This window comes from Tachysurus vachellii, chromosome 22 (genome assembly GCF_030014155.1).
Source record: "Tachysurus vachellii isolate PV-2020 chromosome 22, HZAU_Pvac_v1, whole genome shotgun sequence".
Classification (NCBI taxonomy): Eukaryota; Metazoa; Chordata; class Actinopteri; order Siluriformes; family Bagridae; genus Tachysurus; species Tachysurus vachellii.
In genome coordinates, this window is record NC_083481.1 from 9,335,360 (window position 1) to 9,457,255 (window position 121,896).

Below are 121,896 nucleotides of genomic sequence, written 5' to 3' on the forward strand. Positions count from 1 at the left end.
TCAGTCCCAAGTCAATTTCCAAAGTTTCTGAAGGGTCTACTATAAATTCACAATTTCAGTATCCTGACAAATTTTCAATTGGAATCAAAAAGGTCAGTATTAGGCCATGCAAAGCCTTCTTCAGTTATTTTGGCTGTGTGTTTGAAGTTGCTGTTCTTGTACAAGTTTCTTGTAAAAAGATCTTTCTTGTTGAAACATCCATCTCCCTAGAGACTCCTTAGACCACCACTCATTTGATGGAAGTCTTAGGGCTTTGAAACTAACCACTGTAAATTCTTATGTAATAATGTGCAAATTTGTTAAACTTGACTATTCTTACAATTATTAATATTAAACATATACTGTTATCAGGGGCACGGTGGCTTAGTGGTTAGCACGCCTCACACCTCCAGGGTCGGGGTTCGATTCCCGCCTCCACCTTGTGTGTGTGGAGTTTGCATGTTCTCCCCGTGCCTCGGGGGTTTCCTCCGGGTACTCTGGTTTTCTCCCCTGGTCCAAAGACATGCATGGTAGTTTGATTGGCATCTCTGGAAAATTGTCCGTAGTGTGTGATTGAGTGAGTGAATGAGAGTGTGTGTGTGCCCTGCGATGGGTTGGCACTCCATCCAGGGTGTATCCTGCCTTGATGCCCTATGACGCCTGAGATAGGCACAGGCTCCCCGTGACCCGAGGTCGTTCGGATAAGCGGTAGAAAATGAATGAATGAATGAATATACTGTTATCACTAAAATGCCCATTTCTAAAATGCAGAAATTAATGATAATAGTTATGGCTTTATAAAAATGCTTACCTTTAGTACCTCCTCATTTTGCTTAACCATCTCGTCATACTTCACTTTTAGGAGTGTGTGAGCTTGTTGTTCCTGCTCACACTCCTGAAAGACAGTAGAGTTTCAAACATAAGCGCTAAATCAGACAATTTACTTCAGTTCAAATGTATTTTTAAGTCTGCCTTAAAGCCAGATGTAGCCATATTACTAAAATGCCCATTTCTAAAATGTACATAGTAATGATTGTAGTTATGTCTTCATAAAAATGTCCCTTCAATACCTCCTTATTCTGCTTTACCATCTTTATCAACCTATAATAATTCTCCTTTAGGAGCCTGTGAGCCTGGCGTTCCTGCTCACACTCCTGAAAGACAGTAGAGTTTCAAACATATGTGCTAAAGCAATTTACTTCAGTTTAAATGTATTTTTAAGTCTGCCTTACAGCCAGATAGTTATGAAAGCAGTTATGGCTACATAAAAAGGTTCACTTGAGTACCTCCTCTCTCTGCTTTATCATCTTTAACAAGTCATCATGCATCTCCTTAAGGACCTTGAAAGTCTGTCTCTCCTGCTCACACTCCTGAAAGACAGGTGAGTTTCAAACATTAGTGATAAAGAAATTTCTTCAATTAAAATGTACACAAAGTCTTTTTACAATTATTACTATTAAACATATACTGTTATCACTAAAATGCCCATTTCTAAAATGCAGATAGTAATGATAGTAGTTATGGCTTTATAAAAATTGCAATAAATAACTGACCAGATCTTAACACTTTGTAAAAAAACTTTAACATTTTGTATTGCGATGTGTGAGAGGCTTTTCCCACTCACTTTGTCTTCACTGGGTTCCTCACTGTTCAGCTGAACACTGGAGACCTTCTCACGTTTTCCCCCAGCCTTGCCGGTGAAAAGACCGGTGAAAAAATTATGAAGGCTTTATTTACTTTATTTACACACATGTTTACACAAAGTTTGTGCACCAAAATAAATTTGGAGGCATGTACAATGATGTGCAATAGACAAAGCATTGCTAAACAAAAATAAACAGTAGTTTATAGCTATAAAATTACTAACAGTGTTGCTTTTCAAATCTAGATATTTTGAACAATTACCTAAAATCTAGATATTTTACAGAACTGTAATACAAAATCAAATGCCTAACAGCTCATTTCTAGCTGGTATATTAATGTAAGTGAGGTTTGAGGAGTACCTCAGGGGTGGCCATGTCCAACTGTTTGTAATTGCATCCATCAGAAGAATGGAGAGAACCTGAAGAAGCTCTCTGTACTGGGTCTAAATGCAAAAGCAAAACCATCATGTAAGCATGCATTCATCACTGAAAATAAAGTGGGTTATTTATATGAAGTAAATTTCAAAAAAGATTTTTAAGTCATTTCTGGAAATATGTATGAATGTATGTATGTAAATATATGAATGTGTGTGTAACATCATCGGGCTCACATTCCCCTCCTCATCACGGAGGATCCCTTGGATCGCTCACACTAAAACTTACATTACTTATAATACTTACAATAAGTTCTATTAATTATTCTGCACACCAAGCCGTTTGTCCCACTGTTCACCTTTTACTTTATGTTTACATCACTGAAAAAAAAAATGAAATGAAAACTAACGAAATTGAACAATACCTCCGTCAACGTGTGTGTTTTCGAAGCCCTTCAAACATCTCCGCATCTTATCCTCACGGTTGTATAAAAAATGTAATCCGGCAGCAACCGCTACAGCTCCTATTGCCCACACAGCAAATCTTGTCAAATTATTGAAACATAGCATTATACATCACTTTCACCTTCACGAGTGTTATAAACAGCTTGATCGTATGAAGTTCGCTGGAAGTCTGTGACGTTCCGTTCTTGAACCGTTCTTTTAGAACGTTTGTTGACTGTGACGTCGCAAAGAACGTTTTAAATGATTAGTGCGTCATTAAAAATAAACCAGACACTGGATGTCGTGCCCTTTGTCGTGCATTTAAGAGATGGGGTCCAGTAAACTTTCATCTGTTTATTTATTTTACCCCAATCAGCTATTAAATATTCACTGGTCTCCGGTACAGTTTTTAATGATCAATTATTTGAATGAATTATTTCTGAGTATTCATATAAGCATACTAATAAAATACACAGTAGTTTAATTTTTTAGAAAAAATAATTAAAAATCGTGCCGTAGTCCAATTAATATTTAATAGCTAATTGGCGTAAACCTAATAGTTTTCTTTTCTCATTTGAATTACTACTAACTTCTGTTAAGTTGTCAAACAGTTAAGATTAGTTGTATTTAAGCCCCCGTGACCCGAGGTAGTTCGGATAAGCGGTAGAAAATGAATGAATGAATGAATGAATGAATGAATGAATGAATGTATTTAAGCCCAAAACCTTGTATATTATGGAATTTATACATTCATTAAGTGCTACTACCACTAAAGCACAGGGCAAAACCTGTATCACCTCAAGGGCAGCAAAATATTTATTATAGTTATTAGTTATTATTATAGTTATATATATGAAAAAAGAGAATGAGGTATGTGTTGTAACATTTCTAAATTAATCAAAACTTAACAAATACCTGCAGCAATTTTATATATTTTTTTAATGAGCACTTTTTGATCAGTTCAATTCAACATTCAATAAACTTATAATTTATTTCAGATTGCCTATATTCTACAATTTTACAATTTGACCAGTAGATGGCGACTGAGTATTGCGATGAAGTGTACTAATAAAATAGACAGTACACAAATACACAGTTTACCAACCACAGAGATGGTAAAAACCACATGCATGAGCCTAAACAAAATAAATCCACTAATAGTCCCTACGCTAATTTTGCGTTATTTTATTTATTTATTTTTTTTAGAAGTCATTTTTTTTGGTATATAATAAATGCATACACTTTGCATTTCATATTATGATTGTTCATTCATTCATCTTCTACCGCTTATCCGAACTACCTCGGGTCACGGGGAGCCATCAAGGCAGGATACACCCTGGACGGAGTGCCAACCCATCGTAGGGTACACACACACTAGGGACAATTTTCCAGAGATGCCAATTAACCTACCTTTGGACCGGGGGAGGAAACCGGAGTACCCGGGACGAGGAGAACAGGCAAACTCCAACACACAAGGTGGAGGCGGGAATCGAATCCCGACCCTGGAGGTGTGAGGCGAATGTGCTAACCACAAAGCCACCGTGCCCCAGTAACATTATCACCTATATCACAATATAAAAAATTATAATGATTTAAATTCATCACGTGTGTTAAGAGAAGTGTACTTTGTGTTGTACAACTGGTTTTGGAGTTCTAATTAATTATTTCCAACTGAAAGGAAATAATTGTTCCTTAGACACATAAGGAACAGGTGTGCTGAGGCAGGAAGGAATTAGACAATTTGGTTAAATAGGTGCTATTATATTATAAATTATCTGCTATGGATTTTATGTTAAGGCTCAAATATCAAAGTCTTTGGGAAGCTGTGGTTCCACACTTGAAATAAAAGTCACATTAACGTTTTTCTAAAAAATAAAACTACTGTGTATTTTATTAGTATGCTTATATGAATACTCAGAAATAATGCATTCAAATAATTGATCATTAAAAACTGTACCGGAGACCAGTGAATATTTAATAGCTGATTGGGGTAAAATAAATAAACAGATGAAAGTTTACTGGACCCCATCTCTTAAATGCACGACAAAAGACACGACATCCAGTGTCTGGTTTAATTTTAATGACGCACTAAACAGATATTTTGAAAGAATCCGTTTGCAGGGCTCTCAAGTTTTGACACCCCAAAAAAAAAGCAGTAATGATAATGAGAGAGATTATGACTGGTGTTGTTTAATGTAAGTGTTTGTTGCCTTTTTCCCATTTAAAACAGTTCGGCTCAAGCCCAGCCATTTTTAGGGTCATGATTGAGGACAATGTCCCGTCCAGTGACAAGGTGTTTCGTGTTGAGGTTTTGTTCAAACCGACCATCGAAAATCCTCTCTCTAATGAATATGTTTTTTTTTATTGGTTATTGCGTTAAATCGTACCCAGATAGTGCTATTTTCTGATTGTTTCTGATTGTGTAGCCTCTTTTTTTGATAGGCTGATAAGTGGCAGGCTCGACTAAGAACTACAGGGGAGACGCGCTTGATTCCTGCCCGCTTCCATAGACATTTTAGGCGCTGCAGCATATTAAATATATGATAAATGCATTCATTTAAAACGTTCTTTGCGACGTCACAGTCAACAAACGTTATAAAAGAACGATTCAAGAACGGAAAGTCACAGACTTCTAGCGAACTTCATACGATCAAGCTGTTTATAACACTCGTGAAGGTGAAAGTGATGTATAATGCTATGTTTCAATAATTTGACAAGATTTGCTGTGTGGGCAATAGGAGCTGTAGCAGTTGCTGCCGGATTAAACTGTTTTTTTTTTTTGTAAATTGAGGATAAGATGCAGAGATGTTTGAAGGGCGTCGAAGACACACCTGTCGACGGAGGTATTGTTCAATTTTGTTAGTTTTCATTTCAGTTTTTTTCAGTGATGTATGCAGATGTTTTAGGCTACACTGTGGTGTCCAGGGTCCTGTTTCAGAAAGGAGGTTCAACCAACTCTGAGTTTAAACTTGAGCTCTGAGTTGATTTACCCTGAGATGGGAAACTCCGGGTTTTCGGTTACAGAACAGCTGAAAAGATTTAGTTTTATCAACTCTAAATTGACTGACTGAGTTAAGCGCGTGCACCACAACTATAAAAAGCCATTATCAATGGAGCGTAGATATAACGAGTCACCATGGCAACAGCGTCAGACAAAAAAGTCTGCAAGCATATGGAGAATTTTAACACGTATTTAAAAAAACCTTATAATGATAAAACCCTATATACCTTTCAAAGGTACATTTTTAATGTAAACTTCTCCCTCTAGTTACACACTTTGTTCAATTCAAGGATAATTCATGTAATTGTATATTGTTTATTTGAAAGCATTAGAAGTGCAGTTTCTTTTCTCTCCTTATTGTTCAAGTGGTTCAGGTTGATTTGGGATTTAGAAAGTAATTCATAAGTAAGTAGACCAAATTAGTAAGTTTACCAATACTTTCTAGAGATAGTAATTATTACATTAATCTAATTAGACTTGAAGAAGTAATTTGTAGTTAGTAATTAAGAACTATTTTAGAGTAAATTCCCAACTGTTATAATAGCAGAGGTGAAACCGGAAGAACAGTATTTTATTTTATTAGGAAACAACACAAAAATAGTCAGAAAGCGCTTAAGAGCGAGGCACACTTTCCTGACCGCTCTGCAATCAGTAGCCTTACTAATATGTTCTGCATCCCCGATGTTCTACACAAAACTACCATTTGCAAAGAAACGTAAGGCAACGCAAAGCATCTGCTCGGATGTAAGAGCACGGCCGCGATGGCTGATGTAAGGATGGATGAGATTATGGATGTATCTTCATTCATTCATTTTCTACCGCTTATCCGAACTACCTCGGGTCACGGGGAGCCTGTGCCTATCTCAGGCGTCATCGGGCATCAAGGCAGGATACACCCTGGACGGAGTGCCAACCCATCACAGGGCACACACACACTCTCATTCACTCACGCACTCACACACTACGGACAATTTTCCAGAGATGCCACTCAACCTACCATGCATGTCTTTGGACCGGGGGAGGAAACCGGAGTACCCGGAGGAAACCCCCGAGGCACGGGGAGAACATGCAAACTCCACACACACAAGGCGGAGGCGGGACTCGAACCCCGACCCTGGAGGTGTGAGGCGAACGTGCTAACCACTAAGCCACCGTGCCCCCTGGATGTAGCTTATTGGCTGTAAAGAAAAACGGTACCGATCAAATAAAAGTACATAGGGATATGACAAAAATCCACTCTGGGCCTCAAAATCCTCTCCCGATGTAAATGTAACTCCCTAAGAATTAATACAGCCTCTTCATCTACAGGATCGTCCATAAAAGGACACGCCATTTCATTCATTTTACATTTACCTGTCTGGCATTTAGCAGACCCCCTTACCCAGAGTGACTTATATTTTGTTTCAATTTATACAACTGAGCATAAAGGGCCTTGCACGGGGCCCAGCAATAGCACCTTGGAGGACCTGGGATTTGAACCCATGACCTTCCAATCAGTAGGCCAACACCTTAACCACTGAGCTACCACTTCCCACATTCCCTTTGATGCTCTCTGTGTAACTGAAATGTGTGCAATGAATGAGGTGTTTAAACATCACTTCCTCTTTAAAAAGGGGAGGAGACCGATAGAAACTCTGGGTTTACTGAAGAAAACCTGCTCCCGACCAGGTTAGGTTCACAGAGTAAGTTACTATGGTAACTGACTCTGAGTATAAGTTACCTCTCTTTCAGAAACGGGCTTAACTTAACCTGCTTTCTCGGGTTTAACTTACCTCCCTTTCTGAAACGGAAAACCCAGAGTTTCCCTCATTTCAGGGTTAACATACTCAGAGTTTTCACTTAACCTGCTTTCTGAAACAGGCCCCTGCTCCCGATCCGGTTAGGTTCACAGGGTAAGTTACCATGGTAACTGACTGAGTACAAGTTACCTTTCTTTCAAACGGGCTTGACTTAACCTGCTTTCTCGGGTTTAACATACCTCCCTTTCTGAAACGGAAAACCCAGAGTTTCCATTTCCCTCAACATACTCAGAGTTTTCACTTAACCTCCTTTCTGAAACAGGCCCCAGGTCAATTGGGCTTTAATGTGCTGGCAAAAAGGCTATAGACTGAGGCAAAATTAAATAATGTCATCATATACCTCTGTATCACTACCCCAAACTACAGTCTAGGCCAGTCAGTACATTTACATTAACATTTACAGCATTTGGCATACGCCAAATCTCATTGTATACATTAACTCTGGTTCACTAGGTTACATACTTAAGATACCATGAGTCTAAAACACTGTTCAAAGTTGAATTTTTTATATACGAATGTGACAAGTGTATCTCTTTATTTATTTTGGTTTGTTTGTCTTTATTTTGATGTGTGAATTTCGGGTCCGAAGACACGCCCACTGCTGCTGAGCTGCGCGTTGACATTGAGCACACTTGTGTGCCACGCAATTAGTGCGGCGTGTTAGTGGCTTTATAATAAGCACATTTGAGTGGTGCTTTGATTTCTCTCCCGTGTGCGTGCTGTGTGGGCAGAAAAGGTCTTTCGGCTTATATTTTCCTGTTGCTTTCCCCTGGTGAGTTGTCTACATTATTCTTTTAGTTTTCAGTCGCGTAGTATGGTGATAATAGTTTAACCTCTTTTGTGGGCTGAGAAACATTTTGAAATGTTTTATTTGTTTTTTTTTTGCTTTCAGGTGCGGCCAAAGAGTGCTAGCTGCTGTTTCGTTAGTTGCTGTTTCGTTAGCTGCTGTTTTTGTGTTTTGTTTTCTGCTGTTTAATTGTTCTGTTTGTTTCTATGTACATTTCTCATTACTCATTACATATCTCATTACTCATTTACAGTCGGGGCTGTGCGGACGTTGCGGCTGTGAACCGCTGATTTACAGAGTGTTTGTAAAGATTGTTTTGCCCCATTGACTTGTATGATATGTCAGTAATGGATTGTTGGATATTTAACCCTAATACATGTTTATTGAATTAACTGGTTTTGTATTTCTTCTGTTAAGCAGCTTCAGTGCTTTTTAAATTAATCTGGCTTTACCGGTTATGTTTGGACTTATTTGTATTATGTATTCTTTATTTCCCTTTGTTTCTATGTGTGTTACCGTATAAATATCCACCTACGACTATCGCATGATGAACTGTGATTAGTGAGGCTTAACAGAGGGAGAGTATGTGTCTTTATTTTTGGCTTATCAATGTGTTAAACATTATGCACTGATTTGTTGTGTGGTTTGTCCCTTCTGAAAAAGTGGATCCAATCTAGTTTCTTATCAGTTGTGGGTAATTAACTGGTAAACTGTACATGGTATTTTTAAGAGCAAATTATTTTTTTTTTGTAAAATTTGTACTTGTTTTTTTTGGCAAGTCATGTCTCTGTCTTCAATCCCATCCGAACCAGCAGGGTCCTTCATCCTTCATAACTTCTTTTTGGTTCAACTGATTTTACTGGGTGAATAAATAACCCAGGTGGCGTAGTCGGTTCTTTTTCGTTCTTAATACTTTATCCAAAAGGTTACACATACATACAACAAACAGGGAAGGAAGTGCTAGTTGAAGTGTGTCATGAATAAGTAGGTCTTCAACAGTCGTTTGAAAATTCCACCACCTTGCCACAACAGAAAAGAGTCATGTAGTATACATGCCTCTTACCCTGAGAGATGGTGGAACCAGTCGAGTAGATCTGAGGGTGTGGGGTGCAGTGTGAGGAGTGATTAGGGCTTTGAGGTAAGCGGGAACTGGTTCGCTTTTTTTTTCCCCCTTTGTAAGAAAGCATAAGTGTTTTGAATCAGCTACCAGAAGCCAGTGGAGGGAGTGCAGCAGCGGGGTGGTATGCGAGAACTTAAAAACAAGCCGCGCAGCTGCATTTTGGATCATTTGCAAATGACGAACTGCGTTCATAGGTAGACCTGCCAGCAGAGCGTTGCAGTAGTCCAGTCTTGAACAAGAGTTTGAACAACCTCAGCAGCCTGTGTGGACAAAAATGGCTGAATCCTTCTAATGTAGAGAAGGAACTGACATGAGTGTGTCACATTAGCAACATGAGAGGAAAAGGACAGTTGATTGTCAATGTTTATCCTAAAGTTGCAAGCTGTGACTGAATTGGAGATCCGATCGTTATGACCTGGGTATGAATCACCTGGGATGATCAGCAGTTCAGTTTTGCTAGGATTGAGCTTAAACTGATGAGCAGTCATCCATGGGGATATTTCTGCCAGACATGCTGAGATCTGAACAGAAGCTGTGGTATCTGAGGTTGGGAAAGAGAAGATAAGTTGTGTATCATCAGCATGGCAGATGTCACTCCCCTCCTTGTTATCTGATGAGTGTCCTTCCAGGTATGAAGCAAACCATTCCCACGCTGGTCCGCATATCCCTAGATGGTGTGCAGAATAACTAACAATACTTTGCGAAGTACAAATGCTGTGTGTGTGTGGTATAAATGTAAGTAATAATGGAAGTGATCCGGAAGTACTGATTTTGGGTGAGGGATCCCTTCGGTGATGAGGAGGGGAATGTGAGCACAATGTTACACACACATTCATATATTTACATACATACATTCATACATATTTTCCAAAATGATTTAAAAATCTTTTCTGAAAGTTAGTCAACGATGAATTCATGCTTATATGCTGCTTTTGCTTTTGCATTTAGACCCAGTACAGAGAGCTTCTTCAGGTTCTCTTCATTCTTCTGATGGATGCAATTACAAACAGTTGGACATGGCCACCCCGGAGGTACTCCTCAAACCTCATTTACATTAATTTACCAGCTAGAAATGAGCTGTTAGGCATTTGATTTTGTATTACATTTCTGTGCAATATCTAACAATATTTTAGGTCATTGTTCAATTTATCTAGATTTGAAAATCAACACTGTTAGTAATTTTATAGTTATGTATTTACTACCATGTATGTATATGAGCTGTCTGTTAAAATTATACATGTTTCTTTTAACTTCTTGGTTCTTATGAATTCATCTTTGCTCAAATCATGTCTGTGTACGTGTTTGTTTATTTTTGTTTAGCAATGCTTTGTCCACTGTTCATTATTGTACATGCCTCCAAATTTATTTTGGTGCACAAACTGTGTAAACGTGTGTAAAACCTCACACTACTTCATATTTTCAGCAGTCTTTAGGCAAGGCTGAGGGAAAGCATGAGAAGGATGAGGTCCCCAGTGTTCAGCTGAACAGTGAGAAACCCGGTGAAGACAAAGTAAGTGAGAAAAGCCTCACATTACACAATCAACAAATACAAAATAACTGAGAAAATAAAATATGTTCACATTGGAAATGATGTTCACCTGTGCCTTAAAACTATCTGCAAGAAATAATACAAACCAGACAGTGTTAAGATTTGGTCGGTTATTTATTGATCTCTTTAATACATGTTTTGACTTATGGCATTCCAGATACTGGCCAGACAGTATTAATCTTTCATGTTTTGATTGTTTGTTATGCTAAATATTAATTAATTGTATTTGATTATACATGACCATAAATCACTTTAAAGAATAATGAAAATATTTAAAAAGACATTTGCTGTACATTTTAATTGAAGAAATTTCTTTAGCACTGTTTGAAACTCTACTGTCTTTCAGGAGTGTGAGCAGGAGAGACAGGTTATCAAGGTCATAAAGGAGAAGCATGATGATTTTTTAGAGATTTTAAAGCAGAGAGATGAGGTATTAAAGGTAACATTTTTTATGAAGCCTATTTTATGAACTGCTATCATTACTATCTGGCTTTTGGGCAGACTTAAAAATACATTTGAACTGAAGTAAATTTCAGATTTAGCACTTATGTTTGAAACTCTACTGTCTTTCAGGGGTGTGAGAAGGAACAACAGGCTCTCAGGCTCCTAAAGGAAAAGTATGATGAGATGGTAAAGCAGAATAAGGAGGTACTAAAGGTAAGCTTTTTTATGAAGCCATAACTACTATCATTACTAGCTGTATTTTAGAAATAGGCATTTTAGTGATAACAGTATATGTTTAATAGTTATTGTAAGAATAGTCAAGCTTAATACAGTACATTAGTACATCAATACGTACAAATCTAAAATGGTTAGTTTCAAAGCCATAAGGCTTCTATCAAATGTGTAGTGGTCTAAAAGTTTCATGCTCCAAGAAACTGAATCTCTAATGGAGATGGATGTTTCAACAACACAACAACTTCAAACACAGCCAAAATACTGTAACTGAAGAGGGCTTTGCATGGCCTACTACTGACCTTTACAATTCCAATTGAAAATTTGTCAGGATACTGAAATTGTGAATTTATCATAGGCCCTTCATAAACTTTGGGAATTGACTTGGGACTGACTTGCTGAAAGGAATAAGCCAAAACGGAATAACAGTCCTTCAGAAAATGTATCATTTCTTACTGTATACTAATGTACTAATGATCATTTGTGGTGTCTGAATGTTTGTTTCCTATTAATTTCTGGCACTTAGGGTACTCTGGAGCATGATCATTGAAAACTGAAGGAGCAAATAAAAACACTGCAAGGCTTGGTGAAAAAGTTGGAGGGACAATTCTTTGAGTCCCAAAGGGTGTGCGAAGAGCTATTTAATGTAAGTAGGAAAAACCTGTAAATAAAATGTAGAGGTAGACAAAAAAAAATTTTTTTCAGTCATGGCCAGAAGTAAAAACAAAATCCTGCACACTAATATTAATGCTCCATGAATTATATGTTAATACTGCAGCCACATCAAGTGAGTGTGTGCGCATTTTGCATTTAAATAACATTCATTGGACAATGTACTCTTTGTCTGTCCCACCTTCATGCATCTTTTTAATGACAATTAGGAGACCTCTTAATGGGAAGGAACTTGTAACCAACAGAACTAACATCTCTAACTTACTGTAAACATATGTGTCTGTCAGACTCCTCAATCTGCTACATTAAGAAAAATAAATATCTGCACCCTGGAAATGATATACTTTTAAGGATTATTGATGAAAATGAAAATAATGAAATAAACCCGGCGACTCAACAGTGCAAGACAGATGAGAGAGAATTAGAGTAAAGTTACATGTGAAAAGATAGTGAGACGGAGAAAGGGAGCGCAACAGTCGAGTGAGACGGAGAAAGGGAGCGCAACAGTCGAGTGAGACGGAGAAAGGGAGCGCAACAGTCGAGTGAGACGGAGAAAGGGAGCGCAACAGTCGAGTGAGACGGAGAAAGGGAGCGCAACAGTCGAGTGAGACGGAGAAAGGGAGAATAAAGAACAAATGGCGCTCTCCAAAAGAAGAATAGTGGACAGCGAAAATAGAGCATTTAATCCAGAAAGGACAGATTCATTTCTGTTCATACTTCCCACTTCACACTAAACCATGGCACTTATTAAAAGTGGCAATGTGAAACGCCATTATGAGACAAAACATACAGGTTTTGAACAAACATATCCACTCAAATCTGAAGACAGCGTCCCTGAGACAGCAACTTCTGAGGGAAGTAGCCCTATACATCCTGACCATGTTTGGCTCTACATACAACTGCGAGGCTTTCTCTACAATAAACATAATCAAATCTAAATATTGTTCCAGGGTCACTAATGAGCACCTCCACATGTGTATTAGAATGGCCCTGACTCCATTCAAGCCCAGGTTTAAAATCTTGCCAAGCTAGAGCTCAGTTCTCTCACTGAGATATAAAAGGGAAAGTTAAGCACTTTATTTAAACATACACAATTTTCACATTTTATATATTTTTTCTTATTTTGAAATGTAGCCCTACTTTTATTTATTTAATGAGAGAACGTTATACATTGAGCCGGATACTCGGCTGAAACGAGTATCCGGTACGGATAAAGCACTTCTGCCGAGTATGAGTATTATACGAGTAATACGAGTCAATATCTGTGCTCGGATTGAATGAGAATCATCATTGGGTAGCTGATTGTGTCAGCGTTCTGTGATAGGCTAGTCACAGTGCCCCTCCCCTACACACATACAGATGTATTGTGTTGCTGTGTCTCGCTCTGCTCACTCACAGTCACACACAGAACAGCTCTCTGTCTCTCCCTCAGTCACTCGGGTTCGCGGGTCTTTTCCGTTAACGTTTAGGGTTTCTTCAGCTTTTTACTTCGGGTTGTAACGTTAATAATACGTACTTACTAACCAGTAGAGTTCTGGTAAACGTGGGTTCGTTCAGACGTGGTGCTTGCTTGGTAGAATGCGACTCGCATTGCGTCTCTGCCTGTCGGAGATTTTTTTCTTTTTTAAACCTTCAGCTGTCTCTAACCAGTAACCAGACACTGAGTGTCTGACACGTTTTTGCTGCATTTCATAAAAACATAAAGGTAGTAAGCTAGTGTTATATTACAAATTAATTATTAAACTACACACACACACACACACACACCCCTGGTATGGAAATAAAAAAGAACCCCAAAAAAAAAAAAAAAAAAAAAAAAAAAAAAAAAAAAATCACACTGATCATAAAAAATTAAAAGTTAAAAAAGAAAGTTACTGTATATTGTTCATTACATTTTACTTCATAATTGCACTACATTGTTTTGTTTTCATTGTTGCAAAACTTGTTCTGTAATATAGTTTGTTTGCTATCGTGATCAAAACCATTGATCTGAAGCTCAATCCTGATGCTGTCCTGTAAATTAAATGTCATTAATTCTTATAATCGTTCTTCTCACATGTATTTTCTACAATCTAACTTCAGTTCACGACCTCACCATCTGTGTCACCAATTCCCTTTGTCTGTGGATCGGGTATCGGTGGTGACCGATCCAAATCCGATACCCGTTGTGGTTGATTAATGGACAGCAATCATCATAGACTATTGCTTGAACTTATAAGAAATACACACATATATTAATTTGCATTAAATTAAAATAAATATAATAAATAAATATAATAAATAAATTTTATAAGAAATATGTTGCACAACCACCTGCGACAGACAGGCAAGTTTAGCAGGCACCCTTTCCATTTACCTCAGCATGTTATACATGTTGCTCATTTGGAAGTATTTTACGCTTGATTCAGCAGAGAACTGCAAATTGTAATGTCTGTAAAGCCATTTGTAAAGCCGTCTGTAAAGTTTCTGGAGGTGGATGTAGTATTTCGAACTACAATACAATTTTATTCACGCATCTTCCGACACATCATGCAAAAGAACACATGGAGTTTGTGCAAGTTAAGTGGAAAAAGGATGATCCGTCAAAGCAGATGACCCTGACGGATGCTTTTCAGAGTCAAAAACAAATGGCACAACAGAGCACAAAAGCTGTAAAAATAACAGAAAAGCTCATGGAATTCATTGTTCTCGATGACCAGCCCCTCTCCGTTGTGGAAAACACCTTTAAGGTTTCTTGTGTTTTCATTTTTCATCCAGTAATGGACATTTTTGTATTTCTTTGCCAGAAACAAATAAAACTGAGTTGTATACATTCTTTAGTTTTAAAGGTAGAAAAGAACACAGATATCGGATCGGTATCGACCGATACTGGCAAACTCTGGTATCTAAATCGAATCAGTTCCACCATTCAGAGATGGTGACAGCTGAATACAGATTCTTTTTTGTAGGGGCTTAGTTTTACCCCAGGTAGAAAGAGCGTCGTACCCACCTGTTTCTGTGCTCAGTGTCAAATAAATCTGTGAGTTACTGTGAGTAAATCTGCTCATTATTTGATTTGTAATTGAATCAAAGCCACTGCCTACAATTTCAACTTCAATGACATCTCTGAATGCCACAGAATACACCTTTACTATCTTTCTTTCACCTTTACTATCTTTCTTTACTTGGGTTTCTTCCCAGGTGCATATTGTTAAGATTTCAATAACAATCAGTCAAATTATTTAAAGTCTCTCACTTTTTGTTGGTCGCTCCATGTTTCCAGTTTTCTGATGAGGGCAGATGCCATCTTCTTCCAAAGAATTTCAAATCTGAAATGCCAGCTGTTGTCATACAGTTGAGACTGTGTTAAACCCATACTGGAACTAGATGTTGATATCAGCAATATCAGCAACTTGAAAAGTTGTAGCCACCTGAAGGGTTGCAGGAGAAACACAAACAAAAATAAATTAGGCTACAAATTCAGATGTGATATCAAATTTCTATTGATCAAAGATGTTGCAGGGGACACCATACATTTTCCTACTATACCATACCATACTACTGTATGTTCATTATTTCTTATTTGCAGGCCAACCTGGAGGCCATATAATGTACCATTAAATTAACAGTAATTATCAGTGCAAAAACTGATGCATTCAGCGCAATAAAAGAGTGTACTCACCAGAAAGGGACATTTTGTCAGCTTTAGTTTGAGGACTGTCACAGGCTGTATAGGCTGAAGACAGTTGGTTTCTGGGAAGACTGTCGAACATCTCTTTGGCCTCAATAAATTACACAATATTTGATTTGTCATGCATTATATTTTGCTACAGAAAGATTATATAGCTTCTTACTATAGCTTTGTACCATATCTTACTATGCTTTTGTTCTTAATATTAAAGTTACATTATGTACAACTTTAAACACAAACTTGTGGTTTTGAAGTGTGAAAGAAGTCTCCTTACTTCCACTGGCTTTAGGACATGAAGAAGGTCACGCTCTTGGATGTAGTTCATGTCCTCGATTTCCTGGACTCCTGATTCCGGAAGAACCTCAAGCAAAGGCTGAAGTTCCATTAGATTTGGAAGTGTTGATTGACTAAAAGAAGCAAAAGCACTCCATCAATTCATGACTGTACAGGAGTTCTAAGACAGACAGTTTAGTTTCTCACATCATTGTTTTTATGTATAATATAATTGGTATAACTGCAACCTGGTATACAACATATAAACTGATAATGTACCTCATTTCTGTGTAGCTCTTGATGGTGCACATAACCGTTTAGGTTTTTCACAGAAACACCACAACTATGATGGGTGTTTTCTTTTTCTTTTACTATAGTTCATCTTTAACTATAACTATAACTATATACTCACCATTTGAGCTTACCCCTTAACAACTTGTCTGCAGAGAGAAAGACAAGTTATGTCAGTCCTTAAGAAAATTTGCAAATATCCAAAAAACTGAATATTAAACACTATCAGTTATAAGCAGCTAAATTGGAAAAAACAATTAGACCACCTCAGTAATATTGCATTAGCTGTAGCATATGCTAACGTTCCACTCAGCAAAAGAGGAGTGAGCTGGGTGGTTTAACCCTTGTATGTTCCTCAGGTCTATCTGACTTGGCTGGAAGGTTTAATGAAAGTTTAATGAAAGTTGGACCCGGCCACATTTAGTGGGGCAATAGGTCACACTTTTGCCCTTTTCAGTGCAATGAACATACATACAGACACAAAAATATACACATAAATTGTCCACTAACACACGCAACCAAAACACACACTCACACCACACACACAAAAATAGGGTATTGCATTTCATTAGGCCTCCAGAAAATATTTGTAAATATTTCACACTTTTGATATGCCTTTGCCTAGCAGAGGGCAAAATATGATCTACCGAAATGATGCTACACACAAACACGCACACATACACACAAATGTACCAAATGTAAGGCTGATCACACAGATTGGTGATTATTGTATAATTGTTGATTTATAAGCATTCAAGTCAATTTGACCTGGAAAAAACAGGTTTCAAAACAATCTCCTGCCTTTGAAATATACCAGCCTGTAACTGTGCATCAACTTTTGTGCCTTTATAGTGAAAATAATTAAAAAAAAATGTACTAAAAAAATTAGGCATTTTTGTTATATAAATAAGGTTTATTATACCAAATATAAAATTTTTTTTTGCAAAATATATGTTAATATGTTGGAAACAAGTTAGACAAAAATGTGAAAAAAAAAATGGCTATCATATATACTCCATTTTTTTTATAAGCAGTCAAAACACACAAGGTCAAGTTATGCACTCCTATGCACTCCTAATTTGCATAGGAATTCAAGTAAGGAAAACAGGAGGGTTAATAGCTTATAGTTAGCTAACACTTGCATACTATATGCAATATGACATTAAATAAAGATTTAGTGCTCAGTGGTGTACAACTAGAAAACTAATGCTACTAGCATGTGAATTTGCAGCACTTGATTTGCAGCTGCAGCGTGCTGTTGTGCCTGTTCTTTAGATAATTTTCCTCCTATAATTTTCCTCCTCCAATAAGGTTGGAGGTTGACCGTGCCACGATTGGTCAGCGCCACGAGACCGTTGTCCGATTGGCTGGAGTAGACGGTGGGCGGAGTCCACCTATTTGTGGATTCTTGTGCACGTCTTGAGGTTAGAAATGTTTCAAATCCACAAATGCACAGAACGCGATTCACAAATAAATACAATTAAATATTCATTCATTCATCTTCTACCGCTTATCCGAACTACCTCGGGTCACGGGGAGCCTGTGCCTATCTCAGGCGTCATCGGGCATCAAGGCAGGATACACCCTGGACGGCGTGCCAACCCATCGCAGGGCACACACACACACACTCATTCACTCACACAATCACACGCTAGGGACAATTTTCCAGAGATGCCAATCAACCTACCATGCATGTCTTTGGACCGGGGGAGGAAACCGGAGTACCCGGAGGAAACCCCCGAGGCACGGGGAGAACATGCAAACTCCACACACACAAGGTGGAGGCGGGAATCGAACCCCGACCCTGGAGGTGTGAGGCGAACGTGCTAACCACTAAGCCACCGTGCCCCTACAATTAAATATATATTTACAATTTTTTTTTTATTTGCAAATCCCATTTTATTTATTTGTGAATTTCATAAAATATTTGTGAAACTCTTTATATTTATTTGTGGATCATAGTATATTTATTCAGAATAACGAAACAATTCTGACCCCATACAGCGCAGGCTTCATCAAAACAAGAAATAAGGTCTCTGATCAGCATAACTGCATAAACAGTACTTCAGTAGCCTACTTTAAGACAGTAAAACAGTACTTTAAAACAGTTGCTTACTTTAAAACAGTACTTAATAAAGTACTTTAAAACAGTACTTAATAAAGTACTTTAAAACAGTACTTAATAAAGTACTTTAAAACAGTACTTTAAAACAGTAGCTTAAAACAGTCATTTAGAAACAATTTCAATTTCAGAAAACTGATCAACAAATGATAGATATAACCACCACATGACAACAAATGTTATTTTATGTGTGTTTACAGTTGAGTGAAGCGCGGCAGCGCCACCTGCGTCTCAATGTTGTAATTGTCACAGATGTATATTTATACAGAGCACAGGCCACCTTACAATGATGACCAGAATTTGTTGGCGGGCCTAATTGAAAGTCGTGGCGGGCCGTGTTTGGCCGGCGGGCCTTGTAATTGACACGTGATCGTTTTTTTCTCTTCTTCTTTTACTTTCGGAGCACAAACGGAAAACTGCGCTCAGCAGGAATCCGTGCAGAGTAAAAGCGAGCTGCTGCTACCCTCGCATGCAAACCTCGTGCAAATCCCGGAAACTAATTTATCTGCCGTGTCGCATTCTGCGCTCTCATTGGCCCTTCTAAAATTGAAGACTGCACACTATTGGTCACACCAATAACCAATTAATAATATATATTCGTATAAAATTAATATTTTCTTTTATAAATTTCTTTCTTTTGAATAAGTTTAACACTTTTTACATTATTAGGTTCTCATATAAATACACGTGTAACATTCTCTTTTTTCCTTGTTATGCTCTGGTAACCTTGGTTACACTTCCCCCTCCTGAATTAAAGCACATCCCTGTCACACAGGTGAAACTACATCGGGTCCAGTATTGTGATGATGTTTAATATAGTGTCTGTCACACCTTCTGGCTCTAGCCTTTTAGTTATGCTGTCATAGCTAGTCTTGCCGGGATCCCTGTCCGCACATAATTTACATTGTCCATAACCTGAACACAGTCATACCTAACAATTTTTCTCTCTCTCTGTCGAGCTATATATGCCACTCCAGAGCTCGCAGTGTTCAGGGTTCTTACCCTGATCGTCTCTTCTTACGGAGCTACTTCATCAATCCTGATGTTCTACCACTAGCTAGAGTCTTGTCGCCTGTTGTCACCTTGCCAGTGTTTGATCTGCATGGTCAGCCAGTGTCTCATGGGATTGTTGTGGATGAAGCCGCCCGGGGAACTGTCATGCCTTCTTTTGAACCAATGTTGTGTCAGTCAGCTGTATTGTCTGGTCTTTATCAGCAATCAGGTCTGCGCAGAACTATCAAGTTTACGATGACCCATTAGTTCCTCAGGAACTCTCGGTTGTACTATTATAAACTGGGTATAAACTATGTTTTCCCTTCTAAATCTGGTTCCTCTCAAGGTTTCTTCCAGGGAGTTTTTCCTTGCCGCCGTCGCATCTGGCTTGCTCATTAAGGATAGGGATAGATATACAGTATATTAAATTTTAAGTTAAGCTTTTTAAAATAATTTTTAAACTTTAATTGTATATATTCACTTATTTATTTTTATTCTTTTTTTTGTTCTTATTATTTTTGTTAAATATAATTTTTAAAAGTGCTATAAAAATAAATTGAATATAGTCATATTCCTCCACTGACTCAGAAAATGCAGAACTCAATCCTTGGAATAAAGTCTGAATGACTGAAATCAATGGATTTCCCAACTGTGCATACTGCAGCTTGTCGCGTGGTCTAGTCTGCCTTTTTAAACATCTTAATCCATCATCTCCTGCATCATCTGCCATCATTGGAATGTCTGGAAGATGTCTTACATAGTATTACAGTATTACAGTAATACAGTATTACAGCGTTCTTCTGAAATTGAAGACTGCACACTATTTGGTCACACCAATTAAAAATATATATTTGTATAAAATTTATATTTTCTTTTAGAAATTTCTTTCTTTTGAATAAGTTTAACACTTTTTACATTATTAGGTTCTCATATAAATACACGTGTAACATTCTCTTTTTTCCTTGTTATGCTCTGGTAACCTTGGTTACACTTCCCCCTCCTGAATTAAAGCAGATCCCTGTCACACAGGTGAAACTACATTGGGTCCAGTATTGTGATGATGTTTAATATAGTGTCTGTCACACCTTCTGGCTCTAGCCTTTTAGTTATGCTGTCATAGCTAGTCTTGCCGGGATCCCTGTCCGCACATAATTTACATTGTCCATAACCTGAACACATACATAACAATTTTTCTCTCTCTTTGTCGAGCTATATATGCCACTTCATAAAAAAAACGTCAAATGACTGGCAGCAGCAGCTGCCAAAAAAAAAAACAACAACTGTAAGCTAAATGTAAAATATCATGAGTCAAATAAAGTGCAAAATCAATAAATTTACAGGAATATACATTAAAGGATTTGCAGAGAAACACTATTTTATTTTACAGATATTTCACAGATTATCCAACACCTTCAATAAAGTGACACCACTAAATGTTCTGCAGTGAAACATTTAATTTACATGTTTTTTTCTGAATCATTACGATCAAACACCTTCAATCAACTGTTGACACATGCTCAAGATTGTAAAATAATTTTATTTTAGAATTATTAGAACTATTCATACACAGTTCTTCGGAGACCCCAAGAAAGAACTATTTATTTAAGAACAATTAATTATACGGCATAATAGGTCAATCTATACCAGAAATGATGGTGCAGTGTAGGAGATAAAGAACAGTATCTAAAGTGGCTAATATCATGCCTTATATACTGAAGCTGATACTAACTAGTGATGGACTTATATGACTAATAATCATTATGATTATCATACCATTCACTTTTAAATGAAATTAAACAAAATTCCATTCTAGCTCCTCTCAGATGAAGTGACACTCATTTATTAATAGGAACTACATGCATACACTGTTTCTCCTTTACCTCGCATATGATATGATGCAGATATACACAAGTGAATAAATACAACTCCATCACACTGATCCATATGCAGTGTAGGCCCAGTGTTTAGAAGTAGTTTTTTAAACATTATTAAGTGCCAAAGTATAAAAATGAAGTATTGTTTGGTTTTCCTGCAATTCTGTGCTGTGTTTTCTATGTGTTTTCCCTAACTGTGGTCTCTCTAACTGTGTTTTTGGATTTGTTTGCCATGCTGATGGATTTACTGGTTTTTGACTTTGTGCCTGCTACTTTCACTATGCCTTTGCCTGCTGTTTTACATTGTATGTGACACTGTGAATTCTTTAACAAATCTGCATATGGATTTTTCACATTCTGCTTCCACGTTACAGAATACTTCACATCCCTTGAATCCAGCCTCAACTTCAAGATCCAACTTCAAGATCCAGAACTTCAGCAGATCCAACTCAACTTCAAGCACTTTTGCTTCATCAAGGGGAAGCTCTGGCTGCCTACCAGGAACATCTAAGGCTCTTTAAAACACCAACCTGGACCTCGTCCAGAAACTCCCAGAATGTCACTTCCGGACTAATTTGATGGAACAGCCGACTGTTGCAAAGGATTTCTGAAACAGTTTGATTTGTTCTTTTCACACCAACCGTACATCTATCATGAGGAATCCACAAAATGCACCTTCCTTATGACACTGCTTACAGGCAAGGCAGTCGTCTGGACTGCGGCAGTTTGGGACTCGGAACTACAGGTATGTGTCTCCTTTTCCCACTTCTCTCAGCTATTTTTAACTACTTTTGTAATTCAACTCCGCCAGGGCTCTGATTCTGCTGCCAATTTTGCTGTACAAAAGTTTTGTACTCATGCTGCCTAAAGTGGCTTGATTGATGCAGCATTAAGAACTATTTTTTGTGAAAGACTAAACCAAGTGCTACAGGCTGAACTTGTGTGCTGGGATCACAACTGCGATTTCCCCAGCCACATTAAGATTTCAGTACTCCTGGATAGTCTTCGCCACACCCAATCCACCCACTGTCCCACATCTGCTCTTTCACCACTGGGAGGGATGGAATTGAGTGCTGTGCCACTGGAACTAATGCAGCTTAGTACGGCCCATGTCACCCTAGATGAACAATGCCAGAGAACACAACAGCAACTATACTTTGACTGTGGTAATGCTGGACATTTGTGTGCTAACTGCCCTGAGTAACGAAAGTCTTATGACACCAGGGTGAGCCACTCTCCTAGCCCTCACAGTTTACATATTATTGTGCAGATCTTCTCTATTTTTACTAATTAGAGACAATTAGAGTCCCAGCCCTGATACACACGGGCTCCGCAGTCAACTTAATCCACCATAAACTGGTCAAAGAGCTACAGCGCCCTACTAAACCCTCCTCTGCACCTCTGCAGATTACTTCTGTTGACAACTGTGGTGGAAATTTGACAAGAAGAGCTGTTTGTAAGTGCCTGTCCTTCTATGCTCGTGAAGAAATTGTTACTCCCAGTGGTTGTTTTTGTAGAATATGACAAGGACAGAGGGGACTGTCTATTAGTGTTTAAGAACACTGCTAAGGTTGTAAGAGTTTATTAGAGGACCTGTCGACAGGGTTGATGGTGTGGTGGTGGTTTTGGTGGGGTGTTAGGCATGGAATTGCAATGTTTTTGCAAGAAATTTCTTCCCACCTTGCTCGAACTAAGGCTTCTGTTTGGTAGAAAACTAGCTATCTGTAGATCTATCTGTCAAGAAAGCGCAAACTCAGATTAGCTTAGCTTAGTTTAAGCCCCAGCGCATATAAAGCAAAATAAAATAATTAATAATAGGAAACACACTCATCTTATGTTTCAATTCATCTAAATACATTTACAAGCAGACATCATTATCCAGAGCGACTTTTTTAACTTGTGGGTTAAGGGCCTTGCTCAGGGGCCCAGTAGTGAAAGCCTGGTGGACATGGGATTTGAACTCACAACCTTCTGATTGGTAGTCCAACACAGAGCCGATCCTGACCTCCCTGGGGCCCTAAGCAAAATTCTGCTAAGGGGCCCTCCTACCTGACCCGTGAGCCATGTAAACCATTTGCCACACATTCACACTTGACACCCCACTGCTCCCACTACAAACCTCCCTCCTTTTAAAAAAGTTTGCTCCATCTCTTGGTCAAAGAGTAAAACAATACAGAATTGAATGAGGTATAAACAAATCTTTATTGAATGGAATATTTTAAATAGTGAATATTAACATAATCTTAAATAATCAGAAAATAATAAAGTATATATATATATACACACAGCTTTGGATTTTGGGATTAACTTTGGTTCCCTCTACAGTCTGGGCATTTTCAGCATTGTTGACACCAGTCTATTTGGACTGTCTGGAAGAAACTGAAACTTGATTGAGAGACTATAAACATTGTCATTAGGAGTGCTATCACGCTACTTTTTGTACTGGTCCCCACACAGATGTTGCTGCTGGAAAGCGCGCGTCATTTCGTGCACGATTGCACGCGCATATGAACGCATTTTCATTTCATTATCGAGCTTCCGTTTATAAATAAATAAATGCCCTTGGACGTTTATTCACGCGAATGTTCACGCGATAAATTGTTGTGTGACAGACAGGCCAAGAGATGCACTGGCAGCACTGCACAGCTAATTTAGCTAGTCAGATAGAGACTAGAGACAGAATCACATCAACTTAACTTTACTGTTATTTGCTCTTGCTGACATCAAACCTGAAGAGAACACAAGTTTACCTGATTGTTGTTCTCGCATTTCACTCTCATTTTGTTTCTCTTTTCTCTTTTCATGGCCAGATGGATAGCTCCGCTACTGTCATCTACACAGTAAATATTAACACGCGCTGTAAAATGAGGCAGGGGGAGGCGGGGCCTTGCGTAATTTGCGGGGCCCTACGCAACTTGCGTAGTGAGCGTATAGGGCCGATCGGCTCTGGTCCAACACCTTAACCACTAAGCTACCACATGTTGTATGGAGACTACAATTATGATGGGAGGACATTTTGTACATTTCATTTTCCCATTTGCACATACAATTTCCAAACTATTCATCTAATTATGCAGTGTCTATCATGGATGGATAGATCTGTATTTGAATGGCTGAAATCAAAATATGTACAATTGTACAACAAAAAAAAGCACTGGAAGCACAAGTTGTAAAGCACAAAAAATTCTTTATTGCAGGAGAACATGTCTTTAGTAATAGAGAAAAGCATAGCACATTAATTTTAACAGAAATGAACTACATCTTCATTATCAGCCAGGATTTTTTGTTATCCATAATGATCTGTATAAATTATTTAGCAAATCCATAAATCCACTAGTTTTAAGTAACACTAGTCACTGTTGTAGTCCTGTAAAATAATACATAAAGTTTCAATCAAATTATTCATTCATTTCCTTAAAAACACAGTGCTAACACAGCATCTGGGGTTGTGAGTGTATTAGGCATGCAGTGATAATCATTTAAGCCAAAACATTTCTATATTCAAAACATTTAACATAAATCCCTTGCATTATGTTCAGAAGCAGGCTGATTTTTTTTTTACCAGTGTTTTTACTCTTACTCTTAAGATAAGGTCGAACTTATGTTGAAGACAGCATAAAGGCAGCCATCTTTTTCACCTGGGATAAAACCAGCATTGTATTCATATCCTATAGTTCTGGTCATAACACTGTAATACTATTGTAAACCTAAAGCCCCTAATTGTATTATGTGAATATCACATCAACACAAACATAAGTACGTCTGGATCGTGTTTAGTGTAAGATAGCATGTGTGTGTGTGTGTGTGTAAACGTGTGTGTGTGTTCACACCACTCTCCCCTGCAGCAGAGGGCGGCTCTCTCCAGTGCCCTGTCTTGTCAGAAAGTTCCACACTATCATTGGAACAGACTTCAAACCAGAAATACCCACGATGCCATCTGTTGAGTTCTCTTCGAGTGTACGATATGCCTTCATTCGCCTGTGAAGGTGAGTTAATATTATAAAGGCTTATAAAAATGCTAATATAATAACGCACTATTATTAAGATCATCTGCTTATATAATAAAATATTTAGTGAATTAAATTGTATTTATTAATACAGAAATGTTGTTATTATTATTATTATTATTATTATTATTATTATTATTATTATTATTATTATTATTATTATTATTATGTAGTTTAAGCTGTTGTTTATCAGTAGTGATATTCTATACAGTCTTGTAAATATTAGATTAAATTAGTTATAGATTTTACAAAACAAATGAGGTTACCCACCGGTAAGTTAACGCGATGGTGCCTACAGCACAGACAAGTACAAGAACGCCAAGTACAGCAGTGGCAGCACCTGCTGTAGAGGAGCCTGGATCTACATATATAAATAAAAACATACAGTCATTGATATTTATTGATATTTAGTCATTGATACTGGTTTATTACAGTAACCTAGTTTAATAACTCATGTTCTGCAAAACAGACTTATTAACAATTTAGGTGCTATTTAAACTACACAACAATACACATTTCTTATATGAAATATATTGGGCATATAAAGATCAAATGAACTTACAAAAATAAAATAATTAACACTAGTACTGAAATGAATTAATTTAACTGTAGGTTTAAATTTAATTCTTCATTAAAAACTGTGTACATGTGTTACATGTCACACATGTATAATAGTGGGGTTTTATGAGTATAAAAGTGTTCTGGATCTTGAACTGGTGTCTAATTACTTTTTTGTTTAACCAAAGCTGAATTTTTTACCGATCCTTACCCACAGTGACACTGAGTCTTGCACTGGTTACAGCAAAACTGACATCATTAGTCAGAGACACATTAATGCAGAAAGTTCCAGAATCATTAAAAAAACGGCGAAGGATCATCTGGCACTCCGTTGGAGTCACAGCGTTACACTCCGTCTGCAAAGGACTGATACAGTCTGAATCCATAACCATGGTGCACACTTCACTTGGCAAGCTTAGGACATACAGGGCACAGACCGGTCGAATTTTAGCACACAATACAGAATGTCCACTTCATTAATCTTTTAATTATGTTGTGTTAAAAAATTGAGGGTTTTTTCTACACTGGGCTAAAGTTTTGTTTAAAAATAGCTAATAACTTTGAACTCAGCATAACACTGCAAAAAAGATTCATAAAAACATAGAAAATCAAAACAATAGAAATATAAGTACATTTATCAAAAGCTTTCTTGTAATGAGAGTATAATCAATCAAATATATGATATTCAGCTTTCTTTTTAGATGTTTTTATTAATTTCAAGGGCAACACTGAAAAATGGCTGAAAAGTACATGTGAAGTTTTTTTTACTGACCTTCCCTGGCAGGTGACTGTGAGATCCACAGCATTTTGCTCCAAGTTGGTGGCCAAAACTGCAACATTACTCACCTCCATAATCTCCACACTTTCAATTCCCTCTGAAGAAAGAGCCATAGGCAAACAATAGTAAAATAGTATTTTCTTTCAGCAAACCAGTAATCAGTATATCATAATAATTTCACAGCAAAGAAAGTACAGAATTGCCTAAAAGATTGTATAATTTCTAGGACTCATTAAAACTCTTTATCTTGCAGGTAAAAGAAATAAAATTCCCCCAACTTATTCATTCATTCACCAGTAATCAAAGTGAAATAAAACAGAGAACATGAAAAATTCCACAGATAGTAACCTGAGGTCAGGACTGAACCCAGCACATTAGAGCTATGGGGTGACATTACTGTGCCATTAACATAAATTAAAGCAAATGTTAAAGCAAAACTAAATATTGTGATACATTACATTTAGACGATATACAACTCAAAATGTCTACAAGGGGTCAACAATAAAACTACATAAGTTTAGAGAATGTGCAAAAATATCGACATGCCAAATCTTATTTGGTTTTACTGTTGTAGCCCTATGCACATATACCTATAAATCATATATTTATGGTGGGTGGCACTTACGAACAACATCCAAAGTTGAAGAGAAAGAGCCATAGCGGTAAATTATGCAGTTTTCCTCAGCTGGAATTTCTGGAGCTTGTCGTTTTGCAATAATCAGTGCAGCCTGTGTTTCCTCTGTTCCTTCACCAACTATCTCATTCTGTGTTGTTTGGGATGTGGTAGGAATAACAGCAGCTACATAAACAGAATAATGTAATTACAAAACCTTTTACAAAAACATTTTTTCAATGGAATACTGTTTGAATGTAGTGGATAACTGATTATCACAGACAAAAAAATTTGTCACATTTCCCTTTTTACAATTTTGAAAACAGAAAAACCTGTTGATTTAAAAAGATATATTATATATTCCATGAATCTAAAACTGCAACTCTTATTGAGATAGACATGAGACAGTCTCTTAACAAGAATCGGTGCAGTTTATTGGCCACAAGGAAACACAGTTCAGGAAAATGTGTTGAAATCTCAGTTTTACTCAGTAATTACACATACTGTATTATGCATATATGATTAAAAAAACATTCTTTTAATGAGCAATCCTTTAATGAACAGTAAATAAGATATATCCTCACCTGTAACAGTATCAATATTTACAGCTTCAGCTATGACTTCATTTGGAGTAGCTTCAGTTTCCACAATCTCACCCTCAATTACTGGTACTGTAGATGGCACTGTTTGAACAACTGTAGTTTCAGTGGCCATAATATTAATTATAATATCGGCAGCAGGTGCTAATGTGTCTGTCTCTCCATTGGCAGCTGCTGCAGCTTCCAAAACGGTGGTATCGGTGACAGCTGACTCAGCTACACCCTCTTCAAGAGGGGTGACAGATGCTGCAGCATCAATAACTGTAAGGCCCTCTGTCTCTACAATACCATCTGTATCTGTTTCAGAAGTGGCTGGAACATCAGAAACTTGATTTTCAGCAGCAGTTACTGCCTCCTGATCATTAGTTGTAGCTGCAGCTAAGTTGTTAGCTGCTGCTGGATCAACAGAAGCTATGATTTGTTCAGCTGGAGCTTCCGATGCCACTGTCACTGTTTGGGCAATGGAAAAGGTCAAAGACAATCAATAAATTGTTTAGCAAGGACCCAAGTGAATACATTGTTAATGTTTTAATGCTTTAGCTGTGTAATCTCAGATGTAATATTCAGACTGCGCCATTGTGACTCAAATGTAACACATAGAAAGTGATCAAAAGTAGAACATTTAAGGTATTTCTGACAAATACTTTAAATATCACAGTATAGACTTTTGGTTTGCTGTCAGATCACTTTAGTTTTATAGTTATATATTATTTAGTAATGACTCATTGTAGTAATTTCTTGACACATTTGGTGTTGAAGTTGATAGTACTATTCCTGGCACAATTTGACCTTGTTTCTGTGATAATTCTGCTTTTAACTTGTCCATATGAAAGAAATAATGTCTTTACATGCTATCAAGATAGCTTATGCTCTACACACATACTTCCAATTTGTATAGACAGCTAAAGTATTCTTACTTTAACAACTTAAGTGGTAAGTATTAATGTGAGTAGTGTCATTTAAGATCTCTTTTTAGAAAGGATTTACCATAAAAAATGTTACCATTATATTACAACAATAAAATCATTATTTCTAAATACATACGGCCAGTAGCCCTGCACTTGTTCAAGTACAACAATACCAGTATTCTTGTGTTATACCCACCTGCAGTTATGTCCCCACCAGCAGTTGGATTTGGAAAACAGCCATTTGGGATGGCAGCCATCAGCGTAAGCTGTGGCCTAAACGAGCCGATTGAGAGGTACGTGTGTGTAACAGAGGGTTGACGGGAGATAAGTGTCCCACTGTTGTCTCCAAAGTCCCAGGTAAAGGTGACATCAGACCCACTGAGGTACTGGCTGGGGTCATGGACACCAACGTTGAAGGTTACAGGACGATTCTGGATAAAGCTCTGATCTGCTTGGTTAACATCTCCAGTCTGGGACAGTGTCACTACAAATGGAATCTGATCTGAATAAGAGAAGAAGATGAAAAGGAGAGGAGGAAGAAGAAGCCTTTATTTTTGTCACATATACATTATAACACAGTGAAATTCTTTCTTCGCATATGCCATCTTTCAGGTCATCTTTCATCTTTCAGAACAGAGACGGTAAAGGGACTTGCTCAAGGGCCCAAAAGTGACAGCTTGGCAGTGCTGGGGCTTGGACCCAACCCGAACAGAAGAAGAAGGAACAAAAGAAAGTTTGAAATGTAACATTTATTTCAATTATACAACTGAGCAGTTGAAGGGTTACAGCATTGCTCAAGGACCCAGCAATGGCAGCTTTGCAGTCCTGGGATTTGAACTCACACCCTTCTGACAAGGCTTTCAACTACTTAACCACAAAGCTACCATATCCCTTCACTAAGTGCTACTCATGTATATTGCATTGCTAATGTAACTCATAGAACAAGACCATGGAAATATAGAACCCTAACCATGGAAATATAAAACCATGTAGGACACTAGGAATTACAGGGCCCCGTAAAAACATCCTCTAAAACATTGGGAATCTAGATCTCTGGGAAGGGGAAAATAGAACACTAAGAACTCTGGGAACAAGGAATTCTGGTAATAGGAATATCAGGCCCCCTTTCAATTTATAACACAGGGACTGATATGATCGGAGGGCTGTTTCATAAAAATCCCACACCTTGATCAGTTCAAAGAAAGTACCTGCTACATTATACTGTACATTATGCTACATCTAGTATTATAAACACACACTCACACACCTGTGATAGAGAACTGTGTTGATGCATATCCAAGAGGAATAAATCTGTCCTTTCCTCTGCAATGATAAATAACCACCTCCATGTTGTAAGAGCCCAGTGCTACATTGTCTGTTCCAATAGTGAGTGCAGAGGAAGGACCACCAGCCATTTGCCAATATCGACCTTTAGAGATCAAAGAATAAATAATATAATAATATATATAATATATATATAATATAAACTGATCTCAGAGATATGAACCAATATCTCGCCTTACCCCAAGTCTTCCACACAAAGATGAAGCGAGGTTTCTTAGCCAAAGTTGTAGTGAATGGTGTGCCATCAGGAAAAAACCCTGTCCATTCTTGGGAAGTGTTGAATTCTGGGTAAACATGTTCACCCTTTATGTACTGGGTTCCTGAAAGCAATTATAAAAATAATACTTTTAATACACAGCAAATACCTAATCAGAAGTTATGGCTCAATAGAGATGTCAAGAATTTGGTCTAAAAAAATTTGGTGTAAAATCAATTTCTTGAACATAAAAATACATTAATTTGCATACACTAGATGTAAGCAAGATGCATATTATATTGTAAGATATATATTATAGATATAAATTTCCTTCACAATTTCCTACACAATGTTCACAGTAATTAACAGTATCATTCAACAAAGGGAGTACAGAACAGTTATTTGAAAATAACCATTAACAGTGCAGTTTTGACTCCACACCACTGTCCCATTAGGCAGCACTGTCTGATTCCCAGGAGGAAGAACATTAATATTGAATGTTGTTTTGGCTCCTATCAGGGTTGGGGCATCATTCTTGATGTCAAATGTTACCTGTCCTCCTGTAAGAAATATTATTGTTATTAACATTAATCTTCAATACATTTCTGCATAATCAGATATAAATAGTGGATAAATAATTAGTTACAAATATCACAATACTGTGATGTATAGACAATATTTGGGTAACCCAAATTTAAAATGCATTTAAAGATTCATTGATCGTTGTAGAAAAATAGATCATGGAAAGAAAGAAAAATGTCATCATTAGGAAAAATTCACAAATGTGATCATTAGGAAAAATTCACAAATTTATGGAATAGTATTAAATAACATATGTAAAATACATTAGAATTCACTAGGGCCTGCACCTTTCCAGCAGTCCCTGTATCGGGGATCACTATCTCTCCACACTGGGTACATTCGTGAATTCCATGAGCGGTATCGAGTAAAACGGGTTCTGGCTCCTGAAGAAAAATAATAAAGTGGTAAATTTCTGAAATTATGATGCATTTTGACCTAATGCTGTGTGTAAATGTATTATATAGGATTCTACAGTATACAGTTTACACAATATTATGTAGCAGATTATGTTGTATTATATAGTATAAAATGTACCATTCCTAGCAAAATCTGGTACAGCAATATGAGTGAATTGTCATAACAGCTACCTTTTAATGCTTAAAGATTACTTAGTAGTTTTTGGGTATGAAAAATACTATTACCATGGTTTGTTTCATAGTAGTACATCATTATTAATACTTTTGACTTGAACTATGAACCTTAGAGATATGAACAGATGAGAAAAATCTTTTTTGAACTGGACATAGGGAGAATAAACACAAACATCTCTGTGAATGAATATGTTTGGATAATCCTTAAAAGCTGCAACATCTATGTCAGTATTCTCTCCACTGTAAATTAGAGCTACACTCGCAAATCACGGATGTCTGTGAGCTGAATGTATACAGAAGCAGGCAGTTAATATACCATTTATGACCATTCAGCTGCAGAAGTTCAAAAAGAAGAAATGACGTGCGTCTGTTTATATAAAAAAAATTAACAAAGACTAATACAGATAATATCTAAAATTACATAAAAAGCAGGATTATATGTAAACTGGAAAAATTGACTATATGTTGACTATATTCAATTAGCTTTTAATCAACTTTCTTTATTAAAAATTCAGGTCTCATGTCACAGATGCACAGAGTATTTTCATGAGCAAGAAAAATCATTCACAAAATCAGACACTTCATTAACTTGGATGAATCATAAAGATGACAGGGAGAGAGGAATGAACGTAAAGCAAAAGCTGAAGGGGGTAACAACATGTTCCAGTCAGTGAGAGTCACACGCCTTGTCCAATCCTTTTCTATCCTTCTCATGTGATTCTCAGCTGAGTGATTACTTTCCTAATCCCAACTTTAGGAATAAGGAAAGGCGTTGTACAGCTGCGTGTGTACCCCCAAAAGACTGTGATATGCATACTGTATTTAATAAATCCTCCTAATGTATGGAATTTTATCACTTGATCACACAAACACACACACACACACACACACATATATATGTGTGTGTGTGTGATCAAGTGATAAAATTATATATATATATATATATATATATATATATATATATATATATATATATATATATGTGTGTGTGTGTGTGTGTGTGTGTGTGTGTGTGTGTGTGTGTGTGTGTGTGTGTGTGTGTGTGTGTGTGTGTGTGTGTGTGTGGGTGTGTGTGTGTGTGTGTGTGCGTGTGTGTGTGTGTGTATAATGTATGTATAAATATATGAATAGATAAATAGACAGACAGATAGATAGATTAGATAGATAGATAGATAGATAGATAGATAGATAGATAGATAGATAGATAGATAGATAGATAGACAGAGTTTTGCATAATCAAATCTGTAGCTTTTAGACTAAATTCTCAAAACAATGCAACCTGTTATCGTGGAGATATGATTGATATTATGTCCACATGCACTTCAGATATCTCAACTTTATAATAACTTATTGGCAGATGCATTTTTTAAAGAGGAATATAATGTCTCATATTTCTTTCATTATTGACTGCTGATAAAGAAATAATTATTTTTTCTCTTGTCCTTTGCCTAACCTATTTTAGCCTCTGTTCTGGTAACATGGAGTATAGGTATACTCACTTGCAGTAGCAGCCAAAGAGAGGGTCAAGCCCAGAATTATAAGAGCTGTTCTCATTCTCCAAATCTTTCCCCACCCAACAGGTTCAATCCTCACAATTCCTGAAACACAGCCCAAGTCAAGAACTTTGAGGAGTGCCAAACCTTTTTTAAATGAGCCTGAGCCCATTTAATTGGCCCAATCTCCTGACTCTGACATCATGTGCTGGATTTAAAAAGTCTCCTCCCATGGCTCAAAGCACCCTTTTCAGAGGGATTCGACTAATCACAAAGTTTATATAAGAAAAGCTTCTAAATCAATATCAGGAGGTGTTAAGACAGGATTGGATCAAGTTTGACTAGGGAAATAAACATGCAGTGAAAAGAATGAAAGAGTCTAGCAGGGGTGGTGTTATGGGCTGTCTGGCTGAATGGCACATACACAGTGAGGGGTATTAATGATCACTTTTTAAATTTATTTTAATATACTATCAGTGCATATTTATGCATTTTACACACAATGCATTTGGACTTGACACAAAAAATGAACTTATATGAACAAAAAGTATGCAATCACAAAGATATGATTTTTATATTATACAGATATATTTTTTGTTTTGTCAATGCTAAAACAATTAGCAATCATGTTGAATGTGGAGGTGCCTCCTTTAGTCCTTTTTCCTTTAGGGAAAACAGATTAATGGTCAGACGATTAATAATTTAGCATGTCATGTTTGAAAAAGACAGAGGGCAGACATCACGGACATTCATAACACATGCTGTATCCACAAAGCAAACAGCATTGTGGGTGACCCCACACACCCCTCACACACACTCCTCACCCTCCTGTCATCTGGAAAAAGGTACCGAAGCATTCGGGCCCTCGCCATCAGACTGTGCAATAGTTTCTTCTCTCAAGCCATCAGACTCCTCAACAAACAGAACTGAACTATACCCAAACACACACTCACACACTCAACTGTGTGAACTGCACTGGACCGTACAAAACCAATCCTCACTAAATTGCTGTTTTGCACACCACATTTCAATACCTCATCAAACTGCTGCTATTACATAAGTGTTTACAATCCTCTAGTTTTGTATAATGTACTTTATAATATTCAGTATTCACACTGGTCAGTGCTATTTGTGTATTTGTCCTGTAGTGTTTTGTATTGTTTGTCTGCACTATCTTTTGTCTCTCTCTGTTTACCCTCGGTTGCACACAATGCACTTTATGTGGCTAGGACAACTTACTTTAGTCCTTAGCTCTGTGCTGTTTTATGCAGTTTCATGTTGTTATTTTGTAGCACCATGGACCTAGACAACTATTTTATTTCACTATGTACTGCATCAGGTCTATATGGTTGAAGTGACAATAAAAGCTTCTTGACATGAAGAGCTCATCAACCAGGAAACTGAAAGTCAACATTTCAATAAGACAACAAACCTAAATACAAGACTAAAATAACATCCTGCATAGCTTAGCCAACCCCTTGAATCCATTTGAAAATATATAGAGGGTTATATAAACATATGAACACAACAGTGCACTGTGATAATAGAGCAATGGGTTGGTTTCAGACAGAAACAATGTCTTTTTATAAATGAGTTTGAAAGTATTAGTTCTTTTGAGATTTGTTTATTGATGTTTTAATAATCGTAATTAATTTTGAACTCAACTAATATTTCACGCTTTGTGTTTGGTGACAAGATGTGTGACGTCTTCTAAAGAAGTTTAGAAAAAATTAATTATTTTTAATCAATTACAAATATAAAATGCTGTGATAGCATGCTCAATACAGTATATCCAGCAGCTGAAGTAAGAATGAGTAGATTCAGCCACACAATACTGAAACTATTAGAGTGAAATGGAAGAGTGTTTAATGGAAACTGTTAGTCCAGTCCAGTCCAGTTAGGATCAAATTCATTCATTCATTCATTTTCTACTGCTTATCCGAACTACCTCGGGTCACGGGGAGCCTGTGCCTATCTCAGGCGTCATCGGGCATCAAGGCAGGATACAGGGCACACACACACTCTCATTCACACACTACAGACAATTTTCCAGAGATGCCAATCAACCTACCATGCATGTCTTTGGACCGGGGGAGGAAACCGAAGTACCCGGAGGAAACCCCCGAGGCACGGGGAGAACATGCAAACTCCACACACACAAGGCGGAGGCGGGAATCGAACCCCCAACTCTGGAGATGTGAGGCAAACATGCTAACCACTAAGCCACCGTGCCCCCCTGGATCAAATTCATAACTCATCAAATTCACCATCTCAATCCTTCACCATCCTTTAATGAGGAATATGTTCCTTATAGATTAAACACAAGTCACCCAAACTACTATAAAAATTAATACCCACAACGAGTGTAATGCTCATAAACAATGAGGAGACTTTTAGTCTAAAGTCTAAAGTGGGTGCTGAAAAGTGCAATCTTCAAAATTTGTTTATCAGAATAAATCTAAGTTTAAAGGAATCTAGGAACAAAGAGAAAAAATTAAATTATTATGACTGGATATTTAAAGAATGTAAATAAATGTGGACTGCTTTATCATGTGATATTTATCTTTGGCTTTAATGTTGAATCAAATGGCTTTATATAGTCCAGTGTTTGTTTTCTTGCTTATATAAGCATAAGCATTGTAAATGAACAAAATACTTTAGTTAATATACAATAATGATAACTGATCCTAATGTAGTCTGCTGACTACTGTCTCCTGACTAGAACACATATATGTGGATTTTTTCACTGCAATGGATCTAAGTAAAACAGCACTCCAAAATCTAATGAAACACCTTCCCAGCAGACTGGAGTTTATTATAACAGGAGAAGGGGAACTAAATCTGGACTGAGATGTTCAAAAAGCCCAATTAGTGATACATGCTTCTTAAAAATGTATTATTTACCCTGTTACCCTATGGAATATAGACATGTATTAATATATATCATGTACCTAATAAATACTATATGTTAGCAAGCTTAGAGAATGGCTGACTGAATCAGGGTGTTTTTGAAATGAAGGAAGCCATTATAGTGAGTGAGGAATGTGGGATATGTGTCTCTGAGTCATGCTGCTTTGAGAAGATTTGCTGTAAAACCCTTGAGGCTGAAAGGATGCAGGTCACGAGATAAGAGTGTGTGGGAGTCCATCAATGATCTTCTTTCATTTTATTTGACATTTTACTTCGTGTATTTTTCTTATGCGTCACTTTCCTTTTAACTTTAATAGGTTTTATTGCCTATTTTTTCACCTCCTATTATATATTACATAACCATCATCGTACTGAAAGGTACAGTATTTTGAATTTTAAGATCAATATACCATATCTCACATAAACTATATGGGCAAACGTATGTGGACACCTTACTATAACACCCATGTGGAAATTTGTCCATTCAGTCACAAGCACAGTAGTTGGTTCAGGCATATGTCTGGGTCCTGTAGTTTCATTGAAGGGGAATTCTTCATTATACTGCATGCAAAGGCAGCTTATACAAATGTGAGTGTTTCAGTGGTGCCACCCTTTGGGTGTGCTGGTCAGATGGAGGAAATTTATGACCATTGGTACATTCCCAGAAGTGGTCAACCAGCAAAGATCACTCCAAAAGCAAGACATGTAATAGTTTGTTGGGTCAGAAAGGAGTACAGGGTAACTTCTAAGCAACTAAAGGCATCTTTTACTTTTGCTTATGTTAATGGTCATGAGTGTTTATGTTCATGAGAACACTGAACAACTTCGTATGCAAGGCAGAGTCACAAGGAGAAAGTCACTACTCTCCAAAAAGAAGGTTGCTGCCCATGAAGTTTGCTAAAGATCATGTGGATAACATGTGGCAGCATTATTTTTGGAGAAAGTAAAATATTGAATTACAGCATAAGAACCTTGTACCTTATGTGAAACATGTTGGTTGTGGAATCATGCTTTGGGCCTGTATTTCTGCATCCGGGCCAGGACAGCTTGCTATCATTGATGTAGCAATGTATTCAGAAGTATGCCAGTGATCTCTAAATAAAAATGGCAAGACATCTGTCCATGAACTGAATCTCAAGAAGTTGTGCCCTAATAGTTAGAGAGTCTGACTCCTAGCCCTAAGGTTGGGGGTTCGAGTCTCGGGCCGGCCACGACTGAGGTGCCCTTGAGTAAGGCACCGAACCCCACCAACTGCTCCCCGGGCGTCGCAGCATAAATGGCTGGCCACTGCTCCGGGTGTGTGTTCACGGTGTGCGTGTTCACTGCTGCTGTGTGTGTGCACTTTGGATGGGTTAAATGCAGAGAACAAATTCTGAGTATGGGTCACCGTACTTAGTCCTATGTCATGTCACTTTACAGCTTTACTTTACAGAAAAAATGGGTCATACATCAAGACAATGACCACAAGCACCCAAGTCTGTCTACAAAAAAATTATTAAAGAGGAACAAAGATAATTTTTTCAGAATGGCCAAGTAAATGTCCTGACTTTAAAACAAAAGAAAAATTGTGGAAGGGCCTGAAGCAAGCAGTGAGGACACCCACTAAAATCTGAGTGTTGAGGAATGGGATAACATTTTTCTAAGCTGTTGTACAGGACTGATCAAAAGTTACCGAAAAACTTTACGGTTATTGCTGCACAAGGGTTTACAACAGATATTGAAAACAAAGATTAACATACAAGTCACAGATATGTATTTCTGGATCATTTTTCTCAATAATTAAATGAATTAGTATAATATTGTTGGCTCATTTGTTTGATTGTGTTCACTTTGTTTACTTTTAGGACATGTGTGAAAATCTGATGATGATTGGGTCATATTTATTAAGAAATATAGGAATTTCTAAAGGGTTCACAAACTTTTAAGCGACACTGTATATAAACAGGTATTTCTATGTCTTTTTCAGTACAGGGTCATTGTTAAGAATCACACAGATTTAGTTGAACAGGATATTTACAAAATTTGAGTGTTGCTTTAATTTTGCAGGCTTTGCTAAGAACTGGTGATTTTTTACAATTCTGTTGATTAATAATTAAAGTGATAGTCTGTATGGAATATCCACACATTCTAGAGCAGATCTGTGTTAATAAAGCTGTAAAAAAAAAATTAAACGGTTTTCCATGGTCAATATACTGTAAATATTCTTAATCATATCCATTATTAACTGGATTATCCTCACATAATAATGACACATATTTGAAAGCACTAAGATTCATTCATAATAATATAATATTAGCTTAATTAACTTAACTTAATTAATATTCATATTTAATAATAATATTTGCATGTTAATGAAAGGGAATAAAATGTACTTGCTCTCCCTGTCTCTTTCACACACACACACACACACACACACACACACACACACACACACACACACACACACCACAGAGTCATTAGCTGCACATGTGACTGTTCATGTGCTGATCAGGACAGTTTGTCTTGCCCTTTCTGTTCACCCTGTAAGGCACCTGATCAACCCCACACCCACTCACAGACATGCTCTACACACACTGTCACACACATCATTGCGCTCACAGACACAGACAAACACCCACAGAGCTAACCAAACAGTAAATGAGTTAACACATATTTGAAATACATTTGAAATAAAATACACAGCCCAGTATGTCACCCCAAGTTGACCAATATATGTAACCTATATTTCTGAAAAATAATTTGAATAAAATTGATATCAGGCATAGAATTTATTCATTTGTTCATCGTCAGTAATTCTTTTTTCCTTTTACAATCATGGTGGATCTGGAACCTATCCTTTAAACACAAAACACAAGAGGAGAAAACCAGTACAGATAATTGTGTATGAAAATATGCATTAGGTTTTAGGTCGTGTTTATTGTCCAGGTAAAAGTATCTAAAAACTGGGGTTTAAAATTAGAGAGAAACATGCATATGAATCTCATTACCATCAGCTTGAATGCTCAATATCCCAGGAAAATTTCCTTCAAGTCTTTAAGCCTCAATCGATGATTTCGTAACTGCATAAGCAACATTTCTGTTACAGTTCAAACACAAGTCAACTAAATTATTAGGAACATTAGCAAAAGTAACCAAATATGTGTAATACACTAAAACAGTGAGGGAAGCAGTTCAAGACAGAAGTACATCCTAAAAATAAATCTAATTCTGGAGTGAAAACACAGGCAGAAAGAAACAGCAAAGTAATCCGGCTACAACAACAACAATGTAACAAAAAAATTGACTGGACAAGATGTCCTGACTGAAAAGCACAAAGACTGTTTTTTTCTTGTATAATAAAGTGACATGGTTTAAGCAGGACACTCAAAAACAGTGTGTATACAGTTTCGGTCTTAGTGCATTTTCTATGGTTTGCCTCTGTAGGGCAGTATACACCAATTGTAGTAATGTAAAACCAAATCCACTGCTGGTTTAGTGTTATAAGCAAAGCCAGTGTCACTGACAAATAGTTACAAATTTACTGTAACACAGTCAGAGTTTAGTTTAGATTCATAACTATGACTTAATTTCCCCTTATACTTTTTTTAGTATAGTTATACCTCAGTTCTGCTTCTTTGTCTATTATTTACTTTTCCCCATCTAAAGGCCTTAATAGAAAACCACAACAGCTTTTACAAAATTTAAACCAGTATGTAGTTCCACATATCCAAATATAACAAAACAATACACTCAGATTCAAACTTTCCAGTTAATTCAGTACATATAAGGAAACACACTACAAGCTACAATGGGCTATTTGACCATTTACAGTATATTGTACATTGCTACTGTATTTTGCAGTAGATTTTAAATTTGCTTCTAAAAGAAATAAGTTCTTTAGTAGCTGGTTATGTTTTAGACCGTATGTGTATAAATACTTCAGTACTTACTTTACTTACTTTACAAAACCTATGTAACTTACAAAACCAATTGTCTACTCAAATCAAAGTGAAGATCTGTCTCTGTTCTTTTTTTTTTTCTTTTTTTTTTTTTTTTTTAAGGACAGGGGTTATTTGCTAAAATGCTTATACACAATTTCCCCTTATCTAATATTGAGATGCAAGTCCATACTAAATATGCAAGTCCATACTAAATATAAATATACAGTATGTCCTGGGCATATATTTCTTGTTCCTTATGTGCTTGTGGTAACTAGCATTGCTGCAAGTATTGCGGTAAAGTAACCACACTTTAGTTTCACTGCAGACTTAAAAGGTAGTTGCCTGTGTCGCAAAAAAAAAAAAAAAAAAAAAAAAAAAAATTTGTTGTTTCCTCAAACATAGAGTCAGTTTCATAGACAGGTTACTTTGTTGGTGGTTACCAAGTGTAGGAAGTTCATGGAAAAATCAAACAGCACATTATTCATATTATTACTCATGTTTAAGAGCCATGTCATTTAACAAGGATTGCAGCCAGATGGGTAGATTTTCAATATACTAAAGAACAAATTCATTCCACTGATATAACAACTGATATAAAATCAGCTATAATATTCATTAATATCTGTATATCTTAGAGTGCAGTACAAAAGTCTTGCCTTCAAAAATCAGGAAATAAATCTTTGTACACAGAAAACTTTCACTAAATATATTGACCACATTCAGTCAATATTTAATTTGACAATCCTTTTAATTAAAAAAAAATTCTCATGCTACAATTTGTGCAATGATATATGGAAACTGGTTTAAAGTTTCACCAAGTATAAAAAACTACATACTGTAATATGGCTAAAACAAAAAAACGATCAAGGTTATTCAGAACATAGAAACAAAACATAAACGCGACAGCAAACAACAAAAAACATAATGCACATTATAAGCAATGACTCAGCCATGAACTCATACAAGACATAATCACATAATGACAAACAACAATTGCCCCCCAGTGCTCTGGCAGGACATATTTGAATTCAATTACATAAAAGTTTATTTGTATAGCACTTTTAACAATGGATATTGTCTCAAAACAAAAATTGTCTCTTTACAGAACATAACAAACATAATACTAAAAAATGTTATTTATATTATAAGAAGATTAATATAATATAAAAATTCAAGATTAATATTAGATTTAAATGTGTTTGTATTTATTCCCAATGAACAAGCCTGTGGTGACTGAGGTGACTGTGGCAAGGAAATACTCACTTAGATGGAAAAGGAAAAAACCTTGAGAGGAACCAGACTTAAAAGGGAACCCATCCTCATTTGGGTGACAGTGGAGTGTGTGATTATAAATATAAAGTCCGGCAATTGTGTATTGATTGAGAGGTTGTTGTCCTCAAAGACTACATGTAGTTGGCATTGTCATAAACATCTATAACTAAATGTGCAATTCTCGAACAAGTATTTAATTGGCATTATAATACTAAAAATGTGATAGAATTATATAATGTGCTTTTATGATGGTTTAGTACCTTTCATTAACAGTTCTATCCTTGTTAACCAATGAGGCCTACTATCATCATATCTATATGATCCAGGTTGAATCTGGTGAATTAAAAGGATTTAACAGCATTATAGATGGAATGTAGGTGCATGCTTTCCCAAAATCAGTCACAAAACATTAAAATTGCTTAGTTTGGATAGAAACATTATTAATTTTGACATAATTAATTTAACTTGCCTGTTTGTGATGACCACTATTGTTGATTGCTCACAGGCAGACAGCTAAAGTTGAAACACTTTGTGACTCATGTACCCCACGTACTTAAACCAGCAGGAATAAATTAAGCTCTCATACACACTTCTGATTTTGCACAATAAAGATGTTTAATCTGTGGTTTAAAATGACTTATTTGCTTATTGGAGAGAGTTCATGCATATGAGTCAGTCAAGTTTCCTGTTAGATTTATTATATGACGGTAGCAATGTGGACTCAAGGGGTTTGAGGAAAAATGGATGCTGAGACTAGCAAATTTAATAGCAGTGATTCATTTTACAATTTCATAAGATTCAAATGGGTAGATAATAGAATTGCTAGTAGCATAGCTAGCACCCTGAACAAAAGAGTTAGAAGTTGGTGTAAAACAAATGTTGTATATAAAGCCAATTATCCTCTGACTTTGGCAATAGAAGTGGACTTTGGCAATCTGCCAATAGCCTGTTTTCAAATCCAGGGTCAAATATTCAAGCTGCATCCAGATATAAAGCTTAAAGCCTGTTGTATAGGCATCAAATTTAGAAACAGCATTTAGCTTGTTGGAGTCCACATAGAAATAGATTAAAATACTGTGACTGTTCAAGTCACTGTGTGAATCCTCTATTAGGCCCATCTAGCAGTAACATCAAGGTAAGGACTAATCGCCACCTTTTTTTAAAAAACATGATTCTGGCCCATATATTCCAGAACAGCACCAATAAATAAGTGAGCACATTATAACATATCTTATTGATTATTGACCAGTGCTCGGTATGTTGTTGCCAGATTGAGGACGTTCCATGGCCTATTAATCTCCAAGGTACAGTACCAACATTACTATAGGTAAGGGTGTACATTGGGTACATTTTTGGGCATTCAAAGAGAAGATGCCAACTACATGTGGTTTTTGAGGACAGCAACCTCCTAAAAAATACACAGTTTTCATACACAGCTGACTGTATATGACTACAGAAAGGACATTCTTCATATCAACACTCTCCCTGGTGTTTATAACAGTTTATAATCACACCAGTGTCACCCAAATGAGGATGAATTTCCTTTTGAGTCTGGTTCCTCTCACGGTTTCTTCCTCTTCCATCTAAGGGAGTTTTTCCTTGCCACAGTCACCTCAGTCACCTCAGGCTAATTGTTATATAAATTATAACATAACAACTGCTCATCTAGTCTCCCTGCATATTTTAGTGTTTTCCTGCTTACATTGCTACCTCATTGTAACTGACTATGAAAAACAGACTTTTAAGCTTAAAGAAACAGTACTGGGAAACAGTACTGTGAAAATGAAATTGAATAAGAAGCTTCTAGAAGCAGAAACAGAGACTAAAAGCTGTTTATTGTCTGTTAGAGCAGTAGCACAGAGGTTTTTGGGTTGAACAGGTGGATCGAACCCAGCTATGGTTTTACTGTGGCTATTCTGCAGGTCTGAACATACAGAGAGGTTTAAATAATAGCACAAGTCACATATGGAACCTATTTAACAATGACGCTTGGGTAGTTCAGTTTGTTTAAGTATGGGTTTTCTTGTCAATTTCCATGGTGTATGCTGGAGCTATGCTCTAAGGAAATAACAGCTTTAAAGACCAAATCAAACAAGCAACGCAAAGGCAGCTACTTCAGCTGAAGTCACAGTGGACTGAGCTTAATGTGTGGAAATAAGTTCTTTAGCTGGCAACAGACAACCACTCCACGTTTCTGCAAGTCTTAACACGTGGACACATGCGCTAGTAAATCTCTCTCAGAGCTCTCTGGCTATGTCGTCTTCCTGCCTTTTCTTTGCCAGATAAAAACATTGGCTCAGGTTTCCTGGAACTCATTTACGAAAGTTTCCGTCATAGAGATATGGACCATTTGCGTAAATCAGTGCAAAACCAGCTTTACGCTCAAAAAATCAACATGTAGCTCAGTTGCTGTGGATGTTCTGTTTTCTCCAACTGGCCAGGCAGCGTGTGGAGGAGTGAACCAAGAAGAGTGTAACATTTTGCAGCTGTTCGAGTCTTGGAGTGCACAACTGCTTGTAGTCAGAGGATATGCATCACTGCAGCTCAGCAGATTGGCGATGACTCACTGCGCTATTTAACATATAAACCTCTGGAGGAACTGCTCACTTCTTGAGGCTGCAGATTTTCACAGGCTCTTTGTGTCCACCCGGAAAAAAACTTTGGAGGATTGTCAGAACTTTGGAGTATTAAAAAATGAAAAACTTGCATTTAGTATTGCTTTTTACTGTGATCTATGTGGTCTCCTCTTCTGTACTGCAGAAACGGATGGAATTCATTGATGCAATGGTGAGAACATAATTTTAGAATTGTAATATTTTGGATATAGTAACTGCCTTACATGGCGCTCATCACTCTCGTTTGTTTGTGTAATCCAGGCTTACCTGAGGCGGTTTGGCTACCTCGATACTCCACTGGATAAGGAGTCACATGTAGACGTGAATGAGGAGACTATAGGAGAAGCCCTGAGGTAACACACCAACTATGCATCAATAAAGTTAATAAATAATAATATAATTTTAAATAGCATTTAAGCATGAAAATACTGACAAAGGATGAACTTATATAATACCAATATAGTATTCGCAAAGCACTTTGTTAATATACTATAATAAAAAAATAAATAAAAAATAAGCTTGTATTTGACAAAACACCCAGTTATACAATTTGATTTTACTATATCAGATTATTATAAGAGATTATATTGTAAGTAACTGTCTAAATCTTTGTGTGTTTATGCCAGACTTTTTCAGAGAGTGTCTGGTTTGCCAGTTACTGGAAAGGTTGATGAAGCAACAGTGACAAAAATGAGGCAGCCACGCTGTGGGGTTGAGGATCCTTTCAATCAAAAATCCAATAAATATAGGCGATTCGGTGGTAAGCTTTCATGGTTTATGTACCTTGTTGATTTTATTTAGAATTGGACTATGCCATTTAAAAAAAGGCCTCCTAAATGGCATAGATTCCATTTTAACCTGAATCCTGTACGTTGTTTTAACTTAGATGTAGTTTAGTTATCAATTTGATATTTGAACCCTTTGGAAAGGCCACTCATTTATTCCCTATAGAAATCAAACCACCACACAAATGTTTAAAGACTACTTTGTATTTCATCTGGAGATAGAAATAACAATAATTTCAGTGAGGTAAATTGCATTCTACAAGTTTTTTTGGCTTTTTGGTTTTAACATTTTTTTAATAATTTAATGTATTTAATGTTAAACATTAAATTTAATGTTTAATGTATTTAATAATCGTATATGTAGACTTTTGTATGGTGGGAAAAAAACATGGTTATGAGCTATAAAAAAGAAAAAAATAGTTTTAGAATTGTACATGTTTTTGTGTTGCTCAAAGCAAGATTCTCAATCAGCTACTAAAATCTTGGCATGTTAACAGCTGTTGAAAGATGTGCTCTGTGCTAGATTCCTGATAAATGACTCATGTATAAAAAAGTTTTTTTTAAACTGGTGACATTTTAAGATTGGCATATTTGTCTCTATGAACCTGGCCACTGCAGTTACAAAGTTATAATTAGAGAATACAATGTTATAAGTCTGTATTTCCGGAGTGTTGGTTTATCAATCCTGTTTTACTTTTTTAGGAATTTGGAAAAAAAGGAATCTGACATATCGTATCTATAACCACACGCCTGATTTGGGGAAGTCTGCGACCCAGAGGGCCATTAGATTGGCTTTTAAGTACTGGAGTGACATCACTCCATTAAGCTTTAAGGAGATTGAATATGGGCGTGCAGATATTAGGATCTCATTCCATGCCAGGACTGGCTGCCTTGCACCTTTTGATGGACCAGGTATGTGCTAGAATATAATTATTTCAATAAAGAAACAATTTGCACAATACTGAAATTGATCGGCCAAAAAGTGTTTTGAACATAAAGTTGTACTGGAGCCATAAGGCTATTGTAGACAAAAAGATTATTACTATATATATATATATATATATATATATATATATATATATATATATATATATATATATATATATATATAATAGTAATAATCTTTATTACTATATATATTAATATAAAGTAAATATATATTACTTTATATAAAGTATATAAAGTAATATATATTACTTTATAATCTTTATATACAGATATATATATATATATATATATATATATATATATATATATATATATATATATATATATATATATATATATATATATCTGTATACACACACACGCACACACAAAGACAAACAGACAGACAGACAGACACTTTTCCGCCGAGCACATTTCTCTTCTTTTTAGGGATTGCATAAAAATGTCACACTGTAAGGGGAATAAAACATAATTTACTAGTACAGGGTGTTGTTTTAAAAGTCTCTAAAACTGGTTTATTTTACAAAACCATTTGACCAAGGATCTAGAGAAGTAGCTCTATATTATTTCAAAGTTGGTCAGACGTCTCGGGTGGAAAATGCAAATGCACCGAAGTTAGCTGCTTTCCACAAAACCAATGTTTCTTAAATGATGAGCTCAGACAGAAGCCTAGTGCCAATGGCTAACCTCTGAGAATTTCTAATAAAGGACCAGGGATAACACAGCAAAGCCATTCCATACAAGGGTATTATTAACTTACCTGAAGGGAACAAGTCACTTAAATAAGGCCTTTAATCACAAATGTCTTGACAGGTTTACAAGTCAAATCTAGTCCAATGTTCTCTAATCTAATTCACTAATTGGCATTTGGCAATCCCATCACTTTAGTTCTAGCAATAAAACTTTCAACTCTTCATGATCTGTAAAAAATACTTTTTACAAATACAAAATTCTGATTTAGTGAAACCTTTCAATGATTCAGTTCATTCCCTTTTAAAGTAGACTGTTTTGATTTGTTTTTGCTTGATTCACCATGACAGTGACCACAAATAGTACCTGTACATGTAAACTTTACAACTGTAATCCAACACTCCCAGTGAAAACTTGTTCTGGGTTTGAAACAAATTATTACTGTTGATTTAACCTTGATTCACCAACAAGGTGGTCATTTACACCAGGACTCATTTCTCAGCAGGCAAAGTTTCATCCTAGAACCATGATCCCGCTGGGCTTGAGCCAAAACCAGGAGTATGACGATGTTATGTTGTTGCCATGACAACAACAAAATAAGATGTAAACATTCCAAGGAGTTCTGAAGATTATGGTACAATAATAAAGCAACTGTAAATCAATATGAGCACGCTGAAGAAATATTTAACTGTATCTCATTGGAATTTGCAACAAAGTAGAAATGTTTTTAAAAAATCTAACAGAATTAATAGCTTAAAAAAAAGATCTGCCATTTTGCACATAGTAGCTTGGCATTAGTGATCTCCAACATTAGTTGAACTCTCTATTTGTGTGGGCAATGTCCCCAAAGCATTACAGTCATGTTTATTGAATTTTAGTAAAATATTAAAATCAGTATAAAAAACATAATCACAGGTTAATCAGTCCAATCTTATTCTGTCTGTAGGTAATGTACTTGCTCATGCTGAAGGCCCTCCTTCAGGGATCATACATTTTGATGAGGATGAGTTTTGGTCTGAAGGAAAATACTATGGCTCTAACCTGCGAATTGTTGCGGCTCATGAAATCGGCCATGCGCTCGGTTTGGGTCACTCTCAATACAGTGACGCACTCATGGCTTCATACTACTCTGGCTACAAGGTCAACTTCAGACTGCATGATGATGACATCAGAGGCATCCAGGCATTATATGGTAAGGTTAATGTCTACATTTTGAAATATAAAGGAAAATCTTTTTTAGATCCATGTCTTCTTAATTATTAACTACAAAAACATATTCAGGCAAACCTGGATTAAGAGGCATCTTGCTTGCGAATAACAATTTTATCACAATTTGACATGTTCCACAATAATCCCAGATATTTGTACAACATTTAGTAAGCTTGGAATTTTCAGGCATTCAGGTAATCTGACTAATTTCCACTTTTTCATTAAGGCAAAAAAATCACCAGTACTACCAGAGATGAGGACATTCATGCCATGGGCCCCACAACTATATCACCTTTCCCACGAGTTGATGTTCCAGATCCATGTGATGCCAAAGTTGATGCCATAATGCTAGGTAGGAATCCTAACCCTAAATTACACAATAAGGTTTAAATTTGCAGATCAGAAATCTGATATAATGACAGTTAAATGGCATCTCTATTTCTGTCAGGTCCTTGGCGAAAGACCTTTGCTTTTAGTGGGGATTACATGTGGACAATCACAGATATGGGACATAATGCTCCAATAAAGATCCAGCAGCTGTGGAAATCTCTGCCAGGGAACCTGAATGCAGCTGTGTACTCGCCAAGAACCAACAAGACTTACTTCTTCAAAGGTAGCACATACTCACTGCTGTTTTTATCACCGAGCAACATTATATAATATGGAATTATTCAAAATGCAGTTAGAGACAGAATGATAGACAGAGAAACAGACAGACTACATGAGCAGAAGTTTGTAGACACCTGACCATCAGACCAATATTGGTTATTGAGCAGCCCATTCCAGATTTAGTGTCTGTTTCTGTTGTAATAACCTCCACTTATCTGACATGGCTGTGGGGCATTGCCCATTCAGCCACAAGAGCATTAGAGAGGTCAGGCACTGATGTCAGGTGAGGAGCCTTCAGCACAGTCTACATTTAGAGGGTTTGAAATCAAGGCTGTATGCAACCTTGTTTCTGTCTCTTCCAAAAGATTCTTACTTAGTTGGTATTTCGATCATAGTGCTGTCTAGGCATTCATTTGGCTGGAGATCTGAGACTGCGAAGAACATGAGTTACATAATTTCAATATTTATCCAAACATTCAGTGAGCTCTTGTTCCCTGTCAACTTTAGTGTTTCTGTCAATAGATAGATAGAAATAGAGAAATACATCGGACAGAGACTGACTAGCTGTATAATTTGTCTGCCTGTTCATTAAAACTGGTATGTGGATTGTGACTGTAAGATGTGAAACCTTCTGGAATAATGGTGCTTTCCATAGTGCCATTCATATGTTTTGACTAAGAAAGAAATCTTTATGATTTATAGCTTGAAATTTAGCTACAATTATAAATATAGTATATGTGGATGCTTAGTAATGTTCCTAATCAGCTTGACTACTAAACAGGATGTTGGAGTAATTCTTGTGCCATGGGAAATGTGACCAGGCTGTGTTCCCCAAACTTTACATTTCAGGAAGTTTATACAATTATTATTTAGCCACAAAATGACTAACAGACATGAGTCAGTGTTTTATGGATGATCTGTTCTAAACTCTTTAATGACTCAAAGATGCGTCGGAACAGAAAATGAGATGAATGATTAAAGTGCACTAGGTCTAATTTATTGCAACAGAAATATTTATAAGAGAACATGAACAAACATGGACACTCTGACCCAGGGCTTATTACATCTGGATTACACATTTATAGCATTTTTAATTGACAGATTTCTAGAGTTTTTTAGATGGACATACCAATAAATAGACAGATGTATTGAAAGCAAAAATCCGTGCCAATGTGCATTGTGGAGCCCAAAATACATTACTAAGATACTGCATGTAATTTTTTGTCTATCTGTAGAAAGATACAGACAGCTAAACAAATAGACAGAGATAGATGGATGTCTCTCTGGATAAGGGTGTCTGCCAAAATGCTATAAATATAAGACAGCTATAGAAAGGCAGGTAGGAACAGAGACAGACAGACAGACATAGATGTCTGAGGGAAAAAGAAAAAAATGTAATTACATTCTTGTTCATTTCTCTGCACAGATAAATTAACCACACATTCTCAGATCTCCATTGCACAGCTGTATCTCAAGTCCTCAGGTTTTTGATTGTTCTATGATACTCTGCAGGTGATAAAGTTTGGCGCTACACAAACTTCCGGCTCGACTTCGGTTACCCCAAACAGTTGACCAGAATTCCTGCGAACATTGATGCTGCCTTGTACTATGAGAAGAACAAAAAGATTTTCTTTTTCAAGGTAACAAAAAAAAAAGTAAATAAAGCCCATGAACACAGGGAGGCAGTCACGTTACAGGCAGGAAAAAAAAAAGAATCACTCTGATTTCAAATCAGAGCAGCAGTTTAATGTTCATTCACTTCACCATCACACAAGTTCCCCCAACAATGTTATGCATTTGTCTAAACTAATCACTAATCATTACATCACTAACTATTCTAAGGTGATTTATTTATTTATTTTATTTTTTGCAAAAAAAAAACTTTTATTGAATAACAGTGAAATACACAAAGTACTAGAGAATTATTACCTTTTTAGTGACTAGGAATATTCAAGCAAACTATTTTAGACTTACACAATCTATCTGTGCTCATATAAGACACTAATGTAAGCATGAGCTTACTACTTGTTGCCTTTGCAATTTATTGTAATATTTATGTAATGGTTCGTTTTATTTATTCACGGAACACTAGCCTGTGAATTAGGTTCTTTTGTAGTAATGATTTTTGCTGGATATTTTCTTTTCCCAGGGCTCAGGTTTTTGGCAATGGGATGAAATGATGTACAACGACCTGAGCATTTACCCCAAACCCATTTCCCGCCTCTTTACTGGCATTCCATCCAACCTGGACGCTGCCTTTACATGGACCAACGGCAAGGTTTACTTCTTTAAAGGTGATAAATACTGGCGCATGAATGAGCAGCTGATAGTGGATTCGGGTTACCCACTCAGTAAACGAGAGCGGTGGATGAGATGCACCCATTGAAAGTGTGAAGAGTTTAATGAAGAGGTAAAGAGGAATTTCAACACCTTCAAAGCATTAAACTGCAGAGAAGACAAAGGACGTGAGCACTGTTAAAACTCATGCTGTGTGATGTGTAGCCATGCTCTCATGATTTACTTTCAATAAGTCCACAGAGAAAAAGCATGTGCTCATTCTTTCACTCTCTTTGCAGTCTGTTGAGTAGACTAGAGAGTAGACATGTGGCAATATTGCATTTTGCTTAACGATTACAGTTGAGAATATTGTGTTTTTAAAATGACTATTATATTTTTTACATTACAGGACAAATCATCTAACATGTAATTCTTGCATTCTAATTGTAACATTGCACATTTTTCAGGGTATTAATGGTTGGCGTGCTGCCCAACAAGTTACAGTAGTTTGCCCATTTGTCATTTTGGTGGAAGAAACAATTTTGATATATTTTGGCAATTTTGATATCATTCTCCAAATTCAAATGTGAATATAGTAAATATAGTGAAGTATCAGTACTACATCATTATTGTTTATGGCACAATGACGTTGTTTTACATCATTATGGTTTATTGGTACAAGGCTACAAAGGAGGTTTTTTGTTGCAGATCATCGGGGATGACAGGACTGACAAAAATTGTCTCTATATCTCAAACTCTCTGTATGATGAACTTATGTATAATTTATGAGCAACTTTTGTCATTTATTCTTACAGAAAAGAAGTGTATAAAGAGCAAGGTTCAGTTAGTTATGATCTATTCTTAGCTTTCTTAATAACTTTCCATCATACGCGTGCTTGGTGTTTGGTCTAGTGCTTGGGAAGAGAGGGAGGTGTGTATATTCTGACCATGTGTTCCTGCTTAGATTTTGCATATATAATTATTAATGAGTTTGAAGTCTTACTTTTGCTATTTGCAGGGACTGTACTGTACTGTCAAATACACTGAGAGAGAAGAACTTAGACACATTCACTTTACATTTATGTGACCATGAGATCATGTAGCAACACATTTACAGCCAATATGGACAAATCAATATATATTAAAGACTTTAAATACTGTATTTCTCAGGAGTAAGATGTCAGTATAAAAGCTATATCTATTTTTGGTTCTGTTTTCTGCAAAGCTTATCATCTGACCTATTTAAAAACTGAATTTTATTCTTGCCAAGTCCATAAGAATTTGACATCTAATTTCTTATAATGATATATTCATATATACAGGATATAATGTACACATTTTTAGATAAATAACAAATTGACATACAGATATGTGCATTGTACAAGAGACAGTTCCATTGCCCATGAAGCTTTTTTTTTTGTTATTTAGAAATCTAATTCTGTTCTGTGATACATTGTTTTAGTTTGATTTGATATCAGACCATGTTTCGTAGAAGTTTATACATTGTTCAGATTTGTAGATAGAAAAAAGCATGCTTCCTTCCAGACAATTTCTACTGTATGAAATAATTTTGTACTTCTGACTTGTAATGAATTGTTTTAAGTTTGATTTGAGATCAGACTATGTTTCTAAGGATCTCAATTATAGTACTAATAAATCTTAACATAAGAGCACAAATTAGTCTATTTATTCTATATCCAGTTCAATATTCATCCTGAGCATTTGGTAATCTAACAATCAATTCTTCCAAGAAATATTGAGTTAAAATAATATTTATTAATCACTGAAGCTTATTTTTAGTCCAAGTTGATGGAGATCACTTATGTGTTTACTGTTTTAAGCTTAAACACAAAAGGGTATGTTTTATATAATTTTAGTCATTAAGATTTATTTCTTTTTTTCTTCTTTCATTCTTTGACTGCACACTCCCATTGCCCCATAAAAATTGGTCAGAGCTTGGGTCAGTATAATGGCCAATAAGAAATGGCAGCTAAAATGTGACTGTTGCATATCTGAGGTTATGTCACTATATGACACATGACCACTATCCTACAAACCCACAGTGCAGTGAATGTTACGGGTTTTGTCTGGAAGGGACATTTTTTTATTTATTTATTTATTTTTAAACATTTATTTATATTACACACAGATTTATTCAGAAACCTAAAAGAAATTCACTCAAAGTTAAACAAAATTTGAGTGAAACGTCACTACAATTAATATCAAACAATTCTATACAAATTCTAATTATATTCTAAGCTTTTCTGAGTTGAACAATGGAAAAATAAAGCCTTAGGCTACTCTTAACACTTAAAGCTGTAAAGTTTGTGTTCATATAAGTAGCAAAGCAAAAAAAGACCACTCTTTTAAAAGTTCACATGAAGCAACAGTAACAATATTAAGCAAACAGATTTACAATTAGTCACTGGCACCAATATCTGATGTCTCCAAAATGTTGTACTCTGCAAGTTTTAGTAGGTTTTTATTACCAGAATTAAAGAATAATAAATACATTTCAGAATAGTCCAAACATATCCCCTGCATTCCAAAAAAAGTTTACATTTTAATAGCTAACTTCTCATGATTGACTGATTCACATGAATTTACATGATAGATCATGTTTGTGAGAAACAAATTAAATACATGATACAAATCAAGACAAGAGATAATGCATTTTCACCTGTGACTAAACCAAGGTGTGTAAAAGATGTCTCTAGAGATTTTAAGTTGTGTTTTTAGTGGAGTAAACAATCAATAATTTTGTACAGAATATTTTTAATGGTTTAAAAATGGCATGATTAGGGATACTGGACAGTTCCCACCTACAAGAGACAAACCTGGCATGACATCATTGTCACTTTCTAGAGATTCGACAGAATAAAGCACAGAGACTGGTCATTAAGTTTCATTTGACCTAAAGGCACTGATTAAGTTTAAGTGCAGAAACTCACACCTCCCACTAACAGTCTCTAAAGGCTCATTACATTATAAACAGTGACAAGAATCAAGCTGACAATCTGCAGAAATCTTATGGCAAACAAGGAATATAAGAAATTAGTATGGCAAACATTTTAGCAGATAATAACAGCAATCGTACTACAGATTCCACATTCCTCTTAATATAAAAATGCACTGGAAGAATAACTGTCAGCGTATTCACAGAACCACTGTCGTGGACAACTATAAACATGCATCTGATAAAAACTACAGACACAATTAAATCAATTATACACTATTGTACAGGACATAATTTAAAAAAAAACAACAAAAAAAACAAACAAAAAAAAAAAAAAAAACACCAACACAGACACTCACAAATGCTTTGTGTGATTTCACAATGCTCTAATTGGTTATGAAATAGAGCCATAAACACAACTCACTCAAATGCCTCTACAGAAAAACTCACTCAGACAACAAAATAGAACAATTATTACCAATAAGGTAGGTCTTTTATGCATGATTAGATGGGAGAGAGAGAGGATTATGTGAAAGAAAATATATAGTGTGTGTGTGTATATATATGTATGCATGTATGTATATGTATATATAGTGTGCACACACACATATACACACATCTCCTGGATGTAGATGCTCTGTCTTTTCCCATGTTCACATCACTTTATGCAACATTTATGTAACAACTTTTTAAAAGTAACACTATTTTCCAGAGTATAAGATGCATCGTAAACTGTCTGTACAAAGTTGCTTCATTGTATAAAACTCATTGATATACCTTAAATCTTTTAAATAGGGTGCCCATACAAGTGGCTGAAGTGATTCAGGTTAAAAAAAATCATTAAAGGTAAACCTGACTGCGTGACATCACTTTGTAATTTAATATGACAAAAAATGCAAAGATGACTTGACAGTAAGGCCAGTGATCTTTAAGTCACTTACACTTTTTGTAGGAAGTTCTGTAGTTTTTAATTTGGCTACAACTTGGCCAAATATCTGAAGAACGCATTACGTTACTGTATAAAATCACAGCATACAGTACAGGGACATTATTTAGAGGTCAAGGAAATATAGGAAAGGTTTTACTAAATCTAAGAAAAATAATGGCATGTAACTGCAAATTAGAAAGGAATATTTTGTGAAAAGTCAGGGCAGGTTATTATAAAAATACTGTTAATTCAAATGGCAGGTTATTAGTTACAGTAGCAAATGAACTGCAAACTAATGTTAAAAGGCCTATAAAGTCCGCTTGCACTCATATACAGTGATCTATACAGTCTATACAGACAGGTCCAGAGTTCAAATCCACCTAGAACCCTTTTTTTAACAACCACAAACTGTAGAAAAGTGTCACACAACTTTACACTGAGTTCTATGTATTCTAGAGCAGATACTTCAATTGATGTTTTAGAGCCCTCTGTAGACTGTATGGTGAACTGCAACTGTAACTCCAGGCACCTATTCAAATCACAGAAATGTATTGTTGACTAAAGAAGCAGAGATTAGCAGTCCTGTTCTAAATGTAGCAGAGGTAATATTCAAACTGGAAAAATGTATGCATGCACCATTTAGATATCACAGTGTTTTCCCCCCCTGGAAATTGTTTCTAGGGTTTCTAGATCTATAAATATAAAATGTAAAATTGTGGCTTTAAAACAGGGACAGATCCAGTCTGTTGCTATCTGAAAATTCCTCTGTGAAAAATTTAGATCTATATAAATGTTAAGGTTCCCACACACTTTATTTTAAAATATAAATTATCCTTCAACGCTGACCACTCCTAATGTTTTCAATTAACAACGCTTTCACGGTCTACTATTAGTGAATGAAAGTGTTTTTATTTGAATCGGAGATAGTTGTATTAAAGTTTGTATTAAAGTGACTAAATAACAACAGTTCTTGGCAGTGGACTTTTGGACCCGACCAAAATATAGGTCATATTGTCTGACTTTACTATGAAGTACCACGCAATCCTGCTTTTTCTTTATCTGGACAGTTTTTGACCACTGATGAATGCAGCACATATTCAGGTGCGTGTTGCTGTTGTGGTGGTGGTGTGTGTTAGTGGAACTGTTGATCCAGTATCATAATCCATATCCACCATGGTATGGTTGGCGGTACTCAGGCTGCTCAGGGATGTGCCTGTGCCCATCTGATGCTCCCGGAGACTCTGCAGGTAACTCTAAAGGGTTAAACCAGACAAAGGCAAATAAGGAGAGTTAAAATTGGTGCAAAACACACAAGCAAGCAACTGGATAGTTATGATAAATACTCAAAAACATGTACTACATTAATAATAAACATATCTCCGTTGGAGTGGCAGCTTAGTTCACTGCGTTTTTAAACTTTTATGGATCTAGCTAAATGTTTTCCATATTACTGATGTTACATTAACTAAATAATATGGTTTCTGAGGTTCAATGACACACAGTTATAATATCTAAAAACAATGAAAAACAATTTAAAAAAAAAAAAAAAAAAACATACACACCAGAAGCATCCATCTTGAATATAGAAACACTTTTTCCTCTCAACATATAATTTGCTTGTGCTCAACAAGGACTCCGGTAGGTAGATTTTACCCAAAGACAAACTTGTACATTGGTTGTGATGATACAGCACCAAATGCCTGAAGAGATTTATTCTGCTTTTAAAATGAAAATACCTGCACTCACCAAACTTTGTTAGGATCTCTATACAAATGCTGGGTAGGGCCACTGTCAAAACAATCTCAATTCATCATAAGATTTTTCAGGTGCACGTTTGTGCTATGAATCTCCTGTTCTACCACATCTCAAAAGGTGCTCAGGTCAGATGAATTGATAGGGAAGGCCAATGAAGAACAGACAGAACTCATTGTCATGTTCGTAAAAGCAGTTTAAGACGACTTTTGTTTTATGACGTGGTGCATTATCATCCTGAAAATAGGCATTAAAAATGCTTGTGAGGAACAATTTGTACTAATGTGTGCCAATAAAACGTTCCTGACAAAATTGCACCACCTCCAAGAGCCTGAACAGTTGATCTATGGCAGGTTGAGTCCATGGATTCATGCTGTTAATGGCACATTTTGCACCTACAATCTGCACACCTCAAAAACTGTCAGTCATCAGAGCACAGCTCATCTTTCTGTTCTAGGCTGACAGGAGAGGAATCCAACACGGTCTTCTGACCAACAGTGACCTGGGTATTGTACACATTCCCCCCGAATTTAGTCTTGGTCAACTATACCTTGGTCAAAACCACAGAGATCACATATATCCCTTATTCTGATATGATCTTTACCTGTAGCTCAAGCTTTCCAATACCTGCATCATGTTATTGAGTGAGAAATGGCAAACATAATAAATGGAGGCTATAAACATAACATTATTTGAGATTAACCTGGTCACCTTTGATGTCTAATCACCTACATTTCTGCTAAAGTGTTGCATTCTACAATTCCTTTCTGGTTGATCCTTCGGTTTAACTGCATGAGTCTCCCGATTGGATAGCTGTGGGCCTTTATGGATCTGATCCCTTTGAGCCTCCGAATAATGCCATTATACTAAATCTCTTCCCATGCCAACAAATCTCTGATTAACATACCAAGATATGTTTGGAGAAAGGATTTTTGATTACCCAAACAAAAGAGTGCAAACACTTTCTATTAAACTCTTGTAGGATTTGTGACAAGTGAAAATTAAGGTTATTGAGGCAGCAGCAACTGGACAAACAAAACTGAACTCCAACATTTCAGTGCTAAAATGTTGCTATGGTGATTGAAAGGACCCAGTTAAGTTATCTACAGTCCAACATCTGAAAACTATTCATGCATTCACATTCTAAATAAAGAAATCAATCAGTTTGGTTCTATTGAAACTAACTGGAGCTAGAAGATCTCCAGCGTAGCGTTTTACAGGAGTGGGTTTACGGCGATACGTCCCCTCCTGACCTGCAGACAGTTGCAGCTTTTTCACATCTTTCTGTCTTATTCTCATCAGCTGCAATCGCTTCTGCCTTCTGCTGAGGATCACTGAGAAAGAGAGGAAGAGTGAAATGATAAGAAAATAAGTGTGAGGTAACAGAATGCTGTGATATTTAGTAAAACAATGCAGTAATATGATGTACAGTAATCTTAGTAGCATGAAATTCCATTCAGTAATATTAACTATTTTAGATTCTATAGTATCATACAATTCTGTAGTATCATACCTTCAGTGTGTGAAAAACCTTCGGCTGTGAGCTTCCACTGCACTAATGCTCCCATAAGGCTGAGCATAGGCCAGATGCCCATAATGACCCAGCTGTACCAGCAGAGCGGTGCGGGAGCAGAGACAAGGCGCAGACAGTCATAAATGTGTGTGACCAGCATCAGCAACTCCACAAAGTAATCAGCAGATACAGTCATGATGGCTGCGCCAAACACAGCTGTGGAGATGATGGTGAAAAACTTTTGCCACTGGAGAGTCAAAACAGCACACAGCATGCCAGTGCCAAGAAGGACACCTACGGGCACCTGTCACACATACATACAACACTCTGTTAAATGCACATAGAAACACCTGTATGTAACTATGAGGCATTGGGAACCTTCTCAACTATTACTACACTAGCGATTTGCCACTTGGTCTGTTTCAATTTCAACATGCACTTAAACCAAACTAAATGTTAAAATAGTTTACGAAGTGGCAATGAGAAAAAATGTAAACAAATACATTCAATTGCACATAGCTTACATTAACAGTCATGTGAAAAAATATTCAGTTCTTTAAGAAATGTCAGTATGTCAATTTCTGAACTTGTTTTCATTTTACCTGCAGACAAAAGTGATGTAATTACATTTAAACAACAAAAAAATATTTTGTTTTCACTCATTAAACAAAAGTTTAATTAAACTTAAAATTAAACTAACAAAAATGGGTATTTCAACTAAGGGAAAAAGTTAGTACACTATGCCCTATGCCCTATGCCCTAATAGCTAGTGTAATGTGGCACATTATTCCAGAAGTCTAGGCCTTGGTTTTTAGGAAAAATTTAGTCTTGCACTCATTTTTTTTCTTACTTCTTCAAAATGCTCTGTAATGTTCTAATCATTTGCATCTGATGTGAAACACCTTTAGGTAATTTTATCTATTTTAAGTACAAATAAATGTAGGGGTGTCCTTACTTTTTCGTCAAAAGAAATTCTTTTTTTTAGTTACATTTTACAGATTATTTAATACAAAGACTTTCCTTTGGTTTTATTTGTTTAGTTATATTACTTGAATCTTCTAATATTGTTAAAATGAAAATCAAATTCCCATATGTTTGACCATGTTAAAAGAAACATCTTCATGGGGTGTCCTATTTTTTTTTTTTCTTCACATGGCTGTATGTCTGGAATGAATGGACCTCATTTAATAAGCTGGTTAAGACCGGACTGATAAGGATAGCTTTTCCAAAAGATATTTTGCTTTCACAATCTCAATTTCTCAAAAATCATTCCTCCTCACCATTCATTCCATCAGCATCCTCCTCATGCTCGGCCGTGTGTAAATGTTATCCATAAGACAACAAACTAATATGAACATTGACTTCAAATCATGTAAACCACTACAAATCATGTAAGGCAAACCAAGACAGCATTTTCTATAGACAGATCACTATCAAATTTAAATGCCTTATGGATATTTTGTGAAACCTGTTCATATTAAAGGCATTATCTAAACATCAGTCATTTATTCACTCCTATCTGTGCAGTTATCAGGCTTCTTCTGACACACACACAACTTTCTGCTTTTCCGAAAAGTGGTGTCTCCGTGCGATGCACTCAAGTGTCCACAGTCACCTGGGTATTGTAGATGTATACATTTCCCCCATTGTTTATCTATTTTGGTCTACAATTCCCACCCACCAGTCGATCAGCTCTGCCCTATCACATGCAAAGACATTTGGAAGTAAAGTACTGTATACGAAGGTAACGGCTAACCTCAAATAAATGAAGGTAACACAGGCCTCCAAAAAGGTGTGAAACTGTTTTTACGGTTATTAAGAGATCTGGCTTATTATCTCTTGCATATTTAGTAATCCTCTATAATAAAGAAAAGGTCATTCTTATCCGATTACTCAATGAATTGACGGAATAATCGATAGAATTATATAGACAGTCGATTACTAAAATAAGTTTTAAACTGTCCAAATGGAACAAAACCTAACGATTATAATAACTCAGATTGCGGTCTGTATGGAAGTTCTCCCCCAAGTTCTCCCTGTGACTGTGCAGATTTTCAGTGTACAAATGTGCTTGTGTGCGCACACTTGTATATACACACACTGTAATGGTCTGGCATCCCATCCAGAGCGTAATTTTAGCTTAAAAAAAATTATATGCAGTAAATTCAGGGCAAGCTCACTATTTCAGGAAGTGTATTGTGTCTGTTCCCACAGGGTGTTGGGTGTGTTGAGTTACTGAGATTTATTTAAGGTGGATTCATAGCTACATGACTATGCTGGCATATTTAACACACATATACTGACAATCATGCACACAGACCATATATTTTATCATATTTTAGCTATAAAAATAGTCACTGAACTGGGTGTATATAATTTTATGTTTAGCTCAAAAGCATACAGGCAACATTTATTCCTTGAAATAAACATTCACATATTTTAGGAAGTGTACAGTGCTTGTACCCACACGGTTGTGTGTGTAAAGCTGCTGATTTTTACTGAACAGTAATACATATCTAGATATGTATTACTGTTCAGTAAAAATCAGCAGCTTTACACACACACACACACACACACACACACACACACACCTGTGCATATGTTCAAGGAAGTATATTGTGTATACATACCCACTGCAGGCTGGGTTTGTAGCACAGAGTGTCATTTAAGGTGAATAATATTGTAAGCAAGCTATAACTAGATGTTTGCCAGAAATGTGGAAATGAAAATCAATTCTTTTCAAATTTCAGAAAGCACAGTGTGCCCATTTCCATGGTGTGCTGGATGTTTAAGCTGCTCAGTTTTTCCTTTAGCTGAAAATATTTTATGGAGTCTGTTGGCATATTTCAAGATGTGCATTGTGTGCTTACCCACAGGGTGCTGGGTGTAAACAGCTGGTGTGTAAGCAAAAGACCAGCAATGGCAAGGAGCAGGCCTAGCAGGATGCCCGTCATAAAGAGGCCGACGCTGCGCACTAGCATAGTGACAAGGCCACAAAGAAGTCCGATGCCCAGGCCAATGCCAGCACTTGCCTCTATGCTCAGCTGTGTGTCTAACACACGTTCCTTATAGCACAGCAAGAAGATAATCACCGAGCCAAACAGCAACCCCGACAGGAACATGATGGCTTTGAAGCAGCGGTAACCTGCAAAGAAGTTATATTAATGGCTATAGAATAATACAATATGCTATATTGTATTCTGAATGTTGGCTGCATTACCAAGTCCAGTGCATGTGTATTCTGTATATTTGGCCATGTTGAAGGCTGAAAAGGCCAACATGAACAAAGCACTACATCATAACAGTAAAACTACATCTCATTTTCATCCAATTCTCAACTTTAACTAACAATGTTGAGCTCTGGTTTCATGTTCTTCAGCTGCATGAGATTTGAACAACACGCTCATTTTAACTGAAATGTATGGGAGTGGCTGAGGTCAAACAAAAGTGACTACCCTGAAATAACAGCCCTAGTTCCCATTAAGCACACTCACAAACATACAGCTAAAAGATGTCAACATGACAAATCATATTATGTGCCTATTAGTTAAAATGTGAATGTGACTTTAATTTTTAATATTAAATAAAATATATATTTAAATAAGGAACTTCGGTGTTTAAGGACGCACAATGCAATTTGGGTATTCTTTAGGCCCTAAAACCACATGGAAAGGAAACAGAAAAAAAAAAGGCAGACAGGCGGGCAGGCAGAAAGAAACCCTAATGTGCAAACAAGTCAAATATGCCACTATTGGCATGTTCATTCATGTTCATGCCTTAACTCCACCAAGATCACATAATATATAAGGGACACAAATTAGCAACTGCAGGTTGGTAAAATATCCATTAATTAGGTTTTGTGCATGTATTTGAATATTAATATTAGTTAAAAGGCACATTCCTAGCATTTCTATTTGTACAACACCTCGCCTACAAACAAACATCGTAAATATAGGCATGACAAAAGTCCAACTGTTTTTAGACACAGCCAATCACGGGAAAGAGAGACTGAGCACAGGCTGAAAGTGGAATTTGTTTTTTTACATTTAACAGTTATGCACATGTGAATAACAGAAAACAGCTGCTTGTGTGGCAAACATGTTCAAAACAGGTGGCTTTAAGATACTATGCTACTAATGCTAACCAGCCAGTTACATATGCTTTTGTAACATGTGCTGGTTAAATGCTTTTCATGTCACATTAGCCATTTTGAATTATAGAGCAAACCGAATATCCTGCACAAAGAACCAATTTAATGCAGCTTTGCCCAAAATAAGGGCAATTGCTTTCCTTTATGTCCAATTTTCAATAGGCTCAAAATGCTGACCACCCAGAGAGTTTTACAAATAAAAGTGCTGGTAGTATTTAAAATGTACTGTATACATTAGCACTATCAGAACACCTCCAACTGTGAGCAAGAGCACTTTAAAAAGATTTCAGCAGCACTTTTTCTAAAATCTGAAAAGTGACTTAAAAATATTTAAAAACTTAACTTACCAAAAAAGCAGTAGATAATTCCAAAGAGACAGCAGGTAGAGGAGATTACAGCAGGAACAATATCATACTTCCTGTCAATTTCCAACAGACATGGATCCAGCTCTGCTGGCCCCTTTGCTATCTCATCAGAGACAAGCCTGGCCATGTCGGCCATTTTCACAGGAGAATGGCGTCCAAAATGAAGCAGGAGATCGCTTATGGTCCTGAAGTCATCGGGACTGAAGGCAAAGAAGGATTACATTAGTCTTTCTTACACACAGCACACACACCCAGTCTATTATCAAGAGAAATGTCCCTATTCAAATACTATTCCTGTCTATAGAAACACATTTTCTAAACATTTTGGAGTGCCCCTACCAGCAGTCAGTACAAGGATTTGTCACAAGGCAGGAAAATTACCATGATTCTTTCCAGCTTGTTAGCATGCTAAATCTTTGGGACATCCAAACTAAGGACAACTAGTAAATGATTTTAATTAAAAAGATAAGAGATGTAATTTCTTTGTTTGAGGGGAAAAAACCCAGTTACTTTGTTCCACTTTTCAGATGTTGCTATATAAACAAAACAATGGTGGTCTGCAGGACCTGCTATCATTGTACCACAGGCAATCTGAGGACACACTTGCTGACTCTGTATCCTGGCCAGCTACAGTTGATGAGTCAAAGGGACTTGACTCTAAACAATGGCACCTGATAAGGTTTTTTCTACATCCACACTAGCATTACCCATCACACACCAACATACTGTCACAGGCTAATTCAAATGCTTATTAGAAATTGCTAATTCAAGTACGTGTTTGCAATTGTATTTCCTGTGTACTCATTATTTCTTGGACAGATCAAATTCAAATGCCAAACATTTCTTTTGAATTGCATTTTTATGAACAAAAACAAACAAAGTTTATTCATAATGTCTTTACACGAATGTTGTTCTTTGTCTAAAAAAACGTAACCTCCAATGTTTTATGAATTAGGAACTTGAATTTTTGCTGGTCTGGGAGAAGTCTAAAATTCACCCAATTTTTTTATACCCGATTTATATACTGAACAGCTGAGCACTAAATTTATCCCAATTAAATGTGTTGGGCCAACCACAAGCCACTACAACAGCTCAGATTCTACAACTTTCTAAAATTGTACTAGAGGGATGAACTCCAGAAATTCCTTCAACTGATGTTAAACAACTCTCTCCACCATCAGCTAAACACTACAATCCAAAATCTCACATAGGTGTTCAAATGGGTTAAGATTCAGTGACTCTTAAGCCATAGTATAAGATTTAAACAATTTACTTCCTAATCAAACTAGTCAATGTGGGAGTTATCCTGATCACTTACTGTCAGGATAAAAAAATTCTTCTTTAACATGATTATTTTTTCCCCATTCTAAGGAGATAAACCATGACCCCAATCCACACAAATGCCCTCCACACTAGAAGAGAGTCAGTGAGCTTACTCATTTCAGTCCTCATTTCTCCTTCCTCATGCTTCAGGCCTGTATGGTATACTTTTTGTTGCAAGACATGCAACTAAACCTTCATCTATCCTAAACATCACCAGTGTCTATAGTTTAGCACCAACAAAATCTCAAATGTACATTTGCCTTTCTAATGAGAGGTTTATGCTCTACAGCCCTACTTTAATGTCAGTGTCTGTGGGTGGACTGCACTTGCTGACAGTACAGTCACGTCCTACACCGACATTCTCATGAACATTTGCCCTTGTTTTTTCCTTAAATATGGTACATAAGCAATGATGAATAAAATATAGCTGTAAATGTTTCCATTCCAGGCAGCCCACCATGTCTGGTACCCTTCAGTTAAAAAAACATATCCTTTTTGTCCTTCAAGATTCATATCTGACCCCCACTCTCATTTGCCTGAAAGTAGAAACTGCACCTCCTGCAACTTTTTGATCCCAGTCACAATTCATCAGAAATCATAGACATTGCTTCGCTTGCTGTGGTGTGAAAGTGTTTGCCCCCTTCCTGATTTTGATTTTTTTTTTTTTGCATGTTTGTCACACTTCAAACAAATTTAAATATTAAGCAAAGATAACACAAGTAAACAACATGCAGTTTTTAAATGAAGGTTTTTATTATTAAATGAAAACAAAATCCAAACCTACATGGTCCTGTGTGAAAATGTGCTTTCCCCCTAAACTGGTTGGGCCACCATTAGCAGCAAGAACTGCAATCAAGAGTTTGCGATAACTTTCATTGATTCTGTTACAGCGCTTTGGAGGAATTTTGGTCCACTCATCTTTGCAGAATTGTTGTAATTCAGCCACATTGGAGGGTTTTCATGCATGAACCACCTTTTTAAGGTCATGCCACAGCATCTCAATAGGATTCAGGTCAGGACTAGGCCACTCAAAAGCCATTCAGTGGTTTATTTGCTGTTGTATTTTGGATCATTGTCCTGCTGCAGAACCCAAGTTTGCTTCAGCTTGAGGTCACAAACAGATGGAAGCACATTGTCCTTCAGGATTTTTTGGTAGACAGCAGAATTCATGGTTCCATTTATCACAGCAAGTCTTCCAGGTCCTGAAGCAGCAAAACAGCACCAGACCATCACACTACCACCACTACCATTTTACTGTTGTACTGCTGAAATACAGTGTTACTTTTACACCAGATGGGACACACACCTTCCAAAAAGTTAAACTTTTGTCTCGTCAGTCCAAAGATTATTTTCCCCAAAAGTCTTGGGGTTCATCAAGATGTTTTCTGGCAAATCTGAGACGAGCCTTTATTTTCTTTTTTGCTCAGCTGTGGTTTTCGTCTTGGAAAATGCAGGCCATTTTTGCCCAGTCTCTTTCTTATAGTGGAGTTATGAACACTAACCTTATCTGAGGCAAGTGAGGCCTGCAGTTCTTTGTATTTCCACTCCTGGGAAGATTCACCACTGTTCCATGTTTTCGTCATTTGTGGATATGTGGGTTTGGATTTTGTTATAATTAAATACTAAAAACCTTCATTTAAAAACTGCATGTTTTGTTTACTTGTGTTATCTCAAACAAAATTTGTTTGATGATCTGAAACATTAAAGTGTGACAAAAGTGCAAAAAAATTAAATATCAGGAAGGGGCAAACACTTTCACACCACTGTATACACATGACATGGTGCATGTACACATGCACACAGTGTTTCAGACATGGACTAGATTTCTTGTGAAAAACCTGCACCTCCCTTGTTACTATTTATATTCACAATTCATGAACTTTCTCACAATGAAAATATCTGCACGTTTGAATCAGATGGCCCATTATGCTATGCCTTATCTTCTAGCTGTCACTTATGGACAGATTCCTACTACCATAACAACATTAATAATGTTATTACATGCTTTAAAATGAAGAAACAGGACTATGGCAGGGACACAGTTTGTTCCACAAGATGGAACAATACTCCCATCCCAGTCATGTTTGTACTGCTTTTAAATAGATGGATTTAAGAACCTACCAGCATGGTCTAGTTCAGGGTTTCCTAACTCCAAGCTGTGTACAGCCCTGGGCCTTTTTAATTAAAGTTTCTTTAACTCCAAACAAAACTGCTCCAACTTGATGAACTCCAAATGATTAATGATTAGCTCATGACCTGGATCAGGTAGGTTTTGATGAGAGAAACTTTAAGGCTCCAAAGGGAGATTGTGTGTTCAAATCCTAATGTTGCCACAGCCATCCACGACCAAAAGCAAAGGGAACAAATCTGGCTGTGCTCTCTGGGTGGGAGGGATGGATATTGTATTTCTCAAGACAAATCAGCAACACTAGGCAATCAAATGCATCCTTAAGCTTATTAAAGCTAAAGAGAGCAAATAGTGCTCTCCATCATGTGTTATGTTGCTCTGTAATGCAGCATGATCAACAGTTTGAAAAGATGCAGTTGACAGGCTTCCTAAGGCCGCGTTCACACTGCAAGTCTTAATGCTCAATTCGGATATTTTGCTCAGATCTGATTTTTTTGTTTGGCTGTTCACATTACCTTTTAAAATGTGGCCTATATCAGATACCAGTGTGAACTGTTTGCTGTTTCGAACTGACCCGCATGCGCAAACGAACAAAAACAATGACGTCACACGCAGCACGCCGTTGCGCTAAAGTTGGCGAGGTTATGGAGGAAGTGTTGTATCATCTGGTGCAAGCAAACATATCATGTAATGCTATAATGTGATGTATTCAATGCAAGCATTATGAGCTGGTTCACGTAACCACTTTATATATCACTCTTAACACACGTTACCAGTCACGTTTGTGTCACGTTTTCGCCGGCGAAAAAAAAAAAAAAAAAAAAGGTTTCGCCGGCGCAAAAAAAAAAAAGGCGCATAACTGTGACGTATGTCGATGTAGATTGACGTAAAAGTCACATCAAATCCGCCTTGGCTGTTCACACTGCGGCCACATTGGAAAAAATCTGATTTGGGTCTGATTCAGGACCACATACGGAAGTGGCCCAGATCTGATTTGAAAAAAATCAGATCTGGGCCAGATTTGAGTGTTCACACTACTCCTGAAGAAGTCTGACCTGGTCACTTGACCCCAAAAAAATCTGATTTGGGCCACTTTTACCTGCAGTGTGAACGTGGCTTAAGTCTCCAAGTCTATGTTTCTCAAATTAGGAAGAAAATGTCTTCATAAAAAGAAAGAACGCCACAAATATCTGTGCCTATTTCTGAATATTTTAAACAGCATGAAGGGTTCTCAAATATCTTTTACATTTTTAAAACTTTAAACAAATTCAATTTCAACTTCATTAAATACTAGGAAAAATCCCAAGCTACCCACTACGAGGTTTAAGTCATGCCAACTCAACCTTGATGCTCATGAAGTACTGTTTATCACCACAGTTTAGTACAAATCTGCTGTAATAGTCTTACTTTTTTTGAAGTGGTTAGAAAAATGTCTCAAAAGATTGCAAATATGACCAATGCAATATCATCATCATCATCATCATCAATGCACATATTTTCTATACATGTTTAATAAAGTACAAAGTGTATGGGAACGTAAAGAGAAATAAGAACAGAATGAGATACTGTTTAGAAATCAATCAATTCTAAACAGCAAGAGGACAGAGATACTGTGTTGCCCACAATTTGAACTATAAGGTAATCAGAGATTTCCAATAAGACTTCAGTTTTCAGATTTCAGTTGCTCCAAAGAATCAACCCATTCAGAAAAAGTGCACATTTACAATTCAAATGCCAGTGAATTAGGTTTTCATCCAATCAGGAAGTAGGAGAGGCGGGCATTTTTTGAACACTGTGCTCTTGTCCAATCTTAATCATTCCTCACACTTTCTCAGCAGGCATCCAGCTTAACGAATTGAAGGGGTCATGGGAGGAGATCAAAGCCTTTGTATCACCCTATAATGGCTTCATTCTCCTCCATATAAAGAGACACACACACGGCTTGCTTTGTAAGCCGAGTGGAGTAGGAACTAGGAACCAGGAACTAGGAACCAGGGAGTGGGAACTTGCCCAGCGGTATATGTGTGTTTTCTGCATTAACCATTTAACAAAATTGTATTGATTCTGTTTACTTTGCCTCCAAACAGGCAGGCACATAAAGCTCATACTAAACAATCGTACTTGAAAGTTCTGAAATAAAATCTACTTAGAAGTACCCAACTGTTGAGCACTAGCCATGGCAGCACCTTTGCTAGCAAAGGATAAAAACCAGATGGTCATGTGGGGGAAAAAAAAATAGCTGAAAGAGAGAGAAAGATAGCAGAGCCTGACTCAGAGCTCCCATCCATTTCCAGAAAAAGGCCCTCATTTTCTTCTCAGCCCTGATTCTTATACAAATCACGAAGAGAGTGAACACTAATAGAGAGGGAGTGAAAAAGGGACTGAAAGAAATAGAGATTAAAACCAGGTGTTGGTCGTTCATTCTTTGAGGGAAAACATGAATTTATTGTAATCGGATCATGGCAGGATGAGATCATCAAGCCCTATGAAAAGAGAGAGAGAGCCCTTTTTAACCCCCACTCGCTCAGTGTTTACATGCAACTCGATCTGTTGCACATCTTGTTCTCCCAGTTTGAAATCTGTCTTTTCAAGACTTATCGAATGTTCTATTTGCACCAAAGCTCATTAAGGCCATTTTTGACAATGTGGAGCATTGTTTTAAACCTAGAAATTCTCTGATGCAAAGATAATGTCATTTGCTATTAGAGATGCCAAAATAAATGGTATTGAGTGGTACAAATCCACATAATTTACTAAGTTGCGGAAAAAAGCACTATTATAGTCATTGTTAAGAAAACTTTTTTGTTCAAAAAAACCTTCCCTATATTGATTACTATTTTGGAACAAAGACATCTTAGTGTAACTTTTTATGTACATGTTTGTGTATTGCAGGGGGCCAGAGGAAGGACACCCAGTCACCTGAGAATCAGGATCAGAGTAACAGCTGGCTGACAGATTTTCCTTCTTGTGTGAAGATTGTTTTCTGCATGTGAAGGCCGTAGGGGAGTGGCTGAGTGTAGCCACATGTCGTTTTTAGTTGTTTCATCTCCGTAAGCTTTCATTTAAATCTGGCATCGCTTGTTTCCGGAAACTCTTTTAATCCTGGAAAGGCCTGGTATAGAAGGACCATAATTGCAATACCACCAGCCTTCGCAAATGTTTTTGTGAAAGCTGGCCTAAAGAGAAAACCTAAAGACAAAACTACCCAATAATCAAACACACACAAGTACTCAATAATTACACCTTGCAAACTTAAGAAAATATATCATCTAGCTAATATCATAAACATTTACGTTTACATTATCTAGTAGTTCATTTGACTGTAAGCAGAGAAGCTATATGAATGTTCAAGGTTGTTCAAATGTTTGCAACTAATATCCAGAGATGGGGGACTCGAGTCATATGACTTGACTCGAGTCAGACTTAAGTCGCAAATTTGAGACTTGAGACTTGCTTGACAAATATTAAAAAGACTCGACTTGACATTCAAGACTTGAGACTTACTTGTGACTTGAGTTAAATGACTCGAAATAACTTTTTTTTTAATGTTTTTGAACGCACGCAAGAGCGTAATCTAACCACGTGACGCAGCAGGCAAGCAGAGGGAGAGCGCGCACTAACTAATAAACCTTAACAGTCGTGACAAAACATGGAAGGCGCTACACCAAAAATTATTTTGGGTACCGGGATTTTGGGTATCCAGTCCCCTTATTCGGTTTAACCACTATTTGGACATTTGTGAGGGACAGGACTCCCTGCAGTTTTGGGCTGTGAACAGGCACACCCTCCCCTCTTTGTTCAAGGTAGCGGTAAGAGTTATGGCCATCCCTGCACCTGTTGAACGTGTATCGCTCACAATTGAGTGACAAAGTTCTATCAAATGAAATTTTTTGCAAGTGCAATGTAGTGTAAATGGTTGGTCACTGTTGTCAGCTTGAAATGTCAGCTTTTTTGCAATAGCACTTATAATTGGTCTTCAGTGTTAGGCTTTGAGTGAAAAGTGTATGTATCATTTATGGGGATGCGCACACACACACACACACATACATACCCAATACACACACATAAACCCTAAATATAAATATAAAAATAAAAAACCTCAGAGTTGCAAGCACAGCCATATTCTTGTCTCGCATGCAAACGCACACACATTCAATTTAAAGGGATAGTTCACCCAAAAATTTTAATTCTTTCATCATTTTCTCACCCTCATGATGTTACAAACCTGTATAAATTTCTTTGTTTTGATGAACACGGAGGCAGATATTTTAAAGAAATGTTTGTAACCAAACCATTCATGAGCCCCATTCACTTCCATAGTGGGAAAAAAAAATACTATGGAAGTGAATGGGGCTCATGAGTGGTTTGGTTACAAACATTCCTCAAAATATCTACATGTGTGTTCATCAAAACAAAGAAATTTATACAGGTTTGTAACATCATGAGGGTGAGAAAATGATGACAGAATTTTACATTTTTAGGTGAACTATCCCTTTAATATTAATAAATTACATTCACTCCAATCATCTCTCTCTCTTTCTCTCTCTCTAATAGTTAATTCACTTCAAGGTTCTGTTGTTAAAAAGGATGTGTTCATGTCCCATTAAAAGGGAATGCCTGTTCAAAAAATGCCATTTGGTTGCAAAGAAACCATTGTACTTTTTTATATGTACACTTTTCCATGATCTTCTGCTATGTTTGAGGCATATTGAAACTTTTCATGCTTTTATGTTGGCCTTATTTCAGTTACATTTACATCTTAGGCTTTGTAGTTTTGATTTTTATTCATTTTTAGATTATTGTATTCGTATACTCTTGCAACTTTTTTGTTGCAAATAAAATATCTTAAATACTGTAAATACTGTTTTAAATACTGTAGATTTAACTTTGTTAAATATCAACTTAGTTAAATCATCAAACATCTGTATGACTTGCCAGTGACCTGCTGGCAAGTGACTTACATTGACTCGGACTTGCTTAAGACTTGAAGGTTAAGACTTGAGACTTACTTGTGACTTGCACATGTGTGACTTACTCCCACCTCTGCTAATAACTTCCAGTCACAAAAATATGCTCATTACATCACTCTCACTCTGCTAAAATAATTGTTTGAAAAAACAGCAATCATAATAACCTAATGTTAATAGGTATAATTCATAATGTTAATAATGCTTCACTATGGAACATTGAAATCAAGGCAGGAAAATGTCTAAAACTTTAGATAATGATCATTTCCTTTAACCCTCTCTGACTTTTAATCAGGAAAGTGACATTGATTGTGACCTCTGACCCTCCTCTCCTAATCCCAGGATACAATAAGCAGGAAGCAGGTTAGCGCTGCTTAACCTTTCCCCTCAGACACAGGAAGTTAAACAGGAAAAGAACATGCAAGGGGAAAACTTCACAGCCTAGCATCACTTGCTTACTATTCTGATAAGCAACATTTTTCCACAAAAAATCCATTTACAGTGGATAGAAAAGTCTACACATCCCTGATAAAATGGCAGGTTTATGTGGTGTTATAAAAAAAATACTAAAAATTTTTCACCTTCACAGTGAAAAACAATTAAATCAGAAACAACCAGGAAAAAATGTCCAACGTCCAGCTCTCATAAGTGTGCATACACCATTGTTAAATACTAATAGGAACACACCTGCAATCTATTTAAGTGACTGATTAACTTCAAATAAAAGTACAGCAATTCCTACAGTATTTTCCTGACATCTGTTTAGTAAGACCCAACTGGGACAAGCCACCGGCCACAAAGAGCTTACAAACCAGGTACTGGATCTTAGGGATGAAAAATATCATTAAAAAGAAAGTCACAAAAAATTCTAATGCATTGGATACACCATGAAACACTAAAGACAACAGTCAGCAAGTAGAGAAAATAATGGCATTAGTGAGTGCTGTAAAACTGATGAGGAGGCCAAGAGGCAGCTGATCAGGAAAGCTGTCAAAAGGCCTACAGCAACGTTTTTGTTAATAAAAAAAAAAAAAAAAAAAAAATGCTTTTGTCTTGCCAATCTCACAAGGAATGGCTTCACCAGAACAGGGTTTTGGGATCCAGAGTCCAGCTCTAAATCCAATGTAAGTAGACTTAAAAGTTCTTACAGATTTCTAACAGTTTTTTGCTGTAGATATGTTTAACCCTAATGTGCTCCACTGTAATGTGAGACACACCTTAATGCTGTAATGCTGGTGACCTATAGTCAATTTTTTCTGACCTGATTTATTAGATAGATTTATTAGACATCGTAGATTTTCAGAATCAAATGATTTCTACACAGGTTTGGAAAAAGTAATTGGGGAAAATAAGTGAGCAAAAGTAAAGTTAAAAATATAAAGAAAAAAAATGCTTCAAATAATGTTCTTTACACATCTTACAAGAACAGACTCAGAGCTGACACATTGGCCAGTGCTGGGATGACTTACTAATGAGGGAACAAATGTGTGCTACATTAAAAACTTCATTAGAATAATCATGATAATATATTAGTTCCTTTTCCCTTTTTCAGTATGAATGCTCTTAATTAGCAAACTAGCTCACCACATTACATTACTTCAGCTGCATTGGCATTAGGTTTCTGGCCAACCAAAACATAAGATTGGGCAAGTGAATGCACACTCTTGAAGACAAAGAACTTCGGTGTTAATGGTGTGTCCTGGATTTGGCCTATAGTGTGAAGTGGAGACCTTTTTGTGAGTGTCCTCATGAGATATGTTTATTACAGACTGAAGGAAACGCTGAATCGCCACTATTGTTCCGAAAAGAGTGAATAGAGAAACCTACTGAGCTGGCAGACACTATGACCGCCTCTTCCATCACTCGTTCACAAAAATACTGAGAGACAGATAGAGCAGATAGAGAAAGGAAGACATACACAGATAGAGGGAAGAAGAGGATGGCAGAGGAAAAAGAGAGTGTGTGTGTGTGTGTGTGTGTGTGTGTGAGAGAGAGAGCACTTCGTTAGTTGGACTGTGATCTAAGGACAGTGTGACAAACTGGTTTTGAGAAGAGAAGAATAGAAAGCGAGGGTGAGGCGGAGACTGTTTAGAAAATCGCTGTTCTTACGCTGATCTGAATGGGAAATGGCAGAAACCACATTTTATGGTACAAGTGACTATTCACACATCTCCATATTCTTTGGACTGTACAGCCCTATTTCAAAACAACAAAAATAAATTCATGACTTTCCTTTTGGCAACATTCCTGTAGCCTACACAAGTGTCAGGTGATACGACCCCAACATATTTAACATTTATTTGCATTTAGTCCAAAGAAATCTCATTGTAGATACTGTATAACAATTATGCAAATGAACCATAAACTGTAAAGGGCACTGGATCTGACCGGACATGTCTTCTCTCTCTTTCTCTCACACACACACACACACAGCTAAAGCAATGAACAATAGTGGCCTTTCTGTGAGGAGACTGGAGAGGTTCTTACTGTGAATGAGAGGAAACCAATCACAATCACACAATAAAGGGTGTTTTGTTCTTTACTCACATGTTTAACACGGGCAAAATTCAGAATTCAACTGTATTTTCAGGTAAAAAAAAGTTCAGCGGGCTAAAACACACCTGTAAGCGACTAGACACGCTGAAGCATGAACATGTGATTGAGTTACACCATTTACGGTGGTAATGAAAGGAGTCTAGGTTTTAAAAAAAAAAAAAAAAAAAAAAAAAAGATGCATTAACACTTCCAAAATGGGTAGGTCAGGATGTATGAAAACCTTTGACACACCCTTATATGCTATTATGCCTAAGATAAAGTCTAGCTGAAATCAATCCTTTCCAATAATTCACTATAGCGGAGACAAAGAACCAAAGAAACCACATGCTACTTGCATAGTTTGAACCTACAGTCACATGGAGTCATTGAGCACTTTATTAGGAACACTAGGCCTCCATTTGCCTTCAAAACAGCCTCATTTCTCTGTGGCATGGATTCCACAAGAAGTGAACATGAAAAATCTGCAGGATTACATCCAGAATTTGCAAGTGCACTTTCAAGTGAATCTCCCATTCTAACACATGATGTATTGGATTCAGCTCTGGGAAAAATGAGAGAACTTTTTGAGACAATGTTTTTCTGGTCACCACAATTTAACAGAATTGTTATCCAAGTTACTTTAAGCTTTTGGTCATGTCGAACCAACCAGGCCATTCTCCATTGACCTTTGTAATTAACAAAGTATTTCGGACTAAAGAACTGTCACACACTAGATTGTTTTTAATTTTTTGCACCTTTCCCTAAACTCTAGAGACTGTTGCGTGAAAATCCTAGATCAGCAGTTATAGAAATACTCAAACCGGCCCATCTGGCACCAACAATCATGCCACGGTCAAAATCACAGAAGTTTTTTCTCTGTCCGAACGGGTGATATGAATTTTATCTGAAGCTGCTGACCTGTACGGCCATGATTTTTATTGATTAGATAGCTGCATGAATAATACCTAATAATAAAGTGTTTTAGGTTCATGGTATCTTAAGTATGTAACCTAGTGAACCAGAGTTAATGTATTCAATGATGGACACTTAAGCACTTTTGTATGTTGCTCTGGATAAGGGCCTCTTATCATTTTCAACTGTTGAGCATGAACATTTGAAAAACAAGCAACAGAAGGGATATAATTACAACACAAGTTGATTTTATTACAATATTTTGATATTAAACTGTGAAAAAATGCTATAAAATCATCAAGGAATGTTGCAATTCTATAAAATAGTGCATGCATGTGTGTGTGTGTGTGTGTAAGACTGATGTCAAGTGGAAGGAGTCTAATGAGTACACGAATTGCAAAATGCAGTTAGTATTGTTCTAATAACACACATGAACCAGAACATGGACAATCATTATTGTTTTCAAGATGTAGTGAGCTGTGTTGTGTGGAAGCACCAAAAACACACATAAACCTATAAATGCACTACACAAATAAGAGATATTGACAATACTGTATAAGTCAATGCTGTGCTGAGAACTGTCCAAATTTCACCTGGTCATTTGGTTACATCTACAGTACTACACTGGGACTGACAGACACAAGCCTGACCTCCTTCTTCAGGGAAGGATACAGACAACACAAATGTTACTGGGACCAACACTTCTGCACTTGCATTCATAACAAACACCCAGATGTTAGCAGCAGAGATAAGCACATGAAAGAGAGCTGATACACAAATTACATCAATTTACACAAATCTAATATGCAGTAATGATTGCTATTCTTTATAGGTCAAAGGTCATAATGATTATAATGATTTAAAAACGTTACATATATAAATAAATCCATAAATATATACACTCACTAACACTTTTTTTGCACCACAAAATAAACCACATATAGCTCCAAGACAAATTTTGAATGATGGCAGCAAAGACATAAAAGCCAAGCAAAGTAGCCCAAGCCAAACTCTTGCATAACATTTATGAGAACCATACAACAGATGAACCTGTGCTACAGCTTGTCTTTAGGTTCTGTGTAAAAATGTATATATACTAACTGTTTGACAGAAGCCACTTGTTTGAGATTTTTCTTTGAAAGCTGCTTAAAATGTTTGTGAAATGAAGGTCTTTGAGTGAAGTAGTATAATACATTTAATAATAAAATAATATGCTGCAAGTGGTCATTTCTACACAAAAAACTGGCCCACGGCGAAAATACAGAGGTCAGTTTCATAAAATCTTATGGGTATATAATTTAAACTGAATTCTGTTTTTGTGGCTAACAAACAAACTTTGCTTCACCTTGTATGTAGTCATTGATTCAAACAGGTTTTGTGTCCCAATTTTGCTTTAACCTTAATGTTTTACACTATGATTCCAGTCTTCTATTCTTAATTGCATAACAGGTACAAGATGTTCCCAATAAACTCTTGGCCAAATGCTATTACTGATTGTGTTCTCCATGGAGAAATATACAAAGACGAAACCTTGGGTTAAATAAATAGACTACATTCTGCTTACGATCAACAAGTGTGTTCGAGGCTTGTTCAGAAAATGGGATCAAAAACTGATCCATTCTTCAATCTAAGCTTGAGGAAGTAGTACAGGCATTTTTGTCTGTTGGAATGTTTTTGCCATGGTCAATACTGTATCTATAGCTGTCTCATTAATTTGGTGTAATCCTATGACTTGTTTTTGTTGTGGTGGCTTTTAAGTGAGCAGCAATAACACTTGGATTTTAATCAAAATTTCTCACACTGGCAGCATATTTCATCTACACTCTATTTGCAATAGCACCAAATTGGCCACCAGTAAGCAGACCACAGTGTGAATTCTAAGGCCAATCTTGACTCACAATCAAACAACTGTTCAACAGCAAAATTGCCCCAAAAATAGTGCTGTTCTGGAATGATTGATCTAAAGTCAAACTTATTCACCTCAAACTCATTGAGTTTCTCAAACAGACTGCTTTGATGGCTCACGGTGTGACACACTCATCTATAACAATGGATAAAATGACATTACTGGGCTTTAAAACTTTCTGGGCTGACTGCGTCTTACACCTGAAAGCATAGAAAACTCAAAACTGCTATTTTAATAAAGCTAATATTAAATTACTTAGCAGATCAAATGTCATAGGAGACGAGTGTGTGATTCCAGCGTGTGCAACGAAAGGAGAATTTGGACAGGAAACATGCACTGGCTGATCGAGTACATTTGAGATATGCAGAAATGTGTGCAAATTTGATCTTCACACAAGCAGTTGCTTTAAATTCAAAGCTTAAAGGATCGTTACTAAACAAAAAACTAAAGGTCCGAGAGGATGTCAGCAACATACGCTTTTGACTACAAGTCCTCAATGACCTCTCGCTCTATCTCAGGCTAGGGACGGACTGTCTGCGTTTCTCCTGTAGTCCTCCAGTGAGGACCATATGCTTCAAGGCAACTGGTGGAAGTTGCTGTGTGTGTGTAAGGGGGGGATGTAATTGGAGCTGCAATGTGACTTTACCACAAAACCCCAAATTATCTCTGCACCAACAAAATAGGATCTCCTGACACACACTTGGATGAACCTGAACGACTTAAAAATCTCATATAGCGATTATATTACAATCCCACTGGTGAAGACCTGATGCCACATGGTTTAAAACTGGCCTTACTTTCACCAGATTATTTACACGTGTCGAATCTACTGAACGTTATAATACACCCAAACACAGTCGAGAGCGTAGAGAATTTGATTAGGGAGTGGATTCACATATCTTAATGCTGAAAAAAAAAACAAAAAAAAAACTATATTATCTATTAAGAAAAAAATAGTCCTGTTGGTAACGAATGATGCATGAAGTCATGAAAACCAGATGTATGAAGCCATAAGTAACATGGTTAAGTAGCATAATTAGAAAAAGTGTGAACGTAATGCTTAAGTATGAAACTATATAAAATACCAAAATATCATTCGTATTAATCGATAAAAAAAAATCGCAAGAAATAAATGACCGTTAAACTCGAATACCGTTCAAACCACACGCTTGTACCGCTTTATCACAACAATTCAGCAATATAATCTAAACAAAACACGAGTTTTCAAAGTGAATTGTTTTAGACTAATCGATAACTCTTTAGTACAAGCCTCCAGCCTTCGTTTTAAAGACTTTTAACGGCTGCAAAGTAAACTTACCGACGTGGAGCGTCTGTAATCGATCAACCAGAGGAAGAAAACACCGACAAGCTATAAGCTCTAAGCCCGAAACGGGATGCTAACAGTGTGAAAACACAGTCAAAAGAGCACAACGAGACGCCGAACTACTTTAAAAACCGACATAGTTTAGCTTTTTAGCTTCTTCTTCCCGTCTGCTGTGGGGAAAGTTTGACAGACTTCCACTCGGCGTCTCCCACTTCGGGTTTGAAAGGATGCAACGCTTCAAGCTAAGCTAATCACGAGCAGGGTTGCCAGATTGGGTCAATCAAGGCGGTTACTAAGAAACGTTAGAAATTTTATCCGAAAGTTAAAATATTTCCCAAAATATTACATATGAAATGTATCGGCTCGTTCAAGATATTTTAGAGACACTTAAACTTAAAAAGAGTTTAGCTTATTTATAAAACTAAAGGTTACCTATTTATTCAGCATAGCTAAGTCTTTTCAGGGGTAGCAAAAAAAGTTGTTAGAAATCACCGCATGACGTCACATCCAGATGATTTGCTTCTCAAAACATGTTTCGCACGTGTTAAAGTGAGTTGGAACCATTTATGATGGTGCTGTGGGGACCAACTGTAAGTCAGAGAGGTGAGCAATTTTCATGGCATGCAAACATGTGGTCAGTGTGCCACACAAACAGTAAGGCCTAATCATGTTTCACTGGAACAAATAAGAGCACTTCATTTTTCAACAGCCTAATTTGCACATTCTTCACCATTTGCATAACAGAACATGGGGCCTTGGGTTCAAATATGATCCACAACAGAGTTCCAGCATCCTTAGTACCTTGAAGAGAGTAAAAATGTGAGCTTTCTGCTTGTACGGTGGCACAATAGACATTTATGGACATACATTAACATGAAGGCTTCACCTTCAGACCCCATTTAGTTTATTGACCATAGTGTAATCTGATGTGAGATGTGGTACCGCTTTCTATGTATGCCAAGAAGCAAAGATTTTCAGCCATGTGTATGAATTCACGTGGCAGTCAGAATGAATTGCTTATAATCACTTCTTGACTGAGAAGTTGTGATCGATTGTCACCACAATAAATTTCAGGCTGCTCTGGATGTAAATAAGATAAAATTAGATAAAATATTTTAATTATATTAATTATAAATTCATATAATTAATAATTTTATAATTATTAATTAGAAATTATTTTATCTTATTTGAAAATAAGATAAAATTCACACTTTCAATAATGTCTTTACCCTTTCTAATGTAACCAATATTATAATATTCGTTACATAATAATGATTGATGCATGAAATAATTCTGTCTCTGTATTAATATTTTGTCTTGCTAAATGCCGTTGTAACTGTGCGATCAACTGTGTCCCCTGTGATTTCAGCACAGCATACTGCTAACCTCTCATGGAAAGAACAAAAATACATCACATATATTTTAATATAATTTTTTATATTAACAACAATATTTGCTAAGTTGGGCCGGATGACAGACATCTGTTTTTGTGTGAGGAAAGCTCCAATGAATATAAATGACTGCAAAAAATAAATAAAAAAAAAACACTGATTTATGCTAGGTTTTCACAAAGGGGAAGGCTTTTAATTTTAATATCCAAATCTATGTAAATCTAAGAAAAACACTCACAGACAGAGAAAAGAGAAAGTTCATTTGGCAGCACATGGTGAACAAATCCATCATGTGAATATATATTTTGGACAGCTTTAAGCCAGGCACTAATGATGAAACTTTCACCGTTTTCTTAAAAAAAGTTAAAGTTTTGTGCCTCTGGTTGGAAAGCTAATTCAAATCCCATGGCCAAACTTCAAGTTCTAACTATAATACACAAGAATCTAAAGCCTCAGTTAAATATAAATATGGCCATCAGCCATATGAGCAAATGTAAAAAGGTTAAATATTTAAAAACTTTCCAACTGAGTGTATGCTAGTAACATCTGGTGGTCAAAATGCTGAAATGCAACTATTAATTTACTGCATCTTAATAGATGGCTGCTGATTTGAAAACACTTGTTGTTGAAAAAAAAAGAATACAGATGGCCAAAAAGTTTTAGACACCTGACCATCATGTCCATATGTACTTGTTGGAATATCACTTCCCAGAGTTAGTTGCTATTTGTGTTGGAATCTCATCAATTGGAGCCACTTACTGATGCTGAGGATTGCCCCACATGGACAGCCTAGAGATACATGAGATTACTGTGGATAGTACCACTTAATGACCATAGAGATGGCTTTGGACTGCTGTTGCCACAATCAGTTGTGCACTGATTGAAGTCCACTGAATGAAATCCCCATCATTTAACAGTTCATAACTTCAACAGAAATGACTTGAAGTTAAACCTATAATGAATTATGCTGATAAGTTGCTCAAAAGCTCATGGTTACACAACTGCACTTGACTAAATAGTGTTGTAAAGGAAATTATTTACAATGTCATTATTTGTTATCTTCCAGTTGGAGATGGTTCCTTTTCGAGCCTGGTTCCTCGTCTAAAGTTTATTCGTCATTTCTCAGGCAGTTACAGGATAATATAACTCATAGGATATTTAATGCAGGTTACAGCCTGCATCTCTATTGATTAATAATCTTGTTCACTCACATTTAACCCAGCTTTATTCCTTCATTTGTGTCAAGCTTTTGGCACAATAAAAACTTATCAATGAAAAGTAAACACAATCCTTTGCGGAGGGAATTTGCTCAATCTGGCAACAATGATTTAGCCCAAAGATAATTCTCCTCCCTCCTTATTCCCATCACATTTCTCAAACTCTGCCTTTCCCCAAGGTCTCAAAGGTAAACGTGTCAGAATGATGTAAACCATACATACTACATAATGTAACAACTTCCAGATCCAAGATTAAATATAACAAAGCTATTTTATCTGATCCATTTATGTGACGCCTTTTTCTTTTTTAGCAGTCTTGCTTTTGGAAAATAAAAAGGACTTGTGTCTTTACAAAAAGACCAAAACAAATATATGTGTATAGTATTTTATAATGTCTGAGAGAGAGAGGCAAAATTATGAATTGCAAGGGTGCCGAGAACGCTGAAGTCAATGTTTTGTAGGAGGAAAATACTTCATATTAGTATTTACACATCACTTACTGCATGCATTGTTCCTTTCGATTTATTATAATATTTTTTTGGCTTATTTCCAGAAAAGCAGGACACTTCTGGAGGGCACAGAATATACATTATGTAATAATGTATAAAGCATGAGTATATTAATGTATAAAGTATGAGTATAAAGTTAATTCATCACCTTTGTCAACAGAATTACATCAAAAAGCCTGTAATTAAGCAAATGATAAAAATGAAATGCTTTAGAACATGCTATCCTATTTTACAAAAAGATACATTTAGAATGAGAAATGAGCTTAAAATTTTTAAGCAATCGTGTGAAAATTTTACTATGTATTTAGTCAAGTAAACACCCATGGGTAGTTCAGTTCTTAAGGTGTTGGCCTACTTATTGGACAGTTGTGAGTTCAAATCCCCGGACGACCAAGCTGCCACTGCTGCCCCTTGACTGCTCAGTTGTATAAATGAAATAAAAGTCGCTCAGGATAAGGGCATTTGGCAAATGCTGTACATGAAATATTTAGAAAATTTGTTTGGATTATTTGTTAGTTACACAGCACACTGAGCACACTTGATGCAAATAATGTGCAAGAGTATTTCAAAAAGGCAACTGACTAGAGCCAAGCTACTCAGCTCTAGACGAGTCATGATTGTGGTATGTCTTCAACAGGCGTCAGCGTCCCCAGGTTTTTCCAGTGCACATAGCAACAGCCTAAACAACGCAGTGAAAGTAATTCCCAGCACTTGGGGCTCCCTCAGAGTGCCAGTGAGACATGTGTTTTTAGAGATCCCTCCCTCTCTTGCGCTTCACACACCCACTCATGGATGCTCCATAGTGCAATTGTGGGATGAAAGTCTGACCGGATGTGTGTTTGTAAGAAGTTCTTAACTGGATCCAGATGTGGAGAATGAGACTTGGCCCACCACAGTTGCAAAGACAGCAAAAGACACTCGCCTTTGATTAGAAATAGACCTGCCCTTTTTCCCCTTTTCTGCATCTTTATAATACTTTCTGTAATGTAAACTCGAGAACATGCCAAGATACATCTACTCACTTTCAACAATTTAACAACAGAACAATTTAGCGTTTATTTAAAATGAGTTAACTTTGAGAGGTTTTAGAGGCTATGCGTCCTTTTCCCTTAAACTAACAAGTTGAACAACTTAACATTACAAGATAACCTGAGTCAAAACAAGATTTAAAAATTATTTCCATAAAATTGATTAATTTCTAGGTTTGCAATGTTTTTTTTTTTTTTTTTTTACAGATAATATAAAAATGTATTCAGTTCACTATTATAAATGACTAGCAAAATATTATAAGCTCACCATGTACACAATATGTCAACATTATCAAAACTTTATTCAATGGCCTTTGCAGAAACTATCCCACAGTGACAGAACTCAGGGTAAAACAAAATCTTCAACACTATAACCATTTTTATAACAAACAGCAAACCAGGGACAATTACTCATTGCAACACTGGATCTATCACTCAGATGTGCAAGCCAAGGAAAATGTAGTAAAGTGGAATAGTACTTTTTGGAGGACATGAAGGTATTAAATTTTTATGTCTGTAGAAATCCAGCTAGGACATGTGCACATGAACATGTTTAATGTGTTCTAGAGCAGAGATGCATTGATGCAAGAGGGTGGTGTTCAGATGTGGGCTATGAACATTTCAGAGATCAGAAATTAGAAACAAAAACTGTACAAACAGCTTGTTGCTATGCTCAGCAGAATAAACGGTCCTTATATATGGACTCATTTCAGACCATGTTTTTCTTTCAAAGAGCAATATCTAAATCTGCAGCGTTAGTACCATGCTTCTCCTTTAATCCAGACCAAAAATCCAACTGTAGCTCAGATAAAAGTTCTAAATTGTTCAAATGTGTTAAAGTGGACAGCAATATGAATCGATTGAACGGATTCATTCTGGCGGATGGGTGATTAAGTTGATGGGTCTTCATCATCGTCATCACTCAGCACCCTGTGGCACCTTCGCTTAGCAGGAGCAGAGTGAGTTTCCTCATCAGATTGATTTCCTCCTTCAGTTTCAATGTTCATTTTAGGAGAAGCCTCACCTGCAAAACAAACAAGCAAAAAAATAGCAGCTTTATGACCAGATCAACCTTAACAATACAGGACAGAACCACCATTTTTTGCTTTTGGAACAGATCAGATTTTTTTTCAGAGCATTAAGAGAACCACAGCCACTTATATTAGGTATACTTTCTTGGCCAAAGGTATGTGGACCTCCCTCTTAATTAGTGGGTTGAGGATGTTTCAGCTACACCCATAGATAATGGGAGACAAACACTGGCAGTAACATGGGCCATACAAAAGAGTGCAATGACTTTAAACCTGTAAGTGCTATTAGAGTGGAGAGAAACAACTCAGCCACAAAGCAATAGACAATGCAAACTCAGAGCCCAGGTCACTCAGTGGTCAAATACATACCACATATATAGCCTAGCCTCTTTGCATTGCTCACTACAGAGTGCCAACTGCCCTTGAAAGTAACATTAACCCAAGAACTACATGTTGAGAGCTTTGTGAAATGTGTTTCACTGGCCAAGCCTAGGATTACTATGCACAGTGCCAAGCCTTGGTTGGACTGGTGTAAAGCATGCCACTACTGAACTCTGGAGTAGTGGAAATGTGTTCGCTGGAGCAATGAATTATTCTTTGCTTGCAATCTGGGATTGTAGGATGTACCGACCGGAATGTATAGTGCCAACAGCAAAAGGTGGTGGAGGTGGGGTTATATTTCAGGGTTTGGACTAGGCCCTTTATTTCCAGTGAAGAGTAATATTAATACTACAGCATGCAGTGGGATTTTAAACTGAATGGTACCAATCTTGTGGTAACTGTTTGGGGAAGGCCCTTTCCTGTTCCAGCATGACAATGCTCGTATACACAAAGCAAGAACTACAAAGACATGGTCTGATGGGTCTGCTGCAGAAGACCTCCAGTGGCCTTCACAGAGCCCTAACCTGAACCACAGTGAAAGGCAGCAGACGTCATGCATGTTCTTTTGAGTGAATCGGCACACATATCCCTTAGCCACCTTCAAAAATCTTGTAGAATGCCTTCACATAAAAGTGGTTGACAGCAACTCCATATTAATTTTTATTGTTAATTCTCATATTTACTTATGGACTGGGATAATCAACTAGCTCTTATATAGCCATGGGGAAAATAAAGTACACCCTCCTTCAACTGTATTCATTTATTCGGGCCAAACATTTACTTATTAATTGTGTGGTCCTTACCAGCTTTAATAAACAAATAACCTGAGGTCACAAAAACAGCAACAGGTTTCATTATCTTGTAATTGTTTCAGAATAAGTAAACCAACATTCTGAAACCTGTTGTTGTTTTGGGAAAAATAAATACACCCCTCCTACTTCCACAAACATGAAAGTGATAAATATCTAGTTACTTGAAAAGATTAGTTAATACAAGACTACCTCTCACAAAAGGCACATGGGGATATGTTTGATCAGGTTTCCACATACCTTTGGCCAGATAAAAATCATGCAAAATAAAAAAAGTTAAAAAAAAACAACAAAAAACACAAATTTGGTCAGGGTTTCAAAGATAATGGAAAGTCAGTATATTAGAATTTGAAGTATTTTACAGTACCTCTCTCAACCTCATCATCATCACTATCCAACACACGACTCCTCTTTCCTGAGGTTTTACCTTCAAAAGCAGCAGAACTAGAATACAGAAAGGGCTTATTATTCAGACTGATACAAACCATGCAAAAAGCATGTGTTTATTTACACACACACACACACACACACACACACACACACACACACACACACACACACACACACACACACACACACGGGCAGCTTCATATAAAATCAACATGGCAAATGATTTGTACATCAACAAGCAAAAAAATACTTTACGACATTCCAAAGGGCGGTACATCTTACTTCTCACAACAAAAAAGACGTTTTTTTTTTTTGTGATGTCGGGTAGAGCCAAATCATTTAGGTGGAGAGATAGCTATGGTGAGTAAGAGCATAAAGAACAGTCAGAGAGACTGCAAGGACTAAATGGAACAGATAGAGACAGATGAAGATCCTGGAAGGAATAATGACTGAGGAATATACAGAAGGATGTGCCAAGACCCTCTGTTGTCATACAGCTGACAGCTTTGAGACTTTGAAACAGCTACTTTGTAAAGTTGAAGAGCTCAAACAGACTTCTTTCTATCACACTTCTTACTGATTCCTGTGAGAGTTGTTCTGCATTAAAACTGGTGATCCCAAGCCCACTATGGCAGATGAAAGACTGAGCAGTTTGTAATAAGTGTTGCACCAATGAGGGCAAAGACATTGAATCTGGATAAATTTATTGGTCTGGTTGCACAACGTCAGGAAAATGCAGTCAAATGGAAACCACACTAAATAACACTTTCAAGTTTGTGGTTTCAAATCAGATGAACAGTTTTTCAACATGTCTTACTTTCCTCCATTTACCACAAAAATCTCTCTAATGACAGAAAAAAAACCAAGAGGGAAAAAAAACAGGTCAAAGAACTCATGTCTAGAACAATATAGAAGTGACTTGTCTCCTATCTGTTAAAATCAATTTTGTTTTAGTTACTCTTTGGTGAATATATTCAGAGCAACTAACAGACAAAAACTTGTAGCTGGGAAACTAGATAACATTGGTCACCTCTGTATTACTCACTGTACAGAGCTTTTGGTTGTTACAATGACAATATACATGGATGTGCCTTGTGAGTGCAGTGCACACCAAATCAGATTTGGTCAATTTGCAATGCAGACACAAATCAGATCTGTCCTGGTATGTGTAAAATAATGCCCTTAATTCCAAACTTGACAGTACAAATTGAGTGCATTGTGTGAGAATGTCTTGTTATTTTATTGAGAGTCTCAGCCTCAGAGGTCACAGGCGTTCAGCCATCGGCTCATGATTATGACCCCATTAGGCACTTAAAAACATTTCACGAGTTCTGTAGTAGTAACCTGATTGGTTGAAATCTAGTATTTTAAAAGTACACCTAAACACAACGCCATTGTGATGCTCTGTTTCATGGAATAAAGAAGCAGTCATATTTACAATTGTGATAATGAAGACTTATGAGGATCAGCAAAACGCTGTTTTTTTTTAAATTTTGTGAAATTCACGGCAGACTTATTAATTTGCACGACTTTCTTAAATGAACGATCTACAGGTGCACATCTACTTTACATTTTTTATGCCCCTAAACATAAAGCTGAACAAAATGATCCATGATTGGTTGCATTACATGTTGTTCAGACATCCTCTTGAGTGCTCCTTGGGCAATAAAAGTTGCTATGGAGTCCAGACCTTCTGCCATCAATCTGATGGTCTCGCTATGTGAGGCTATTTTCTTGATGGTTAAATATATGGTACAATTTACATTCGCCAGCCACTTTATTAAGATCACATGTACATTGAAGCTGTTCTCTAGCTATACCTGTGGCAGGAGCACAATACAAAAATCATGCAGACACACTTAAAGAGCTTCAGTCAACACATTGACAGATCAACTCATTTCGTTTTTCCCCATTCTGATGTTTGATGCAACATTAACTGAAACACTTGACCTGTATCTTTTTTTTTTTCTTGCATTGCACTTCAGCTACATAAGACATACATTAGGGTAATTAGATAATGGTATGAACGTATCTGATTAAGTAAAGAATACTGATTGTGCACAGTATACAGTATACTGTGCTGAGAATTGCTGATATTTTCAGGGATATTAGAGGACCTACCTTTGAGCTTTACTTTCATAAGTGGCCTCCACATCAGAAGATTTTTCTGAAAATGAGAGAAATACAAACAAAAAATTTGTTTTATTTTGTTTTTAAAACAAAATAGTCAAGATTCTATTAAAGTCAATAGTAAACCTAAATGTTAGCACTACTTTCGTGACTGATGTAAAAAGCCTTCACTCATGACTTACTTTTGGTGTCCTCAGAGGGACGTTTCCTCTGGCGAGCCAGGAGCAAGGCTCGAAGTGCCTGAGATCTAAGCTCCTGTGAGTCAAGGTCTGCATCGTTGTTCTGCTCCAATTCAGGGCTCACCGTCATCCCTGTTTCAATCTCCTCTTGAACTTTGACTTCGCTTTCCTCTACCTGGTCGAGAGACCTTGCAATAGACCGTAGCTGATAGATGCTCATAGTTGAAGGAATCCTCCAAAAAGACTCCTGGTCATTGAAGGACACAAGACAGTTGCGGTCACAAACAACAGCTGGTATAGAAAATATAATATTTAAACCACTGAATTTCAGAATAGTTTACAACTATAGTCAAAGAATAAATTCAGCTTCACACTAAACAACCATAAACCATCCAGGTTAGTTCCAGTACACTAATTTGATCATACAACAAGCACTCCAAGAGAAGGAAATTTTTGCTATTAATCCATATAGTTTTTGGAATAAACAGATAGTCTCTCAGAAAAATTACATTAAATAAGAACTGCTTGCATATCCCTTGTCCCACCGACAAACTCTTACATTCTTTTTTGTGGTGTTTTTCAAGGCTTGTACGGCATCTTCTTTTAGGGAAACACTGTCGTGTGTTCCAATATTTTTGATCACACATCTAGATGTTAATAACAGGAAATGTTGTTCAAATTTTCTATTTCTGCTCTCAAACACCAATGTCTAGCAAAGAAATGGCCTTGCCAAATTTTTCACTGAAACTTCAGTTCTCACAGGAGATTTTTAAAATGAGAGAAGCAGAAATTAAAAGCTATATGACTGTGAGGTTAGACAACAATCATCGTTTTGCAGCTGGAATACAATTCTAGATAGAATTCTAGTTTAACCTGTTCATCAGCTGGTGCACGGATGCCAACTTTGCAAAGAAGCCTTTGAAATTTTTTGTTCTCCATGGCGTCTTCGTTCTCCTCCGTCAGAGGAACCAGTGCCACAGGGTGAGAAACACCTGAGATATTCAATAAAGTCACTTATGTCAGTACTGAAAACATATATATATATTAGTTGCATGTATCCAAATCTAGACAAAATGGAAAATAAAATCAATCAATAAATATCCATTAGCCTTTGACTCTGAAAAAAACAAAAACAAATTGTTTTACTGAATTTTTGGCTTCTTTTCTCATGTCTCATTTGTGTTCTTTAAGGAAATTATAAACCTTGTACAATACTGCCGTTTGTTGAGTGGCTCAAACACTGGTCAAACACTTAAAGGATGTACTACTTATATCTTAATTTAGAATTACCATCTTCTTCCCGATCATCTGCTGCTCTGTTCAGGCAGTTCTGAAGCCACAAGATCGGCCCTGACATGCCTGTTAAAAGTGAAAAACACCAGTGTAAATCAGACTGTCATGATGACTAAATGTACACATTACAAATAATGAGGGTGGAAAAACAAAGAACTGCTTGTATTCACCTTCTCCCTGTAAGCGCTGAGCCATAGATTCCACACTGACGTTTTTTCCCACAACACTTTCTCGCTTGTTGACCTTCTTTTGGCGGACAGGTCTAATTTCTTCTTTTTCTCCTTCATCACGATCATCGTCATCATCATCCTCCTCCAATTCTTCATCTTGTTCCTCATCTCTGTGAATCATATCATCTCTCGGTTCTCCGCTAAAGTCGGCAAAAAAGTCTTCTTCAGTCTGTCAAAATGAGATGTATGCATTAAACGTGTACAGTATCTTTGCAAAGGTCAAGAATGCAGCTTGATAAGAAGATCTACAGATTATTTTTAGATTGAGCTTGGATTCTACCATTCCCCGGCTTTTCCCAGCAGTACTACGTCGCCGTTTCTTGTACAGCTCTTTGCGCTCAGAAACCAGGCCCATGCTGATGATTTTATCCACGACTCGTGCTCTGGAGCGCTTAGCAGTCAGGCGCTTCAGTATATTTCCCAGCACATCTACAAACACAGAGCAATTCAGAGCAAGTTACTTGTAAGCTTCCAAAATGGAATAGTTTTGTAAAAAATTAAATGTGAACCTTTATCCCAATAGTTTCCTAATGGATACAAAACCATCTTGGGGATAGAAGTTTGTTGCTTTAGTTTTTCCAATGGACCTACAAGGCTAACGTAGCTGGAAAGTAAGAGGAACTCACTATACCTATACCTACTATATCTCATTATCTGTCTGCTTTAGATTACTACATATGACATGTGTGATCTTGAAACTCCTAGGGTTAGGGTTGGTCACACAGTTATTACAATGTGAAATTGGCACTAAAATCTCTCCTCTTCAGCTGGCAATAAATATTAGTAATCAAGTGAAAATTAGACTTGATAACATCAACTGGCTAATATGCGTCACTGATTTAGCAGAAACAATAAAACAGATCAAAACTTGCCATCAGAGTCTTTGTATTCCTCAAAGAGCATTTGCAGCTCCTGTTCTTGCTCCTCAGTCCAGAGCACAATATGAGTACCTTTTCTTTAGAAAATAAAGGAGAGAAAGTGGTTAATTATGGCCAAATAATGTCATATGGTGCAGTGTTTTGTGAAAGCAGTGTTAATGCTATCAACTCTACTTTGAAGACTGGTACATAATTTCATTGCATGAATTGAACTTATAAGCATCACTAATGAGCATAAAAATTCACTCATATGAGCAGCAATGAACTGAAAAAAATTAAGGACAAAGTAAGTTGTCTACACATGCATACCTTTTAAATAATAAAGAAAGACAGACAGACAGAAGAGTTTATTTATCACATATAAGTAAGAAATGCTTTTCTTCAAATATCTTGTTGGAAAGTTGGGGTTTACAGCACAAGGTCAACTATGATGCATTGCTACTGGAACACAGGGGCTCTGGGCCTTAATCAACAACCTGAGCCTTAACCATTTGAGCCAAATGACAGTGATAAACATTTCTGAATATTTAGTCCCTAATACTATGCTGGACAGATTTAATCTAAAGACACTCTATATTTTAAATAAATATCAATGAGAGTTTTTTCTTTGTTTCATACAGAAAATAACTGCAAAGTGGAAAGTTTTTGAAAAATCTGAAAAGTAACAATTGCTGAGCAAGTGACAAGTTAAGAAATACCATTAAGTACCTTCAAATAACTGTTACAAATGAACCTGATAAGAGAGGCGGTCATGTGTTCTGTAATTTTACTCTGTCTTGTCTGTCAAAGAAAGCATCAGTCTGGTTTGTGCCTGGTAATTTGTGCAAGTTACTCATTTTATTGTGAAAAATAAAGCTGGACAAGCACCTGTCTTTCTTCAGGTCCTTTACGCTGTCCACAAGACCCATAGACACCATTTGAATCAGAACCTGTCGTCTGGTGCGTTCTGTGCCAAGCAATGGCAAAATTGTCTCCACTATGTCAGGAACTGATGTATAAACACAAACACAATGACCCAATATAAAAACTGTCACTGATGCTGATTCAAAAATACTGAAAATTAATCAATAGCATTAGTTCACACTGCTTTACCATGAAATACCTATTAAACAAGGAATTTTAATAACCCTATAACTTTAATTAGTATTTAATAACATTTATAACAATTAATGAACTGTTACTGCACTAAATTACAATTTGCACAATTTTAAATATCAGCACGCTGTTGAAGCATATGGTTGCTTAAATACAATTTATATAAAAATAAAACATAACTTATAAATGCAAAGTAATGCTGCAGAACCATATCAACAACCAACTGTTCCAGCAATTCTTAATATTGTATGAGCCTTTTATAAACCACAGGTCACTTTATTTTACCAGGTTCTTTTATTGTCTGCGTTTATTTAGAATATAAATAAACTTCAGGCTCCTTCAATATACAGTATGGTACCTTGTGTTGTGCAATACAAATAATGTAATAGAGGAATAAAAACAGAGATTTTTATAATTTAACAACATTAAATATTTAAAAATAATTCACAATATTCGTACACATACAAAAGGAGGCTCACCTCCAGAATCCTTGTGTTCTTCATATAGTCGTCGAAGCTCCTCTTCTTCCTCTGGTGTCCAAATGACTTTTTTATTAGCTCCATCACTACAAATAAGAGAATTAAAAAAAACAATAGTCACAATAATATATAATACAGCCAAATTCACAGATAAAGAAACAGATAAAACATTGCTTAAAGTCTTACTCTACAAAGTGGCAAGTTGTGTAACAGAATACAAATGGCAGAAAATCCAAATATTAATAATATTCAGACCATAAAACATTCTGCAAAATGTGCTACAAACATTTCTTATCTGCCATAACAGAGCAATTACAAACACTGAGATCATTTGCAAAGACTCCTCCTTTGTCATATACTAAAAAACAAAGTTTAAATATAACACGCAAAAAAATATGTAGCTGATTTCACCGATCCTTAAGCCACTTTGTTCTCTAAGAAAAGATTTATGAAAGTTCAGTTTGTATACTGATCAGGACAAGCACATAAAACACACTCACTCATCCGCACTGTAGCCCTCGGTCATCTGTCTTACATTGTGAACATTCTTCCAGAAAAGTAGCTCAATGAAGGCTTTGCTGTTATGGGTAGTAAGAGAGAAGAACCGGTTCACAACATACTTTGCAAAGGTAAGCAGCTCCTGTCAGTGGTGGGAAAACAAGAAGAGAGACATGAAAGGACAGATTGTTAGTATATTATCATAATGTTGGTGACTGTAAAAATTTCCTTGCCTTCTATCAGATACTGTGACCTATACCATACAGACCATACTTTCGGGTACGTTTAATATACTCTTTTTTTAAGTAAGTTTTATTTTTTAGGTTTTTGACAGGTTAGTTAGAGTGGGGTTCAATATGACAAAGTTAACTGACCCATTTTTTGCTAGGAAGAGTACAGAGGTTAAAGCTTTGTGCTACTGATCATGATTTCAAATACTGGCTTGATAAAGCTACCACCTTCAGGCCCCTGAACAAGACCCTTAACTGTTTAATTGTATCCTGTCTTAAATCCTATTGGATAAAACAATAAAATATAAGTGTAAAAAATGATAAAGACTAGGAGTTTCAGGAGTGAATTGTGGTAAACCACCTTATAGGCTGAGGCAGCAGGGTCAGTGAAGATTTTATTGAAGAGGTGGAAGACAGAAAGCTGGAAAAGCAAAGCATCCATCTTCAGATCCACAGCAACACGGTAAAGCATACGGGCAATGCAGTGGTTGGTATGCGGGGTGTTTGTTGAGTATGAGCGGAGCAACACCAAATATGGCCGAACAATGTTTGGATTTGCAAACCTGGTAAGGGGTAGAAACAAAGAACGGTGGTGGGGCATTGGGGGGTGGGGGTGGTGTAGAGATTAGTCCTTACTAAACTCACATTATTAATATGGCAATTATGTGTACGTTATGAGCAAGTGTAGACCTGTATTTCCACTATGAAATTATTATACCAAGTAAGTTGAATGAGTAGGGAAAACTGTAGACCTGTATTTCCAGTTGAATGAAAAGGAAAATACTGAACTTGTACAGTATTGTGAAAATCAATAAGCTTGTTATAAAACTAAGCACACCAAAAACTCAGAGACTCACATCTGGTGATTAGAAGCAATGATGAGTTTTACACAAATGAAAAAGAAAAAATTCAGAACATTTGGCAAGACTAAGAGCTTTAATTCTGAATGGGTCTGCACACACCTCTTGATAAAATCCAAAAAGTTGAACTCTGTTTCTGACACCTGCACAGTCTCCAGTTCATCTTCCTCATCCAGTTCTGCCCCTTCCTCAACCTCATCAATTGCAGGTTCAGCCTGAGCTGGTCCTGAATAACACAAAGGAACACATTCAGCAAGCTCAATACAGTTATTTCTGAACAAGTTACTGTTGTTACTTATTAAAGCTTATAACCAATTACTGTTTATGGCCCAAATAAAATATATAACTAATTTTACATGATACTTCTCTACACAAGTTTTTAGGATTTGTACTTGTCTGCGTATGCTTCCTGCACTGGCTGATTTTAAAAATAATGATACAGTCTATTTAGAAATTAGCTTACTGGGAAGTTCAGCAAAGAGAATCTGCTTCAGAAGATCAAGCTCTTCCTCAGGTTCCACCTCCGCTGAACCAAACACATCTCCCTCTGGCCACACCTCGCTGAGAATGTGAAGTAAGCAGTGAAAGGGTGTAATCAGAGCTCAATACTCAGACAATATTCAATAGTAAGGAAGAAATTAACTAGTAATCAATGGACAATAAACTACTCAATACTTTTCTAGAAAATATATAATGTACACAAATCAACTGTCTCTATGTAAACGGTCAATAAACTGGCTGAAGAATAAAAAGAATGTTCTATGGAACTGCTTGCTATATTATATGGTCACTTTGGAGAAATATATTAATTTAGCATTTGCTTTGCTATAAAAGTTTCTGTTTGCTGGCCAAGAATTTGATTGTTAAACAACACAAACAGAACTGTCATACATAACGAAAATCCAAATTCACCATATCCGAATAGAGGATAAATGTCACTAATGCAACTTTTTTTAATTATCCTATGGGGGTTGCATTTAATTAGCTCAAAAAAATACACAAATATATAATATACACAGTCTAACATATTCATAGTCTGCATATATACAGTCTAACATCATTCATGTTACACACTATGCAATGCTGTGATACAAAATAAGACAAGGTTCTCAAATTTTCTATCACAAGAGAAAGAATCTCATGTTTAATGAAGTCATTGATTTACCGTGCAGCTCGAAGTAACCCGAGTGCTTCTGGCCCAGTGCGGGCCAGCAAAGCATCCTGAATACGAATCGTTGCTTCAGTCCTCTGCTCAGTAACAGGAACCGCAGAGGTAGCATCAAAGGGCACCACACCCTCTCGTAGAGCTTCTGATAACTGCAATAGAGGTTCATTTTTTAATTTAATCTATTATAATTGAATGTCTGTGCATGCAGAATTCACACAGAAATTCACTCAATTAATTTCCCCAGAGTGCAGATCTGTACAGTCTGACAACACCATTGTCTAGAAGGCCAAGTTAGAAATCATTTCTCATGTTGCTGGCACTGTTTGTCATGGTCACATGATCAAGAGCTTCATGAGCTTAGTATTCTAGTCTCATCTTGGTGGACAGCTGTTTTGAGAAAACTCTACAATCCTGAAATGTATTTTTATAGACCTACAAAAACTACACCACACACCAAGATACAAGTCATGTTTTCACACAAAAAAACACGAAGACTTACAAGCCTGCTAACTGACCTTCAGGCTGCAGCACATTTTATTAAGCACATAACATATGACCAATATTTAATGCTCGTTTAATCTACAACATTAACATTCTGCTATGCATAAGACATGCCAGAAAATGTAAACACTGTTAAACTACATATATATTTCATGACACATATGAAGAACACCAGTAGCTAAAATTTACTTTCTTTGAGGCTTTAAGTCTGTGCTTTTCTTAAATGAATAAAAATAATATCCATTATTTTTTAAAACAAACTCCAGTTAAGAAGCCTAGCACATCGAGTCATTCAGGTTAACAGCCCTGATATGCACAGAAAATAGAAGAAACACAGAGTAATTAATAAATCATGGACCATTATGCCGTTTATTAAAATCCAAATATATCTAAAACCTACTTAAATACTCTAAAGGGAGAAAAGCTTTAAAAAAAAAAAAAAAAAACACGAGAAACCTGAAAGCCAGAGGTCCTGAGCTCCTGAGACACAATTTGCCATGTTTCCTCCAGTGCTTCAGGAGTATTCTCTATCTGTGTAGATGAACTCTTTTTCTTCTTTCTCCTTTTTGTCTTTTTTTTCTTACAAGAGAAAGAGAGAGAGGGAGAGAGAGAGAATGACAGGAGTAACAGTTTTTACAAGGGGTGTATTGACATATGGTGTATCGCTATGCAAAAATATAATGTTTTGCACTGTGGAAATGTGTGAGTGACAATTCTACTTATTATTTATTTTTACATATACATTTATGCATGTAATGAGTCTGCACTGTTTAAACATCAGAGATGCACAGAGAGTTAAAATATAAAGTGCATGATGCTCATGTGGTTGCAGTGTCTGCAATTTCTATACGTGTAATCCAATAGCTCCAGATTGTGATGACTGTCTATAATGTGTATTATTCCACAGCTACATTATAATAATTAAAAGGAGCAATTTAATCCGAGTACATGGGAAACTGGCATGTTACATAATGTTTCAGTTCTATTTCTGCTACACGGCTCAGGATGGTGCAGTTTAAATAAAAAATGTATTAATTTCTGTTTAAGACATTGTGTAAAAGTACGTTTTATTTGCACTATTAAACTTCTATCAATAGTTACTTCTTATTTTTGCTTTGATACAGACAAATGCACATTGTTTTGTATTGTTCATTCAAATTAGGTTAAAAATAACCGGATTAAAATCATGAAGCCAGAATTGTGATTATACCCCTAGTTTTTTTTTATTAAGGTGTTCATATTCACTGGTAAATGAATCTGAGGCAACACTATGGCTATCTGATAAAGTCTTCAATGAACCAATACAAAATTCATTTAAAGTTGTCTGTTTAATTTAACCATGATTCAGTACTGAGACAAACTTGATGACTGTAATATTTTTACTTTTTAGACCCCTTTTACTAGGATTGACAATAACAGAGGCCACACCTTCCGACAGAGACCCACAGAGGAACTCTTTAGAACATTACAACCAAGTTCTCACGTTAACTAATTAGTGGAAATATCTGTGTGACAATCCAGCTCTGTAAAAATAAGCACAACAGGCAGGTAAAAAAAACTGACTTTAAAATTTCTCCCATTTGCCATTAGGCCAGTGAATTTTCCATCCTCGTTGTGCTCACCTGCACAAGCAGATTGTTCCGGCCCTTGCAGAAACGTTCAAGCATTCGTAAAAACAGATGCGTGGATTCTACCAGATCGCGCAGAAATGAGCGCGGCTGCATTCTCTCATCAAACTTCCGTAAGAGGGTGAGGAAAATCTCCCTGAACTCCATCAGATAGAAAATATTAGCTGGAAAAGGGGAAGGAAGTATTAGATATTCAAAAGTAGGAAGGACTTTGTAGTAACAATGTACCATGCAAAAATCAACCCTGCTTAAAATATGGAAAAACTGCAATATATGGCAAGAATCTGGTCACCAAACTGTAGCTAAACATTCTTAACATAGCAGAAAGACACAGCTCTGGAGAAGAAATGCTGTATAAAACAATCGCTGCAAGACTTCTCTCTAGTTGTCCTATTCCAGAAAAATGGTACAACATCAGTTGACATTATTAATTTTGCTGTCCGCTCATTTATTGTATGTTTCCTATAAATTCCTATAATCCCATACGTCTTTTTTGTTCACACTCAATTCCAACATGATGAAGTGTACTTAAAGCTATGTACCTCCATACATCTGTCCATCCGTAATGGAATAGGGAGGACTTATACTTCTTTTTAAATATAAAATAATTCTTTTATGCAAATCAAATTTCATTTGAGACGATAATATCCATCTAAAATATACTAGACAGCAGAGTACATAGTGCGTCATATTAGACACAGCTTATGAGAAGTAAACACACAGATATATCCTGCATTTTTCAAGATATGCTACTGAAATGGCAGTTATTAGCTAGTATGACTAGTACTGTACATTGACAACCTACACAATAAAGAAATATATGCACTGATTTCCTCTAAGCAAGCCGTCATATGCTCCAAAGCAACAAGAAGCTGTAAAATATGCATTTGAAAAGGCTTTTAAAAGTCATTAAAAAGGTTCTGTTTCAACATTTAATGTTTCTTACTCTTGATAACATTTGCACTCTGGCGGATGTTCTCATCTTTAGAGTGATCCATTTCATTTATAGTCATCAAGAGTTCTTGGTAAGCTTTCAAAGCCAAATGCATCCTGAAAGATAAATATAAACAAGAATAAATTATTAATGATTATAATATCACAATTTAGTGATGGAGCAGCAACAGTGTGTTCATTCAGACCTGCGAGACCATGATGTGGCCTCTTTGCGGTCAGTGAGCATCATCTCATAGTAGTTGGTGATGTTCTTCTCTATGAAGTGAAAGGTACGGATGGAGAGCGTCTCAGAGACAAGTTCAGCCCTGCAACCATTTCCACGATTAAAGGCCATAAAGAAGCTCAGAGCCCACAGGTAATACGTTTCATCATGCTGCTGGCCCTGTTCACGAATTAATGACTCCTGAAAAAGAGGTACAAATGATAAACAGGTGATGAATTAAAAGAACAGAATAGAGAAAAGAGTCAGAATCAAAAGGTGTTGTTGAGAAATGTCCTTAGCACAAGCGTCAAAACAAACCTGTGTACATGACAGCATGAATAGCATACGGATAATTAACAATAAGATTAGAAAAATTAATTCTAATACTATTCAAATACTAATAAAAAAGTAATAGTAATGTAATGTATACCAAAAATAATAATTATTATTATTGTTGTTATAAAAAAAAAAAAAGGGTGTTTATAGCATCATTATACTGAATTTGTGTTGGCTGAGTTTCCTAAAACCATGTTAGCACAAACATCTTTGCTATTTACAGATTTACACTAGACACTCTCCTGAGCAGGATGATCTAAGCTTCACCATGCTTTTGAGGAACCAGGACTCTGTAGTGTCTAAAGTGCTTTCAATTTGTCATAGCAAACTATATTCTACTGTACTTCATGACAAAGACAAACAGATTTTATTTGGATGGAAATGGTGGCCACCTTGACAAGGTACATGAGTCTATTGTAGCAGTTTTCCAGGAAGTCTATACAGAATTCACGCAGGAAGAGCCGCACATTCAGAACAGAGCGGCGCTGGGTCTCGGTGTCTCGGGCTGTCTGTTTACGCTTGGGCACACGCCTCACGGCCTTCCCAGAGTCATGAGAATAGTTCTTAAACTGAAAGACGAAAAAAGAAAAATTATGATTAAGAAAATAATACCTAGTGAATCCCCTCAAACCCCAAGTAAGTAAGCAGTTACTATGTACTTAACATGGAAGGAATACAACTTTAAGTTTCACCTAAAATTCACAGCTCATGATGCAAAAAGTCAATATATTCTACACCAAATACAATAATAACGTACAGCTGAATTAAGTTTGTAATCAAGTCATGGTTACATAGTGATAAACTAGCAATTAGCTTCTTCTTACATGTCTTACAAGTCAACTACAGCTGGGAGCAAGAGGAATATTGCAAGAATTTCTTTATGTTGTTAAACTACTCCTTTATTGTTATGGTCATTTACTCACATTGTGGAGTCCTTGGTGGAAAATGACATCTTTCTCACCAATAGACTTTAATCCCTGGACCACATATGAGCCTCGAAAACGCGAATGCCTGAGACATAGAAAAGAGAGAGAGACTCTTCATGAGCTTAAAAATTTTAGTAATCATCAGATCATTCATTAACAGTACAGTACTGTACAGATATAAATTCCTTGATTGTTTATTACATCCACTGTAATGTTCTTGATCATCTCTTTAAAGCAATGCTGCTGTCATGCACAAATTGAATTAGTAAATCTTTATATTCACTCACTGAGCACTTTATTTAGAACACCTGTATACATAATTGCTCATGGCTCTAATCAGTCAATCGAGTGGCAGCAGAGCAATGCTTAAAATTATGCAGATATGGCCAGCAGCTTCAGAATGTTGGTATCATTCATATCTACCATCAGAATAGAGAAAAAATATGATCTCAGTGCTTTAACGTAGCATGAATGTCAGTGGTAGAAGAGTATCTATAATCTGATCTTTTGGGATTTTCAGTTTACTCAAAATAGTGATGGGGTCAGAGTTTGGTAGCAACATTATGAATCCATTGTGCCAACTTGCTTTGTGTCTCCGTAGGCTGGTGGAGATAATGTAATGGTGTGTGGAAGCAAAGGGAGACCCAATCCACACACCTAATAAAGTCTACATAGTTAATTATATAGAGTTTGTTTGAAAAAAGACTATCATTGTAAAAATCACTTTTAAAATGGCATTACATAACTATTAGCAATGTTTGTTATTGCAGTATCCAGTATGAAGCAGCAAGGTATTAATACTGTAACCTGAGGATGGAGCAAATAAACTAAGATCAGCAGCCATCAAAATAATAGAGTTGTACCTTTTATATACCTTGTACATTTTAATACTGATTTCAGGTACATGTAAATAATAAATAATAAATAACTACATTCAAGACAAAGGTAAAATAGGCACAAACAAAAATAAAGTTAGTAAATCTTAAACTTGCATGTGAAACATTAGTTCGTGACTTTACAGATTTACTAAAGCAGTTATACATATATGATTTTGGAAACATCAACAGTCTGTTCCCTTTACAGTGAAGCAGACAATTTTCACATGACTGCTTCCCAAAATGCTTTTGAAAATATAAAGCAGATCAGTGTTCAGAGAATCTCTTATTCTGCAAAGCAGTGCAAAAATATAACTAAATCAAAACATCTTTAGTCACCTGGTTCCTCTTTGTAGCGTGCGGCTCCGTTTCTCTGCCAGCTCTTTCTGTCTGAGAGCTTCTAGTTCTTGTGTGTCTTTTTGTTTCTCCTGTGTGGAGCGGCTTTGTCCTGCACTTACCAGTATCTCAGGAGTCTGTAGGGAGCAAAGAATATACACAAAACACCCAACGTTAAAAAGCATAATATATGCAGTGTAAACGTTTCAAAATTAAACTAAAAGCATAAAAGCATTCTTTGGTTTACTGAACCTACCTGGTCTCTAAACATGAGTGAGATGATCTCCAGCACATGCATGCTCCACTGCTGCTCACTCTGAGAACTGGCCAGAAATTTGAGCAGGTCATCCATCCCGCTCATATGGATTGACCACAACAGCTTATCGTGTACACTGGCATCATCATCCACATTCTGCAGAGGTGGTGTTTTACCCAGAGCATTATTCAAATTTATTTGTATAGCGCTTTTTGCAATTGACATTGTCTCAAAGTTATGAAACACCAATTTAAAGTCTAAAAATCAGGATAATAAGTAGTGATGCTCCGATTGATGGGCCACCGATCATGATCGGCCGATATTGGCTAAAAATAGCTTGATCGGCGAACCCCAAAAGCGCCGATCAAAAAAGCCGATCACGTGACGTAAATTACTCGCGCAACTTTTTCACACGTGCATGCACGGCGCACAGGTAAACAACAGCAGAGCGGAGCTTACAAGTGGCAACATGAGTTCTCCTGTCTGGACGTTTTTCAAAGTGTCCGATAAAGACATAAAGTTAGCCGTTTGCAATGTATGTCGTGATGAAATCCCTCGAGGTGGAAGCAAGCAACGGTATTTTAATACCACTAACATGATTAGGCATCTTAGAACACGCCATACAACTGAATATGCCGAGTATGAGAAACTAAACCAGCCGAAGCCAACAACATCCCCATCCCTCAACCAGCCGACTGTGAGTGATGTATTTAAACTAGTAGTGATATGAGTGTGAGTTATGCCTTTTATGATTGAGACCTGAAGGATTTTGTACTCTGTGTTAGTAGGCCGAGGTCCAGCATGTTTTGGTTTGAAACAATTGTTTAATTTTAATATATTAAAATTTTTATTTACATTTTACAAGTAGCCTGGGCCTATGTAACCTCATACCATCCCAAGTTCATCTGGTTGGTAACTATCTGCTTGGCCTCCTTGTTTCTCTGCCTTGTTATTTAGAAAGGATGGCATTGGCTTACAGTAGCTTTCATTATTTTATTTTTTGGATCTGATGTATTTGGTTCCTCAACTACATCAGACGTTCATAATACTGTAATAACAGAAAAAAAAAACACTTGCCATAGTTTTGTCCTTTGTGGCAGTAGCCAGTTTTGGTGTAACAAGTTTTACATTTTGCTGCCAATTATAAAATGTAATCAGTGTATTAAGAGGCTACATCCCATTAAGCTGATCTGATGTGTGTTGGTCTGCCTGACCCCTCTTTGTTTGGAATAATTTTAAGTTACTCTGCCTCATTTGGGAAAGATGGCTTACAGTAGCCTTAAGTTTTCATTTTCTAAAATAAACACTTGGTGGTTCTTCAAGATCTTGACTGTAGCCAATTTCTACAGTTTTTTATTCTCAATACAGTTAATTTAGAGTTAATTTCATTTCTAAAAATGGTGCAAACTCTGCTAGATTATAGATAAAAGATTCCCATTCCCCTGCCATTCTGTGATCGGCAGATCATGATCTTGGTGATCGGTAATCGGCCCCAAAAGTGCTGATCGGAGCATCTCTAATAATAAGTGAAAACTGACTCATTTAGCATAGGCAGGAACAGACTGTACGGGTTTCATTTCAACACAATGAATGAGAAAGAAAACAGGAATATACACATCATCACCATAGGAACACAGACACCTGCCTACTGAGTACCCATTTCAAAAACCTCTCTTCTAAGGAGGCTTTCGACTAACCTTTGGAGTGTGACTGTGGGGATTTGTGTGCACACAGCCATAAAAACCTAAGACGGCAAGTGATGCGCAACAAGAAGTCTTGGCACAATGTTGGAGTTCCAATTTAGCCAAAAGCATTCACTGGGGATAAGGTCAGGGCTCTGTGCAAGCCACTTGACTTCTTCCACTCCAGCCTTAGTAAATAAACTATGTATTCATGGAGATTGATTTGTGCACAGGGTAAGTGTCACATAGAGACATTCTGCACAATTGCTTGTATTTGGCTTGGTGGCAACAGTTTAGGGAAAAATCCACATACTGTACAAGTGATATAGCAAAATGTCTACAAAATCTTCGGCATATGGTAAATATACAGCCTTAGGTACATGTATAAGTGTTTTAAGGACAAGCTGAAGCACGTTAACTCCAACCTTTTCCTCAGTAGGGTCAGCAGGGACATGTAGTACATTCCTAACAAGCAGCAGAATCCTCTCAATCAACAAGTTATCCTCCTCCTGCCTCTGTTCCCAATCCTGATAGAACAACACAAAAAGGAAAAAAAATAATATAGAATATTAATATATAGCTTAATAACATTAGATATAGATGTTTTTCTCTTGTACATTCAAAACCAGACACTCGCCTACTTTTTTCCACAAGCAAAAACTCTTTTACGCATTCAGTCTATATAAATTCTATAAAGATGATGAAAAATTTTCTGATGCCTTTGAGTTACATTCAGCAAAACTCACCAGTTGCAGCAGGTTGTACAACGTCTCACTCAGGACTGTAAACACTTTCTCATTGGCAAACGCCTAAGAGCAAATAGATTAATAAATAGTCATATCTACTAATATAATCAACCTCTAATTTGATGCATGAAAACAGACTTACCTCCTTGTATCCCTGAAGATAAGTCACAATTTGGAGGAAATGGTTTCGAAAAACGGCATCATTTGGGGTTTTTCCAAAGCAGAGAAGTGCAGGCTGGGTCAAGTTTACCATGAGCCTGCAAACAAATGTAAGCAAGTTAACATATTTTTTAATCAGTCTAATTTGATGCTATGATTTGGACCATATTTTTAACTGACTTCCATACAGACACATCAAATGTACTTAATGACCTTGTTCTTAATTTACCATAAACTCTCACAAAAGTGGAGAATAAGAACATTATACATGTTGTATTTTCAATAGGCTGTGACTCAAATAGTTTGGGGTCAGAGGATAGTATGATAGAAAACATGCCACTTTGAGTGCACACAAAATGTTTAGTAGGTGAAGAGACAGTGTATGTAAAAATTCTTTCTAACCCAAAAAGGATATGATACCAGTATGCCCTCTTGTTCAGTGCCCCAATCCCCATGTACAGATCAGATCTTTGATACAACAATATACACATTGTACAAACAACAATGTACACCTGTGCATCATCACCTTATATGAAATTTGGCAAATATACCTGATGCAGGCATCAAACAGAGGCTTGTCCTGTCCATGCTGTGTTATGATAAATAAAAGGTCATTCTGGAGGATCTTTCCAGCTCCCAGCTGCTGTCTTACGTCCCTTGTCTCATCCTCATGCCTCAGGTATCGAATCAGATCCTTAACACTCTCTAATGGAGAGGTCAAAAAGTCAAGAAACAAATAAGGCAGGTTGTAAACCATGGGTTAGTCAAAAAGGAGTAAAAAATTGTCCACAATATTTCAATGCATTTGCATAAATTATTATAAGGAGGTGTAATTATATATTTTTTCCTCATTGCCATTTGAGTTGACTGTAAGTTACATTTACCTCTTTCCTGTTATTGTTTGCTTAATAACAAATAACCTGAGTTCTGGAGAACGTCTAGATCATTAAACATTTGAGAAAGCAGAGTGTCACGGTTGTGTTGAGCCTCAATTTTAGGACGCGTGTCATTGTGTAACAACATTAAAATGAACATGTCTTCAAACTTCAAAAAAAAAAATAAATAAAAAAAGGAATCGCTACAAATCCAGTAATGTGCTTCAGAGCTTTTACGGTCATTGTAAACATTTGATAAAAACAATAAAAATACTAGCATTTCGCCCATTTTCACGTTCTGTTATTTTAGATTGTAGAGTTACATAACTATTTAGAATGCTTAAAATGTAAAAGTCTTTCACGATTCACTGAGACGCAGCAATTAAATATCATAAAACACTGGACTGGTATTTAATTGGATTTGCATAGCAAATGAGCTGTGCATTTTTTTTGTTGAGGAGACAGAAAAATCGCACAGTTCTTGAGGATCTGATACAAAGTTAACTTGTCTGTCCAAATAAACAGCACAATTTTAGAAAGAAAAAAGACAAACTTAAATTCTATGAAGTTCTCTATACGTCAGTATCGAGTCTGATATTCGAGTCCAATGTTCAAAGCTTTGAGATCAGGATTGTGTCTATAAAACTGGATACGACTTTTTATTAAATTCATTCGCACTAAATGTTCCAAGAAAAATAAATATATCAAAGATCAGCATTAAAGCTTTTAAGGAAGTTGCTATAGTTTGTCATGGAGGTCTGTAGGTGACTCACCCAAGCAGTCAGGCTCTTTGTGATATTTATCCCCCTCCAGACACCCAAGAGCACTGCAAGTGGCCAACAGCTCACAGTTCATCATGCACAGATCAGCACAACACAACACAACACAACACAACACTGCACTTCAGCCGGCTCAAACTGCGAGGAATTCAGGCTCTAACTGCGAGGAAAGAGCAAAAAAAAATAAAAAAACATACAAAAGAATATTTACATAACATAAGATACATGGAATGACTTTAAAACCATGAGCGTTAACAGAAGTGTATAAACACACCGCTTATAAACCTTATAAACTTATAAAACTGGACCGTCACTGAACACGGACTTAACATTGTTACAACTTACAATATATCTGCAAATAGCAGACTTACTTTCTATTTATTTTCGACGCTGTCAAACTGTTAGGAATAATTCTTTATTTATTTCTAGCTCCGTAAACACTCCGGTAGCTTAGCATGCAAAACAGGACGCGCTTATAAAACTCCCGCGCGTTTCCCAGGATACCCGGAAGTCGTGTTCAGATGAAGTGACGCAGAATTAAAGGGACCGTCAGACAAGAAATAAATGTGGATGGATGGATGGATAGATGGATAGAAGTGCAAAGACTAATGTAATATATATATTTATATATGTAAACATATGTACAGCATGTAGTACATATAGATATATATGTAAACATATGCACAGTGAATAAATATAAAGGCTATAGCAGTGCAGAGATGTGTGAACATTGTTGAAAATTACAAGTAAATGGTTCTAAGGCTATGGCATTGAAAAAAATGTGCAGACACTGTTGTAAAGGAACAAGTAGAAGGTTATAAGGTTATGGAATTAAAAAAATGAATGAATGAAAATGAATGAATGCAAGCTGAATATACAAGCCCACTAAATACATGTATATATACATGAATTTGAAATATTAGGCAGAATGTACAGTAAGGTATATATATAGATACACATAGATAAAATAGTGCAGAATGTAAGGCACAATATGTGTAGAGAATGAGGAGTATAAACAATACAATATGTACATTGTATGCCATAGGGAAGTCGTGGCCTAATGGTTAGAGAGTCTGACTCTTAACCCCAAGGTTGTGGGTTTGAGTCTCAGGCCGGCCACGACTGAGGTGCCCTTGAGCAAGGCACCGAACTGCTCCCCGGGCGCCGCAGCATAAATGGCTGCCCACTGCTCCAGGTGTGTGTTCACTGCTGTGTGTGTTCACTGCTGTGTGTGTTCACTGCTGTGTGTGTTCACTGCTGTGTGTGTTCACTGCTGTGTGTGTGCACTTTAGATGGATTAAATGCAGAGAACAAATTCTGAGTATAGGTTGCCATACTTAGCTGTATGACATGTCACTAATTGTACAGAAGGAATATACAGTATTTTTTTTACGGTGTTCTAATGGTGTAGTGTAGAGTTCAGTAGTGTGATGGTGGATGGAAAAAAGCTGTCCCTGAACCTGCTGTTTCTGGTGCGTAACATACATACATATACAAACATAGTACACAAGGCGGAGGTGTGAGGCGAACGTGCTAACCATTAAGCCACCGTGCCTCCACAACAACATCAACAACAACAACAACAACAACAACAACAACAACAACAATAATAATAATAATAATAATAATAATAATACATGGGGGGCACGGTGGCTTAGTGGTTAGCACGTTCGCCTCACACCTCCAGGGTCGGGGTTCGATTCCCGCCTCCACCTTGTGTGTGTGGAGTTTGCATGTTCTCCCCGTGCCTCCCCATTGTCCGTAGTGTGTGATTGTGTGAGTGAATGAGAGTGTGTGTGTGTGTGTGTGCCCTGCGATGGGTTGGCACTCCGTCCAGGGTGTATCCTGCCTTGATGCCCGATGACGCCTGAGATAGGCACAGGCTCCCCGTGACCCGAGGTAGTTCGGATAAGCGGTAGAAGATGAATGAATGAATGAATGAATAATAATACATTTCTACAGCTGTAGGTGCAGCACCAGCTTCATACAGCAGAGGGCGCAGTGTACCATTCTGTGTAAACTCCATAGACTGTTGCGTGTGAAATTCCCTGGAGAAACCAAATTAAATAAAACTTGAATACAAAAAACACATAATGCCTTTTATATTATTAAGTCAATTTTATATTACTGTTGCTTTAAGAACAATTAATCACAACAAATAGATTACAATGAGTACATATTTCTTTTTCCTGACAAAATAACAAATCGTTGTCCTAACATATCTACTTTTGTTGGGTCTTTTGGGGGTTTGGGGATGAATTTTGGGGTAAATCTTTGGGGTGCATTTCCATATGGCGCATGTAAAAGTCCACACTTGGGTTTGCATTGAGTACTGCCAGTCTCAAGGATCTCTGGATAGCCCTCAGATATTGTAAATACCAGTGTTAATCATTACTGAAATATATCTTTTTTTGTCTTTGTTTCCTATCTACTTCTAGTCTACTGCTATTTTTCTTTTCCTGCCAATCTGAACTTCTCCACTGCTTTATTACTCTTAGTCAGGCATTTATTTCAATGTATGTTTTCATAAATTAACAAAACTTATTTTAATGGAAGTTCATGGAAAATATATGAAATTTGAAAAAAAAACACATAATGTTTTTATGTGCAAAAAATGTTTTTTTTGCACATAATGCATTCAGTCTTTGTCTGGAGCACTTGCAACGTTGTTGTAATGAGTCTGTCTGTGTTTCTGTCCTGTTTCTGTCTGCTGTCTTTCCCGGTTGTTAATTGTTTGCTCCGCCCACTCTTTGGTTTCCATGGACATTAATTGTACTCCTTCTCTCCTTCAGGTGTGTTGTCTTTGTCTCTGATTGTTTCTGCGCTGTGATTGGTTCCTGTCTGTTATTTATACTCTGTTTGTTCACTTCCCTGGTGTTGGTCGTTATTGCATGTTGGATGTTGGTGTGCCTGTGCCTGTGCCTGTGCCTGTGCCTGTGCCTGTGCCTGTGCCTGTGCCTGTGCCTGTGCCTGTGCCTGTGCCTTGCATCGTAACAGTTGTAGTATTATTTCACCCCACCTGTCCACCAGAGTCTGTGTGATTAACACCTGGCTATTCTCTGGTGTGCATGTGCCAAGGTGTTTTCTTCATATTCATTTGACAACAGTGATGTTGTCCTTGATCCTCCTATTCAGCTGCACCAGTTCTAATGGATTGCAACTCTTCTCACACAACCAAAGCTAAATTAAACTACTAGGCCAGAAAGTACCACTCTCCAATACCTAACAGTGGTTCAGATGCCACTACAAAGTGATTCTGAGCCCCCTGCTGGTACTTGATTAAGATGACATTTCCATCAATGCCTCAAGAATATTTTAACCAGAAAACAAACCAACAGCCAAACCACACTTCTCACTGTTAGCTCTGGCAGCATATTGTAAAGGGTAATCATCTAGCAGCCCACATACACAACCAGTAAGCATCAAAGCAGCCATAAGGGGATCTCTGTGGTGAGATCCTTGGCTATTATTTCAAACACTAATTGGTTTGGTCTGCATCACATCATTGGTATTTCCACCAGATGTAATATCAAATTGTGAAGTCCCCTGTCCCAGAATTGAGGGCAGACACTAATGACTACCCTCACTGCATGTAGCATATAATGTGTCCCTATGCATTTTGACCTGCATTCTTGGACTGCTTTTGGTCCAGGGCTAAAAAGTCCAATAGAGGAAAGCACAGACTTCAGGATTTTATAACTAACAGAGTAACAAAGATTGGCCATGTTGCCCTACTAGACCTGAGCCTGTGGTCCCACAGTTCACCTATAAGAGCAACAGGTTGTTATAACTGAGCTCCCGGAACCCCGGCATGCATTCATCCTGTGAAAAAGCTTCTGAGTAGTACCAGTTCATCCCCTTCTGTTCATGTTGGGAAAACTGCACAGAGCCCACCAGTGATAATGCTGGCTTTGATGTTTAGGTCTTGGCATATGTGCACTCCCACTGGAGAAATTCCAGATGTTAAACAGCACCTATGGCAGGTGTCTGGGGTTCATAGTGCCACAGATACCTCACCTCCTAATGCTATGAGATGGTTCTGCAAAAACAGATTAAATGTAGTAATATGATCATGTAGACACTTAAATATTTGCTTCTGAATAAACAAATATGAAATGGCCAGACATATTGTATTTACGCTTTTTTTTTAATTCATAACTGACACATGTGTACTATAGCAGTTGATTTAGTGAGTGAAAAATCTTTTGAAATATGTTTTGTATAAACATGTATAGGACTAAACTTGGGGGGCACGGTGGCATCTGTGGAAAACTGTCCGTAGTGTGTGAGTGCGTGAGTGAATGAGAGTGTGTGTGTGCCCTGCGATGGGTTGGCACTCCGTCCAGGGTGTATCCTGCCTTGATGCCAGATGATACCTGAGATAGGCACACTCTCTTCGTGACCCGAGGTAGTTCGGATAAGCGGTAGAAAATGAATGAATGAAGAACTAAACTCTGAGGACTGAGAAGCATAAATAAAGAAAGAAAGAAAGAAAGGTGCTACCATCGATGTGGTCTGCTGTTTCCAGCTGTACCTGCAACACCAGCTGGAACAATAACAAAAATTTATAATTGTAACAGTGATCTCAGCAAAACTGCACATTTCTCCTATTCAAATTATTTTATGACGTTGACATCTTTGATCTCATAAATACTAGTTGTATTACCTCAACCATCATATTCTATGATGTTTTTAAGTATAAAATATGCAGATACACCTGCATGCACATATGGCATCAACCCGAAGTGCACACTGTCTGATATGTTCATGTCTCTATTTCTAAAAGCAGTATGTTTACGATTAGCACATGCATTCACTTATTCACTTATTCACTAATTAAATTGGAAAATCAGTCCTCATCCATTAACTCTCTCTATGCATTAATAATCCATCCATTATTTATCCAGCACAGCTTGTATCTAGGGGACATATTTGAATATGACTGAACTAATTTTATTTGGCTAATTTTGTCATTGTGTCATTACCTTAATGCAGGACTGTAGAGTTTTTTGTGTAGGAATTAAACTGTAGTTCCTGCATTAAACACTGTGTCGCTAAAGACATACAAATATAAAAGTTTGCCAATATTAGAAGGCAAGCTATCCTGTTAACTCAACTAATACACTTTTTCCCTGCTAACCAAGCTCAAGGAAATGCTACAAGGTCTAGCTGATATGTCACTTTGTAGCCCAGCGTGGAAAACCTTTGGCAAAGAGTGACTTTTGCAGCTTGCAAAGCATTTTTCTAATGAAACTGAACAAGAGCTGATGATGGAGATCCAAAATAGTTGACAGCCCTTTGACCTGTGTGATTTGACAAGTTTCTCAGCTTCAGGAAAACACCACTATTCACATTAGATTTAGTAACTAGTGTCTGAAATCTTTATTCATAAAATACTTTCAAGCATTCAGCAAAAGGTTTTAAAAAAGCAGTATTAATGATGATCAATGTTATTACTACAGTCTGTGGCCTGTGACTGCCTTATCTTCCATTTAGCCCCTAAAAGAACCTGTAATAAACTGATAGACCAGTTGTTTTGTCTTTTGCTCTTCAACAGTGTTTTTTTTCCTTCACAGCCCCAGGGCCTTCAGTTTGAGACAGAGCTCAGGATTCTATCTGTGCTGAATTTGATGTGATATTTATGTTCTAAGGTTTCCCAAACCTCAGAAAAGCAAGTAGTTCCAAGTAATTGTCTGTCCATGTGTATAGAAGCAAACACAAAGTAAAAAAAAAGTATTTAATTTTTAAAAATATAATAAGAAAGAAACAGGCTCCCCGTGACCCGAGGTAGTTCGGATAAGCGGTAGAAGATGAATGAATGAATGAACGAATGAATAAATGAATGAATGAATAAGAAAGAACAGGTAGCATACCCATTCACACCCTCGCTCCCCATGGCCATAGTTGTGCTAGAGATTTTTGTGATTTTCTGAAGAAAACTAATTGAATTGGTGAAATATAACACAGGATTTGTGTTTTTAACTCCTCCCAGTGAAGAAACATATGTAATTACTTTGTGTGATAGCTGTACTCATGTTCAACTCATGTGAATAGAGTAATTGTGACTGACTGAATGTGTGTTGTGATGACATTACACACCACGTTTTGGAATATCTGTAGTAAATTAGAAAATTTGGAAGCTACTCTAAATATTGCAGTGTTTGCTTTAATTGTTAAATCCTGGAGGGACTGGCAATATTCCATTGTCTTATCAAGTCCACTAACTATTATGGCTCTAGTATTTTGATGAATAAGGTACATGAGTGAATGAACTAAATCGTTTAGAGGTGCGAAAAATATGTAAAATAAGAATTACTCAAACTAGTGTAATAGTAGCCATTTAACACTCCTAATATGTTTACAAATCAGTTATATCATTGCTATTTGCTGGTCAATTTTGGCCCTCTATTGTTACATAAAAACTCAAAACAGTGCTAAAACATATTTTACTCTAAACTTAATTTGACTATACTTACCTGTACCTATTAACTGTGACAATTTTGCCAAGGAAACTCCTTGTCAAACTCATTGATGTGACATGAAGAAAGAAGGAACTGGCTCAGAATGGAACCCATCCTCTCCTAGGTGACACCTGTGTGTGATAAAAATGTGTGTGTGTGTGTGTGTATGCATTTACTTCCTGGATTAAATATACAAAGTAGAAGATACAGGTAAAATCTACAGAAATTTAGAAACAAACATGTGCATTAATGAATTTGAGTTTCCTTAACCCTAATTCCTAACTCCTACCTCTAACACCGGCCACTAACCCCTAAACAGAAGCCACATATTTTCATAACTGGTTTTTCATTCAAAATTCTAAAATATTCAGATAGATTGTGATGACTATAAAGTAAGATGCTGTTAGGAAACCAAGCTGAGTTTTTGTTTGCAAACTAATATCCATTTAGAACCAAATTATGGGAACCAAATAGCCATTACAGTATTTTTTCTAGGGTTGTTTTCCCAGTGTATATACATTTCACCGTGATGTTCATGATGAAGTCTTTGTCTAAGAACAAAAAAGTACACAGGAACAATGATGAATGGTTTAATGATCTATGCATTTTTTTTTGTGTGTGTGTGTGTGTGTGTGTGTGTGTGTGTGTGTGTAGAATAAACAAGAATTTTTTGTTTCACTTGGCTTTATTTCCCCAAACATTTGCTTTGTTTCATTCTCAGTAATGCTGCAGTAATCATGTTCAGTTGATCAGACTGTGGTGAATGGGGTGGATCTTGAGACATAAATCACATTCTATTTGAAGCTGCCTGGTGAGGCCAAAAGTGCTTACATTACAGGAATAACAACTAAACTATGACTACTCATGATGTTACTCTATATAGGTGAAATAGAAGGAGATTAAATGCAGAGATGCAGAGAAAGCAGATTAAATGGATATATCGCGCCTTAGGATGGGTGTAATTTTCACATGCATGAGAGATGTAGAAAACATTTGCTGTAAATAAAGGCCACCACTGGTGTTTAAAAGGTGACTGGTTGACTTCATTTTGGCTAAAACCATGTTTTTTTTTTTTATCAGAATATGATAACTGGGTGTATATTGAACTTTGTAAATGGAGATGATATATAGAGCATCTTTGACAGTTTGCCTAAATGTTATGGTTAAGGCTAAGTTGTTAGCACCATTGCGCAGTGATAGTATGCACCCCATTCAGAATCACAGTATTAAGTTAAAATGAATGGCAATATTTTCTTGAAACGTTTTTTTCTATCAGTAGTAAATATCAGATTAAAGGCTTAAACAGATTACATGTGTTATTATTTTGTGTATGTTTTGCTCCAGCCTGCACTTTCTTGGGTCCTCAATTCCTGAACATCTCAGTTAGATTCCTTAGTATCTCGAGGGGTGTCTTTCTCCTTCCTGGACTCCTTCACCACCTGAGTAGGAAACAAGATGATGTTACTGAACAAAAACTGTAATTAGAATATGCTAAATTCTATCCTTTATTTCATAAGCTGAAAAAAGCCTGAAGGTTTCCACACTGAATTGTCATTGTATCAGGTCATCATATCAAATAGGTTGCTTGCAATGTGTCCAGTTCTATTCCGCTTGTCTCTCTGTATCTTTCAACTACTCCTTTTCAGTCTGTCCTTCCTATTTACTTTCTCTGAGTAACTATTTCAGATGTTTCAGCCTCTCTACCTGATAAAGTGGCCACATACTGTAAGTATAAATCAAACGAACAAAACAAAGCAAGATAGAAGTCCCTGTCACATATGAAAGTACACTTACATTTTTTCCTTTGTAGCTAGCATGATAGGGAGCCTGTCAGACTGCAGAGTAAACCATGATTCAACATTCCTTGACCAGAAAGGGTTAAGGACCTTAGAGGACCTCACACAACTTTCTGATCAGCAGCCTAGAGCCTCAACCATTGACCCATTACAGGCCCAAGGAAAGAAGATAACAATTCTATAGTTGTGTACGATATGTAATATTAAAGTATATTTTAAGTTTCTTTATTAATATATTGGCCGACATTTAAGGGGTGCATATTAGACATATGACATACATACGTATATATATATATATATATATATATATATATATATATATATATATATATATATATATATATATATATATATATAATTAAGGAATTTAAGTCCTTAATGAAAAATTGTGCATTACAGTACATACATTCTATGAAATTGAGTAAAAATACACAAGATGTTTTACCTCTCCATCACGGGTCTCAACAGTTTTGATCACAACTTTTTTACCATGTCCAGCATCATGGGGCAGGTCATAATCTAATAAATCAGAAACATAGGGTTAAAAAACATAAAAATTATTATAAACAAAAAAATAATGTTTAGTATAAAATATGTAATGTTTAATATTGCTGACTTACCCCCATTGCGCATGCTGAATGATGATATGTTCATGACAGGAACGGCAATTCTGAAAAAAACAAAAAACAAAACAAACAAATGCCATGTTTGCTGTAGAAGAGACAGGTTCTTATTAAAGTTCAGTAAAACAAGTTACTGTTTGTGGAATCTGGTACTCTGGTATTTACAGCACAGTGTACATTTTTCACAAAAAAAAGAGCTGCTAGAAAAGATAACATTGTTCTATTGCAGCCTATTTAGAATCCAGTTCATTGGCTGCTTGCCTTCTTATAACCCTTATAGAATATAAAAAATATAAACTCTAGTGATATGGTGATATATATTAATTCAATTAAAGAACCATTTCATCATATTCCAAACATTTGTAGATAACTTGAATTTGAATAGTTCAATCTACAGTATTTATAAATTCCAAATGTGTATTTGTCATGATGGAAGCACCTGTCTCGTCCTCCGATCGCCAACAGAGGGAACCTTCCCCAGAGTACTAACACTTCCGGACTACATTTCCCATAAGCCACATGCCGGGACTGATTGCACCGCCACCTGTGGCCAATTACCAAGGTGCCTATTTAAGGCAAACTTGAACTTGACTCCAGTCTTGATTTGCTACGGCTGTCAATTTGAGCGTTTTCTAGTTATTCCCATTTCTGTATTTTGCCCCACGACTGTTTTCTGCCTGCCCTGACCTCTTGCCTGTTATTCTGACCACGTCTTTGCCTTACCTAAGCTGTCGTGTTTACCGGTATCGAACTCTGCCTGTTGTTGACGAGCCAACAACCTGCCTGTTGTCTATTAAAGCTGCAAATGGATCCTCAGTCTTACGACTCGTCATTACAGTATTATTTGTCTTTATGGACACACACACTTTTTTTAGTGGGAAGAATTAGCAGTTATGCTTTACCTCAGCAGGTACACAACAGAAAACTTTAACTATAATTACCATAATATTGGTGTAGTGCATAAATATTTGGATAAAGTGCAACATGAGCAATCTGGGTAAGATGTTCTCTCATGTCTGCATCTGTCAACCTTTTTTTTCAGCTAAGGTTTAATATCCACATGGCATCTGTTCATAATCATTAACCGCACTGGACGTCAATCATGGATTTTCCATTTTATCTCATTAATCAGAAAGTATTAAAATTATGATCTGTGGTAATCATCGGCCCTCAACAGGTGCAGTAGAGGAGAACAGGTTGAAACTAAATAAATTCTTATAAAGCTGACCTATACTTTATTAAAGCAGATTCTGTGCAACTAGTATTTGGTCTGGTTTCAGTATGTAAACTAAACTAGACAAGACCTAGCATTGTATTAGTTATTTGATAGGTGTGTTGGTGATGCTGGTCAATATTGATAATGTTTATTCAGTTCATTTAAATCAAATACCTGCTTTCCTCTCCTTCTAGCAACTTCCTATAAGTTGCAATCTCAATGTCCAGGGCCATCTTGACATTAAGCAGGTCTTGATATTCCCTCAGGTGACGGGACATTTCATCCTTCAGGTGGCGGATCTCATCCTCCAGACGGTTGATGTTGTCCTGGTAATTTCCAGCCTCCTGTCCAAACTGGTCCTCCATTTCCCTCATCTGCCTCTGCAGAGCCTCATTCTGTTTAACGTAAGTGTAGAGAATTAGTCGTGAGTAGAATTTGTATATATTTTAACACTGTACAGTAAAATGTGATTACAGAACAATATTAAGTGGCATAATGCAAAATGCAAATTGAGAGTTTTAATTATTCAGTGATAGAAACTGATTACAACTGGTTACAAACTACTCCTAAAAAGTAGCCAACATTTTTTTTGAAGTCACGTTTCATGCAATCTAGAAATCTGGAAAATTTTTTTATTTCTGTGATGTTATTTTGTCTAATGATAAAGCAGAATCTTTTAAGACTTTTAAATGATTATGTGGCACCAAAACAATAATATTCCTACCCTTATCAAAATATATTGACACAAAAAATCTAACAATCATAAAAAACAAAAGCACTAATATTTCTTAAAATTATCTGCCTTAATTATGTTCTAAATGACCTGCCTCTGTATCTCACCTCAAACCCTTTCAAAAATACCTGTCACAACCCATATCCAATTCTTTAAATTCAATTCAATTCAAATTTATTTGTATAGCACTTTTTACAATTGACATTGTCTCAAAGCAGCTTTACAGAACATAAACATAGAACAAAAGGGTATTATAAAGAATAATATAATGATTAATATAATATAAAATACAAGATTAATATTAGATATATTTAAATGTGTTTGTATTTATCCCCAATGAGCAGGTCTGAGGTGACTGTAGCAAGGAAAACCTCCCTTGAATGGAAGGAAGAAACCTTGAGAGGAACCAGACTCAAATGGGAACTCATCCTCATATGGGTGTTCTTCAGCAATGTCAGAATACAGAATTGTTCAGTAATGTCATAATCATAATTAAAGTTTCAATCTGTAGCAGTAAGGATATAGAGCAGAATCTTGCACCAGAATCAGAGATTATGTAGAGTAACAATGTTAACTGAAGCCAGTATATGAAATATTGCCCATGGAGTTTTGCTAAATACATATAATTATCTGTTGCAATGGCCTTGTAGAGGATTTGGGATAAGGAGAACATTGTGAAATTATTTTAATAAACCATACCTTTAACATTTCAAAATTTTAATGAAGTTTTCTGCCTCTACAAATTGTATTTCATGAAGAAATTATTTCAGATTTCTACTAAAAATAGTCAGGTGTAAGGTAAATCATTGATCACTAACGTGCCAACAAGAATGACCTGCTGAAACATCAGCTTCAGCTTACAATGCCTACCTATGTCCCTCTCTTTTATTTTATGTAAACAAGTACACACATGACTTCAAGACAAAACCCAGTTGAAATAAAGGTTATCTGAGCTCACCGTGCTCTTAAGGCCATCAATCTCACAGTTGAGGCTCTGAATCTGCCTCCTGAACTCGTTGGCCTCCTGCTTGGCCTGTCTCATGGCATCAGCATTGCGCTTGGCAGAATCGGTCAGGTCAGTAAACTGCAGTGCAAAAACAGAGCATTAGATTTCTTAATTTTTATTTTCTTTTTATTTTATTTTTTTACATGTGTGAGAGTTAAATCTAGTACATGACTGAGCATTTTGTATATTAGCATTGAGGACTGAGCATTTTGTATATTAGAATTGTACACTGTGTGTATTATTAACACTGATTAACTGAATTGGTGCCTCAGAACAGGTGTGAACTGGGTGTGTCTTGGCCTTCTTCTCCTCACCTTGGATTTGTACCACTCCTCGGACTCCTGCATGTTCTTTGTTGCAATGTTTTCATATTGAGCCCTGATGTCTCTCAGAGCCGAAGTCAGGTCAGGGCGTACCGTGGCCTCCACCTCCATTTTCATCTGCTGGGTTTCATAGCTCACTTGCACGTCTTGGATTTCCTATGTGTAAAGGATACAAAAACATTCTTCATTTTTTTCCAAGACTCACCTAAATAATAATTATTTTTGCCTTAATTATGATTTGTTCAGACTGTAATTGCAGGTAATTTCTTCTGTCCTCCAGCATTAAATGAACTTCACCTCATCATGCAGCTTCTTGAGAAATTCAATCTCATCCATCAGAGACTCGATTTTGCGCTCCAGCTCCAAACGGACCAAAGTGGCATCATCCACATCCTGCAAGTACACACAAATATGACGACATGAACTCAAGACAAAATAAAAGGAAAAAGCCTTGAAGGCTCTCCATTTTAGAGATAATAATATAATACATCCCAAAATATTTTTCACATTCTTTTCCACAGTCAGCTAGTACAAACCCGTGTTTTTGGTGTATGGGGTCATAGTGAGTGTAAAAGACACTAGAGAGGCCGGCGTGTGTGTGTGCGCGTGCGTGCGTGTGTGTGTGTGTCACCTTTCGGAACAGGATCAGTTGGTTCTCAGCATCTTGTCTTTTCTGAGTCTCCTCATCCAACCTGCAGGACACAAAGGAATTAAATTAGTGTATTTTCTTTATCTGTATACAGTTTTAGGATGTATATACAAATACTTCTGTTAGTAGATGATTTATAGTCTGCCATAAACCTGTTTTAGTATCTATAATTTGTCACCATACATTTACTCTTAAAATTAATTTATTTTCCTGATTTCGAATAACCTGGGCATGTGTTTAAAATATTTTCCATTATAAATATATTAATCTGTCCATGGTAAAATCAAATATTTTATGTCAAATCAACTACATCTGTGCTAAGGGGGACAGTGTATAAATTAAATTATCAATGAAACATTGCTTTTGATAATTACATCAAAAACACTTTTGATTAGCATAAAATACAATATGAAAATAGCTGAAAATGTCATACAATTAACAATATAAGCATAAATCAGTAATAGGAATTATTTTCATTTACGATTATTGTTAATCGAAGATCAAACACTTTATAATCACAAGACTATTGGTAACTAATCATGACATCTATTTTCTCTTACTCTATTTTCCTGACTGAATATTTTCATATTTTCAGTTCTGTCCATTAAAACATATAAGACGGTCTCCAACTTGCCCAAAATAAGGGTCTTTAAAAGACAGCTATCTTTATGCTTGTTATTATATAAGAATATCTTGGGAGTGCAAATGTTGTAGCCTCCTGCTGGCTGAAAAACAGTGATGATAATATTTTGAAGCAGCCGTGATAACAATATTGTCATGTGGAATACTGCAGTCTGTGCCACAGTACTGTTGAATTTTTTTTTTTAATTTGATTGATCAAAAAGCTTTTTTTTTTTTTCTTCATATAACAGCATAGCTGAGATTTTAGCTACTCCTTCATGGCAAAAATAAAAATATTACAGATTTACATTTATGCACTTGTTCAAATACATTATTGTTTAGCTAACATAGGGATATACATTGTGGACACAACATACACTAACAAAAAAATAAGTAATTGGAAAAAGTGTGATGTTTTCTGTTTGTTTAGCCTTTATGGAAGGAGTCTCCAGTATCAGTGCACTGTCACAGTCAGAGGAAAAGCCGTTCCTCTGTCCATGAATGTTTAAAAGACAAAGACCTTGCTGGTACCATGACAGGGTGTGTGCATGGAACGAACCAAAGGAGCCAATACAATAATAAATACCATAACAATTAATGATTGTGTGTATTACCATAGAAAAGACATTTGAAGAAGCTTGGTGAGGTTATTCAGTCACAGTTTGAGATGGTGACGTGCAATTAGGCTAAAACAAAAGGCTTTCAAAACTGTACAAAAGAAGTGAACTGTGGCATCTTAAGCACTTAAGAACACTCTTAAGAAGAGAAGCAGGTGAGGGGATGACTGTGAACAGGAAGTAACTTGTTTCACAGACATTCTATCTGATAAGTTTGGTGTGTCATTCTTTAATAAATACCAACTTGTTAGTGTTGCAAATAAATATCAGACGAATAACAATGGAACTGAACAAGAATCAAAGACAACAGAAGAATAAAACACAACAGGACATGCTGTCAAAGAAAAATAATCAACACTATTTTCCTTCCACAGTGCGCCATGTTTTATTTAATTGCTTACAAATCACATAAATGTTATTTGTCCATTTCATCTAGAAATAAAAAAGTAATGCATATTAAATGTGGTACAGACTATAATAGGTGTGCATACAGATAGGGTTTTAAATCTTAAAAGTAACTACTTATACCAAATAATGCCTATTTTATACAGCCCTACTGTCATGAAGATAAGTTGTCTCAGATAGAAAGGAATATGCAGTTATTTTGGGATATTCTAGGATATTGAAAATACTGCACCAAATCTCCATTTACCCTCCTTCCTGGTAATAAATTAGTGGTCCCATGGTGGTAGTTTTTCAGGCTTTAATAGGACTGTCATATCACATCTGTCCTGCTGTCTCGTGTCCCTGTCCTGAATAAATGAGGTCTCATCTGGCTGAGAACCAGAGGATCAATTAGCTAAAAGGATTTGGGCCGAGGGAGAAAATGGGGGTCAAGCTACCCGCTGAGCAAATTCACTAAATCAGGAGTGCTGTAGAGGTGACACATGTAAAAGTGAATGCATTTAGCAATTTAATCAAGGTGAATTAAATACACCTGAAAGCTTGCCCAGACAGCATGAAACTGACTCTGGACAAATCACACAAGATATAAAATTAAGCCTGACATAGGTATTATTTCTATCTTTAAACATGTCTGAGATAAATGTACATGCTTCCAGTGTGCAAAGTTTTATTGCCAAACACTTGATTGTCTTCTTCACCTTCTTCTTCTTCTTCTTCTTCTTCTTCTTCTTCTTCTTCTTCTTCTTCTTCTTCTTCTTCTATTATTAATTTTGTGAGCTATCAGTGTTCCTGCTATTTTTAGCTATGGTCGAAACCTGAGATGGAGACGGGCGTGGTCTGTGTATGTGTGTGTGTGTGTGTGTTTTGTCTGTGTGTGTATGGGCTGTGTTTATCATTTTATTTAATTCATGTTATGAGAATATGTTGTTTGGTTCATTTTGGTAGCTAGCAGCAGCCCATGAGCCTACGATATCCAATTGCTACCATGCTGCCTTCTACATCGAACCACATTGATTTTTCCTTTGGTTTCTTTTTTTCTGCCTCCACCATTCTCTCTCTCTCTCTTTCTCTTTCTCTTTCCACACCCTACCGACCCCTGTTAGTCCTGTTTAATGAAACAATAGTACGCATTGCTTTGAGTAAGTAGACTGTATATATATTATTTGATCTTGGTTTCACCTATTTGCTTTTTTCTAAGAAATAAATCATTAGTTAATGGTTAATTACTTATATTGTCTCTAAAGTCTGCCATAGTGTTATAAAGAATATTAAGAAAGTATGCTTTTGTGTGTGTTTTTAAATCAAGACATCCTTTAAACAAACTTTGTTAACCTATGTGTTAGTATTTTTTATATTGTAATATATTTTATACGATGTAATATATTTACAATATGAACTTAGGGACAATATAGTGCAGCATTTTATGCAATGTTGTGTTCAGTTTAGATTAATAGAAAATAAAATAGCACCTTAAAATGGTACATAAGATTAAAATAAAATTGGTTGTCGGTTATCTTGGATAACTGCAGGCGCAGGATGTTAGTGTACCTTAATGTATGCGTATTTAAATATATTACTCTAAGATACAGTTTTAACCCCCACTGACTCCAAGCCAACCACACTCCCAAGGCGGCCATAACATGAAACTGATTTGTGTTGCAGCCACCCTTTGTCTCATTGCCATTCCCACTCAGTACCACACCCTCCCATGGTCTGACGAGACACAGCCTAAATGATTAGACTAATAAGAAATATGATGCTACCAAGGGTTTTTCATATGTCTACATACATCTCAGTGTGTGAGCATCAGAAGAAGCATTGAGTGCATAAAAGTAATGTGACCTGCAGATATCAGAACCATCATGAATTCCCATAACCACACCCAAACAACCTGACAAACACTTCTGCATCTGCTCTCTTGCTGGAAACTGCCTTGTGTCTCTTATTAAATATATGATACTATATGATTCAGATCAAATTTGTGTGCCTATTTATTTAGCTTTTAGAATTAGAGTGTCAATCCACAATTCAATTTGTATAGCAAAAATCAAATAGAAGTTGTCCATAATTATTTAAAAATTATTTTAAAGCATAATATTATATATTTGATTGACATTGGTATATGCTATACACCATTGTTATTCTTCTAAACAGAGATTAAAGTGACATATAAAGTGCTGTTGCATTTGTATTACTCTTAGTTTACTTTAAAACTGAAGGAAGGCTGAAGGAAGACTTTTGAAACTACTGATTTTATTCTATTTTCTGATACTTGACAAACAATTAAACATATTTTAAGCTTTAATATTCATATTCATTCATTTTAATATTCACTATTCCCAATCACTTGCCTAAAGTTTTATAAATGTATCAGAGAACTTCATAAGATTTCTCTCACCTCTGCTTGAGCAAGGCCAGATCTTCAGCCATGTTATCTCTGTCCACCTGCATCTGATCTCGCTCCTTCCCAATGAGATCAACCTGTCTGCGCATCTCCCTCATCTCATCCTGACAGAGCTGGCTGGCGCGGTTCGGATGTCCCTGCTGATGTTTGCCCTTGTACTGGTTGAGCTCATGGGTGAGTGTTGCGTTCTGCTGCTCCAGGTAGCGCACTTTCTCGATGAAGATCGCAAAGCGATCGTTCAGCTCCTGCAGCTCCTGCTTCTCATTGCTGCGTGTGCTGAGGAACTCCTGGTTGATGCTATCAGCCAAGGAGAAGTCCACTTTGTCATAGGAGAGGCGAGGAACCGATGGAGCCGGACCACTGGACCGGACCCTGAAAGAACGCGTGGACACGGAAGCCGGGGCCGGGCTCAGGTAACGGGAAGAGTACGAGGTGTAGGCAGGCATGGGGGACATGGTGGAAGGTCCACCAAAAGTGCGGCGGTAGGAAGTGCGGCTTGATTGTGAAAAGTGACTCATGATTGCTTTTCTTTCTAAATGCACTTCTTGTTCTCACTCTCAAGGATCTTTCTCCTTCTTTGCAGGGATGTCTGGCAGTGGAGGATGCTGGGCAGCAGGAGCAGTAGGGCATCTGTGTGAGGAACACACACGCTTTTATACCCCTGAGTGAGTCATCTCTCCTCCCCCGACCTTCCAATCTTCACGATCTCTCCATCCATTGTCCATCCATCTTTCTTCCACATGCCCTCAGCCACTCCCTCCTCACAACCTGCTCTCATCCTCACCATCTCTCTCTCTCTCTCTCTCTCTCTCTCTCTCTCTATCTTTCTCCCCTTCCGTTCTCCTTCATCAACCCCTCCCTTTCTTCCTGCACTACTGGCACGAGTCCTAAACATCTTCTAGAATAAGACATCATATCTAGACCCACTGCCCCACCCTGCTAGCATTAACAGCATCTGCAACCACAGATTCAACACAAAACACTCCTCCCCTAACTGTGAACTGAATAATGTAGATATTACACATTTTAGGAATAACTTTGACACTCACCCCAGACCAAACCATCAAGAACAAGGTTTAATTTTAAAATAAAGTCTTGATAGCAACTGTTTTTCACTTGGTATTAAACATATACATCAAACATCTGAGGAAAAGCGGCTCCTTATGTTCTTCCTTTGTGTGAAAGTGAAAAGTATTGACGTTCTCAGAGCACAGCATAAGGCATGACTCTGCAATCCTACTCCTAAGCACCAGATTGCAAAGTGCTGTATCATATTTCTTTTCTTTTTGACAAAGAACATGCAAATAGTGAAATTTAGATAATAATAGTTGAATAGTTATATCATTAGTTTATTTTATTTATTTGCTTTAGTATGATTGATCAGGGTGAAAGTCTTTTTCTGGAAATGTATATAACAGAGTACAGGGGGGGTGGGGTGTGGATGCATGCTTTCAGCCTTAGTGTTGATGTTTCTCTATAGAGAATTTATATTTGGGTATACAGTTAATCAGGTCATACACTTCATATATTTTATTTAGCTCCTTTCTGGAAGAAATTAAGACTAGAATAGGGGGATAATGAATTTGTAGGTCTAATAGCTGGACAGTTTGTTTTGTACATCCTTCTAAAAAATAAAAACAAATTAAGATTTGTTCAGATCTTTAACACAGAATTTGTTGGAACAGTAGTATATGTGTTTATATGAGAAAAATTAGTATATGAGAAAAAACAAAAATACAAAATCTATTGACATTTCAATAGTAATGAAGCTAGCAAGAGAAAAAAAAACAAATGAGTACACTCCATCTCATTTCCTAATCACTGTAGCAAAGAGAAGGAAACATATTACCTACTGTTAATAAATAATATCAATAACATCAATATATCTTTAAAAAAAAGATTGTTAAAAGCTTCATGATAGGGTGCTTTTGCAAATGTTGTCCTTTTTTAATTTGCTAAACTGGAAAGGTACATAGCCTGGGCTGAAACTGTGTTAAACAAATAACATAAGTTTTCATACATAACACATTTCTGAGTAAACACTTAATGTCAGTTCTTATTTC

At 36.6% G+C, this 121,896-nt stretch overlaps 5 protein-coding genes across 6 annotated transcripts; 1 reads left to right on the plus strand and 4 right to left on the minus strand.

Moving 5' to 3' along the window:
- Positions 1–24,470: 24,470 nt before the first annotated feature.
- pmela (premelanosome protein a) lies at positions 24,471–33,036 on the minus strand. The gene is made up of 12 exons (XM_060858224.1): positions 32,941–33,036; positions 31,139–31,234; positions 30,683–30,829; positions 30,253–30,393; positions 29,997–30,158; positions 28,926–29,231; positions 27,807–28,271; positions 27,235–27,408; positions 26,604–26,706; positions 26,043–26,245; positions 25,544–25,634; positions 24,471–25,244 (listed from the first exon to the last, which is right to left on the minus strand). The coding sequence occupies exons 1-12, from the start codon at positions 32,993–32,995 to the stop codon at positions 25,091–25,093; spliced, it is 2,097 nt and encodes a 698-aa protein (XP_060714207.1). The 5' UTR covers positions 32,996–33,036; the 3' UTR covers positions 24,471–25,090.
- Positions 33,037–43,390: 10,354 nt separating this feature from the next.
- On the plus strand, positions 43,391–51,846 carry mmp19 (matrix metallopeptidase 19). Its single transcript, XM_060858396.1, has 9 exons — positions 43,391–43,823; positions 43,913–44,004; positions 44,278–44,411; positions 45,139–45,348; positions 47,021–47,266; positions 47,510–47,635; positions 47,732–47,896; positions 49,405–49,532; positions 50,042–51,846. Exons 1-9 carry the CDS (start codon positions 43,731–43,733, stop codon positions 50,276–50,278), a joined length of 1,431 nt encoding a protein of 476 aa, XP_060714379.1. The 5' UTR covers positions 43,391–43,730; the 3' UTR covers positions 50,279–51,846.
- Positions 51,847–52,634: 788 nt separating this feature from the next.
- On the minus strand, positions 52,635–77,130 carry LOC132838369 (transmembrane protein 198-like). 2 transcript variants are annotated; one of them, XM_060858651.1, is made up of 6 exons: positions 76,923–77,130; positions 61,816–62,033; positions 60,189–60,463; positions 57,319–57,622; positions 57,059–57,139; positions 52,635–55,306 (listed from the first exon to the last, which is right to left on the minus strand). In XM_060858651.1, the coding sequence occupies exons 2-6, from the start codon at positions 61,967–61,969 to the stop codon at positions 55,209–55,211; spliced, it is 912 nt and encodes a 303-aa protein (XP_060714634.1). In that variant the 5' UTR covers positions 61,970–62,033; positions 76,923–77,130; the 3' UTR covers positions 52,635–55,208. The 2 variants fall into 2 exon arrangements, with proteins under 2 accessions (XP_060714634.1, XP_060714633.1); XM_060858650.1 differs by having other exon boundaries at positions 56,991–57,139.
- A 4,268-nt stretch (positions 77,131–81,398) lies between these two features.
- timeless (timeless circadian clock) lies at positions 81,399–103,489 on the minus strand. Its single transcript, XM_060858567.1, has 30 exons — positions 103,351–103,489; positions 102,974–103,139; positions 101,877–102,030; positions 101,309–101,423; positions 101,167–101,229; positions 100,846–100,947; positions 98,739–98,894; positions 98,486–98,619; positions 97,269–97,356; positions 96,738–96,914; positions 95,993–96,210; positions 95,800–95,903; positions 94,848–95,017; positions 93,682–93,804; positions 92,722–92,873; positions 92,020–92,117; positions 91,659–91,782; positions 91,058–91,259; positions 90,469–90,608; positions 89,969–90,054; positions 89,262–89,382; positions 88,389–88,471; positions 87,797–87,945; positions 87,457–87,685; positions 87,284–87,352; positions 86,867–86,985; positions 85,997–86,240; positions 85,806–85,851; positions 83,662–83,738; positions 81,399–82,097 (listed from the first exon to the last, which is right to left on the minus strand). The coding sequence occupies exons 2-30, from the start codon at positions 103,056–103,058 to the stop codon at positions 81,964–81,966; spliced, it is 3,762 nt and encodes a 1,253-aa protein (XP_060714550.1). The 5' UTR covers positions 103,059–103,139; positions 103,351–103,489; the 3' UTR covers positions 81,399–81,963.
- A 6,617-nt stretch (positions 103,490–110,106) lies between these two features.
- On the minus strand, positions 110,107–120,471 carry prph (peripherin). The gene is made up of 9 exons (XM_060857572.1): positions 119,828–120,471; positions 115,769–115,829; positions 115,435–115,530; positions 115,129–115,293; positions 114,767–114,892; positions 113,250–113,470; positions 111,857–111,906; positions 111,682–111,755; positions 110,107–110,879 (listed from the first exon to the last, which is right to left on the minus strand). Exons 1-9 carry the CDS (start codon positions 120,349–120,351, stop codon positions 110,820–110,822), a joined length of 1,377 nt encoding a protein of 458 aa, XP_060713555.1. The 5' UTR covers positions 120,352–120,471; the 3' UTR covers positions 110,107–110,819.
- Positions 120,472–121,896: the final 1,425 nt, after the last annotated feature.

Bases quoted from the DNA above. Each gene is read 5' to 3' on its own strand.
- pmela (XM_060858224.1), bottom strand. From the start codon at position 32,995: ATGAGAACAGCTCTTATAATTCTGGGCTTGACCCTCTCTTTGGCTGCT. The intron at 31,235-32,940 runs GTGAGTATACCT...ATTTTTCTTCAG, and splicing joins CTCTTTGGCTGCTACTGCAA to GAGCCAGAACCCGTTTTACT. The intron at 30,159-30,252 runs GTAAGGCGAGAT...TGATCTCTAAAG, and splicing joins CTTTGTGTGGAAGACTTGGG to GTCGATATTGGCAAATGGCT.
- mmp19 (XM_060858396.1), top strand. From the start codon at position 43,731: ATGAAAAACTTGCATTTAGTATTGCTTTTTACTGTGATCTATGTGGTC. The intron at 44,005-44,277 runs GTAACACACCAA...TGTTTATGCCAG, and splicing joins ACTATAGGAGAAGCCCTGAG to ACTTTTTCAGAGAGTGTCTG. The intron at 47,636-47,731 runs GTAGGAATCCTA...TATTTCTGTCAG, and splicing joins AGTTGATGCCATAATGCTAG to GTCCTTGGCGAAAGACCTTT.
- LOC132838369 (XM_060858650.1), bottom strand. From the start codon at position 61,969: ATGGCCGACATGGCCAGGCTTGTCTCTGATGAGATAGCAAAGGGGCCA. The intron at 57,623-60,188 runs GTAAGCACACAA...TATGTGTGACAG, and splicing joins TTACACCCAGCACCCTGTGG to GTGCCCGTAGGTGTCCTTCT. The intron at 57,140-57,318 runs GTATGATACTAC...TCTCTTTCTCAG, and splicing joins AGGTTTTTCACACACTGAAG to TGATCCTCAGCAGAAGGCAG.
- timeless (XM_060858567.1), bottom strand. From the start codon at position 103,058: ATGATGAACTGTGAGCTGTTGGCCACTTGCAGTGCTCTTGGGTGTCTG. The intron at 96,211-96,737 runs GTGGCCACCATT...CCTCTTTTTCAG, and splicing joins GACTCATGTACCTTGTCAAG to GAGTCATTAATTCGTGAACA. The intron at 87,686-87,796 runs GTAGAATCCAAG...TCATTTTGACAG, and splicing joins CTGGGAAAAGCCGGGGAATG to ACTGAAGAAGACTTTTTTGC.
- prph (XM_060857572.1), bottom strand. From the start codon at position 120,351: ATGAGTCACTTTTCACAATCAAGCCGCACTTCCTACCGCCGCACTTTT. The intron at 115,531-115,768 runs GTGACACACACA...GTGTACTTGCAG, and splicing joins AACTGATCCTGTTCCGAAAG to GATGTGGATGATGCCACTTT. The intron at 111,907-113,249 runs GTATTTGATTTA...TGTTTTTTTCAG, and splicing joins CTAGAAGGAGAGGAAAGCAG to AATTGCCGTTCCTGTCATGA.